At 44.0% G+C, this 144,179-nt stretch overlaps 2 protein-coding genes across 3 annotated transcripts; both read left to right on the top strand.

Annotated features, from left to right (window-relative positions):
* Positions 1–20,573: 20,573 nt before the first annotated feature.
* On the top strand, positions 20,574–21,845 carry LOC103115805 (E3 ubiquitin-protein ligase NRDP1-like). The gene has a single exon (XM_060191887.1). The coding sequence runs from the start codon at positions 20,757–20,759 to the stop codon at positions 21,708–21,710; it is 954 nt and encodes a 317-aa protein (XP_060047870.1). The 5' UTR covers positions 20,574–20,756; the 3' UTR covers positions 21,711–21,845.
* Positions 21,846–29,244: 7,399 nt separating this feature from the next.
* Positions 29,245–120,295, top strand: PAWR (pro-apoptotic WT1 regulator). Of its 2 annotated transcripts, XM_007525659.3 has the most exons (6): positions 29,245–30,100; positions 96,464–96,595; positions 106,501–106,535; positions 114,569–114,716; positions 116,454–116,558; positions 117,713–120,295. In XM_007525659.3, exons 1-6 carry the CDS (start codon positions 29,717–29,719, stop codon positions 117,797–117,799), a joined length of 891 nt encoding a protein of 296 aa, XP_007525721.2. In that variant the 5' UTR covers positions 29,245–29,716; the 3' UTR covers positions 117,800–120,295. The 2 variants fall into 2 exon arrangements, with proteins under 2 accessions (XP_007525721.2, XP_060047348.1); XM_060191365.1 differs by lacking the exon at positions 96,464–96,595.
* Positions 120,296–144,179: the final 23,884 nt, after the last annotated feature.

Raw genomic sequence — 144,179 nt, 5'->3', positions numbered from 1 at the left:
CAGAAAGAAATGGAAAGGTGTTGGTCTGCTTCAAATTCTGCTTCTGAGACCCCTTCTGTTTTGATCATCATGTTAGGTTCTCTTGCATTGCTTAACGCTGTGGTCTATTTACATAATCATTGTTTTGTTTGAGACCCGCACTGGTTTAATCCCCATCAGTTTAATCTGCACTGGTTTAATTCCCATCAGTTTAATCCCCACTGGTTCGAGCACTTTTTTCCTTCTCCCCACCCCCTAGCCTATGTAATTCCTCTTCCTGACACTTCCGCCTCTTGAGATATAAAGGACAGGATTTTCTAATGAAGAGAGATTGATGGATTGCACTGCATCCCTGCTCATCAATAAAGATTGAACTGTGTCTCAGCTCAGGCATGAGTTCCTGGTTGTCTCTCTCTCACCTGTGAAGCTAGCCCAGCAGAGAGGGAAGGGGGAGATAGGGAGGGAGAGAGACAGGGAGACACCTGCAGCCCTGCTTCACCACTTGTGAAGTTTTCCCCCTGCAGGTGGGGACCAGGAGCTTGAACCCAGGTCCTCATGCATTGTAACGTGAGTGCTTAACCAGGTATGGCACCACCTAGCCCCCTGAATGTGACATTTCTTTATTATTTATTTATTTATTTATTAATGAGAAAGATAGGAGGAGAGAAAGAAAGAACCAGGTATCACTCTGGTATATGTGCTGCTGGGGATTGAACTTGGGACCTCATGGTTGAGAATCCAATGCTTTATCCATTGTGCCAACCTCCCGGACCACTGAATGTGGCAATTCTTTAGGAATGAAAAGAAATTTTCTTGGCTATGGAAAAAAGGAAAAAATAAAGGTGCATTTACAGGTACTCAGTGGAAACACATGCACACAGGTATATATGTATATTAGACAGGTATATATGTATATTACCTTTATCCACTTTTTCAATCAATATTACCTGTATATTTTTTAATCATTATTATCCTGAAGATCTGTCCTGGAAGTAGTGTCATGAGACTACACGGGTGATGTCTGGTATCAGCAGCTCAGTCTCTGGAGCCATGGCAGCAGGAGCACCATACCTATGCCTGGAGTCTGCCTGCCCACATCTTCCTCATGCTCTCTCACAAAAGAGAAAAGATTTTTCACCAAGAAACAGGCTTCAGACAGGAGAGCCAGGCAGCAAATGTCTTTTCCTTTCTTTTTCCCCAATCCAAGGCTAAGCACTTGTTTCATGGGAGGACAGGCTTTGAACCTGAAGCCCTGTCTGCCTGCTTCAAGATCTACAGGCAGAGCCACTTCACCAAGTCAGCAATCTGGTCAGGCAAGGGTGTTTTCCCCATTCATAGGCCTGCACAGCACACTAGGGGGTGGGTGGCCTCAGATCCAAATGTTACATTGAATATTGTTTGGGTTTCTTGCTCAGCAGAACATTGGACGACCTCAACTCCCTCCCCCAGGCTAAGGGAAAAAGAATCTTCACTTCCTTACTGCAAATGGGGTTAGGGGGAGAGTGGAGAACTGGGCTTGGGTGGGCTGCTCAAGCCTAGGTGTGTGTGTGTGTGGGGGAAGTCAGGGGTGGAAGGGGGTCGAGGGGCAGAGAGAAACTGCAGGGGTGGGGGCAGATTGCAGCCAGAGGGGCACCTGAGTGTGTGCAGGTGTGTGTATGGGGGGAGGGGGTAAGGCAGGCCCTCCTCCTAGATGGTGGGATGGCAGCAGGGCTGGCTCAGGGCTTCCAAGGCTGGTGGTCAGCAGCACTGTGGCAGGACAGAAGGGAAGGGAGGGCAGTCGGTGGTAGCGCAGCAGCTTAGACGCAGGTGGCTCAATGTGCAAGAACCAGCATAAGGATCTCAGTTTGAGCCCCCAGCTCCGCACCTACAGGGGAGTCCCTTCACAAGTGGTGAAGCAGGTCTGTAGGTGTCTATCTTTCTCTCCTCCTCTCTGTATCTTCCCCTCCTCTCTCCATTTCTCTCGATAATAACTACAACAATAAAGCAACAAGGGTAACAAAAGGGAATAAATAAATAAATAAATATTTAAAAAGAAGGGCAGGGAGGCACACAGTAGGGAACAGTTGTAGAGCTGGGGAACAGGGGGCAAGGGGGGGAGGGCATCCTGGGGGAGGAGGCTGGACTGAACAATGGATGGAGCTGGAGGCAGGGAAGTCCCAAGAGGCAGGGACTGACTGACAGGTCTGGATACCTGGATCCACACACTCTATAGCAGCTGCAGGAGCCAGATCAGCAGCCCTGGCTTCCATAGGCAAAAGGTCCCATGTGAGTACCCAAGGAGGAGGAGGAGGAGGAGGTAGCAGCCAGCGGCCAGGCCACCAGCACTGAGTTAAAGCACAGTGGCTGTTAAAGCCTCTTTGTTCTTTTTCTTCCATGTAGGCTATGGGAGGCTGAGTGTGTGTGTGTGTGTGTGTGTGTGTGTGTGTGTGTGTGTGTGTGTGTGTTTTACTATACGTAAGCTTTTTAGCTTAATCGCTCACTCCTGACCAAGAGATAAAGTAGGATGGGGGAGAGATAGCACAGTGGTTATGCAAAGAGATTCCCACATCCCAAGGATCCAAATCTCCAAGCTCAATTCAGCTTCTCTGCTGGCAGCCAGAACCAAGCCGGGCAGCACTGCTGGGCCCTGTGAGTTTCTAAACAAGTCCCGTTTTTAGTCTGTAGTTTCTGAGGCAATTATTCGCCATGTTCTCATCAGGAGAACAATATGGGAAGGCTCCCACTGTACAGCCCCACTGCTAGACCACCGAGGTATAGATTTTCTCCTGAGTTTCCTGGTCAGTTCTCTGTTCCCAGGTGTCAGCACAGGGCCTCTCCCCACCCCCGCCGCCCCACTGCCCTAGCCTCTGAAGGCAGTAGCAATGGAGGCTCACAGTTGCATTTGGCGAGTCTTAGGGGAGTCCTCTTCTGCCTTCAGCTGTCTTTTTGTTAGTAAAACACACAGGAGGTATCTCCTCAACTGGCAAGCTGCCAGACTGTTACTAGCTGCTGGGGAGTAGATACAGGCTTTAGGCCCAGGAACCTCTCCTTAGGTCCTCTCTGGCCACGAGCCACATGTGTTTTCACTCACCAGTGACTTGGTGGGTTCCCCAAGTAGTCCCAGTCTTGTCTTGTTGCAATCTCAGATGATCTTTGATATTCCTTGTTCTTTAGAGAAGTTTCTCAACTGGGTAGAGCTGGATCTGGGCAGAGTTGTGGACTCTGGATGCTCTGGTGATTTGGTGGGTTCACAAAGTAGTTCTAGTCCTGTCTTGTTGTGGTCCCAGGTGGTCTCCTTTGATATTCCTAGTTGACTGGGGAGAGTCTGTCTTATTCTTATGTAATTTTTTTTGAAGAATAGAAAATTGGCCTCTGTGTGCATGTGTGTATGTGTGTACATGTGCGTACGTGTGTGTGTGTGTGTGTGTGTTTGCCTGTTAGAATCTGAGTTTCCTCTCACCATGTTGAAAGATATCATGGCAGAGATGGGGTTTTCTTGGCAGATGGAGACCAGGACTTGCACAAGTGGGTCCCAGGTTTGATTCCCATTACTGCACAGGCTGGAGCAGAACTCTGACCTTCCTCATGAAATTAATAAATCAGTGTTATTTTAATTAAATTAATAAATCAATAAATACTTTTAATGAATCATTTTAGATGGAATGTATCTCAGTACAATAGTATATACATATATGAGAAGTATATATATGAGAAATTCAATAGTGATTTTTTAAAAGTCAGGGTTTCTCATCTAAAATTAGCATCAAGAGAAGATTGTCCACTCTTATTACTATTCAACATAGTGTTAGAAGTCCCAACAAGAGAAGTTAAATGAAAGAATATAAAAGATTTCTTGGTTCCTTTGTTCTGTCCAGTTTTCTAAAGTGGAAATAGCATGTGTTTGTTTGTACAGTCATTTCTAAAAATTATTTTTGATTAATTATTTAAGCATTCAATTATGGGTTGATTATTTTTGATGACCAAGCCCATCACCAGAGTTCCGTGTCCCCACCCTCTCACCTTCCAATGATAACCACCAATTTTCACAAAGTCTTAGAAACAGTTTGTTTGCTTCTGGTTTTGCATGTTTGTTTTTTCAAGCTAGTGTATGTCAGTTCTTTAGATTATGAGTAAGATCATCTGGTAGTTGTATTTCATCTCTTTACTTACTTTACTAAGTAAGTACTTCTATTCCATCCATTTTTGTCCCAAACGACACAGTAGTATTCCATGGTCTATATATTCCTTCTTATATATAACTTCTTTAGTCAGACACCTGTTGGTGACACAATGGACAAGGACCTGGTTTCAAGCCCCCAGCACCCACCAACGGGGAGGAGGGAGCTTCACAAGTGGAGAAACAGTTTCTTTCTGTCTCCAGTAAATAAATAAAGAGAATTATTACATAGAATTTTAGTGGTGGGGCTAGGGAGATAGCATAGTTACACAAAAAGACTTTCATGCCTGAGACACCTGTGGTCCCAGGTTGAATCCCCAGCACTGCCATAAACTAGAGCTGAACAGTGCTTTGGAGGAAAAAAAAAAATTTAAAAGGAGGAGGAGAAAGAAAAGGATTTAAAAAAAAAAGAATTTCAGTGAACTTAATGTAGTATATATGCCTTAGCTTTTAATGACACACAGCTGAAACCTATATAATGTTATAATGCAATGTTGCTTTTAAAAAGACCAGGGAGGGGAGTCCAGCAGTAGCACAGCAGGTTAAAAGCACATGGCACAAAGCTCAAGGACCAGTGCAAGGATCCTGTTTCGATCCCCCGACTCCCCACCTGCAGGGGAGTTGCTTCACAAGCAGTGAAGCTGGTCTACAGGTATCTGTCTTTCTCTCCCCCTCTCTGTCTTCCCCTCCTCTCTCCATTTCTCTCTGTCCTAACAATGACGACATCAACAACAATACTAACAACAACAATAAAACAAGGGCAATAAAAGTGAATAAATAAATAAATATTTTTTAAAAAAGAACCAGGGGAGCCCTAAAATGATAGTTTTTTAAAGATGCATTTCGTCAGATTGTAAACAGTGTAAAAGTAGACCTGTATAGAATAGTCTAATTCTTTTTTTTTTTTTTTTTTTTTTTTTGCCTCCAGGGTTATTGCTGGGCTCAGTGCCTGCACCATGAATCCACTGCTCCTGGAGGCCATTTTTTCCCTCTTTTGTTGCCCGTGTTGTGGTTATTATTGTTATTGTTGATGTCGTTCGTTATTGGATAGGACCGAGAGAAATAGAGAGAGGAGAGGAAGACAGACACCTGCAGACCTGCTTCACTGCCTGTGAAGCGACTCCCCTGCAGGTGGGGAGCCAGGGGCTCAAACCGGGATCCTTACTCTGGTCCTTGCGCTTGGCGCCATGTGTGTTTAACCCACCGAGCTATCGCCCGACCCCCAGAATAGTCCAATTCTTAAGCCAGGTGGCGCAAAGTGCAAAGACCGACGTAAGGATCCCCATTCGAGCCCCGGCTCCCCACCTTTAGGCGGGTCACTTCACAAGCGGTGAAGTAGGTCTGCAGGTGTCTATTTTTCTCTCCCTCTCTCTGTCTTCCCCTCCTCTCTCCATTTGTCTCTGTCCTATCCAACAATGACGACATCAATAACAACAATTCTTCTTCTTCTACCGTTTGCCCTTTTTCTGTAGCCAGTCAACAGCGTCAGGTTGAGCCTGATGTAAAGTTTCGAGACCTCCTTTGAATCTACATCAATAAAACAAGGGCAACAAAAGGGAATAAATAAATATTTATTAAAAAAGAATACTCCAATTTATATATAACAAGCATTTATTGAATAGGTGAAAGCCAACTCACCACATCCGATAGAAAACCCAAACAGACTTTAATAGCTTCTTGGTATTTGTCATGTAAAAAACAAAAGTGGAATTTAGAGGGCTGGGCAGTGGTGCATGCTACTGAGCACACATGTTACCATGTGCAAGGACCAGAGTTCGAGTCCCAGCTCCCCACTTGAGGAGAAGCTTCACAAAGGGTGAAGCAGGACTACAGATGTCTCTCCTCTCTAAATTTCTCCCCTCTTTCTCAATTTCTCAGTGCCCTTTCTAAAAACACAACAAAGGGGCTGGGTGGTGGCATACCTGGTTGAACGCACATGTTACAATACACAAGGACCCAGGTTTGATCCCCTAGTCCCCACCTGCTGTGGAAAAGCTTTGCAAGTGGTGAAGCAGGGCTGCATGTGTCTGCAGGTGTCTCTCTTTCTCTCTCTAGCTCCCCCTTCTCTCTCTCAATTTCTCTCTGTCCTATCTAACAAAATGGAAAAAATAGCCACCAGGAGCAGTAGCTTCATAGTGCCAGTACTGAGCCCCAGCGATAACCCTGGAGGCAAATAAGTAAGTAAGTAAATAAATAAATAAATAATAAATAACTGTAAAAGACTAAGAAATCAGGATGTTAAAAATAATTTCTAAGGGCTGGGTAGTGGCAAAACTGGTTGAGCGCACATGTCGCAATGCACAAGGACCTGGGTTCGAGCCTCCAGTTCCCACTTGCAGGGGGAAAGCTTTGCAAGTGGTGAAGCAGTGTTGCAGGTGACTCTGTCTCTCTCCCATCTCTACCACCTCCTTCCCTCTCAATTTATGGCTGTCTCTATCCAATAAATAAATAAAGGTATTTTTTTAAAAAATCTAAAATAGGGAGTCAGGCGGTAGTGCAGTGGGTTAAGCGCATGTGGCGCAAAGCACAAGGACCAGATCCCGGTTAGAACCCCCCGGCTCTCCACCTGCAGGGGAGTCGCTTCATGGGCTGTGAAGCAGGTCTGCAGATGTCTATCTTTCTCTCCCCCTCTCTGTCTTCCCCTCCTCTCTCCATTTCTCTCCATCCTATCCAACAATGACAACATCAATAACAACAACAATAATAACTACAACAACAATAAAAAACAAGGGCAACAAAAGGGAAAATATATATGAAAAAATTAATTTTTTAAATATATTTTAAAATTTTTTTATATTTATTTATTTTCCATTTTGTGGCCCTTGTTGGAAAACATTAATTTTTAAAAATAATAATACTTTCTAGATTCATGAAATGCTTTAGTTGATATAGTAATATAGTTGATATAGTAATATCAATAATCTTCTGTTATCACAGAAGCATTTCTTATAGACACCTTCTAAAGAGATCTGAGGAAATGGATAAAATATTAGCTGTGCACTTTCCAAAGAGGATATCAATTCTTTTAAAAAACATTTTACTTATTATTGAGAGGGATGGGGAGGGAGAGAGAGAGATAGAGAACTAGATATCACTCTGGTGCATGTGCTACCAGGAATTGAACTCAGGACCTCATGCTTGAGAATCCAATGCTTTATCCACTATACCACCTCCTGGACCACAATGATGTAAATTCTTTACAAAGAAGAGTTTTCTACAAACCAGAAAAGAAAAATAACTGCCCCCACCCCAAACACACTCATAAAACTTAGCAGAAGATATAAATGGAATTATGAGATAGAGAGAGAGAGAGAGAAAGGGGAAGGAAGGAGGGAGGGAGGGAGGGAGGGACAGAGAGAGAGAGAGATGGGCTTTAAAGATGTAAGGAGATACTTATTCAATCATATAAAGTGAAATGCAAATAAGATGTATAAGATATAGTCTACTCATCTGATAGACAAACATCTCAAATCTAGACAATTTAAAACAAATATTTATTCCCTTTTTTGTTGCCCTTGTTCTTTTTATTGTTGCAGTTATTATTGTTGTTGTTATTGATGTCCTCATTGTTGGATAGGACAGAGAGAAATGGAGAGAGGAGGGGAAGACAGAGAGGGGGTCAGAGAGACACCTGCAGGGGTGGGCGGTGGTAGCTCAGCGGGTTAAACGCACGTGGTGCAAAGCAAGCGCAAGGACCAACAGAAGGATCCCGATTCGAGCCCCCAGCTCCCGACCTTCAGGGGAGTCGCTTCACAAGCGGTGAAGCAGGTCTGCAGGTGTCTATCTTTCTATCCACCTCTCTGTCATCCCCTTCTCTCTCCATTTCTCTCTGTCCTATCCATCAACAACATCAGCAATAATAACTATAACAACAATGAAAAAAAAGAGAGAGAGAGAGACACCTGTAGACCTGCTTCACTGTTTGTGAAGTGACACTCCTGCAGGTGGGCAACCGGGGGCTTGAACTGGGATCCTTCTGCCGGTCCTTGCATTTTGCGCCACCTGTGCTTAACCTGCTGTGCTGCAGCCGGACTCCCAAATCTAGACAATTTAAGAGATGGATTGTAAATTGATATCAGGGACCTTTGGTGCCTCAGGCATGAAAGGCTTTTTGCATAACCATTATGCTGTTTCCGCAGCCCAGTTGATACTTGGCCAGCTGGTGGTGTACCTGGTGAGTGCACACATTATAATGCACAAGGACCCAGGTTCAAGCCCCCAGTCAGTACCTGCAGGGGAAAGCTTTACAAGTGGTGAAGAAGGGCTGTAGGTGTCTCTCTGTCTCTTTTCCTCTCTATCTTCCCCTTCACACTTGATTTTTTTATTTTACAAAACTACATGTCAACAGGGGTTTGAATCTACACCATTCCCAACTACCAGAGTTCTGAATCTTCAGTCTCTCCACTGCAACCCACCACAGTTCCCCTAAGGTTGCAGACATGGGCCAACCATCATCTCTACAACTATCTGTCAACATTCATACATAGTTGCCCCTTCTTTTTTTGATTCAATCCTCTCTTCCCCTCCAAGCCACTCATGACATTACTACCTCCATATGTCCCTCTCCTTTTCCTTCTCTCTCTCTGCACACTTGATTCCTAGCTATTTCTATCCAATAAAGATAATTTTAAAATGTTTAAATAAAAAAGAATTTAAAAAAATAAGTTGATGAGTTCCACATTCCATCCCCTCCACTAGAAGCTACCCTATTCTTGAGTCACTTCACAGGTGGTGAAGCAGGTCTGCATGTGTCTATCTTTCTCTCCCCCTCTCTGTCTTCCTCTCCTCTCTCCATTTCTCTCTGTCCTATCCAACAATGAAGGACATCAACAACAACAATAATAGACACAACAAGGCTACAACAACAAGGGCAACAAAAGGGGGAAAAGATGGCCTCCAGGAGCAGTGGGTTCATGATACAGGCACTGAGCCCCAGCAATAACCTTGGAGGCAAAAAAGGAGAAGAAGGTGAAGGAGGAGGAGGAGGAGGAGGAGGAGGAGGAGAAGGAGGAGGATGAGAAGTGGGAGGAGGAAGAGAAGGAGAAAGAGAAGGAGAAGGAGAAGAGGAAGAGGAGGAAGAGGAAGAAGAAGAGGAGGAGGAGGAGGAGGAGGAGGAGGAGGAAGAAGAAGAAGAAGAAGAAGAAGAAGAAGAAGAAGAAGAAGAAGAAGAAGAAGAAGAAGAAGAAGAAGAAGAAGAAGAAGAAGAAGAAGAAGAAGTTGTTTCCCTATTCTTATCCCTCTGGGAGTATGGACCAAAATTCTTTATGGAGTGCAGAAGGCGGAAGGTCTGGCTTCTATAATTGCTTCTCCACTGGACATGGGTGTTGGCAAGTGGATCCACACCCCCAGCCTGTTTCTATCCCTAGTGGGGCAGGGCTCCGGGGAGGTGAGGTTCAGGGACACACTGGTGAGGTCTTTACATATCTGCTTTTGTTTACATATATGTTAGCACACCTGCAAGTCCCTCAAGGGCATGAACTGTCATTGGGCTTTGTACTTCATTGCTTCAGCAGGCTTGTTCTGTTCTTTTCTGTTTTGCTTTGCAGGCTTAGGATCCCACATACGTGAGCTTTTACCAGTCCTGCACTACTTTTTCATTCAGAGAGAAAGAAGCAGAGAGCCTGGAGAACTTCCCATGAGGCCCCAGGGCTCAAGGCTGGGCCTTGAACATGGTGAGACCTGAGTGCTGGGTGGGGGTGCACTGGTTTAAGCACACATGATACCAAGTGCAAGAACCCACGCAAGGATCCAGGTTCAAGTGCCACCCCCCACCTGCAGGGGTGGGGGGGAAGGCGTGGTTATTCCACAAGCAGTGAAGCAGGTCTACAGGTGTCTATCTTTCTCTCCCTCTCTCTATCTACCTTCCCCTCTAAATTTCTCTCTTCTTTAAAATTTTTTTATATTTATTTATTTTCCCCCTTTTATTGCCCTTGTTGTTGTAGTTATTATTGTTGTTGTTACTGATGTTGTTGTTGTTGGATAGGACAGAGAGAAATGGAGAGAGGAGGGGAAGACGGGGGGGGGGCGAGAAAGATAGACACCTGCAGACCTGCTTCACCACCTGTGAAGCAGCTCCCCTGTAGGTGAGGAGCCAGGGGCTTGACCGGGATCCTCTAAATTTCTGTCCTATCAAAGAAAGAAAGAAGAAGAAGAAAAAAAAAGAGCATGACCCGACCATCACCCTGCCTGGTGAGCCGTGGCTCTGACCCTGTCAGCAGTCAGCAGTGAACATGGAGCAACCCCAGTACACAGAAGGCACATGTCCTCCAAATGCTTCCTGGGTGAATATCTGCAGCTTCTGTCTCTTTGTGTGCTTTATAGACTAACTTGCAAGTGAGGAACAATTCCTTTTTTAGTGATTTCATAATGATTACCCAGTTTGCAAGACAACAGGGGTACAATTCTACACAGTTCCTGCCACCAGAGTTCCCTGTTCCAATCCCTCCACTGGAAGGTCCCCTATTCTTTTTTTTTTTTTTTTTGCCTCCAGGGTTATTTCTGGGGCTCAGTGCCTGCACCATAAATCCACTGCTCCTGGAGGCCATTTTCCCCCCTTTTGTTGCCCTTGTTATAGCCTTGCTGTGGTTATTATTGCTATTGTTGATGTTGTTCCTTGTTGGATAGGACAGAGAGAAATGGAGAGAGGAGGGGAAGACAGAGAGGGGGAGAGAAAGATAAGACACCTGCAGACCTGCTTCACCACCTGTGAAGGGACTCCCCCTGCAGGTGGGGAGCTGGGGGCTTGAACCAGGACCCCTACGCCTGTCCTTGTGCTATAGCCCGACTCCCAAAGGTCCCCTATTCTTTTTTTTAAATATTTATTTTATTTATTTATTCCCTTTTGTTGCCCTTGTTGTTTTATTGTTGTAGTTATTATTGTTGTTGTTGTTGTTGGATAGGACAGAGAGAAATGGAGAGAGGAGGGGAAGACAGAGAGGAGGAGAGAAAGATAGACACCTGCAGACCTGCTTCACCGCCTGTGAAGCGACTCCCCTGCAGGTGGGGAGCCGGGGTTCGAACCGGGAGCCTTATGCCGGTCCTTGTGCTTTGCGCCACCTGCGCTTAACCCGCTGTGCTACAGCCCGGCTCCCAGGTCCCCTATTCTTTACCCCTCTGGGAGGATGGACCAAAATTCTTTATGGAGTGCAGAAGGTGGGAGTTCTGGCTTCTGTAATTGCTTCTCTGCTGGACATGGGTGTTGGCAGGTGGATCCACACGCCAAGCCTGTTTCTCTCTTTCCCTAGTGGGGCAGGGCTCTGAGAAGGCCAGGAACAATTTCAAATGGGAGAACAAGGGAGCTAATGAGTGAAGAAGAAATATTAGTCATTACAACATGAATAAATGGCAAGCAATAAAACTCTGGGAAAATCGAGGATTTAAAAGCTCAAGGGGGAAAAAAAAGATCTTTTCCCAAGATCCACTAATTCACCTGAAAGAATCCAATGGAGCAAAGGTGACCATGACCAGATTACAGTCATTAACATATCAAGGGAAGAATGTGTCCATCGGTGGCTGGGCTCCTCTGCAAAGGTCCTGGGGAGAGTCATTCTACCCCCTCCAGTTTGGCGGGAGTCTCCTTATGTGTGGAGCCAAGGGTCCCAGGCCTTCTTAGCTGAAACCAATAAACACTGGATTCCTCTCACTAACTCCTCTGCTTCCTTCTCCTTATTTACCAAAGAAACTTCTAGTTCTGTCTTCACTGCCTGGTGGGTCGGACTTCTCCAGGAATGCATGCTGAGGCGATGACTAATATGCCCGTGTTTCTGACCTGCATTTCTTCATGATAAGTCACTGAGTACTTGGGCTCTCGCACATCAGCCAAGTGAACAATGTGAGTGCGACCATGCCCTTCAAAGGTCTGATCCAGTCAGAGTCCTGAACCTGAAAGGCTGAAGACCAAGCGGGCTATGTGCTTTCACCTGGGAACGCATCCCAAGCCACCCCCACCCCGCCACCTCCAGGGGAAGCCCTGGAAGGTCTGCTCACTTCCAGGGAAGCTTTGGGACAGCCAGCTTGACAAATATTGACATATCAAATACATGCTCTGTGGTACACAGTACAGGCAGAGAAGAGAGGGGCTCCTTGGGGGAACTCAGGTTAGAGGGGCAGCCTGGTCTGGCTGTTCACTTTCTTTTCTTCTCTTTTCTTTTCTTTCTTTCTTTCTTTCTTTCTTTTTAAGAAGATGTGGAGATTTCATTGTAATCTATCACAGGCTGACAACAACACATGCTTGAACTATATAAAGTCACCTATAAAAGTAAGTTCACTAAGAGACAGGTTTTATTTAGTTTTTAAATTTTCTTTATTGGGGGAATTAATGTTTTACAGTTGACAGTCAATACGATAGTTTGTACATGCATGACATTTCTCAGTTTTCCACATCTTCCTTCCTTCTTTCCTTCTTTTCTTTTTAAATTTATTTTTTTAGTTAGTTTGGATACAGACAGAAATGGAGAAGGAAGAAGGAGACAGAGAGGGAGAGAAAGACTGAGAGAGAAACCTGTAGCACTGTGTCACCACTTCTGAAGCTTTCGTTCTCCCTGCAGGTGGGGAGCAGGGGGATTGAACAGGGATCCTTACGCTGGTCCTTGTGCTTTGCACCACCTGAGCTTAACCGCTGTGCTACCGCCCAACTCCTGTGTAAGACTATATTAACACCATTCCCACCACCAAAGGTCTGTGTCCCTCCCTTCCTCCCCACCTGTCCCGCACAGCGAAGCTAAAAATCTACCCTCCTCCCAGAGATTTTTACGTTGGTGCACTTTCAAGCTTCCTTCCTATCCTTCATACTTTTTTTAAAATTTATTTTATTTATTTATTTTCTCTTTTGTTGTCCTTGTTGTTTTTCATTGTTGTAGTTATTATTGTTATTGATGTTGTCGTTGTTAGATAGGACAGAGAGAAATGGAGAGAGGAGGGGAAGACAGAGAGGGGCAGAGAAAGACACCTGCAGACCTGCTTCACCACTTGTGAAGCGACTCCCCTGCAGGTGGGGAGCCGGGGGCTCAAACCGGGATCCTTATGCCGACCTTGTGCTTTGCGCCACCTGCACTTAACCTGCTGAGCTACAGCCCGACTCCCTCCTTCATACTTTCTATCCTTCCTTCTGTTCTTTCTCTTTTCTGTTCTCTCTTTTTAAAAAAATTAAATTATCTTTGTTTATTGAATAGAGACAGCCAGAAATCAAGATGTAAGGGAGAGATAGAGAGGGATAGAGACAGAGACACACACACAGCCTTGCTTCAACATCTTGAAACTTTCCCCCTGCATGTGGGAACTTAGGGCTCGAACTCTGGTCCTTGAGCATTGTAACATGTGAATTCAACCAGGTGTGCCACCAACTTCCCCCCTTTCTTAATTTGAAGGGATCAAATTCAGATCCTCAATTTGGGAGAGAGTCCGTCCGACATTATACATTATACAGGTGCCACCTGCCAAGCCACCATGTTATCATTTTTAAATCACCAGAGTTATGACGATAATGTTTGTGGGCATGGAGAGTTCTGTTTGCTGAGAAACTAGCAAACCTTTATCTCAGGGGCTTCAGGCCACAGACAGTCCTGCCTCCACACTGGAAAGTTTACTTTGTTGCTCATACTCCAGCACAGCCATCCTGAAATAGACCTAAGCTATACCAGTCAGAGAGGCTGATTTTAGCAACATCTACAGAACTCTGGAAGACATTGAATCAAATGACATCTTGTGGTTAAAATATCTAGATGGTCATGAAACTCATGAATGAACTCAGTGAAATTATTCTGAGCCAGTTTCTCTCTCTTCTGCCCACCCCCTTCTTTTCCTGTTTCTCTCATTTGGACATTCACACACTATTTGCTTTTAAGGTTCAGTCATGTCCTTTTTTTTTTTGGTTTTGTTTTTGTTTTGTTTTTTTTGGTCACCAGGGCTTTGCTGGGGCTTCATGCCTGTATAATTCTACTGCCTCAGATGAAGGGAGGGGCAGAGGGAAGGAGGAAGAGAAAGAGGGAGTGACCTATGTAGATACTCCTGTGTGGTGGCCATGATCTTGAACCCAGATCCTTTCACATGGTGAAAGGATGGGTGAGTTTTCTCTAGAAAGTCAAATGCGTAATATAGAATAATTTCCTACTCTCAACTAGTTTATTTCCTTAGATACATTTTTGTTGTTGTTGTTCCAATTTCAGTATATGGGCTGCCAAAGCAAGCACTTCTAAGATATATTTTAAAAAAAATTTTAGTGGGGTCAGGCAGTGGCACATCTGGTTACGCACACACACTGTAGTGCATGAAGACCCAGGTTCAAGCCCCTACTCCCCACCTGCAGGGGGAAAGGGTTACAGGTGTCTTTCTGTCTCTCAGGACTTCTCTGTCTCCCCCGATTCTCTCGATTTCTCTGTCTCTGTTCAATAATAAATTAAAAAAATAAATAACAAAATTATATATATATAATACATACTTTACATAATTATATATATACACACATACTTTATATATACATACATATACATATACATATACATATACATATACATATACATATACATATACATATACATATACATATACATATACATATACATATACATATACATATACATATACATATATATATGTTAGAGACCAGAGCACTGCTCAACTTTGGCTTATGGTGGTGGGAACTGAACCTGGGACTCTGGAGCCTCAGGCATGAAGTTCTATTTGTATAACAATTATGCTATCTACCCCTCACTCTCTCAATTCTTTTCTAATCAAGTTTCTTAAAGAAAAGTTTCACTTGAGGGAGTCAGGTGGTAGCACACCTGGCACAAAGTGCAAGGACCTGAGTAAGGATCCCGGTTCTTGCGTAAGGATCACGGTTTGAGCCTCCGGCTCCCCACCTGCAGAGGAGTCGCTTCACAAGCGGTGAAACAGGTCTGCAGGTGTCTTTCTCTCCCCCTCTCTCCATTTCTCCAGACAGATAGGTGTCTATCTGTCTTCCCCTGCTCTCTCCATTTCTCTCTGTCCTATCCAACAACGACGACAATAATAACTACAACAAGGGCACCAAAAGGGAATAAATATATTTTTTTTAATTATTAAAAAAAAAGAAAGAGACTCAGCCAACATCCTGGACAGTATGTTGCCAAACCACTGAGGGGCTGCTTCTCTGTCTAGATAGTCAAAATGCCAGGTTCAATCCCCTGCATCACCAAAAGCCAGAGCTGAACAGTGCTCTGGGGGAGAGGGGAGGTAGATTATCAAAATGTTCTAACCCCATGAATTTGTCCTTAGCAATGACATTTCTCCACCATTTACAGCATGGCCATGACTTGTCAAGTTTACCAAGTTTACCAAAGACCATCAAGAAAATTGTAATACGGGAGTTGGGCGGTAGCACAGCGGGTTAAGTGCACGTGGCACAAAGCGCAAGGACCGGCGTAAGGACCCCAGTTCGAGCCCCCGGCTCCCCACCTGCAGGGGAGTCGCTTCACAGGCTGTGAAGCAGATCTGCAGGTGTCTATCTTTCTCTCCCCCTCTGTGCTCCCCTCCTCTCTCCACTTCTCTCTGTCCTATCCAACAACAATGGCATCAACAACAAGAGCAACAAAAGGGAATAAATACATAAATATTTTTTAAAAATTGTAATACTTAGGGGCCGGGTGATGGTGCACCCGGTTAAGCACACATTGTACTATGTACAAGGACCAGCTCAAGGATCTGGATTCGAGCCCCCAGCTCCCCCCCCCCTGCAGCGGGGACTCTTCACAAGCGGCAAAGTAGGTCTGCAGTTGTCTCTCTGTCTGTCTCCCTCTCTATCTCATCTCTTCTCTCAATTTCTTTGTCTTATCCAATAAAATGGGGAAAATGGCCGCCAGAAGCAGTGGGTTTATAGTGCTGGCACAGAGCCCCAGAGATAACCCTGGAGGCAAAGAAAAAGGAAAATAAGGAAGAAAGAAAGAGAGAAAGAGAGAAAGAGAAAGGAAATTGTAATACTTGCTCAGTGGCACCAGTTTCCACATTAAAAAACAAAAAATGAAGAACTTGTTAAAGTGAGAGGCCTTCGTAGTTTCACCAATTGCCTTAACTGTTGGCAGAAAGTGATTTCGGAGCCAGAAAAGGAACATGTTTGCAAATATTCAAAGAGAGCTCAGGGATACTGATGGGAAATTGGTTCTTTAGTAACTGGCATGACTTGAGTTTCTTCCTTTGCCCCAAGCAATGAGGTATTATATCACATACTTCCAGGGTACAGGGTTTCATGAAGTTTTCTAAATCTGTATCTTCTGCTTGGCAAAAAACAAAGGAATGTTCTTAAGTTTGCCCCAAGACATGTAGGACAAGTTCAGCTTTGCAAAGGTTTCAGCCTTTTCCAATCAAACCTTTTCTTCTTCTTCTTTTTAAATATTTATTTATTTTCCCTTTTTTTGCCCTTGTTTTTAGTGTTGTTGTAGTTATTATTGTCGTTGTTGTTGATGTCGTCATTGTTAGATAGGACAGAAAGAAATGGAGAGAGGAGGGGAAGACAGAGAAGGGGAGAGAAAGACAGACACATGCAGACCTGCTTCACCGCTTGTGAAGTGACTACCCTACAGGTGGGGAGCTGGGGACTCGAACCAGAATCCTTAGGCTGGTCCTTGTGCTTTGCGCCACGTGTGCTTAACCCTCTGCACTACCTCCCAATTCCCCAAACCTCTTCTTCTAAGAAATCTCTGCAAGTATGAACATTTCCCTCTAGAAGTGATTTGACATGCTCACATGCTACCAACTTAACAAAGTACAGAAAAGAATAAATAGCCTATGTATCCTCCTATGTGTTTATAAGAAATGTTAAGGTTTTATAACATTTTGAAAAAGATTTTCTTTATTCATGAGAAAGATAAGAAGAGAGAGAGAAAGAACCAGACATCACTCTGGTACATGTACTGCCAGGGATTGAACTCAGGACCTTATGCTTGAGAGTCCAATGCTTTATTTACTGCACCACCTCCTGGACCATGATGTTTTATAACATTTATCTCAGATCATTCTTTGTAGAAGTGAAATGCAATACCAGCCAGGGAGATGGTTCAGTGGTCAGAGTACATACTTTGCCGTATATATACTATGTTGGCAAAGCACTCTGGTCTCTCTGTCCTTTTCTTTCTCTTTCTATAAACTAATAAATAATGGGGGGGGGTAGAGATAACATAGTAGTTATGCAAGAAGACTTTCATGTCTGAGCCTACAGTGTCCCAGGTTCAATCCCCAGCACCACCAGAAGCCAGAGCTGAGCAGTGCTCTGGTAAAAAAGAAAAAAAGAAAAAATATATATATATATATTTAAAGAAAAATACATTAGGGAGGCAGCACACCCAGTTAAATGCACATAGTACCAAGCACAAAGACCTGCACAAGGATCTGGGTTCAAGGCCCAGGCTCCCCACCTGCAGGAGGGACACTTCATGAATGGTGAAGCAGGTCTGCAGGTGTCTCTCTTCCTCTCTATATCCCCCTCCTCTCTCAATCTCTCTGTGTCCTATCTAATAAAATGGAAAATAAAATGAGTAGTAGATTCCTAGTGCTAGCACTGAAGCCCAGTGATAACCCTGGAGGCAAAACAACAACAACAACAAAAACCAAAAAACAAACCAAGGACTGATTCATAGGAGAGGGAAACAGTCAACCTGGAGCTAAGTTCCTCATTAGAATGGAAAAAAATATGAGGGCCAGGGGAGTCCGGTGGTAGCACAGCAAGTTAAGTGCATGTGGCACAAAGTGCAAGGACCTGCCTAAGGATCCCGGTTCGAGCCCCTGGCTCCCTACCTGCAGGGGAGTCCCTTCATAGGCGGTGAAACAGGTCTGCAGGTGTCTATCTTTCTCTCCCCCCACTCTCTGTCTTCCCCTTCTTTCTCCATTTCTCTCGGTCTTATCCAACAACAACAATAACTACAACAATAAAACAACAAGGGCAACAAAAGGGAAAATAAATAAACAAAATCTTTAAAAAAATGAGGGCCAGGTGGTGGTGCACCTGGTTAAGTGCTCATATTGCAGTGCACAAGGATCCAGATTCAAGCCCCTGGTTCCCACAAGTGGTGACACAGGGCTGTAGGTCTCTCTCTCTCGCTCGCATTCACTCTCGCTTGCTTCCAGTGTTATTGCTGGAGTTCAGTCCCAGCACTTCTTCTTCTAGCGTTTGCCCTTCTTCCGTAGCCAGTCAACAGCGTCAGGTTGAGCCTGATGTAAAGTTTCGAGACCTCCTTTGAATCTGGAGAGGTGGCAGTCGTTGACTATGTGGGTCATAGTCTGTCTGTAGCCGCAGGGGCAGTTCGGGTCGTCTCTGGCTCCCCAGCGATGGAACATAGCGGCACACCGGCCATGCCAAATAATACAGACTCTTCAGAAGACACTTTGGCAATTAATTTCTATGAATCTACATCTCCTGGTGGCCTTTTTTTTTTTTCTATTTATAGGATAGGACAGAGAAAAATTGAGAGAGGAGGGGAAGATAAAGAGGGAGAGAAAAAGAGAGACACCTGCAGGCCTGCTTCACCACTCATGAAGTGTCCTTCCTGCAGGTGGGGAGCCGGGGACTCAAATCCTGAGTAGGTCCTTGCGCTTCATATTATGTGTGCTTAACCAGGTGCACCACTTCCTGACCCTCTCTTTCCCTCTCTACCTCCCCCCCCAAGTTCTCTGAGTCTCTATCCAATAATATATTGTGTGTATGTGTATGTGTATTTATATAAAAAAAATTAAAAAGTGAAAAAAGTTGGATAAGGGTTGGTGGTATTGTGCATATATGAGGCCCTGGCAGTGTAAAAATGAATGATTCTGTGTTCATTGAAAATAGTGAAAATAGAATATTGAAAATAGTTAGTGAAAATAGAAGTTCTCACCATCAGAAATATGTTCTCTATTTCCTGTAGCTTTTCTCTGTTAGAATGTGAATAATATAGAATAGAAACCATCACTTTTCTGGGGTTTGTGGTACACCAACCCATATAGATTTTACCAATAACTAGTGGATACATCTGTGTATGAAGTCAGATATTCTGTGCATGAAGAAGTTGGATGAAACCCCATGAGAAAATGCTCTGAAAGTACTGTAGAAATATGGAGTCAGGGAGAGTCAGGTAGTAGCGCAGCAAGTTAAGCACACATAGCACAAAGCGTAAGGACAGGCATAAAGATCCCAGTTCAAGCCCCGGTTCCCCACCTGTAGGGGAGTCGCTTCACAAGCGGTGAAGCAGGTCTGCAGGTGTCTGTCTTTCTCTCCATCTCTCTGTCTTCCCCTCCTCTCTCCATTTCTCTTTGTCCTATCCAACAACAACGACATCAGTAACAACAACAATAATAACAACAACAATAAAAAAACAACAAAGGCAGCAAAAGGGAATAAATAAATATAAAAAATAAAAAATAAATAGAAAAAAAGGAATGCATATTTAAAAAAATATAAATAAAAGAAATATGGAGCCAGGTAGCTCACTTGGGTAGTAAGCTGCTTTGTGGTGTGAAGGACTCAGGTTCAAGGCTGGCCCCTGCTGCCCTGAAGGAAGCCTCAGTGCTGTGGTGTCTTTCTATTTCTCTATTTCTGTCTTTCTATCTGAAAAATTTGTCTCGAAGCAGTGAAACCCCAGTGACAAGAACAACAACAAAATAATTTTAAGAAGGTAGAGAGTAAGTACATGAATAATTGAGTTTTCTCAAGTTGCTGACTGCTTTTTGTTGTTTGTTCAAAACATGTAGATTCTTTGATTTCTTGCTCATTCTACATCGTTATTTTCCCTTTTTTAAAATTTATTCATTTATTCCCTTTTGTTGCCCTTGTTTTTTATTGTTGTAGTTATTATTATTTATTGCTGTTGTTGGATAGGACAGAGAGAAATGGAGAGAGGAAGGAAGACAAAGAGGGGAAGAGAAACACAGACACCTGCAGACCTGCTTCACCACCTGCGAAGCGACTCCCCTACAGGTGGGGGTTCGAACCGGGATCCTTCCACCAGTCCTTGTGCTTTGCGCCACCTGCGCTTAACCCGCTGCGCTACAGCCCGACTCCCAACATTATTTTCTCACGTACTCTTTTTCTTGTCATGTTTTGTTTTGCTTTTGGTGGTGGGGACGGATCACAGGGAGTGACGCACATGCTTGGCCACTGAACTTGATCTTCAGCACAAGCTCATTTTTCTTCCCTTAGTCCCCTAAAGTGGGTAAACTTGAGACACCACAAATGATACATCTTTCCTGGAGAGGCCACAGGTCTGGCCTTTGGTTACTGGCAGTCAGTGGAAAAAAGGGAGAACTCACTGCTTATGTAACAGTTTCTCTCTGTGTCTCTTTATGTCTTCCTCTCAGTGCTCCTTGCTATCCTCCCCTCTTTCCTTCCAGCCCTGGGGTTCTCCTGTGGCTTCTGGGGCCCAAGCTTGGGCCAAAGAATCCAGGCTCCTTCCAGGGCCAGTGCTGACTGTGACCTCACAGGCATCCCCTTAGCGATAGAGCCCCGTCACCAGGAAGGAAGTCTGAGAACAGCCAACAAGATGGGTTACTGAGAGCACCTGCCGAGTGGCCCTGCATCCAGACATCAAGGGGTTTGGGGCCTTGTCAACAGAGAAGCTACCCCACCCAACCGCCCCGCCACCCCCAGCACTTGCAAGGTCCTGGGCGGCAAGCTTCGTGAGACATGGGGTTCGACGTGACCCGTTTCCAGGGGGATGTGGATAAAGACCTCATCTGTCCTCTTTGCCACGGGGTCCTGGAGGAGCCGGTGCAGACATCGCACTGTGAGCATGCCTTCTGCAACGCCTGCATCGCTCAGTGGTTCTCCCAGCAGCAGACGTGCCCGGTGGACTGCAGCGCGGTGACCGCCGCCCAGCTGCGCCCGGTGCCCCGCATCATGCGCAACATGTTATCCAAGCTGCAGATCGCCTGCGACTACGCGGGGGCGGGCTGCAGCGCGGTGGTCCGGCTGGACGGCCTCCGCTCCCACCTGAGCGACTGCCAGCACAGCCCCCAGCGCCCGGTGCCCTGCGAGCGGGGCTGCGGCCTGGAGATGCCCAGGGACCAGCTGCCCGGCCACAGCTGCGCGCGGCACCTGCGCACGGTGGTGGAGCAGCAGCAGGTGCGCCTGGGCGAGCTGGAGAAGGCCTGGGCCGAGCACGGGCAGCAGTTGGCCGAGCAGAAGCGGGCGGTGCAGACGCTGCAGGCACACCTGCGGGCCCTGCACAGCGCCAGCCCCGGCCTGCAGAGCCTGCAGGCTGCCATGGAGCACAGCGAAGTGCTGGAGTGGCTGGGCTCCCTGCAGCCCGCCAGGGTGACCCGCTGGGGGGGCATGATCTCCACCCCGGACGAGGCCCTCCAGGGCGTGCTGAAGCGGTCCCTGCTGGATAGCGGCTGCCCAGATTCCATTGTCCACAAGCTCATCGAAAATGCCCACGAGCGCAGCTGGCCCCAGGGCCTAGCCACGCTAGAGACCCGACAGCTGAACCGGCGCTACTACGAGAACTATGTGGCCAAGTGCATCCCCGGCAAGCAGGCAGTGGTGGTCATGGCCTGTGAGAACCAGCACATGGGCGAGGACATGGTGCAGGAGCCCGGGCTCGTCATGATATTTGCTCATGGTGTGGAAGAGATGTGAGGCCAGCCATCCATCTAGACAGGCTTCCAGGAAGACAGGAGACCCAGAAAAATCCCATCACTCTAGCAGCGGGGGCCCTGAGTCCCACCCTTGATGGAAAGCTACCCCCCTACCTTAATAACTGGCTTACCTGTAGCTCCTCTAATGTCTCTCCTTCTCTGGCACTGAAGGGCCTGGGGGGCACTTTGCTTAGCCCTTCAAGTGGGGAAACTCTAGCTCTTTTTTCCCCCTTTATTATTTACTGGATAGAGACCGGCAGAAAGCGAGTGGGGAGAGGGTAATAGAAATGAAGAGAGACAGAGAGACACCTGCAGCCCTGCTTCACCACTCGCAAAGCGTTCCCCCTGCAGATGGGGGACCCGGGCTCGAACCCATGTACGCTCAACCAGGTGCGCCACCACCCACACTCTGCCTTATTTCTTTCCTGTAAGATGCCTGTGCATTTTCAAGTCCCCACTTCTTTTTTTCTGCCTGCAGACAGCAGATACCTGCAGACAGCACGGCAATTTCTCTCCACAGTTATCAGGGTGGAGCGGAGACTGTAGCCATTCCACTCCTCCAAAACTGGGGAATCAGAGAAGGTAGGCCTGCAGCAGTGAGGGCAACTCTGGGGAGAAGCAGGCCTCCTGAAGATGGTGAAGGGTGAATCCAAACCCTACTGAATAGGACAGAGAGAAATTGAGAGCGGAGGGGAGCTAGAGAGGGAGAGAGAGAAGCACGATGTTTGTGAAGCGAGATTCCCCCCTTCAGGTGGGGGTCGGGGGATAGAACCTGGATCCTTGTGCCTTGAACTATGTGGACTTAACCTGGTACGACACTGCCTGGCCCCTGAGGGCTGAACATTTCTAAGTAGGCTCTTCTATTCCTTCCTTCCTTGCAGTCAGGGTGTGACAGCAAGGGGCTGGGGGCTATTCTGTTGGGGCTGACACACTCAGTGAAGTGGGGAGACCCTGCCTCTTGTGATGTGGGCCATAGGAGTCCCATGGACACCTTCCCGCCTTATGGTGCTGCTAGTCAGTTTGATAATTTCTTTTCTCCATTTTGAGCTGTTTATATTTGATTTATTCCTTCTCCTCAATCTTTTCTTTAAAAAAAAAAAAGCCTGGGTAAGGTTGCCCCATGCTTCCAGCCCAGTCACCTTGTTGACAATTAACTATTAAGAAAGGGAGAAAAACAAAGCAAAACAAACAAACAAAAAAACTACCAAAAACAAAAGAAAACAACAACAAAAACATGCGGGGGGGAGAAGTACAACTACTATTAATATTAATGTCACTTTTTCCTAGATCTCAAAAGTTGAAATATTATGTCATGTAATGGGCCACCTTTCCACAAACACCCTACAGAAAATACAACACATTTCATAAACACTTTCTAATAGTGTCATCAATAGCTTAGGATATTCAATGGGGAGAGATATTCAGTGAGGAGGAAAAGGATGCTTCTACTGGCCTGATCTCATCACTTTAGATTAAAAAACAAGTGTCTGGAGCCATGCTAACTGGATGGATTGAATTCCTCTAACACAATAGATCAAACACACACGCTGCTTATCGTAATCTCACTGAAACAAAAGTCATGTGAAGCTAATAACAAAGAGGGTGGGAGATGAGAGCAAACCCTGGGAAGATGAGAGATGACAACGTGACCACAGCAGAGCAAAGAAAGGAGAGTTTTCACAGGATGCATGCGGGAGACAGAGCATTAGCCCAGAATGAACAAGACCTGAGGGGGGGGGGCAAAAATTGAAAGCATTTACATTAGGTGCCGTTAGGACTGCAGCCCGGGGGACACATAGCAAGACATCTTTGAACTGTCTTCCAGGGGTGAGGAAAAGTAGGAGGATCATAAAGGCTAAAACTGCACAGAGAAGTAACCCCCCCCCACCCCCGCCGAGAGGTTTTATTATGCTTTTCTATGCAAAATGGGTGTCAAACGAGGTGGAACACAGAAATCAATAGGGAAATTAGGGAAAAAGTAGTCAAGTGCTGGGATTGACTGAGGGATGAAAAAAGCGGGTGTTTATCACTAGTTGTTGGTTGAAGTTTCAGTGTCTGGCTCTCCCAGAAGGGGGTTTCCAATTGCTAGTCTGGCACTTTATAGAAATGTTGATCCAGGAAGTGGCAGGCTGGCTTCTTCTCAGTCTTTTCCCTGCAAACAGCCTTTTAAAAAAAATTTTATTTGCATTCTGTTTTTCTTTTCTTAAAAAAATATTTATTTGTTTATTCCCTTTTGTTGCCCTTGTTGTTTTATTGTTGTAGTTATTATTGTTCTCGTCGTTGTTGGATAGGACAGAGAGAAATGGAGAGAGGAGGGGAAGACAGAGGGGGAGAGAAAGACAGACACTTGCAGACCTGCTTCACCGCCTGTGAAGCGACTCCCCTGCAGGTGAGGAGTCGGGGGCTCGAACTGGGATCCTTAGGCCTGTCCTTGTGCTTTGCACCAGCTGCGCTTAACTCACTGCGCTACCACCCGACTCCCCTTTTTTTCTTTTTCTTTTCTTTCTTTCTTGGAGTGAGGTCTTTCTTAGACAGCAGGGGTGGGGGTGGGGGTGGGGGGAAGAACACAGAAGAGAGACCTTCTGTAGCTCTGCTCCATCTCTCCTAAAGTTTCCTCCCTCTTACTGATGGGAACTGGATTTGCTTCACAATGGCTATGAAACTCCATTCGTTTCTTTATTTCATGTCTGCTAACAAGGTGTATTTGGTTTTGTGGGGCTTCATGCCTGTAGATTGTACTGCTCCTGGCAGAATCTAAAAGGCTACTCCCCCTCCCCATATTACAGTCGAGAAAGGATGTGTAAGAATGGAAGAAATAAGGTAAAATGGCAGATAAGGGTAGATGTTAAAGTCTGAGTTCTCTTCCTCAGAAAGAGTTCAAAGAGTTCAAAGTTCTGGTTTAGATTGTGGGAATGGTGTGGTCTGGGAGGTAGCGTAGTGGATAAAGCATTGGGCTCTCAAGCATGAGGTCCTGAGTTCAATCCCTGGCAACACATGTACCAGGGTGATGTCTGGCTCTTTCTCCTCCTATGTTTCTCATTAATAAATAAATATAATAAATAAGTAAAATATAAAAAAAGAAGTTATAAAAAAAGATTGTGGGAATGGCACAGGGGATTTCTCTTTCTCTTTTGATGAAGACAGGCAGCAAGGCAGGAAGAGGGAGAGAAAGAGACAGAGAGAGAGAGAGACCACAGCCCCCTAAGTTTCAGTACAGTGGGGTCCAGGCTCAAACTTGGGTTATGCACATAGCAAAGCAACACATTATTCAAAGGAGCTATTTTTGGTAGCCCTCGTGATATATATTTTTGTAGAATTAAAGTATTTAAAACTATGTGCTTACATCATTTTGGTTTCTGAGGGTGAATTGTCTGCATCTCAGTAATGTTTGCATAGAAGGCAAACTGGTTATTTCCCAACAGCCTACTAATCATGTACACATACACACACACACACACACACACACACACACACACCACACGCTGCCTCAGAGCTACTTCACTGCCTGGAGAACACTAAGTAAATCTGACATCTAAAACCAATTTCACCCTGATGTATTAAAGGAGAGCATTTTATTTATTTTGCCTTTTGTTGCCCTTGTTGTCTTTTTAATGTTGTTGTAGTTATTATTGTTGTTATTTATGTCGCTGGTTGTTGGATAGGACAGAGAGAAATGGAGAGAAGAGGGGAAGACAGAGGGGGAGAGAAAGGTAGACACCTGCAGACCTGCTTCACCGCCTGTGGAGTGACTCCGATGCAGGTGGGGAGCCGGAGGCTTGAACCGGGATCCAGAATCCTTCCATCGGTCTTTGCGCTTTGTGCCACGTGTGCTTAACCTGCTGTGCCCGACTCCCAGGAGAGCATTTTTTTTTAGACATTGTTTCTCTATTATTAAGGGTATATATATTTTTTTACATCAGGCTCAACCTGACGCTGTTGACTGGCTACGGAAGAAGGGCAAACGCTAGAAGAAGAATTAAGGGTATGTAGTCAGAACTGGGTGTGGGGAGGACAGATACTGGCATCTAGTGACAATCCGTAGAAGTCCAGGATGTTGTCACATAGTGTAAATGGAAAGGAAAACACCCCCCAAACAAACACTCATCCAATCCCACATGCCAGCCCTGCACAGCCTGAGGAAATGACTATTTCTTCAGGCTGCTATACAAAAGATAGGTGTATAGAAACATTTTGTGATTCAGGGCTGACTCAGCTAAGGAGTTTGGTGCCGCCATGGAAGCAGTCTGGCTGTGAAAAGTTTCTCTGGGAATAGGGAGACTGGTCAGGTAGAGACAAAAGGTGTAATAAATGACAGTGGTAAATAAGGCACAGTGCTTTGTGCCTCCACCATCTCTCTTATTCATGGCTCCTAAAGCACTTTACAGACCAGTAATCACTACTCTGGGACTCGCACACTGCCTTTTATCTAAGGATCTCAGACATTTTCACAACACTCTCACAAGGTAGGAAGCATCATAATCCCCATTTTATACGTCAAGGGAATCAAGGCACCAAAGTTAAGCAACTTGCTCAGTGCAAGCCAGTAACAGCCAGCGTGCTGACTCAGAGTCTATTAATATTAAAGAATGACCTAAAAGATGCACTGATAAATTTCTGCTGTGAGTGTGAGCCTCATTCACTCTAAGTCTCTAGTACTCAAGACGCCAGCCTTTGCATCCCCCTTCTCTACCATTCAGAACTTCTTTGCTGCCCTTTTAGCAAAAGGGTCTGTGTTTATTGGCTGCCTGCCTTGAGTCAATCACCATAGTCGATAAGCCATGATTACTGATATTATAGTAAGGAAAGCCCAAGGGACCGTGGTGCACCTGGTGACTGGTGGTGGTGCACCTGGTTGAGCACACGTTACAATGTGCAAGAACCCAGGTTCAAGCCCCCAGTCCCCACCTGCAGGGGGAAAGCTTCACAAATGGTAAAACAGGGCTGCAGGAAGTCTCCCTCTCTCTTCCCCATTCCCTCTTGATTTTGGCTGTCTCTATCCAATAAATAAACATAATAAAAATTAAAAAAAATACAATACTTAAAAAAAAAAGGGTTGGGGATAGATAACACAATGGTTATGCAAACAGACTCTCATGCCTGAGGCTCCAGAGTCCCAGGTCTAACGTCCAAAGCCCTCTCCACCACCATCAACCAGATTTTAACCATCAAGCAGTGCTCTGGTTAAAATAATAAATAAATAAATAAATGCCCAAGACTTGCCAGCCACTTAGTGTATGTTTTGTACACAGAATATGCCCATCTTTCCAACTACCCTCTGCACCTACTTCAGAGGACAATTCGGATATTAGAGAAGAGAGCAACACTGAAGTGAATGTCTAGCCCTTCTCCTCTCCTCCCCTGCTAATACCCAAGAGAAATGAAACATCAGATCGCAAGTTGAATTCCAGGCTTGTGTCATCTTGGCTCCATCTTTAAAATAGTTTTCTTTTTTAAAAATGTCTTTAGCATTATCTTTACTTGTTGGATAGAGACAGCCAGAAATTGAGACAGGAGGGGGAGACAGAGAGGGAGAGAGGCAGAGAGACACCTACCTGCAGCCCTGCTTCACCACTCAAAAAGCTTTCCCCCTGCAGGTGGGGACTGGAGGACTGAACCTGGGTCCTTGCTGTGTGCTCAGCCATGGACCTCACTGAAATAAAATGTTTCCCCATTGCGCAACAGACAGGTGTGTCTGCTGTTCCTGCACTTCAGCAAACCTAGGGAACTAGACATGTAATCAATCGGGTTAAATCATTTTGTTCTGCACAATGTAGCCAAACAAATTGTATGTTTCACTTTATATTCACTTGCATCTTTTGACAGCCCAGATTGGGTGGGGAACATAATCAGTCCACCTCATGCTTTGTTTTATATGATGTCGCATATTACCCTTAAATGTACCTGATTGGGGCACCTTGTAACCAATCAAATGTACCACCTTATAACCAATCAGATACATGCCGCTCCTGGCTTGAAAGGTATATAAGTGATTCCAAATGAGGCAGGTGGTCTAGTGTGGCTTGAGTCTGCTAGATGTTGCAGGTGTAATAAAAAGTATCTCCTGCTGCACTCTGGAATTGTAACAGTTGGAGCTGTAACACCCAAGAGCTGTAACACTCAGACCTGTAACACTGGGTATATTTTTCCTTAATATCACCAACCAGCCAGCACCTTTCAAATGGATTTTTAAGAAACAGAATGCCTTCATTTTCTAAGAATTTCTCTCCCAAGTTTTCACCCAGTTACAAACAAGTTCATTTGGAACAGGGCGACTAAATATCAGAAGTTGCTGCCTTTCCCTGGGAAATAATCAGCATGTCGACTAGACTTATCACCACCTCCTGACCTCGTGCCTGTTCTAGGGGCACAGGTGACACAGACTGTGGGCCACGTGGGGAGACAGGAAAAGAGTTAGTAGCAAGAGTGACATGAGACAAGGGGGACTTGGGCTCGTTTGCTTACTATTATTATTATTTGCAAACTGGTGCCCTGATACTTGCATCATGGCCCCTTGGCTCCCTCCACGGTGTACCCACCGTGAGGGTGATAGGTTTCAGAAGTGTGTATCTATCTGTCTGTCTGTGGCAGAGGGTGATGGGTTCCAGAAGTGTGTATCTATCTGTCTGTCTGTGGTAGCCATCTGGCTGCTGTGCATGCATCTCAGGTGACTTGCATCTGAGGACAAGGTTCCCGCAGGGACACGGCTGCTCATGGAGGCCTTCACTGCACAGCCTGGAGCAGGGAGTATGGCTGTTCAATGTGCTCCAGAAAATGGAGACAGAGCCACATGGGGATTGCAGAATGACTTAAAAAATCTTTCTATTTATAATTGGGTAGAAACAGATAAATTGAAAGGGGAGGGGGAGATAGAGAGGGAGAGCGACAGAGAGATACCCATAACCCTGCTTCACCATTCCTGAAGATTTTCCCCTGCAGGTGAGGACCAGGGGCTTGAACCTGGTCCTTGTGCACTGTAATGTGTCTGCTTAACCAGGTGCTCCACTGCACATATATAATATGTTATATACCATATAATATACACATATAATGTTTTCAGTTGGGTAGGGCAGATACATATATATGTTATTAGATAGAGAAAATGAGAGGGGAGAGGAGGTACAGCAGGAGAGAGACTGAGAGACACCTGCATCCCTGCTTCACCTCTTGCAAAGCTTGCCCCCTGCAGGTGGGACCAGAGGCTTGAACCCTGGTCCTTGTGCACTGTAATGTGTGTACTCAACCAGATGAGCCACACTTGGCCGCCAAATTATTTGTTTTTCTTTCTCTCTTTTTTAAAAAAAAATTGATAGTAGAGAAACTCAGAGAGAAGACAGAGACAGACACCTGCAGCCCTGATTCACCTCTTGTGAAGTTGCCCCCCTGCAGGTGGGGACCGGGGGCTCGAACCTGGGTCACTAAGCACAGACAATTGGAGATGCTCTGGCCCCTTCTGGGAGCCGACACTCCCCGCAGGCTCCGGGAGACTGTGGGAGCCCCGTTGAGGGGCGGGGCCGAGGCCGAGGCCGGTGGGCGCGCGGGGCCGAGGGGCGGGGCTAAAGGCGCGCGGGGGCGGGGCCGAGGGGCGCGGCGGTGCGCGGCTCGCCGGCGGCAGCTAGCGGCCAGCGCACCTGGGCTGGGGGCGTGGCTTCAGCTTCCCTCCCGCCCCGCCCCTCTCCCCGGCCTCGGCCCTTTCCGGCGGCGCTCGGCGCCGCTCGGCTCCCTGCTCCCCCGTCCCGCCGCCGGTGTGAGTTGGGCAGAGCCGCGGTGCGGGGCGCGAGTCCGGCGCGGCCTGGCGAGAGCGCGCTCACCTGGGCCCCTCGTCCCACGCCCCCTCCGCGCCTCGGGGTGAGCGGCCGCCAGCACCCGCATCTCCCCGCACCGCGTCCCGGGCCCCGCGCGGCCGACAGGTGGCGGGACCGGGGGTGGGGCGGCGTCCCGGGCCGCGGACCTGACTGAGCCCCGCCCGCGTGTCCCCTGAGGCTCGGCGGCGGGCGGCCCCGCGGGAACATGGCGACCGGCGGCTACCGGGCGGGCGGCAGCGGCGGCGGCGTTGGCGGCGGCAGCCCGGTCGACTTCCTGGAGGAGTGGAAGGCCAAGCGCGAGAAGATGCGCGCCAAGCAGCACCCGCCGGGCGCGGGGGGCGGCGGGGACGCGGCGGGGAAGCCGGCAGCCGCACCTCCGGGCCCCGCGCCCGCCGCGCCCGCCCCGGACGCGCCCCCCGAGGCCGAGCCCCCCGGCCGCCGCGACGAGCAGGACGGCCGCGACGAGCAGGACGGCGGCGCCGAGCAGCCCCGGGGCCCTGGCGCCAGGAAGGGCCGCGCGCACATCGAGCGGAGGAAGCTGCGCGAGAAGCGGCGCTCCACCGGCGTGGTGAGCGTCCCCGCGGCGCAGGTAGGCAGTGGTGCGGGGCTCGGGGCTCCTTCCGGTGTTAAGTGCTCCCGCCCGGTGCCCGCTGCTCCTGTCCGATGCTCGGTGCTTCTTCCCGGGAGGGGGGGCTCGGTGCTTGGTGCTCTTGTCCGGTGCCCGGTGCTCCTGCCCGGTGTTAAGTGCTCCTGCCCGATACTCGGAGCTTCTTCCCTGGGGGGGGGGGGGTCTCGGGCTCCTGTCCGGGGCTCGGTGCTTCTTCCCGGGTGGGGGGAGTCGGGCTCCTGCCCGGGGCCCGGTGCTTGGTGCTGCTGCCCGGTTCCTGGGGCTCGGGGCCCCTGCCCGGTGCCGGGTGTTCATGCCTGGTGCCCGGTGCTCGATGCTCCTCTCCGGTGCTCCTGCTCGGTGCTCGGTGCTGGGGGCGGCCCGGACACCGGGCCTGGGGTCCTACTGTGCTGCCCCCGCCTGGGGTCCGAGCGCGGCCTCCTGCTCCTTTCCAGACGGCAGTCCCCCCCCCCCCCCATGGCTGGGCCGCAGCAGCTCCTTTGAGGGGAGCTGGGTCCGAGCGCTGGGGCCTTTTTGCGGGGTGGCGACCCGCGGGCTGTCGTCTCTTTCTCCTCTTAATAAGCCGAGACGAACCCTCGTGATTCAGTGCCTAGTTCCAGACAACTGTTAAATTCTGTTTCCACAAGAACCCTGCTCAGCTCTGGCTTGGGATGGTGCTGGGGATCGAACCCGGGACTTGGGAGCCTCAGACCTGAAAAGCTTTTTTTTTTTTTTTTTTTTTTTTGCGTAGCCATGATGTTACCTCGGCACTTCTGGAAAACACTTGTGGTGGCCTTGGGCCCCTTTCTCCTCCTCCTCCTCCTCCTTCCTGCTCCTCATCTTCCTTCTTCCACCCCACTTAAAACAGTGGTGGAAGGAGGAGGGAGACAGCAGCATCTTCCCACCGGCCTGACTGGTGTATGATGTCTTTTCTCAACCAGGGAGAGACACCTGCAGCCCCGCTTCCCTGGGTATGACGCCTCCCCCTTCTCCCCGCTGCAGGCGGGACCTGGGCTTGAACCCAGCCCTTGCCCACAGTAGTGTGTGCCTCGTACCTCCGCCAGGTGTGCCACCCAGCCCCGAGCCATTTCTGTGTGCGTGTGTCTGGTCGCTGATCCGGCTCTACTTTTTCAGATAGAGGCATCAGGACAGTCCCATACAAGTCGGTGTGTGTGTGTGTGTGTGTGTGTGTGTGTGTGTGTGTGTGTGTACTTTAGGTCAGGACACCTACTGCTAACCTGGGCCAGGGTTTCCAGATAGAAAGAGAGAAACGTCAGAACAACCCCCTGCAAGTCTTTTTTTTTTTTTTTTTTTAGTGCATTTATTTTGGTGACCAGGACTTCACTGATGTGGGTCAACTATTTCAGATAACAATAGACATCCAGTGCCCCAGGTTTAATCCTTAGCACCACCGAGAGAGAGAGAGAGAGAGAGAGAGAGAGAGAGAGAACACGAGAACACAGGCTCAGAGAAACTCCCTTCAGAGCGTCAGGAGCTGGTCTGAACTCTGGTTGGGGGGGGGGGGTTGGCAGACCCCTTCCCAGGTGAGCTGGCCACCATGGCTCAGGGCAGGGCACTTGTTGGATCTCCAAGGTTTTCCAAGTGTCTGAACAGCCTTGTTTCAACTGAAGTGGTTGGTGCCTTTTGCCAAGTTTAAGTTTCACTTTTTTTTTTAAGCTGCTAACCTAACTGATTACCTTAAGTAGAAGCATTTGCCGTCAGTCGGGACTTGTTTCAAAAATGTCCACATTTTTAAGTTCTGTGATTTCCATACCTGGGAAATCAGTTTGTCTTTGAAGAGTATGTTTTTTATGTGAATGTTTCAGATTTTTATCAGCCAGCAAAACTGTCCTCTGTGGTTTGCTACTTGCACAGAAGATCTGTTATTCATTAAGTTGCTTTAAAAGGAATTCCTAAGAGTGGTAATCAGATTTCTAGTTTTTTTTTTTAAGTTACAAAATGAAGATTAAGAGGAAACTGAACCCAGACTTTGGAAAAGCTACATTCCTCAACTTTATTTTTAATAGTAGTTAATGGTCCAAATCAAATAATTTGTCATCTTGCAATCTTCCACTCATTGTTCTCTGACAGGCTTCTTATTTTGGGAAACATCTTGGCAGATGGTAGACTTCATTTTTTGGTCTGGCTGCCTGTGCTGCAATCGGCTGAGTTCCTCCGGTTTTTTTTTTTTTTTTTTCCTTAGCAAGGGTGATGCTTGGTGGGGAAGTTAAGGATGCTGTGTCTTTTGAGGGTCTTTCTTTGTTGCTGCTTTGGGCGAGGAAGCAGAGTGCTGAGAATGTAGCCCTCCCCACTGCCCTGCCCTGCCGCAGAGTCTAATACGCTGGAATGTTTGGGTGTTGGCCACTCCTACATTTATTCTTCCTTAAAAACAAACAACGCTGGGTACCTTTTTTTTTTTCTTTAAGTCTGAGGAATTTGAACTTTCCTTAGTGAACTGAGGACTGCTTTCTTTTTTAGTGGTAACTGGCTCTTCTCATTGCTATGGGTCTCAACAAAACATGATAAAGTTACTGAAGTCTCTTCTGAGTTTTTGGGAAAGTCACGATGCATTTTTCTATATAGAAAAGCGTCCTGACTTGGCAGACAACCCAGCGGCTAGCCAGGCATACTTCCGAGTGTCAGTTTCTCTCATTTTCAGCTTTTTAAGAACAACTTGAAGGTTTTGATTGTTTTGATTTTGCCAAACTGTACAAGGCACAGCTTTCAGGATGGCCAGTTTTCACACCTTTTATGTTGTTAGCTTTTTAGACTTGTGTACCATGTCTTAGTAATTTGAACTTAATGCAGGACAATTGCTGTGGAGTTTCTTGTGTGAAGTAATTAACATTACCATTTTAAAGAGTTGTATAGCAATCCCAACAGATTTTTAGGCATGCAATATTGTGGTAACAGACTAATCACCAGCCTGTCACTGTTCAGGAGTTTACTTACAGATAGTGCTGTAAGACTCTTCTGACTTTCTCACAGTCCTCCCAACAAATGGGTAAGCTAGCATGTGTCACTTCTCTGGAGAGAGCTGGTATTAGTGTTCAAAAACATTAAGGTGTTTCAAAAACTACTCTCTAAATATCTGGCACACTTACTGGGACTTTGATGGACTTACTTTGCAGACTACAAAGACATCTGATAGCAGGCAAAGATACCAAAGACAAAACAGAAAAACAAAACCTAGAAGACAGCATTAGCAACTAAAAGTGGGGGATAAATACACAGATGGCTCTAGAGAGAGAAATGAGCTTGTCCTTAGAACTTTTGTTTTCATTCCCATTTGTGATCTGGGTATGAACTACCTACCGCCTGCCAGCAATTGTGTGTGTGTCCTAGAGAAGCTTTCTTGCTCTAGGTCTGTGTTTAGGGGGCTAGGCAGGACTGTGGTGACAGTAAGAATCAGTGTCTGTTCCCAAGGAGCAAGGCTGGAGTCGAGGGAGAACGCTGAGGCATTAGTATGTGAAAACCTTAAGTTCTCGAATCATCTTGATGCCGTTTGTAGTCAGTTGCTAGAAATGTGTATTTAGGGAGATAACTGGATAGAGCTTAAGGGTCTTGAACTAAGACTTACATCTCCCTGTACCTGTATGTGTGCAGATGTTTATACCTAATTGTATAATGTTTATTATGATTATTTTATCTTTTTTTTTTTTTTCCCTCCAGGGTTATCACTGGGGCTTAGTGCCAACACTACACATCCACTGTTCTTGGAGGCCATTTTTTCCCCATTGTTGTTGGTGGTGTTGCTGTTATTGCTGTTGTTGTTGGATAGGACAGAGAGAAATGGAGAGAGGAGGGGGGGGATGGAGGGGGAGATAGTCACCTGCAGACCTGCTTCACTGCTTGTGAGGCTACCCCCCTACAGGTGGGGAGCCAGGGGCTTGAACCTGGACCCTTGCTCTGATCCTTGGCTTCTTACTATGTGCACTTAACCTGGTGTGCTACTGCCTGGCCCCCTTTCTTTTCTTTTTTATTGCCACTGGAGTTATCATTGGGGTTCGGGTTCAGCACTACAAATTCACTGCTCCCGGCAGCCATTTCCGTTTGTTTGTTTTTTCCTTTATTGTTTTTATTTGACAGGACAGAGAGAAATTGAAAGAGGAGGGTAGAGAGGGAGAAAGATAGACATCTACAGACCTGCTTCACCAGCCATGAAGCATCCTCCCTACAGGTGGAGAGCGGGGGCTCGAACCTGGCTCCTTGCACTGGATGCACCACCATCCAGTCCCTTATTATTATTATTATTAAAAAAAAATTTAAAAAATATTTATTTTCTTTTGTTGCCCTTGTTGGTTTATTGTTGTAGTTATTATTGTTGTTATTGATGTTGTCATTGTTGGATAGGACAGAGAGAAATGGAGAGAGGAGGGGAAGACAGGGAGAGAGAAAGACAGACATCTGTAGACCTGCTTCACTGCCTGTGAAGCGACTCCCCTGCAGGTGGGGAGCCGGGGGCTTGAACAGGGATCCTTTATGCTGGTCCTTGCCCTTCGCACCACGTGCGCTTAACCTGATGCGTTACCACCCGATTCCCCGGTCCCTCACTACTATTTTATCATTGCTGGGCTTTCACCACTCACCAGGTCAGCTTTTTCAGATAGAGAGGCCGAGGCACAGAGACACAGGGAAGCTTTCACCAGTGTGCTGGAGACGGGCTTAGTCCTGGCCCCCACACGTGGCGAGGCAGGCACGCTGGCAGGGAGTTGGCGGGATCACTCACTAGTGTAGGAGAGGTCAGCGCACAGAGCTGCTGATAGCTAGCTCACTTGGCAGAGTGCACACTGATTTCCTCAGCAATCTATTAGAGGAATACTGATTCTTTTTTTTAAAATTACCAGCAGGATTGTCTCTGAGGCTTAGTGCCTACATTACAAATCCATTGCCCCTGGTGGTCATTTCCCTTTTTAAAAAATATTTTTTATTTATTTTCATTTTTTGTTGCCCTAGTTTTTATCACTGTTGTGGTTATTATTATTGTTGTTATTGATGTTGTCGTTGTTGGATAGGACAGAGAAATGGAGAGAGGAGGAGAAGACAGAGGGGGAGAGAAAGACAGACACCTGCAGACCTGCTTCACTGCTTGTGAAGTGACTCCCCTGCAGGTGGGGAGCCGGGGCCTTGAACCGGGATCCTTATGCTGGTTTTGCACCATGTGCGCTTAACCCTATGTGCTATAGCCCGACCCCCACCCCTTTTTTTTGATAGTACAGACAGAAATTGAAAGGGGAGGGGGAAAAAGAGTGGGAGAGAGAAAGGTAGACATCTGCAGACCCACTTCATTGTTCCTAAGGCTTCCCTCTGCATGTGGTGATCCAGCCGGGTCTCGAACCTGAGTCCTAACTCACGGTGATGGGCGCCCCACACCTGACACCTTGAATAGTGGTGCACAAGGTATTTGTCATGCGTGCACGGCTTAGTTCCCTGACAGGTGCCTGCGCAGCACAGTCTTCTTTTCCTATCCCTCCTCTTCCCCTTCTTTTCTTCCCCTCCTCCCCCCCTCCTCCTCCCCCTTCTCCCCTTCCTCCTCCGTCTTCCTCCTTCTTCTCCCTTCTTTTCCCCCTCTTCCTCCCTCTTCCTCCTTCTCCTCGCCCCTTCTCCCCTCCCTCTTCCTCCTTCTCCTCCCCCCTTTTCCCCCTCCTCCTCCCTCTTCCTCCTTCTCCATCTCCTCCTCCCCCTCCTCTTCCCGCTCCCTCCTGCTCCTCCCCCGCTCCCTCCTGCTCCTCCCCCCGCTCCCTCCTGCTCCTCCCCCCGCTCCCTCCTGCTCCTCCCCCCGCTCCCTCCTGCTCCTCCCCCCGCTCCCTCCTGCTCCTCCCCCTCCTCCATGTCCTTCTCCCCCTCTTCTTCCCCCTCCTCCTCCTCCTTCTCCATGTCCTTTTCCTCCCCCTCTTCCCCTCCCCTCCTCCTCCCCTCCTCCTCCCTCTCCTCTTCTCCCTCCTCTTCCCCGCCTTCTCCTTCTCCATCTCCTCCTCCTCCCCCTCTTCCTCCCCCATCTCCCCCTTTCCCTCCCCCTCTTCCCTCCTCCACCCCTCTTTCCCCCTTCCTCCTCCTCCCCCTCTTCTTCCCTCTTCTCCTCCTCCTCTCCCTCCTTTTCCCCCCTTCCTCCCCTTCCCCCTCCCCCTCCTCTCCAGGGTAGGATGCATAGCCGAGTTCAAGCCCCTGACTACACAGGGCACACCATGCCAAGGAGAAGCTTCAGGAGCAGTACTCTACTGCCTGTTTCTTTCTTTTTCCCTCTCTGTCTCTCAACCTCTGTCTGGAAAAAAGAAAAAAAAAAAACAAACCTCTGTTCACTGCAAGCTGGGAGGTCACCAGGTGTGGAGCCCCAGCTAAGCCCTGATTGCAGACACAGCACAGCAATAGAGCCGGGAAAGAATGTGTGCTGGCCCTTCCCTGGTAGTGCGGTGCTGCCGGCCGGGTGAGAGTCTTTAAAGAAGGCTCTGTCCTGTCACCTTCTCTGGCTGCATCCCCTTGTGACGCGGGGCCTGGATAGGAAGACCCCTTTGAGGGACCAGGACCGGGTCGGGGTCAGGGCAATCAGACTGCGGTCTGTACAGTGAGAGTGTTGCGACATTGTTGATGCAGAGTGGGTTTCCTTGAAAGGACCAACAGATGGCTGGCATACAGGAGGTGGCCCAGGAGCTAAGGCGTTGGGCTCAAGCCTGAGGCCCTGAGTTCCGTCCTGGGCGACGCAGCTACGAGGATGGTGCTCTGAGCTCTGCCTCTGTCTCATCCACACATATGTTGCCACGGAGAGACTTAGTTTTTTTATAGCATTCAGGTAACGTGCTGTATGTGCCGTTTTAACTAATACTGACAGCACCCCACATGGTAGTTAGTTACTCTTTTTATCCCCGTTTCCCGAGGAGGAAACTGAAGTGTGACTCCAGATCCTATGTAAAATGCCTGCATGGTAAATAGCATTTTACCTGCTTTCATGCCTGTAGGTGTGTAACTAGGGGAGGCAGTTTTTAAGGATCAACCTACCTTGAATTATTCAGCTTTCTTCCTGTAGATTTTTTTCAATTTTTTTTTTTTTACAATTTATATTTATTTTTATTACTAGGATTTTCACTAGGGCTTTGTGCCTGTATGAGGCACTCAGCTTTCAGTGGCCCTTTCTTTTCTTTTTATTTCTTTTGGACAGAGACAGAAATTGTGGGGGAAGAGGGAGATAGATAGATAGATAGATAGGGGGAGAGAGAGACACCTATAGCACTGTTTCATGATAGTGCCCTGCCCCCCCACACACTCAGGTGAGGACAAGGGGTTTTAACCCAAGCCCTTGAGCATGGTGATGTGCCCCAATAGGGTTTTTGTTTTGTTTGTTTATTTTTTGCCCTCAGGGTTCTCGTTGGGGCTCTGTGCCTGCACTCTGAACCCACTGCTCCTAGAGGCCATTTTTTTCTTCTTTTTTTGATAGGACAGAGAGAAATTGAGAGAGGAGGGGAAGACAGGTAGGGGGAGAGAAAGACAGACATTTGCAGACCTGCTTCACCACTTGTGAAGCAAACCCCCTCTAAGTGAGGGAGTGGGGGTTCAAACTGGGGTCCTTGAACTTTATACTGTGCGCTTAGCTGGGTGCGCCACCACGCCCATGGCATAAGTTTTAATGAGAATCTACCCTAAAAGATTTAAATATCTGAAGGGGGACGGTCATACATGTATGAGATTGAGTAGAAACCAAGGTCAAGTTTATAGATTCAGAGATTGTTTCTGATCCATTTATGTGTAATTTGCTTGGCAAAATGTTTGAATATCAGCAAAATATAAACCTATTGTCTTTTAAGTTACAATTGAGACAGTCTGGATATTTAAAAACATATTTAAGGCAGAAATCGAAAGGGGAAGGGAAAGGGGGAGGTAAAGAGGGATACAGAAGGCGACAGCTACAGCTGTTTCACCACTTTACAGACGCTTCTCCCCTGCAGGTGAGGACAGGGCTTGAACCTGGGTCCCTGTGCACTGTAATGTGTGTGCTCACCCTATGTGCTACAGCTCAGTCCCTGCAAGTCTGGATTTTTAATTTCACTTAAGTCGTACATGGTGACTCTTTGAGAATGAATCAGAACACCTCCTGCATAGTTTGAAAGATCATTTAGTATATATACAAAACACTTTCATGTCTCCATGATTTAAGTCTTAGTTATTCAGCACACATTGAACTTTCAACAGGACAGGTTCTGCTCCACAAGCCTTACAAATCCAGGTAGATCAGGACATGCCTTTTGTCTGCGTATGGTATTCCAGACTGTCTGCCTTTCTGTGCGATGAGTCAGGAGCGGCACTTGGAGTGACTCAGAGTTGAGAGAACATTCAGCTGGTGGACAGAGTCGATGAAGCAGCGACGACGTTGAGGTTGTGTAAGGAGGCATTGAACTCAGCTTCCTCAGTGCTCCACATTATTGAGAACGTCAACTGAACATTTAAGGCTGTCAGGATTTCAGTGAACGTCTGTGCCCCTGGAAAGGATAAGTAGCAGCAGAGTCGCAGCAGCTGACATTCACGGCCTGCTGATTCATTTGCAGGCGCGCTTCTCGTCACTGGACTTGTACTGGACTTGTATCAGTGTGCTCTTCCACAGCCAGTCAGGAGAACTGCGGGTGCTTGTCTGAGGGTCACACGCTCAATTGGCTACAGGCCCCTGTCACCTTACTCTATATTAGTGGTTCCGAAATACAAAGATTATTTGCCTGGTAACGGTGTTTCAGCATCATTATAGAATTTAGATACAGCACTTCTATTTAAATGAGGATTTTGCTAAAAATATTTGCAAGCAGAGAAGCAGTAGACACTGATGGCAGTAAGTGTCTTATGCCTCCAGTGACCTTGGTTGTACTCTGCTCGATCCTCATTGCTTATTGGCAGTTGTGATGCAGGTCAGAAGACAGTTATGCAGGGGAGTCCGGGCGGTAGCGCAGTGGGTAAAGCGCACATGGTGCAAAGCACACGGACTGGCTTAAGGATCCTGGTTTGAGCCCCAGGATCCCCACTTGCAGGGGCGTCTCTTCACAGGAGGTGAAGCAGGTCTGAAGGTATCTTATCTTTCTCTCTCCCTTTCTGTCTTCCTCATCTCTCTATTTCTCTCTGTCCTAACAATGACAGCATCAACAACAACAATAATAACTAAAACAACAATAAAAAAACCAGTTATACTGTTTTAGAGTAACATTACTATAACGTATGTATCAGATGTTCAGAATTGAAGAAAATTTTAATGAGTAAAATTTTCTAAGTATTTCTTTTTAAAAACAGGCCTAATTCAAGTTCTGCAAATTGCTCTAAATTCCTTTATAATTTCATTTAGTTTTTTTCCCCAAAAAAAACTAGAGTACTTCTCAGCTCTGACTTATGGGGAATTGAACCCATAAGTTCAATTATGGGGAATTGAACCTGGGACCTCCGAGCCTCAGCCATGAAAGGCTTTTTGAATAACCACTGTTCCATCTCTCAAGCCTTAAAATTTCATCTTAGTTTTCCATTATGTTTTTAGCACTTGTGTGGTACTAAAGTTTTAGCTCCCACCAGAAAATAAAGTTTAACGGTATTGGAACCGTGGGAATTGCTGAAGGTATTTTAATGTGTGTCTCTTCCGGTATTTCCCAGGGAAAATGTTATTATGGTTTAAGGTTCTGAGGTACAAGATTCCTTTGTAGTCTGCAGCGGGTAGAGTGCTGACACTAGTGCTTTGGCACTTCTCAAAGTTAATTTTGCTACAAAACCGACTTTGGAGGCTAGAGGGAGAGCTCACTGGATAGGGTGCCTGCCTTGCCATGCACATAGCCGTTTCTTTGAGTTTCTCTGTGACTTCTGCCAGATTTTGGAGTCTCAGTCAACCTGACTTGTTGCCGAGAGCTAAACTGTACCTGGAGATAATGCTGTTAGGACCACCTGCTAGTTTTTATTGAGGTGGTACCTCTCAGCACAGCCAGATTTTTCTGTTTTTGATTTTGTTGTTGCTAGAGTTTAACTCCTCCGAGATGGTTTTTCAGGTAAAAGACGGAGACGGAAGGAGGCCGGGAGGGAAGGAAAGACATAGAGCTGACATCTTAGCCAGCACACGAGGTACCAGGCTTGAACCTGCTAGGCCCTGAGACAGCAAGGCACGCCATCCAGGCGAGAGCTGTCTTGCCAGCCTCATACTTTGATTTGTTTGTGCCATTTTCAGGTCTCTGTGTGTCAGTCTTTCTTGCTTGGTAACTTCCTCTGTCCCCCTGTCCTCACTGTGTAGTTGTGATGTTAGTTATGATGCTAGTACATGGAGTGTGAGTTGGAAGAGTGGAGCCCTGAGTGGTCACGCCTTGGAGGAAGAGGGATAGTGTTGGGTAGGTGTGGGTGGATTGGCTTCCAGTCACTTGGAGCCAAACAGTGTCCCTGACAAGATGCTTCAGGGCCCTACACCGCACGTGATTCTGTGTGGCTAGGTTCTGTTTTCTTAGCTATTGGTTCTTGCAGTTGTGCATAAGGCGGTGTGAAATTGGCTCTCTGCAGTTTATTCCGCATGTGTCAGTTCTACTAGAACAAATCCAGCGTTCTAAACAGAAGCTGTAGTGTGTATGCACACACTCAGACTGCATCGTTTCATTCCGTGCGTATCAGCATGCAAAGGCACACTCATGATCTCCACAAAAGTACGCGAAACAGTGGATTGTGTGAGGATCATAGTGAGATGGAGGGACAGCTGCTAGGAGTGAGAATGTCTATTGAAGATGATGAGTGCGTGCTAATACAGAGCATGGTTTGTAGCATTGCGGTACCAGAAAAAAGAAAAGGTGAATTTGAGTCCCACTCAGCTCTGGCTTCTGGTGATGTGGAGATTGAACCTGGGAGTTGGGAGCCTCAGGCATGAAGTCTTCTGCATAGCTAACCATTGTGCTGTCTTCTCAGCCCCAGGAGCTGATGTTACTGCACCAGTCAGTCAGTTACTGGGTGTTTTGAAAGCAGGTGTGCTCACCACGGTGGCAGCAGCTCTAACTGTAGCAGTCTCTCTCTCTGTTTGTCTCCCACCTTCTGACCAGAGAGCTCGCCTGCCTCTTGGTGGGACTGCACCAGTACAGTGCTCTCCTCCTGGCAGCCCCACTCTGCCTTTTCTCTCCTCTTCCTCTTCCTCTTCCTCTTCCTCTTCCTCTTCCTCTTCCCCCTCCCCCTTCTCCCCCTCCCCTCCCCTCCCCTCCCCTTCCCCTCCCCTCCCCCTCTCCCCCTCCCCTCCCCCCTCCCCTCCCCCTCCCCTCCCCTCCCCTCCCCCTCCCCTCCCCCTCCCCTCCCCTCCCCCTCCCCTCCCCCTCCCCTCCCCCCCCTCCCCCTCCCCTCCCCTCCCCCTCCCCCTCCCCTCCCCTCCCCCTCCCCTCCCCCTCCCCCTCCCCTCCCCCTCCCCCTCCCCTCCCCTCCCCCTCCCCTCCCCTCCCCCTCCCCTCTCCTCTCCTCTCCTCTCCTCTCCTCTCCTCTCCTCTCCTCTCCTCTCCTCTCCTCTCCTCTCCTCTCCTCTCCTCAGAAGGACACTGCTCCACTGCTCGTGAAGCTTCCCCTGCGCAGCTCCTCTCACCCATGGCCGAGTATGTTCTTTCAAGGCTACTTTTAGCTCAGAATGTGGCACACACTACCCTCACCCTCTTCTCTAGCAGAATGGAAGCCCCGCCCCCTCCCCCTCCAAGGGCTACTTGTACCTAGTTATCCAGACTTCTGTTCAGTTTATTCCTTTTTAAAATACTCAGTCTTTCTCTCTTGGTCCGCCTAGCTGTGAAGGGATGTTCCTTTAATACTGCTTCATCCCCAGTTATATTGTCTTTCATTAATGGCTAATTTAAAGACACTGACTACTTACACTTCAGGAATTGCTGTTGCTTGACGGAAAACAGTTTTTTAAGATTTTTGCTAGTGGCTCAATGCTGACTGACACAATTATAAGGTAAGGGGTGCAGTTCTGCACTGTCCCCACCACCAGAGTTCTGTGTCCCCATCCTCTCCATTGGGAGCTGCAGCAGTCTTCCAAGGTTGCAGATATATATGGGTTGGCTATTACTTCTATAACGAACTGTCTGTATTTATATACATGTGCTGATTTAAAAAATATTTGATTTATTAATGAGAAATATAGGAGGAGAGGGAGAAAAAGCAGACATCACTCTGGTACCCGTGCTGCCAGGGACTGAATCTTAGCCTCAGGCTTCTGAGTCTGCTGTGCCACTTCCTGGGCCATGATTCTTTTTTTTTTTCTTCTTCTCCCTATGGTCCTGCCCTCCCTTCCTTTCTAAGTCACACCCACTCCTGTTACTACTTCTGAATGTCCCTCCTTTTTTCTTCTCTCTCTGGGTCCTGATGGAGTTGGAGTTCAGAGCTCTCTGGTCATCTTCCCCTAACATTTCTCCCCCACTGGGAGCATGGATCAGAATTCTTTTTGGAATACAGAAGGTGGGAGTTCTGGCTTCTGTCAGTGCTTCTCAGCTGGACATGGGCGTTGGCAGGCTTATCTGGAAGTCAATCTTTATAAGTTTGTGACTTCCTAATTGCCCAATATAACAGCTTCTTTTCTGTTTTTATTCTGTTTGACCTTTCTGGAGCATTCGCTCTTGTCTTTCCCCTCTCTTGAATGCTATAACATTTCATGTTAGATTCTTTATTATTTAAAGATTTGTTTATTAATGAATAAGACAGAGGAAGGAGAGAAAGAACCATCACTCTGACATATGTGGTGTGGGGATTGAACTCAGGATCCTCATACTTGAGTTCAGTCCTCCATCCACTTTGCCGCTTTCTGGGTTGCTGGATTCACCGTTAATTGGTTTACTCAGAAAAATTTGAATGCCAGCTGTATACAGCAGGCTTAGTGCTGAATTATTCAACACACACACATCAGTCTTTACGAAACTTCCAACCTTCTCTCAGGGAAAATAGTCAAGGCTACTGTAATAGAATAACAGAGTGGCTGGCTTACAAGCAATAGCAGTTTGTCTGTTGGCGTTGGGGAAATAGTACACTAATTGTTCACGAGACTGTCATACCTGAGACTCTGAGGCTTCAGGTTCAGTTCCTGGCAACACCATAAGCCAGAGGTGGCCAGTGCTCTGGTCTCTTCACTTCCTCTCTCACTAAAATTAATCAGATCTTAAAAAAAAAAAAAGAAGGAAAAGGAAGTGAGAAAAAGAAAATCGTCAAAGTTGGGGAGGTAATGCAGTGAGTGGGGAGCCTGACATACAAGCATGCATGAGGCCCTGGACTCAGACGTTAGCATCACCTGTGCTGGAGGGATGCTCTGATTTTTTCTTCTTTTCTTTTTTTTTCTTTTTCTTTTGCCTCCAGGGTTATCGGTGGGGCTCAGCGCCTGCACTATGAATCTACTGCTCCTAGAGGCCATCTTTTCCCATTTTTGTTGCCCTTGTTGTTGTTGTTATTGTTATTGTTGTCATTGCTGCTGCTGTTGTTGGATAGGACAGAGAGAAGTGGAGAGAGGAGGAAAGAAAGACAGACACCTGCAGACTTGCTTCACCGCCCGGGAAGCAACCCCTGTAGGTGGGGAGCCGGGGCCTCGAACCTGGATCCTTAAGCCAGCCCTTGCACTTAACACCATGTGCGCTTAACCAGCTATGCCCCCTTTTCTTTTTTTCTTAATAAATGGCTCAGTGGTCCGGGAGGTGGTGCAGTAGATAAATGGCTCACTGCTTTGGTGATTGGGGATTCCAAGATCAGGGTAGTAGCAGAAGTGATTCCTGTCTATATGAGAGTTGCTTCCATGTTCATTTCTCATATGGTGGAAGTGGTGAGAGAATCCTTTTTTTACCTGGGCACAAGCCTTCATCTTGAGGGTGGTGTATTTATGAACTAGTCACCTCCCCAAAGTCTCACCTTCTAATGGCTGTTGCACTGCAAGTTAGGATCTCAACATAGGAATTCTGGGGAGACACAAACATTCAACCTAGAGCAGACAGCAAATAATTACTTAGCTGTTGTAGGAACTACCATGGAGAAGAGAAACAAGTGCTGGGCTAGCTCAGAAAATGGAGGTGTTAACTTTACAAACCAAGGAGAAATCATAGTAAGTCCTGCATCTTGACTGATAAGAATTTCCCAAGCGGATAAGGGCCCAGATTAAAAGATGGGAGAAATAGCATGTACAGGGACACGGAGCTCAGGAAAAAATAGAATTCTGCTACATGTTTGCTGTGCAGTCAGCATTGTGCTGGTGCTTGCCAAGTGTTATTTCTAATCTTCTCAGAAAATCACAAGGTAGATTTGTTTGTGTTTCTCGATTTACAAGATAAGGAAGTTCAGTCTCAAAGAATTTGTGACTTGCCCAGAGGCAGTGCTGGCAGCATTTTAATTGGACTCTAGCTGTTTGGGTCCCTTCTCATACATTGGTTATCTTCATTGTAAAGGAGGAGGGCTATGTTCTGATTGAGAACACTTTGAAGTTCTGATAGTTAACAGAGGGGGTGAAGGGGTGGAGGGAGGACAGCTAGAGACAGTGAGATAGGCTGGGGTGATGACTCTAAAAAAGTATCAAGCTAGTGTGAATGCAGACTCACCTGCTCTTTGTTAATATCGCTGCTTGGGCACTTGCTCTGTCCACACCCGTTTCCACAGAAACTCTGAAAACATCTGGAGTGGAAAGTTTTTCCCTACCTACCAAAATGAAGCTACTAAGGTGATTCTGTTTGTTTAGAGACAGGTATCTACATACTGAGTAATGCAAAATTTGGTAGTGATGTGTTTATCAGGATGAATAGATACTAGACGATGACTATAAATAATAGGGTGGATAGATCCAAGTTTCCATTTCAGTTAAAAAAGAAGACCGGCTGGGAGTCGCGCGGTATCGCAGTGGGCTGAGCTCACATGGCTCAGAGCGCAAGGACCTGTGTAGGGATCCCAGTTTGAGCTTCCGGCCCCCCACCTACAGGGGAGTCACTTCACAGGTGGTGAAGCAGGTCTACCTTTCTCTCCCCCTCTCTGTCTTCCCCTCCTTTCTCAATTTCTCTCTGTCCTATCTAATGACGAAGACAACAATACTAACTACAATAACAAGGGCAACAATAAAGAATAAATAAATAAATATTTTAGAAAAAAAAAGATTGGCTGTAAACAGTGTACCTTGCAAGTGATGATTTTGCTAGCAGAAAGAATTCTGTGTTAGAGCAAACTTTGGCAGTAACTTTTCTGAGGAGCACAGGAGCCTCTGGTTCTGAAGTACCAGGTTCTGTTCTGACTGTAACTATGGGGACATTGGTAGGTGAATTTTTTTACTGGGTTAGGTCTTGCCTTTGAATTTGCAGTGAAAGCAAATGCTTATTGCAGTCTCATAGTTTTGTAGTTAATCTTGAATTCTGCAGCTTCGATCACAGCTACTAAAGGGTGGAGCTAGCCTTTGGTTTTTTTTTTTTTTCTTGCCTATTATCTGCTCAAATTCTCAATAGTTTATTCTCTTTCTGTCCTTTTTTCTTCCTCCCTTCCTTCCTTTCTCATTCCCTCCTTCTCTCCTTTGCCAGGGTCTTATCCAGTATGATTCCACTTCTCCTAGTGGACTTTTCTTTTTCCTTTAAGGTTTCAGATCAAGAGACAAGAGAAGGAGGAGGAGAGACATCTTAACATTGCTCCACCACTCAAACCCAGATCCTTGCACTTGATAAAGTGTGTGTTCCTATAGATGAGCTATCTTTTAGAGGAAATGAAGTGTTTCACTAAGCTGTATTTAGAATAGTGCTTTTTGTTGTTGTTGTTGTGTTGTGGTGGTGGTGATAGGAAAGTGGTGCCATTTAAGTTCTAATTCATTGAGATTATAGTCTGTGTACATTTTTTATACCCTGACTTTAAAGTTGACCTACCATGAAAATGATTATTTCCTTTTAAGCTTTATAAGGAAGAGATGTTAATTACATTTTTGAGGGTGCTTCCATAAGCTGATTTTCACTATCCAGTGAAAACTTACTTTATAGTTATGGTATGTAAGTCTTGAGGATTAATGCCTTTTAAATATCCAGGGGCTCAAATTGAGTCTTTGAACATGCTAAGGCACATGCTTCTCCAGGTGAGTCACCTCCCGACACCCCCAGACCGTGTCTTATTAGCTCTTTAAGTTAAGTTCAGATCTTATACTCCATGAAAATTCCTAGATCATTCAGTCCTCCAGGACTTTCTTGCTTCTCTGTACTAATAGTGTAAAATTTAACAGTTTGCTATATTCTCAGTGTTTTATGATAATACTAGGTAATTCTTACCTCTCCAAATTAGATCATGCATTGCTTAGCAGCCAGAAAATAAAGATTGATGCAAGTCCTAGTAGTAGGTAATAGATAAATAGCAATGCAAATGCCCCCCAAAAGTCTAATTCAGTGTCTTTAATATGTAGCATGTGCGGATAAATTAGTAGCTATATTGAAACATCCACGTTCTGGGATATTTCAGAGACATTAATAGTAACAGCATGCATAGTGACATATGAAGGTGTTCATAATATGACAGTGACAAAAGGGTCGTAACATTATTTGTAGAATGACAAAATTTCTGGATATAAAAATATATTTATGTGTTATACAACTTTATAAGTGATATAACATTTTGAGAAGAAAGTTGTATTTATTTGATCCTGTTAATTACTCTTTATATTTCACACTATTAATCACATTCTTTTGTTTGTTTGTTTTTTGCCTCTAGGATATTCACTGGGGCTCAGTGCCTGCACTAGAAAGCCACTGCTCCTGGGAGTCGGGCGGTGGCGTAGCGGGTTAAGCGCAGGTGGCGCTAAGCGCAAGGACTGGCATAAGGATCCCAGTTTGAGCCCCCGGCTCCCCACCTGCAGGGGAGTCGCTTCACAGGCTGTGAAGTGGGTCTGCAGGTGTCTGTCTTTCTCTCCCCGTCTCTGTCTTCCCTCCCTCTCTCCATTTCTCTCTGTCCTATCTAACAACGACGACATCAATAACAGCAACAATAAAAAAACAAGGGCAACAAAAAGGGAAAATAAATAAATATAAAAAAAAATCCACTGCTCCTGTGGCCATTTTTTCCATTTTATTGGATAGGACAGAGAGAAATCACGAGAGAAGGGGGAGATAGAGAGGGAGAAAGAAAGAGACACCTACAGACTTGCTTCACAGCTTGCAAAGCGACCCCCCTGTAGGTGGGGAGCCAGGGGCTTGAGCTGGGATCCTTGTGCCGGTCTTTGTGCTTCACACTATGTGCTCTTAACCCGATGTGCTACCACCCACCCCCCTAATCACATTACTTTAAAAAAAACTTTATTGGGGGGGTTAATGGATTATAGTATAGTTGCTGAGAGGCCACATTACTTTCTTAATAACAGAGTTTAGTTTTGTCTGTGGTTTTTCAACAAATATTTCGCAAATCAAAATCTTATCTTTGACTATTGAGACATCATCCTTAGAGAGTGGTATTTATTTTTTTATTGATTCAGTGAAATGGGAGGAGGGTATGTTTTCTTTATGCCTGGCTCCATTGTTAGAGGGAAATATATCTGAATTTAGAGGTACTGCACTGAGGGCATCCTTTCTCTCTGCTTCTTTACATCTGAGGAACAAATAGAAACGGAGGCATGTCAGCCTTTAGTGCACATAGTTGAACTCCACAAATACTAGAAAATATTTGCCTTTGCCACACCCAGTAGAGTGCACAGGTCACCATGTACAAGGGTTAAGACCCTCCCACCCCCTCTCCATTCCCACTTGCGGGGGTGGGGTGGATCTTTGTGAACCATGTAACAGTGCTGCAGGTGTCTTTCCTTCTCTCTGTGTTTATCCCTCTCCCATTCTCTCACCCTTGATCAAAAACAGAAAGGAAAAGGAAAAAGGACATCTGGGAGTAGTGGAAGTGTGTAGGCCTGAGCCCCATGATGACTCTGGTGGCAGAATAAACAAACAAACAAACAGTCATGTGTTTTAGCAGGTGAGCTCTGTCTGTCCCCAAGAGTGAAATTGTCTGAAAATAAGTTCATTCCCCTCACCCCCCCCCCCCCCAGCTCTGTTTTGAACTAACTGTTCCTTTTAAGGTCAGGGCTATCGCACACGACCTTAAAAGTATTGTGTCTGTGTAAACATGCTAGTTAGTATTTGTCCTGTTAGAATAAGGGACTCCCATCCAAGTACTGACCAGGCCCGACCCTGCTTAGCTTCCGAGATCGGGCGTGTTCAGGGTGGTATGGCCGTAGACAGAATAAGTGACTCCCAACTTGCTGATCTCTCCTGATCTCTCCTCTGTAACCTCCCTCTCACCTGTTTTATTTTTGTTTTAGTATTCTTGGAGGCGAAGAGTTCAGAAATAAGTTGTTGGAAGGCCAAAGACACAACTGCTCAGGGCTTGTGATGCAAAGCAATCAGCCAAAAACATTAGACAGCTTAGTGACTGTAATACCCTTCAGCTAAGAAGCAAATTATTCAGGAGGTCAGGCAGCAGTGCAGTTGATAGAGCCCACACATGACCATCACAAGGACCTGGGTTCAAGCTTCCTGTTGTCTTTCTTTTCCTCGAGTGGCAGAGTAGGATGGCCCAGCCTTTCTTCAGAAAGTGGGCCAGTCCCTTCTGTTGCTAGTTCAGAGTGAAAGTATGGTGCCAAAGAAGCCCCCCAAAGGGCTTATGATGATGTTCCCAGTGGGTGTGACCAGTGATGGTGGAGAGAGAGATCTATCAGAGATCTAGGCCCACCCAGCTGATGATATGGATGGCTTCATAGTGACCAAAAAGGCCACCAGTAAGTGAGCCAGTCTTTTGCCCTTCTCCAGCTTTTGCAATCCTTTCTTTACCTGGCGAGCTGAGACTTTTTAGTAGAGAGAAACCAGTGGATCTAGAGGAACACCAGACAGTGTAATGAACCCTCTGTCTAAGCACAGGCCTGGTTTCCATTAGTTTTCAGCTGATGCCAGCCTGATACAGCTCACCTGCCCTAGTCCTCATTACTTTGCTTTGATTCTAGGTAGTGTCATGCCACTTGTAGAGAGCATGCTCTTACAAAGGATTGGCTTGGTGAGCCTACAATAGCAATTTTGTAAGTGAATTTGTGAGTCTCAGATGCCAGTGTTCAGAATCTCATGGTTTTTATACTCGTTTTTGTATTTTGCCCAAATAAGGTCTGGACACTGCAGTTGGTTATTGTCTTTTTTTTTTTTTTTAATCTTTGCATGTCACATGATTCTTTCACTGTTCTTTTTGTTGAATGAAGCTGAAGCTTTGTCATGCAGTATTAGGATTCTGCTGATTGCTTCTCCATTGGTGTTTGATAATCTGCTGAATCCTCACGTTCCCGATGAATCGTACATGTGACTGAAACTATCACATTCCACCACCCCAAGAATTCTTCTTCTTTTTTTAAATTATCTTTATTTATTTAGATAGAGGCAGTCAGAAATCGAGAGGGAATAGGGAGTTAAGAGAGGGTGAAAGACAGAGACACACTGCTTCACTACTTGTGAAGCTTTCGCTCTGCAGGTGGGGACTGGGGCCTTGAACCTAGGTCCTTGTGCATTGTAACATGTGCACTCAACCAGGTGCACCATCACCCGCCCCTCCCCCCCAAGAATTCTTTGGCAAGAATAGGATATAGGCGGTATTTTGTATTTTACTCCTTGTCCCAGAAGGGAATAAAAGACTGGTTCGCTCTCTTTCTCTAATGTTACCTGTCTTTGATGAACTAACTGCCTCTCTCAGCTCTCACCACACTGCTGACTTAGCAGACCTTAAGTGCGACTACTAAAGGATTTTGAGGTGTGAATGTTATCCTGCTTGTTGGTGTTAACTAATTAGAAGTGAAGTCTAGGGAGTTTTAGAAACATGCCATCTATTTAAAAATAAACAATAAACCCAACGCATGTTTATAATTTGTGAAAAAAATTTTTTTTGCAGTGCCGGGACTTTGCATGATGCCACCCTTTTTTATTAATTTTTCCCCTATTTTTAAATTTATTTTTTAAATTTTCTTTCTTTTTAATTTTATTTATTCCCTTTTGTTGCCCTTGTTTTTTATTGTTGTAGTTGTTGTTGTTATTGATGTTGTCGTTGTTGGATACGACAAAGAAATCAAGAGGGGAAGGGAAAGACAGAGAGGGGGAGAGAAAGACAGACACCTACAGACCTGCTTCACCATTTGTGAAGTGACTCCCCTGCAGGTGGGGAGTCGGGGGCTCGAACCAGGATACTTATGTCAATCCTTGCGCTTTGCGCCATGTGTGTTCTAACCCACTGCACTACCGCCCGACTCTCTTTTTTCCTTTTTTTAGAGAGACTGGCTGATGAGCCACATCACTGGAGCTTAGCCTGGTGTTGTGGTGCTCCCAGTGGTGCTCCCATCTGGTTGGTACCAGGTCCCAGACCTGGACCTATATACCTGGGAATGTGTTGGTCCTGTCCTCCAAACTTATTTCTTTCCTTCCTGGCCTATCACTGCGGCTCGGTGCTCCTGTAGGCCTCTTCCTCTCTTTTCTACTCTTCCTCCTCCCTCTCCTTTTCCTTCTTTTCTTCCTCTTTTACTGCTCCTCCTCTCCTGCTCCTCCTCTTCCTCTTCCTCTCTATTTTATTTGATAGAACACAGAGAAATTGAGGGGGGAGGGGATAGAGGCACCCGCAGACTTGCTTCCTTGTTTGTCTCTGCTGCAGGTGGGAAGTGGAGATTTGAACCCGGTCCTTGCGCGTGGTACAGCGTGCGCAAGATCAGCTAAAAACGGTGAAGTCACCATTTTTAATAGCTGAGTAGTATCTGGATCTATTTTTCTTAGGGATGGCAGAATGGTGATATTCTAACAACATTATTCCTAGTGAATTTATTAACTTGGAATATTTTATAGAAAGGACTGTCCTACGAACTGTTGTATTCACTGTCGACTGTAGAACATTAATCCCCCAATAGAGAAATTAAAAAAAAGAAAGGAATGTTCTACTGACTCTTTAGTTTCCCTGAGATACTCTTTTTTAAAAATATTTTATTTATTTATTAATGAGAAAGTTAGGATGAGAGAGAGAGAAAGAACCAGATATCACTCTGGTACATGTGCTGCTGGGGATTGAACTCGGGACCTTATTCCTGAGAGTTCAGTGTTTCATCCACTGTGCCATCTCCCAGACCACTCCCTGAGATCCTCTTGACATGATAAGGTAGCTTTGATAAAATCCTTGATACCTTCTCTGGAGAGAGAAACTGCTACATTTGTTTTATCATGCGAGTAAGAGACAGCACAAAGTCTCTTAGTAGTTGAGACCTCTTCAAGCTAGACTCCTACAGGGGAAGGAAGCCTCTCTTAATACATTTGAGTCACCTCCTGAATTATTAAGATGAAGTTTGTACCTTACAGGTTGCTTCTTATTTTAGTGGCTATCAAATAACTTGAAGAGGCTGAGGATTCTCAAGAGGGCTTTGGAGGCTTCTCAAGTTAGCAGATTGTTTCACCGTTCCACCTCCTTGCAGTGATGTCTGCGAATGGTTTTAAGACTGTGTTGTGAGTTGGATCTGAGGTAGAGTACCTTCAGCTGTGTCAAAGGAAAGTGAAGGTCGGTTATGACAGTATCACATTTTGCTGTAGTTTGATCTTAGAGAACTTTACAGTACTGCTCCTAACACCTGAGCACTGGAAGCGAGACTGGGAGTTGTGAGCTGTCCTAAGTGATGGAACCCAGAGACTAAGACTTGGGATGGATTGCAGTGTGGGGAGCTGTGTGTCAGAGCAGTGTAAGCAGTAGGCGAGTCAAGGCTGACACATTTCTAAACCCAAAGGGAAGGAGAGAGGTCACGTCCTTGTGGGTATACACTTGGGATGAATTGTGGCAGCAGTTCTTCTGTATTTGACAATTTTTATTTTGGCTGACTTTTGGAATTTTTACGATAGAAATCTGTTGAAATGAGTTTATTGAGCCAACTGTCTATTGATCTTCAAGTATTTGACAGTTTAACTGGTTATTTCATGTGGGTTAGAAGGGAGAAGGATGTTGAATTGAAGGCCGGGAGGGAGCTGCAGCAAATGGAATCAGCTGTCAGCAAAATCAGTCTCTTCCAGTTAGACTTGACCTCTTGCTGCTTTTGGACTGGAAGACTATTGTAGAGATTAGAAGTTAGCAGCGTGGCTTTGGTCTGGAGATAGCTGTTTTGGCATTCAGCTCATAGACTGTAGGACAGTGGTGCATCCAGGCTGCTGTATTCCTGTCTGATGCCGTACCGAGCCTTCTTGCAGTTGAGCCCTAAAATATCAGTATCACGTGTGTTTTTGAACCACGTTTGGTGAACTGCCTCCGTGTCCATGCCAGAACCTGAAGAGGAAGTGTCCACGTGTCCCGTGCTGAGTGTGGTGAGCGCACGCTTGCAGACAGCTGCAGCGGCAGCAGACTAATGCTGAGAATTGACTTGCTAGCATGGGTTTCAGTATGTTTGAAGTAGAAACTTCAAGGTTGGTTGTAGGGAGGAATGTCTCTCTGAGCTGGGAGCAGTGGACTTGAGCTTTCGCTCTGCAGGTGGAGACTGGGACAATTATGCTGTGAAGAAAGATGATGACGAATGAACAGGTCTCAGTAAGTGTCAAAGTCTGGTTATGGAATGGGAATGCGATGGGGTTGTCAGGCAGACTCTCTCTGGTTACCTACCATGTTGTTCACTTGGGGTATGAAGGTCTGCTGAGAATTATTTTTGGTTACTCTTTTTGCCCACCTGTTTTATAGTTGGAAGTGTGATTACAGGTTTTAAAGCTATTTCTAGATCTTTTCTTTCTTCTAGGAAGAAACCTAGTAAGAATGGATGGCCTTTTATGATGTCTTTGCAGGCCAGTGGGCCACATATGGAACCAAGCTGTTTGATTGAGACGTTGTGTGCCTGCTTTGTTCTTGATGACTGAAGTGAGCACTGCTTCTTGAGGGAAGGAAGCTGAACTGAAGTTCCACTTCAGGTGGCTAGAGTGAACCAGACTGAGAATGTGAGTGGAAGAGGTTCAGGTCTAGTTGTGTTCTCATTTGCAGCCTATTTATACAGCTCTTACAGTCATAACATTTTGTTGGACAGCACCAGAGGACTCCATGGGTGGTGGGAGGTTCCTGGTTGTCCCCCCTCCCCCCCTTACTCTCCAAGGATCAGAAAGTTAAAAGGATCCAGAAGCTAGCTCACCCTGTACAGCACAGGCCTCTGCCGTAGACAGCACCTCAGGAGCTCCATGGGTGTATTGCGATGCTGCGGTGTCTCTTTCCTTAGCAGACTAGGAAGAAAAAAGGGACAGATTAAAAGGAACCTGTGTCAGCAGTATTGCACATGTGCAGTCCTGTACCACGTCAAAACAAAACAGGCCTTTTAAAAATATATATTTTCCCTTTTTGTTGCCCTTGTTGTTTTTCATTGTTGTTGTAGTTGTTGTTGTTGATGTCATTCGTTGTTGGATAGGACAGAGAGAAATAGAGAGGAGGGGAAGACAGAGAGGGGGAGAAAAAGATACCTGCAGACCTGCAGACTGTGAAGTGATTCCCCTGCAGGTGGGGAGCCGGGGGCTCGAACTGGGATCCTTACACCGGTCTTTGTGCTTTGCGCCCGTGTGCTTAACCCACTGCGCTACCGCCCGACCCTCGCGGTCTTTTTTCTTAGTAAGTTTCCAGTTAGCTGAGCAGGGCTCTGTTCAGTCAGTCTTTCTTTTGCTCATTAAAATAAATATATTTTAAAAAGAATCTGAAATCAAGTACTTATGGGCAGATTTATTTCTCACCTGTGAGTATATGTTTAATATTTACATTTGCTAATATGCATAATCGCATCTTTTAAAATGTACAATAAAGCGCTCCCTCGCTACCCCCGGTAGGCAGAGTCCGGATGTGGCCTAGAGGTGGCGCTCTGAAGCACTTTGGTTGATCAGTCTGTAGCTGTGGTTCTCAAACGTTAGTGTGTGTACATCAGCATGGAGTTGGGGCTGCGGGAGCACGTGTCTGAGGCCTGCCTGGCCTCCTCCCAGCACCACCTGGGAACACCACGCACAGCTCCAAAGCGACTCTAGGCTGTGGCAGCTGTTGGCACCAGAAGCGCTCCGGGAATGGCAGGATATGTCGTAAGATGTGCTTGCCCACGGTGTTCAGTCTCGGAGAACGTGTCCAGTACTTCTGAGAGAACTCCTTGGCCAGTTCTCATTTTATTATTTCTAGTCCTCTACGTTGTATTTCAAAGGGGAAAGAGAAGTGAGAGGGGTACACACCAAGGCCACGGATGGGGTTGTTCGTGGTGCTCTTCTGAGAATCAAGCCCCTGGCCCCCTGTGCACTCAGGCATGTATGTGCTCCACCACTGAGCCACCTTCTGGACTCTCCTGGCTTTGCATTCTTAGCACATTTCCAGGTAACTGTGATGCTGCTCTTAACCCCACACTTTGAGAACTAACCGTCCGTTGATCTGTGCTATTTAAGGCACGTGATCACAGATGGATCCCCGAGGGAGATAAGGTGGGGGTCCCAAAGCAGACTTCCAAGAGCTGAGCACACGAAGTTAGACAGTGGCAGCAAGGACAGGGAGTGGGATGGAAGCAAGTCCTTGCCAGGAGGAGGAGAAAAGGTGAGCTAGTCAGTGAACTTGGCAGCTTGTGTGCTAAATACCGTTGTCACGGAACTTCAGAAGTTCCTGAGAAGAGAAGTGTGCGGTAAAGAAACTTGACGCGCCCGCCCTGAGAAAGCCCTTGAGTTGGGAAGGCCACAGGAGGCACAAGGAGGTGGCTGTGCTGTCGCTGTGGCTTGGTGCCGTGCTGGCCGCCGTCTGGGTTTCTGATAGGCTCGGACACCTATCTGAGGACGGTGCCGCCGGAGTGCCCCTGGTTCTTCAGTCATCTTCCTCTACTGAATTTCCGCTGGTCTGACAGCCCCAGACTGAGGTTTGTATTTCTTTGCTAGTGGTAGAGACAGAGTAGGTACTTGACTAAAGGATTTTTGCTTTTCTGATCGTTCCCTTTTTGGTTTTTTTTTGGGGGGGCATGATGCCATGTTCCCCGGTCCATCCAGTCTCCCGGTGTCGGTGTGTGCTTGCCGTGCTCATTGTGCTGACTTGCTCCTGTTTTTCTGCACTTGGCTTCACAGGTCTGCTCAGTTACACAGGCAGGGAAGGAATAAAGGCCTTTTAATTGCGTTAGCAGATTAGGCAGACATGAATTCCAGGAATTTCTGACCTTCAGATGTGTGAAACTTCTGCTTATGTCTGTCTTAGAATAGGGTCTTCTTGTCCAGACAATAGTCTGGACAACCATGTCTATGGAACACCTGAGGTGAGATTAGTCTGAGCTCAGATGTACTGCAAGCATAAAATGCACACTGAACTGGAAGACTTGAAAAAAAACCTGAATTATTAAGACAGTAAACATTCTCTTGAGACTTGCATCCACATTGCACCAGGTTCAGCCTCCAGCAGTGCATATGCCAGAGTTGAGCAGTGCTCTGGGTTCTTTCTTTGTGAAAAAGAAAAAAAAATTCTTAAAAAGACATTCAATATTCATGCAATATATATTTTTTATTTTATTTTATTTTTGCCTGCAAGGTTATCACTGGGGCTTGGCGCCTGCACTATGAATCCACTGCTCCTGGCGGCCATCTTTTTTCCATTGTTGTTGCTGCTGCTGCTGTTGTTGGACAGGACAGAGAAAAATTGAGAGGGGAGAGGAGATAGGGAGAGAAAGAGACACCTGCAGCCCTGCTTTACCGCTTGTGCAGGTGGGGAGCCGGGCGCTCCAGCGGGGTCCTTGTGCGTTGTGCTTTGTACCGTGTGTGCTTAGCACTGTGCACTACTTTATATGAATCATACACTGAAACTGCTTTTGATGGAATGCATGCCATTCTAGTTTCCTTGATCCAAACGTATTGTCTTGCCGTCTTATGCAGTACCAAGGATCAAAACCGGGGCTGTCCACAGGCCAGGCATGAGCTTTACCACTCAGTCATCCCCGTGGTCCTATCTGCTTATGTTTTTGGCAACACCAGGTTCTGGTGCATGTGCATTTGACTCCTCCCAGATTGCATTTTTCTAGTCCCCCCCCACCCCCCATGGCTTTAAATTCACCATTCTTTCCACTTTTATAAATCAAAACCAAATTGACATATGAGGTGTTAGTTTCAGGTGAAAAATTACCTTCTTGGCCAGAAGTCAACCTACCCTATGACCCTGCAGTTCCTCTCCTAGGGACATGTCCAAAAGAGCCAAACACACCCATCCGAAACAATCTGTGTACTCCTGCGTTCATAGCAGCACAATTTGTTGTTGTTGTTGTTGAGTGTTTAAAGCTTATTGCATATGTATTACTTTCAGACAGGCTAACAGAAAACAATACTGGCTAGTGTGTGTGTGTGTGTGTGTGTGTGTGTGTGTGTGTGTGTGTGTGTGTGTGTGTGTGTGTTGGGGTTTGGGCTGAGGTGTTGGGTAATTATCCAGGAATCTCAGGGAAGGAAAACATAGTTCTCACCATGGTGTCAGCTGTGTTTATGGGTCCTTTTTCTATACTTTTTTTTTTTTTGTCTCCAAGGTTGTTGCTGGAGCTTGGTGCCTGCACTATGAATCCACTGCTCCTGGAGGCCATTTTCCCTTTTGTTGCCCTTGTTTTATTGTTGTTGGATAGGACAGAGAGAAATCAAGAGAGATGGGAAAGACAGAGGGGGAGAGAAAGACACCTGCAGACCTGCTTCACTGCTTGTGAAGTGACCCCTTGCAAGTGGGGAGACGGGGGCTCGAACTGGGATCTTTACACTGGTCCTTGTACTTTGCACCCACCAGCACCCACTGCCTGACCCCCCTCCTTTTTCTTTTTTTGATATTGATAATTTGTGTCTTCTTGTTTTCCTGGTTAGACTGACTAGGGGCTTAACTTCATGGACCTTTTCAAATAACCAGTTCTGGTTTCATTAACATTCTCCATTATTTTCTTCTTCTCTCCCTCCCTTCCTTCCTGTCATAGATTTCCACTCTAGCTTTTTACTCCTGTTTTATGTTATTTCTTACCTTTTGCTTGCATTCTGTTTTTTCTTTCTTTTCTTTTTTTCTTTTTGATAGAGACTGAGAGGGAAGGGGGGAGATAAACTCCTACAGCAGTGCTACAGCACAGCACAATCTGTAACAGCCCAAACCAGGAAGCAACCCAGGTGCTCAACAGCAGATGAGTGGCTGAGAAGTTGTGGTCTAGATACACAGTGGAGTACTACTCAGCTATTAAAAATGATGAACTCACCCTCTTCACCTCATCTTGGATGGAGCTTGAAGGACTCCTGTGAAGTGAGATCAGCCAGAAAGAGGAGGATGAATATGAGATGCTCTCACTCATGGACAGAAGTGGAGAAATAAGCACAGGAGGGGAGACACAAAGCAGAACTTGGACTGGGTTTAGTGTACTGCACCAAAGTAAAGGGTTCTGGGGTGGGGTGAAGGGGGGCTTTCAGGTCCTGGTGCTGATGGTGAAGGAGGGCCTGTGTGCGGGGGTGGTGGTGGTGTAGAGTGTTTTGCAGAAAACGGAGGAATTTTCGACATTAGACTGTAGTCTGATGACTGTAATTGATAGCAGAAGCCCGTGTACCTGTGCTGATGATTCAGTGTATCTGTGGCAGATCTGCTTTTATGCCTGCTAATGGCTGGCCATGTCTCCCGAACTACTAACTTGGGCCTAGCAGTAAGCATAGTGACAGAATTACTCACTTCCAGCACTTCCTTTTTACTTATCTAATAATAAGATAGTTGGTTAAGGGCAGTGGGGTAAGCGCAGATGGCTCAAAATGCAAGGACCAGTATAAGGATCCCGGTTCGAGCCCCCGGCTCCCCACCTGCAGGGGAGTCGCTTCACAGGCGGTGAAGCAGGTCTACAGGTGTCTTTCTCTCCCTCTCTCTGTCTTCCCCTCCTCTTTCGATTTCTCTCTGTTATCCAACAACAACATCATCAATGGCAACAATAACAATAATGAGAGCAACCAGGGCAACAAAATAGGAAAAAATGGCCTCCAGGAGCAGTGGTGCAGGTACTGAGCACCAGCGATGACCCTGGAGGAAAAAAAAAAGAAAAGAAAAACAAGAAAAAAAAAAGAGAAAGAGAAAAATGCTTTTGGGAAGTATGTAGTGTTCTAAAAGCGTTTTCTGTTGATAAATAATAGAAGAAAGAAAGAAAAGCTATTCTACAGATAAAATCCTTTCTTCATATCACAAACAATAGCTTTTTAAAAATTGTTGATGTTCTGCCTTATCAGATATTTAATGAATACTTAATTTTATTTTTGATAAATATTTTGCTTATCTATTTATTGGATAGAAATAAAAATCGAGAGGGGAGGGAGAAACAGAGAGGGAGACAGAGAGACACCTCGGGGGCTGGGTGGTGACACACCTTGTTGAGCACACATGCTATAATGCACAAGGACCCGGGTTCGAGCCCCTGGCCCCCACTTGCAGGGGGAAAGCTTTGAGAGTGGTGAAGCAGGACTGCAGGTGTCTCTCTCCCTTTCTATCACCCCTTCCCTCTCAATTTATGGCTGTCTCTATCCAACAAATAAGGTTAAAAAAACAAAAACAAAAGCAACACCTGCCACACCGCTTCACCACTCTTTCACCCTGCACGTGGAGACTGGAATCTTGAACTCAGGCTCTTGGGCAGCATGTGCAGTCAGCTGGGTGTGCCAGTGCTGGGTCTCTCTAATTTCAAGCTATTACATTTCAGTTTCCTCTTAAATTAGGTAAGAATGCAATTCACATACTAAATGATTACACATAGAAATGCTCCTTGTTGTAAATGTGAAAACAGTTCTATACACTTTTCTCTGGACCTGGACAATATGGTTTTCTCTAGTCAGTTGTCCTACTTACTGTTCAAATGAAGGTTCTCAAGGATGAGCTATAGACTAGGGCAGTATTTTTCATCGAGACAAAGGATAAAGCATTGTATTTGGCCTCCAGCAGTGACTTATTTTGTCCACTGTCTGAAGTGACCATATTTAAGAACTATTATGGAGGTTTCTATCTTGAGTTTAGAGGGTTGTTGTTGTAATTGTGTGTCAAAAGACTTAATGGGTGGAATCTGTTTTTAAAAACTTTTTCATTGTGAAATTGAATAATGTGAATCTGACCATTTAAAGAAGCAATTAAACTTTTGCTCTGAATAGTACTTTTGGTTATTTACTTTGAGAGACAACTGGCTTCTTCTTGAAGTTTTGATGTTGTGTGATAGATCGGTCTGCCTTTGTCTAGAAGATCAGTTATTAAATTAAACTTACTGAATTAAATTATTATGTGTACTGATGATATGCATCTGTATGTGGACAAATTCTTATTCTAACATGAGACAAAAAGTCTTATTCTGCTTGGCTAGCTGATAAGAACATAAATAACCCAACTACTTATTAGAAAAGAAAAACTGGAAGAATCTCAAGTATTTAAGTTTCCTATTAAATTTAGATAGAAAGATAAACCTCCAAGTTGAACATTTCCTCATGCTTAATGACTGCATATATTTGTTACTCTTAGTCTGATTCTGATTTAATTTTCTTTAAAGACTCAATTAGGACAGTTAATTACGGTTGTTGATATCGATGTTAGTTCCGTGGGTAATGGTGCCCAAATGCAAGAATCTTGCACGTGCACTCCCTCTCTCTCTCCCTCCCCCTCCCCCTTTCTCTCTTCCAGGTGGAGGGAGGGAGGAGAGGAGAGACTTAGGGGCTAGGCAAGTGAACTTGTTACTATGTGCAGGGATCTGGGTTCAAGCCCCTTGTCATCAGCTGTAGGAGGGTTGTTTCATGCATGGTGAAGCAGGTCTGCAGATGTCTTTTTCTCTCCCTTTCTATCTCCTCCTCCCCCCTGAAGTTCTATCTGTCTTTTTTTTTAAAATTAATTTTATTATCTTTATTGGATAGAGACAGAGGGTAGGGGAAGATAAGGAGAGAGGGAGGGAGGGAGGGAGAGACTTGCAGCAGTGTTTCGCCACTTGCGAAGTCCCCCCGCCCCCCAGTCCCCCCGCCCCCTGTAAGAAAATAGTATGGAAAGTCCTATAAAAAGTAAAAATTAAAACAGCCTGTGATCCAGCAATATCACTCTCAGACATGTGTCCAGAGGACATACACACATTAATTTGAAGGAAAACGTGCACCCGTGTGTCACCTCGCCCCCACCCCTCTCGTAACAAGAGCAAATGGCTTTCAGTGGTGCTGGGGATTGAGTCTGGACCTTGGAGCCTCGGGCAGGAAAGTTGCTTGCATAACCACTGTGCAGTCTTATCACCCTGACCCTCAGCTAGGTTTCAAAACTCAAGTCTACTCATATAATAATATTCTTGTTAGAAAAGTAGGGGAAGTGTAAGGTATTTATTTTGCTAGAGCTCAACTCCGTCCTAGCTTATGCTGGCTCTCTATCCCCAGCACAAGTCACCCCCCCTTTTTCGTTTTGCTTTTTTTTTTTTTTTTAGACTTTGATTTATTTTATATGAGAGAGAAGTGCACACACGAGCACCCGCTGAAGACGTTCTGGCCCTACTCCAGCAGATGCAGTGTGAGGAACAACCCGAGAACCTTGGACGCGAGAGTCTGCTGCTCTGTCGCTGAACTGTTTCCAGCCTCCACTCAGACTCCTGAAGATGCCGTAGGACGTTGTGCTCATGTTTTGGCCTAGGCTGACTTTACCCACCTAGTGTCACTCCTCAGGTCTTCGAACCTTTACTTTCTGAATTTTACGACTAGTGCAGAGCCTCACGTGTCACGTGTTCTCTCTCGCCTTGAGGCCTTTGCCCTCAGAGACTCTGTCCTAACCGTGCTCATCTCTGCATGTGACAAAGAGGTCTTCCTTTACCCAGATCCGCGCTAGCTGCTTTCCCCGTGCTCGATTTTATTTATCCATTTAAAAAAGAAATGTAGGAACCAAGTGATGGACTACTTAGCTCAAAAGCCATATACAGTATGATCCAAAATAATAGTAGCAAACTTTACAGTCTGAAAGTTTTTCTTTTTTTATTTTCTTTTTGAGCCAGGGTTATCGCTGGGGCTCGGTGCCTGCACTATGAATCCACTGCTCCTGGAGGCCACTTTTGTTATATTCTTGCTGTTGTTGGATAGCACAGAGAGAAATTGAGAGAGGAGGGGGAGATAGACACCTGCAGACCTGCTTCACCGCTTGTGAAGCGACCCCCTGCAGGTGGGGAGCTGGGGCCTTGAACCCAGATCCTTGAATGGGTCCTTGTGCTTTGGACTATGTGTACTTAACCCAGTGCGCCACCGCCGGGCCCTCTAAAAGCTTTTCTTTTCTTTTCTTTTCTTTTCTTTTTTTTTTTAGATTTCCTTTTAAAATTTATTTTCCCTTTTTTTATTGTTGTTGTAGTTATTGTTGTTTATGCCATCATTTTTAGATAGGACAGAGAGAAATGGAGAGAGGAGGGGAAGACGGGAGAGAAAGATAGACACCCGCAGACCTGCTTCACAACTAGTGAAGCGACTCCCCTGCAGGTGGGGAGCCAGGGGCTTGAACTGGGATCCTTACGCCGGTCCTTGTGCCACCTGCGCTTAACCTGCTATGAAACTGCCTGAAACCCCCCCCCCCCCCGAAAGCTTTTCTTGTCACTCAGTAGAAAGAAGTCAGGAAGTCAGGCCCTTAAGTGCTGGCACTTCCCAATATGGAAGGCAAAACACTACCAGAACTAAGGCCTTTAAACTGTTCCCAGACTCTCACTGAGTTTTTCTTGGTGTAGAGATTTGGGGGAAGAGGAGAGATGCTTTTTTAATTTTTATTTTTATTTATTAGATACAGAGGGAAACTGAGAAGGGAGAGAGAGGGGAGAGACTGAGAGACACCTGCAGCCCTGCTTCATCACTCATGAAGCTTTACCTCCTGCAGGTGAGGACCAGGGGCTTGAACCCGGATCCTTGTGCACTGTAGTGTGTGCGCTTAATCAGGTGCGCCACCGCCTGGCCCCAGGAGATTGTTTCTCTATGGGGAAACCAGAGGTCTGTCTTTTGAGCCGTTCTCTTCAGATTGATGCAAAGGTTTGTTAGATAGGAACAGTTCTGAATGCAATGGTTGCATGCACTACTTTCCTATTATTACTAACACTTATTTCTGGTCACTTTGCGGTGGTCTGGTTGAGTGGCCTGTGTGCCTCTCACTCACATTTTGTTGTTGTTTTGTGGGCAGTTCTATTTGTACTTTAGATAAAGTTTAGAGGCCATTAAAGTGACTCAGCAAATAAAGAGCATACTCATGGATCTGTTCCCTGGCTGTCCATATGACCAGCGAGAGCAGTGTTTGGGTCACTAAATAAATAATAGAAGTCTTTAAAAATATTATTTTTTTATGTCAGAGCACTGCTAAGCTCTGGTTTATGGTGGTTCTGGGGACTGAACCTAGAAAGTAGGAGCCTTAGGCTTGAAAATGATATCTAGAACCATTATGCTGTCTCCCTAGCCCTTAAAGGTGACTTTATTACTATTATTTTTAACCAGGGCACTCTTGGGGTCTGGCTATCAAAACAGACCTTGTTCTGACCTGCGACTGCTCACATGCCAGTCCGGTTTGCTCCTGACTCATCTCTTCCAGGTCTTCCCCTCCCCAAGGTACATCTTAGACATAGTCATAGAATGTGTGTGTATGTGGGATTGCCACCACTGTGGGTAAACGTTCGCCCATGTTTGTGCGCTTGGAAGACTGCTGATTCATGCTGTCATCTTTTCATTTTATTGTCTTAGGCCTCCAATTTGTTTTTGACATGTTTGACTACTTCAGTTAAGCTATTTTGACAATTTGGTCCTTAGAGGAAGACTTCAGTTAATAACTCTTAATTGTCTCTTTCCCGTAGTCACTACTGATTAGGGTCCTCTGAAGCAGTCAGAGCAGGCTAGAGAAATAGCTCACTTGGCTGGTGTCCTGCTCGGCCGGCTGTGTGTGCAGCAGCCCTGCTGCCAGCTGTGCACCCGCCATGTTTAGTGCTGTGGTCTCTACCATTACTTTTCTGCCCCCTGTGTTCTATGTCTCTGCCCAGAAACAAAACAAAACAAAAAACTCGGAGTTTGAGCTTTTAGACTAAAACCAAAAGTATCAGAATTAAGTGAGTGCAATAAAATAATTTGACAAAGTAACTTTGTTTTAAAATTATCAAGGATTTAAAATACAAATAGAGGGTGAATTTGTCAATAGGCATGGATATATTCAAGTGAAATATATTTAATGCAATGGAGACTGCACAAGTCAAAAAGCTTTTTCCTGGGAGTCGGGCAGTGGGTTAAGCGCACATGTCGCAAAGCACAAGGACTGGCAGAAGGATCCCGGTTCGAGCCCCTGGCTCCCCACCTGCAGGTCTGTAGGTATCTATCTTTCTCCCCCACCCCCGTCTTCCCCATCTCTCTCCATTTCACTCCATCCTATCCAACAATGATGACATCAACAATAAACCAACAAAGGCAACAAAAAGGAATAAATAAATAATTAAAAAAAAAAACACTTTATCCTGTTTTCTAGTAGAGTTCCTAAAATGGACCAGCTAAGTTTTTAAATGATACAACTGGAACAGCATTTTCTAAAGTTGGCATATTTCATTTAGACTTTTCCTTCCCTAAGAGTTAAGACACGACTTCAGATATGACACTGACATAGACTGATAGTGGCAGCACAATATGTACAAGACTGAAGTTAGTATTCTTTTGCTTCTTTGATAATGATGAACAGAAATGTGAAAACTCAAAACATTTTGAGTTCTTCAAAAAAGAAACTTTGTCAAATCCTAAATCCAGTTCTTTGCCTTAACGCCAGGTTTCAGTCCCCCGCAAACTAATTTCGATCCTCCGAGGAATGCAGTGTCCCTGCCAAAGCTTTTCACATGTTGACCAGTGAAAAGATCTGCATTCTTTGTAAACACGTCGCAGGAACTGGTTCACCTAGGAGTCGGAAAAGGAAGGGAGCATGTGATGGCCCATCTTCTTGTCTGGCTTTATGACTGAACTTTGGAAAGATGTTTCCTAGAGAATGGCCAGTCTTTTCATATAGAAGATTTAATGTGACAGGTATTATGAGCCTTTCTGTAGTCAGCTCAAATCGGCACGGCACGTGCACTAGGCTGTCATCTGTGTTAGAAGGTATATTTAGCCAGGAAGTGTCATTGTATTAATAAATTAAAGGTTTTGATTCCACTAATGCTAATGAAAGTCTTTGCAATTTTTTTTTGCATTTGTGAACTTTCCTCCCTGTTACAGTGATACATCACAGAACTTTCCATTTTAAAATTCTCAAGTATACAGTCCAGTGTCCTTAAATAATTGACTCTGTTCTGCACCCATTGCCACCTTCCATCTCGCAAACTTTATCTTCCCAAGTTAAAATTCCACTGGGCTCCCCATCCCCTTCCTCCTGTTAGTTAATTTATGACCCCTTTGGGAAATGTCCAGGTTCTTTCCCAAGCTTGAAAAAAACTTAGCCAAACATGAGCATGGCCTCTAAGCTCAGAAATTGAGGGAATTTATTAGAAGAAGAATTAAGGGGAAGTTTATTTAGGAGAACAACTTAAACTCAAGCATGATCATTTTAAAGATTTCAAGTTGGGGAAAGAAAACACTATATACGATCCCCCACCCTCACCCACAACATCTGCCACCTCTGAGGAAGAGGAGGTCTGGATTCCAGCAGCATACCACAGCAGTCCTTAGACAAATAAGAGTGGAATTCCCTTAGGCTCCAGCAATACCACTCTTGGGCATTTCTTTATTATTATTATTTAATTTATATGACTACAAATTAATGGGAATGTACATAAACACCATTGCCACCACCAAAAGAGTGTGTCCCATCCCATCTACCGCCCCCCGTCCCGGGAAGCCGAACATCCACCCTCGTCCTCACCCCAGGGTTTTTACTTTGGTGCCCTACTCCAGATTCAGTCAAATCCTGCTTCTAGGGCATTTCCACGAAGGACATTGAACCACTGATTTGAAGGGAGACACACACCCCTGTATTCATAGCTGCATTGTTGACAACAGCCAGAGAGTGGAAGCAGCTTCCATGCCCCTCATCAGATGACTGGCTGAAGAAGTTATGGGATATACACTCCATGGAATACTACTCTGCCATAAAAATACACGATACTGTGTCCTTTGGGACAAAATGGTTGGAACTGGAGGTGATTATACTTAACAGAGTAAGAGGTGAAAGACAATTATCGAATGGTTTCACTCATATGTGGGTTCTAGGGACATGATACCCATGGACTTGCAGAGCAGAGACACCAGTCAGCCAACCAAGAAACAAACAAAGATAGAAGCAAGCAAACTTTCTAAGACTTGTGAGCGCTGTGGTAGTCTCTTTCTGGGAGTGTGGGGGACACAGAATTCTGGTGGTGAGTTTGGCGTGCAGCTAGACACTAACATACGATCTTGGAACCCACTATTCATCACAGATAAAAAAAAAATAGGAAGAAAGAAGGTGGGGCATGGTCAGGTTTCAGATTTATGGGCTTTCTTCAGCCCTATCCCCCTCCCCCCCCCTTGAGGTTTTGTGCTGTGTGGACTCCTGAGTGCTAAGGCTGGGGCTCAGGTATAAACCAGTCTGTAGATCTTAATCAGATTCTGTTCTTCCCCCCTCCTCCTCTGTCATGGCTGGGACTTTGGCACTCAGAGTAAAGATAGTAACAGAAGGACAGAGTCAGAAGGTAGGAGGGAAAGGTACCACAGCACCATAACTTCCTGTGGTGCAGCTTGTGCAGGGCTCAAAGCTGGGTCTCGAGCATGGCAAAGCAGGGACATCGTCCAGCTTAGCTGTGTGGCCTGCCCAATTCTTTTCTTTTTACAGAGGGAGTTTCAGACACTGATGGTGCCAGTCCCTTTCACTATCCTGCAGCTGGTTCAGAAACCCACTAGAGACGAGACTCAGGGCTGACGCTATTCCTTTTCTCTTTGAATTTTTAAATTTTCACAGGAGTATTTTCCCAGTGTGGCCATGTCTGACCTCAAGAGACTGCGTGGGGTGGGTACTGTTAGACCCGTGGGAGACATAAGATCTGGAATACAGGACTGAGTGTCAAGAGAAGCTTCACAGGCAAAGTACGCGCCGTCATTTCTTCAGCCAGCCCTCTCTCAGGGCCCAGTGCTTCCTTGAGCGTGTCCATGTTTACACTCCAGGCTGGCTTTTCACACAGAGACAGAGAAAGGGAAAGAACCTGCAGCCCTGAAGCTTCCTCCACTTTGATACGGGCCAGACCTGCCCTCTGGGCCCCACACAGCACAGCAGCTTGCTATCCAAGTGAGCTATTTTGTCTGCACAGCAAGGAGTTTTAGTTAAATTGTGAGCAGGTCTGCTTCTCTGTCTCTCTCTCTTTTATATATTTATTTATTTATTCCCTTTTGTTGCCCTTGTTGTTTTATTGTTGTAGTTATTATTGTCGTCGTCATTGTTAGGATAGAGAGAAATGGAAAGAGGGGAGGGGAAGACGGGGAGAGAAAGATAGACACCTGCAGACCTGCTTCACCGCCTGTTAAGCAACTCCCCTACAGGTGGGGGGCCAGGGGCTCGAACCAGGATCCTTAGGCTGGTCCTTGCGCTTTGCGCCATGTGCGCTTAACCCGCTGCGCTACCACCCGACTCCCCTTTCTCTCTCTTTCTCTTTCTCCTTCTCTGTCTCTCTCTCTCGCTCTCATTCAGCTTCCACTTAGGGAAGAATGTTCTTCTAGAACCAGTGGTATTTGTCAACTGTGCTTGTAATAACATTCTTTTTTACCCTCACACAGATACTCACATAGTCTTTGGTTTTCCAAGTGACATTATTATAAACTCTGGTATTCGGAAAAATTGAACGCACATTTTTATTTTTATAAGCATGGGTAGCAGAATCTTCCTTTAGTTTCACAAAATTACTACCTTTTTTTTTTTGCCTCCAGGGTTGTTGCTGGGGCTAGGTGCCTGCACCATGAATCCACGGCTCCCTCCCCCTTTGTTGCCTTTGTTGTTGTAGCCTTGTTGTGGTTATTATTGTTATTGTTGATGCCGTTCGTTGTTGGATAGGACAGAGAGAAATGGAGAGAGGAGGGGAAGACAGAGAGGGGGAGAGAAAGACACCTGCAGACCTGCTTCACCGCCTGTGAAACGACTCCCCTTCAGGTGGGGAGCTGGGGGCTCAAACTGGGATCCTTATGCCGGTCCTTGCGCTTTGCGCCACGTGCGCTGTCTCCCGATCCCCAAAATTACTACTTTCTATGGAAATGCACATGCGGGTAGATTTCTGAAAACTTAGAGAATTTAAGTTTAAATAGTAAACATACTTTGATGATTTTAAGACATAAATCAGACATAAAAAACATGACCAAGTTTTTTTGCATTTTGTTCTGCTGCTCAGAAACTTAGATCTGCTTTATTGAAAAGTTTCGATGTGATTATTTACAAAGTTTTGGACGTTTTTGTGATGATTCTTCCTTGATTTAACCAGCAATGCTATTAAGTGTTGACTTAGTTTAAGAAAAGGGATGAATCAATTTCATCAGACTGAAAGCTGTCCTAGATACAATAGTGTCATTTTGGAAGCTAAATAGAACACATTAACGTATTGGTCATTTGCTCACCAGTTTTTTTAGTCATTCTACTTACTTAATAGGTTTGTATAAAGATTTTTGAATGCTAGAATGTTAAAAAAAAATGCAGAGACTTTAGCTGTGATGGATAGTAATAAAATATTTCCCCCCTCACAATTTTTTCCCCTTTAGTTTTCTCCTACCCCAACTGGTATCACAAATAAATAACTTATTTCTCAATCTTATATTTGCAGTCTGTGAAAGGGTGTTCTATAAAGATTATTAGTTTTGCCTCAACAGCTAGAAGAAACTCATGGTTATTATAGCCTCCAGCTCTCTGAGTGCTTTTTGTTATTCTGTCTGTAGAACTTAAACGCATTGTAGCCCAAAGAATGACTTTTATCTGTCTTTAGAATGTCTTTTAAAAGCAGCCGGTCGGGAGGGTACAAGAGATGGCCCACCTCGTAAATCCTGGACCACAACGTGGTCACACTTGCGCAGAAGCTTCATGAATGGCAGGTTTATACTGCAGTGTCTCTCCTTGTCTCTGTCTCTCACTCTAAGCATTAAAAGAAAATTTTTTCCCCCGATAGTGGAGGAAGTACAGAGCTGTAGGCCCCTGTGATAACCCTGGTGATAGATAAGACAGAAAACAAAGACAGAAGCAAACAACAGCTCTCTGGGAGTATGCAGCCAAGAGACACTTCCTAGGGCTTAGCGATTTAGAAAGGGTCTAAAATCAGGTTCATAATGATCCTTTGAGCTTGGAGGCATTTTCACGTTTCCTTAAATTTACTAGCTACTTTACTTATTTCCGAAGTAGTGCAACTCAAAACTTAAGATATTTGCATACTATTTCTCAGCGTGCCTGTGTTACTATTTACTCGACATATATATATTTTTAAACTTAGCCTTGACTAAGTTTGTGTGAAACTGCTGTTTTTTTTTCTAGTTAATTATTTTTTTCTAGTTAATCGCATAACTTTGGTGTGTAGTTGAAGATTATATGGTATTACCCTTTCTTTGCATAAACATCCTGACAGGATGAGCATCTAGCCTGTTTGAGGGTTTTTATTTCTGGTTCCCTTTTCTTTCTTTTTCTTTTTAAATTATTTATTTATTTATTTATTTTCCCTTTTGTTGCCCTTGCGTTTTATTGTTGTAGTTATTCTTGTTGTTATTAATGTTGTAGTTGTTAGATAGGACAGAGAAAAATGGAGAGAGGAGAGGAAGACAGAGAGGGAGAGAGATAGACACCTGCAGACCTGCTTCACCACCTGTGAAGCCACTCCCCTGCAGGTGGGGAGCCAGGGCCTCGAACCGGGATCCTTATGCCAGTCCTTGCTCTTTGCGCCACATGCGCTTAACCCACTGTGCTACCGCCTGACTCCCTCTTTTCTCTTCTTTCTATGGAAACTTGAGTACATGCGCGCGCGCGCACACACACACACACACACACACACACACACGGCTAAATCTGACATAGGAACAGGACCCCTTACGTGCCTGTTGGTCCCTAACACATCTGTAAGTCTGAAAACATGAGATCTACTTCTTGGACTTTTTCCACTCTGGTGTTGAGAGATCCCTGTGCGGGAAGATATCTGGAAACACTGCTATTTTATGTGGAGACTGTCACTGCTCCCAGCGTGATCTCCTCCCCTCCATCCTCACTAGTAGTGTGTTGCCATCAGAAGCATTTTTAGTTGGTATGGAATGGGTGGGGGATCCTAACTTCCTCTAGAGATGTTTCACCTTTCTTGTTGCACCATGCTTTAGGGTCTTCTGATAACAGCCACTTACTAAAGGGTTTGTCTTTTCTTTTTTTCCTTCCCAACTCCTTGGAATATCCCTTCTCTGCTTGACTTCTGGATTCCGTTCTCTCTGATTTGTGAGCATTTATTTGCTCTCTCTATTCGGAATTGTAACTCAGCCCCTCTATTGCCTCAGTTTTTGTTTTTGTCTTCATGTACCAATATCTTTTAAACATTTCTACATTTCTAATGGGAGGGAACTAAAAGCAGATGTGTTATTCCCTCCACTGGAATCTAGCTTCTGTTTTGTGAACACTCCCCTGCCCTGCATATAAATATTTGAAGGGGGGCAAGGGGGCTAACCTGCCAGAGTGTGAAGACTTGTGCTCAAGATCCAGTTCCCCACCTGAGGGGGAAGAAAGCCTCCTGAGGGCAGGAGCAGTTCTGCAAGTATCTTTCCTTCTCTCTGTCTCTTTCTACTCTCTTTCTCTGTTTCAGTAGTAAAGCGGTCATGAAACACCAAGCCTCAGCAGTAACCTTGGTATCAAATATATCTCTGAAGGAAGAATGGTCCACTAGGTTGTTGTCCAACAGGTACATTTTATGAGATGTTTGGACTCATATACTTTGATTTAAAGTTACTAAATACGGTTCTGTAGAAATGGCCATCTTATGGTTGACTGAGACTCAAGAGGTAGAGGGACTTGTTTAAGAGTTACAGAGTAGGGGCCTGGGTGGTGCAAAGCGCAAAGACTGACACAAGGATCCCTGTTTGAGCCCCCCACTCCCCACCTGCAGGGGGGTCGCTTTACAGGCAGTGAAGCAGGTCTGCAGGTGTCTATCTTTCTCTCCCCCTCTCTGTCTTCCCCGACTTTTCTCTGTCCTACCCAACAACAACAACAGCAATAATAGTAAAAGAATTATAACAACAACAAGGACAATGGAAATGGGGGATAAAGGCCTCCAGGAGTGCAGGCATTGAGCCGCAGCGATAACCCTAGAGGCAAAAAAAAAAAGAGAGAGAGAGAGAAAAAGAGTTACAGAGTAGTGGAACTTGATTGTATATATGTATGTATGTGTGTACATACTGGAGGGAGAGGCAGAGAGAGAACTAGAGTGCCACTCTGGCAGTGACGGCCAGGGGTCTGACTCAGGACTTCACACTAGAGTCCAAGGCTTCATCTGCTGAGTATCTTCCAGGCCCCCCCCCAACATTTCTTTCTTTCTTTTTTTTTTTTGCCTCCAGGGTTATTGCTGGAGCTCGGTGCCTACACTATGAATCCACTGCTCCTGGAGGCCATTTTTTCCCTTTTGTCGTTCTTGTTGTTTATTGTTGTTGTTATTGTTGTTGCTGTCATTGTTGGGTAGGACAGAGAGAAATGAAGAGAGGAGGGGGAGAGAAAATAGACACCTGAAGACCCGCTTCACCACCTGTGAAGTGACCCCCCTGCAGGTGGGGTGCTGGGGGCTCGAACCGGGATCCATGTGCCGGTCCTTGTGCTTTGTGTTATGTGCACTTAACCCGCTGCACTACCACCCAGCCCCCTCCAACGTTTCTTAATAGATATTTTGGGTTTTGAACTAAAAGCACGAACCTTTGAGTTGCTGTAACCACATCAATGTAATTCCTTGGGTCTTCAGATTCTTTTTTTTTAAATTTTATTATCTTTATTTATTGTCTAGAGACAGCCAGAAATTAAGAGGAGGAGGGGAGATAGATAGAGAGAAAGACAGAGACACCTGCAGCACTGCTTCATCACTCACAAAGCTTTCCCCCTGCAGGTGGGGGCCGGAGGCTTGAACCCGGGTCCTTGTGCACTGTAATATGTGCGCTCAACCTGTTGCGCCACCACCCGGCCCCTGGTCTTCAGATTCTGCTAGGAAGCACTGTAGTTGGGGTAATGACATTATTTCAGCATTCAACTCAAAGTATTTTAGAGAAGTTCTGTATAGTATTAAATTTGTTACTGTCAGTATTGCCAGTATTGCCTGTGAGCTACTATCTGAATTTGCACTAACTTGTGCAGCACTTAGGTTGGAGTACTGGTTATTCCCCACACCTACAGACATATACTATTTGACAAGGGGGCCCAGACTATTAAACAGAAAAAGGAATCACTCTTCAACAAATGGTGTTGCGATAATTAGGTTGAAATATGCAGAGGAATGAAACTGAACCACTGCACCTCACCACACACAGAAGTAACTGCATCAAGGCCTTGGATGTCAGACTAGAAACTGTCACTTAGAGGGAAGTATGGACAGCACTCTTTTCATTTGCATTTTAGCTAGGAAGCTAGGAACTCCATTTTATGTATGTTCCTAGGGCCTATGACTTTAGTAATTTTTGCTTTACCTTAATCGTTTACATGGAGGTGGGCTAAAATATTGCTTAGGAAGATGGTGTCAGATTTGAGAACAGAACTAGAAAGCTGGATTAGGGCAGAGAGTAAGTAGCTCCCAAACATGAGAAAAGTATATAAATACAAACTTGTAGTATTTATATTTATATTTAAAATATTTTATGTTTACTATTTATTGGATAGAGACAGAACTGAGAGGGAAAGGGAGATGGATGGGGGGTGGGGAGGAGGGAGAGGCAGAGGGAGAGGCAGAGGCAGAGGCAGAGGCAGAGGCAGAGGCAGAGGCAGAGGCAGAGGCAGAGGCAGAGGCAGAGGGAGAGACCAACAGCGGTGCTTCACTGCTTGGGAAGCTTTCTTGCTGCAGTTAGGGACCCAGGGCTTGAACCTGGGTCCTTGTGCATTGCGGCATGTTTTTTTCACTCAACCAGATGTGCCACCACTGGCCCCCCCTAAATAGATGTTTTTCTTTTTTTTTTTGTTTATGCTATCTACCTCCACCCTACCCACCATTCTTTTTTATTTATTTATTTATTTATTTTTTATTTAAGAAAGGATTAATTAACAAAACCATAGGGTAGGAGGGGTACAACCCCACACAATTCCCACCGCCCAATCTCCATATCCCACCCCCTCCCCCGATAGCTTTCCCATTCTCTATCCCTCTGGAAGCATGGACCCAGGGTCATTGTGGGTTGCAGAAGGTAGAAGGTCTGGCTTCTGTAATTGCTTCCCAGCTGAACATGGGTGTTGACTGGTCGGTCCATATTCCCAGTCTGCCTCTCTCTTTCCCTAGTAGGGTGGGTCTCTGGGGAAGCTGAGCTGCAGGACACATTGGTGGGGTCTTCAATCCAGGGAAGTCTGGCCGGCATCCTGATGACACCTGGAACCTGGTGACTGAAAAGAGAGTTAACATACAAAGCCAAACAAATTGTTGAGCAATCATGGACCCAAAGCTTGGAAAAGTGGAGAGGAAGTATTAGGGAGGTACTCACTGCAAACTCTAGTGTACTTCTGCTTTCTTACTTTGGTGCCATACTCCAAACTCAGTCAATTTCTGCTTTGCGTTTCTACTTCTTTTTTTTTTTTTTTTTACATGCATAACATTCCCCAGATTCCCATTTAACAATACAACCCCCACTATTTCATTCATCATTTTTCATGGACCTGTATTCTCCCCACCCACCCACCCACCCCAGAGTCTTTTACTTTGGTGTAATACTCCAATTCCATTTCAGGTTCGACTTGTGTTTTCTTTTCTAATCTTGTTTTTCAACTTCGGCCTGAGAGTGAGATCATCCCGTATTCATCCTTCTGTTTCTGACTTATTTCACTCAACGTGATTTTTTCAAGGTCCATCCAAGATCGGCTGAAAACGGTGAAGTCACCATTTTTTACAGCTGAGTAGTATTCCATTGTGTATATATACCACAACTTGCTCAGCCACTCATCTGTTGTTGGACACCTGGGTTGCTTCCAGGTTTTGGCTATTACAAATTGTGCTGCCAAGAACATATGTGTACACAGATCTTTTTGGATGGCTGTTTTGGGTTCCTTAGGATATATCCCCAGGAGGGGAATCGCAGGGTCATAGGGTAGGTCCATTTCTAGCCTTCTGAGAGTTCTCCAAACTGTTCTCCACAGAGGTTGGACCAATTGACATTCCCACCAGCAGTGCAGGAGGGTTCCTTTGACCCCACACCCTCTCCAGCATTTGCTGCTGTTACCTTTTCTGATGTGTGACATTCTCACAGGAGTGAAGTGATATCTCATTGTTGTCTTGATTTGCATTTCTCTGACAATCAGAGACTTGGAGCATTTTTTCATGTGTTTCTCGGCCTTTTGGATCTCTTCTGTGGTGAATATTCTGTCCAAGTCCTCCCCCCATTTTTGGATGGGGTTATTTGTTGTCTTGTTGTTGAGTCTGGCAAGCTCTTTATATATGTTGGTTATTAAACTCTTATCTGATGTATGGCATGTAAAGATCTTCTCCCATTCTGTGAGGGGTCTCTTGATTTGGGTAGTGGTTTCTTTTGCTGTGAAGAAGCTTTTTAATTTGATGTAGTCCCATAGGTTTATACTTGCCTTAGTCTTCCTTGTAATTGGATTCGTTTCATTGAAAATGTCTTTAAAATTTATGCGGAAAAGAGTTCTGCCAATATTTTCCTCTAAGTATCTGATAGTTTGTGGTCTAACATCCAAGTCCTTGATCCACTTGGAATTTACTTTTGTATTTGGTGAAATACAGTGATTCAGTTTCATTCTTCTGCATGTTTCAACCCATTGTTTCCAACACCATTTGTTGAAGAGACTCTGCTTCCCCCATATAATAGTCTGGGCCCCTTTGTCAAAGATTAGATGTCCATACGTGTGGGGCCTCATTTCTGGGCTCTCAATTCTATTCCACTGGTCAGTGTGTCTGTTCATGTTCCAGTACCAAGCAGTTTTGATGACAATGGCCCTATAATACAGTTTGAGATCTGGCAGTGTGATGCCTCCGGTTCTGTTCTTTTTTCTCAAGATCGTTTTGGCAATTCTAGGTCTTTTCTGGTTCCAGATAAACATTTGTAGCATTTTTTCTATTCTCCTAAAAAATGTGCTTGGGATCTTGATGGGGACAGCATTAAATTTGTAGATGGCTCTGGGTAATATATTCGTTTTGATGATGTTAATTCTTCCAACCCATGAACATGGAATATCTTTCCACTTCTTTGTGTCTTTTTCAGTTTCTTTGAGTAGTGACTCATAATTTTCAGTATACAAGTCTTTCACTTCTTTGGTTAGGTTTATTCCTAGATATTTTATAGTTTTTGTTGCTATAGAAAAAGGAACTGATTTCTGGATTTCAATTTCTTCTAACTTAGTGTTTGCATAGAGGAATGCCACTGACTTTTGAATGTTAATTTTATAGCCTGACACATTACTGTATTGCCTGATGATTTCCAAAAGCTTCTTGCTGGATTCCTTAGGTTTTTCCATGTATACTATCATGTCATCTGCAAATAAGGAGAGTTTGACTTCTTCTCTTCCAATCTGTATGCCTTTAATTCCTTGCTCCTGCCTGATTGCTATGGCAAGAACTTCCAACACTATGTTGAATAGTAATGGTGATAGTGGGCAGCCCTGTCTATTACCTGATCTGAGGGGAAATGCTTCCAGTTTTTCACCATTGAGTATGATGTTGGCTGTAGGTTTGCTATATATAGACTCCACTATCTTCAGGAATTTTCCATCTATTCCTATTTTTTGTAGTGTTTTGATCATAAAGGGATGTTGTATTTTGTCAAAGGCTTTCTCTGCATCTATTGATATGACCATGTGGTTTTTGGTCTTGCTTTTGTTGATGTGGTGGATCACATTGATTGACTTACGTATATTAAACCAACCTTGCATGCCTGGGATAAACCCCACTTGGTCATGATGAACAATTTTTTTGATATACTGCTGTATCCGGTTGGCTAGAATTTTGTTCAATATTTTCGCATCTATGTTCATCAGAGATAATGGTCTGTAGTTTTCTTTTTTGGTTGTGTCCCTGTCTGCTTTTGGTATCAGGGTGATGTTGGCTTCATAGAAGCTGGCAGGGAGTATTCCAGTGTCTTCAATCTTCTGGAAGACTTTTAAAAGTAGAGGTATTAGTTCTTCTTTGAAAGTTTTGTAGAATTCATTTGTAAAACCATCTGGTCCAGGACTTTTATTTTTGGGAATATTTTTGATAACTGTTTCAATTTCATTAGCTGTGATGGGCCTGTTCATGTTATCCACTTCCTCTTTACTTAGTTTTGGAAGTTGGTAGGTATCTAGGAAATCATTCATTTCTTCCAGGTTCTCTAGCTTGGTGGCATATAGTTGTTCATAGAAGCCTCGCATGATATGTTGAATTTCTGCAGTGTCTGTTGTGATTTCTCCTCTTTCATTTACTATCCGATTTATTTGGGTCTTCTCCCTTCCTTTTTTGTTTTGTGAGTCTGGCTAAAGGTTTGTCGATTTTGTTTACTCTTTCGAAGAACCAACATTTACTTTCATTGATCTTTTGTATGGTTTTCCTATTCTCAATGTTATTTATTTCTGCCCTAACTTTAGTAATTTCTGTCCTTCTGGTTGCTTTAGGATTCCTTTGTTGTTCTTCTTCTAGGTCTTTGAGATGTGCAATCAGGCTGTTTATTTGTGCCTTTTCTTGTTTCCTAATGTGTGCTTGTATAGCTATGAACTTCCCTCTTAGGACTGCTTTAGCTGTGTCCCAAATATTTTGATAGCTTGTGTCTTCATTTTCATTGAACTCTCGAAACATTTTGATTTCTTCCTTGATTTCCTCTTTGACCCAGAAGTTGTTAAGAAGTGTACTGTTGAGCTTCCACATTTTGGCACTGTTACTAATCTTTTGTTGATTGTTAAATGTTAGTTTAATTCCACTGTGGTCTGAGAAGATGCTTCGGATGATTTCAGTGCTCTTGAATAGGCTGATGCTGTCTTTGTGGCCTAACGTATGGTCTATCCTTGAGAATGATCCATGTGGATTTGAGTAAAATGTGTATTCCAGTTTCTTGGGATGAATGACTCTGAAAATGTCCAATAGTTCTAGTTTATCTATCTCTTCATTTAGCTCCCTTATGTCTTTACTGATTTTCTGCCTGGATGATCTGTCAAGTTGAGATAGTGGGGTGTTGAAGTCCCCTACTATGATTGTGTTACTGTTAATATATTGTTGTAGCTCTTTCAGTAGAAGTTTGATGTATTTAGATGGCTTCTCATTGGGTGCATAGATATTAATAATTGTTAAGTCCTCTTGATTGACTGATCCTCTGAGCATTAAGTAGTGTCCATTCCTATCTTTTTTAATCTTATCTATTTTAAAGTCTATCATGTCAGATATGAGAATAGCTGTTCCTGCCCTTTTTTGTGGGCCATTGGCTTGAATGATAGTTTTCCATCCTTTCACTTTAAGTCTGTGTTTGTCTTGTTGAGTTAGGTGAGTTTCCTGTAGACAACATATTGTTGGGTTGTGTTTTCTGATCCATCTTCCTACTCTGTGTCTTTTAATAGGTGAATTCAGGCCATTGACATTTATTGATATCAAAGATTGAAGATATTTTAACGCCATTCTTGTAGAGTTTTAGAGTGTTTTGATATATGTCCTATTTGTGGTGGTCTGACTGTTTATAGGAGACCTTTCAGAACTTCTTTCAGGGCAGGCTTGGTGATGGTTGCTTCCTTCAACTGTTGCTTGTCTGAGAAGGTTTTGATGCGTCCATCTAGTCTGAATGACAGTCTAGCAGGATATAGTATTCTTGGCTGAAAGCCTTTCTCATTGAGCACTCGATAGATATCTTGCCATTCTCTTCTGGCCTGTAGTGTTTGTATGGAGAAGTCTGCTGCTAATCTTACAGGTTTTCCTTTGTAGGTGACTCTTTGTTTTTCTCTTGCAGCCTTGAGGATCCTTTCTTTATCCTTATTCCTTTCCAATCTAAGTATGACATGTCTTGGTGTCTTTAGGTCTGGGTTAATTCTGTTTGGGACCCTCTGGGCTTCTTGAATCTTTATGTCTTTGGTGTTGTCTAGACTAGAGAAATTTTCAGCTATTATGGCCTGGAGAACGCTTTCTTCCTCCCCTTCTCTTTCTTCCTCTGGTAAGCCAATAATGCGTATATTGTTTCTTTTGAAGTCATCCCATAGGACTCTGTTGTTGTTTTCAGCATCTCTTAATCTCTTTTTGAGATCTCTTACTTCTTTTTTAGTTGTCTCTAATTCATCCTCAATCTTGCTAATTCTGTCTTCAGCCTCATTGATTCTATTCTCTCTGCCCTCTACTGCTTTCTGGAGTTCATCTATTTTGTTGCCCTGCTCTGATACTGTTTTAGCTTGTTCAGCTAGTTGCCTTCTTAGCTCAGCGATTTCAGCTTTCAGCTCTCTAATAACCATGAGATAATTAGAATTTTCTTCCATATTCTCATTTGTTGTTCCTGCATTTCTGATTACAATTTTTTCAAATTCTTTACTCACTCCTGTTATTATTTCCTTAGCTAATGTTTGGATCTTGAACTCGTTGTTTTGTGCTTCACCCTCTGGAGGACTTTTAGCTGGACTCTTGTCCTGTTCGAGTCTCCAATATTTTTTCTTGTTGTTTTAACCATTTTAAATAAGTTAACAGTTTTTTCAATCCCTGAGTTGGAGTTCAGTGGTGTAAAAGCCTTTTTTTTTTCCCCTGTAGGCTATGGGAGCCTGAGGGCTTTTAAACTATCAATAGGCTTCTTAGCTTAATCACTGACTCCTGACCAAGAGATAAAGCAGGGTGTGGCAGAGATAATCTAGTGGTTATGCAAAGAGACTTTCACAGCCCCTCAGCTATGCCACCGAGGTATAGGTCTTCTGAGTTTCCCGGTTAGATCTCTGTACCCTGGTGTCCCTCCCTGTTGCTGCTCCAGATTCTGAGGGTAGTAGCAATGGAGACTCAGAGTTGCACTTGGTGAGTCTCTGGGGAGTCCTTTCCTCCCTTCAGCTGTCCCCTTGTTGGTGGAGCAGACTGAAGGTGGTGTCTCCACTGACAAACTGTCGAACTGTTAGCAGTCACTTAATCTCTCCTTAGGCCCCTCTCTCCTCTCTGTCACCAGCCACGCGTGTTTGTACTCACGGGTGATTTACTGGGTTTCTGTGGTCATTCTAGTCCTGTCTTGTTTCGGTCCGGGTGGTCTCCTTTGGTATTCCTAGTTGATCCGGGAGAGGAGAGGAGAGGAGAGGAGAGGAGAGGAGAGGAGAGGAGAGGAGAGGAGAGGAGAGGAGAGGAGAGGAGAGGAGAGGAGAGGAGAGGAGAGGAGAGAAAGCGATCTGCTGCTCGTAGCTCCGCCTCCGGAAGTCGAATCAATAGATGTTTTTTAAAACTTTCTGAGGAAAGAAACACCATTTAAGTTCTAGTTATTTTATAAAGTTAATAGGAAAATAAGTGTTGTTCTGAGAAGTGGATGTGTTGTCACCGAGTGTCTTATTTAAATCTTGTGTAAAAGTGATTGTTTCAGCACTGAATGTTAAGAACACTTAACACTGAAGGAAGACACATAACTATTTCATCCCCGAATTGCTAGGCATATAATTTGGTGTAAACTATGTACCGGTGAACACGTATTATTATCATTCTTTAGATGACTTTGGAAAAGCATGCAGCACAAGGGCTTTTCTTATTAAATGCCAGAACTAAGACAATGTGAACTTAATGTTTTTATAGACATTTTTGTTTTCTCTGTCATAAAATTAAAACTGCATTTAAAAAAATTCAAAAATATTTATTATTTCTTAATTGCATAGGAGAGTCCCCTCTCTTCAGAATTCCAATGTCAGATTATTATTATTATTGCCTCCAGTGTTATTGCTGGAGCTCTGTGCCTGCACTAAGAATCCACTGCTCCTGGAGGCCATTTTTTCCCTTTTTTGTTGCTGTTGTTATCATTGCTGCTGTTGTTGGATAGGATAGAGAGAAATGGAGAGAGGAGGGGAAGGCAGAGGGGGAGAGAAAGATAGACGTCTGCAGACCTGCTTCACCTCTTGCAAAGTGACCCCCCTGCAGGTGGGGAGCTGGGGACTCGAACTGGGATCCTTGCGCCAGTCCTTGAACTTTGCGCCACATGCGCTTAACCCCCTGTGCTACCTGCCCAGCCCCCAGATTATTATTTTTTGACATACAGGAACCTATAAATTTACCGTGTCACTTGCTCTCAGGCCACATTTTCCATCCATCCATCCATCCAGAGAGAGAACCACCACCACCAGCAGCGCTGCTGCCAGTGTCCTGGCACTCTGTGTGGTGCTGGGGCTCCAACATGAACAAAGGCAGGGCAGGTGCCCTGCTCTGTGGCTGCTCTTCCAGTCCCGTCCACTTTAGCTTCTTTTTTTTTTTTTTTAATATTTATTTTCCCTTTTTGTTGTCCTTGTTATTTTTGTAGTTGTTGTTATTGCTGTTGTCGCTGTTGGATAGGACAGAGAGAAATTGAGAGAGTTGGGGAAGACAGAGTTGGGGAGAGAAAGACGGACACCTGCAGACCTGCTTCACCGCCTATGAAGTGACCTCCCTGTAGGTGGGGAGTCGAGGCCTCAAACCCCATTTCAGTTTCTAAGGAACTGAAGGTGACAGGTGGAACTGGAGCTGTAGATGACCTTCCCAAGCTGCCCTGCCTCTCATCTCTCATCTCCATTCTTCCCTTTACCTTGCGGACCCTACGCACATGCACACACACAGTGGGCGTGTGTCCCTGCTTCGCAGGCATGAGCACCACGCTTTTCTCTGAAGCGGCGGCCTGTGACCTGTCCCTGCAGGTAAACATGGCTGTCATCCATCATCACTGTAGATACACCGCAGGCATCTCTACACCCCCTGCCAGCCAGTGCTTCAGTTACTTCCAGCATTTCTCTGTGACATGCATGGTGCCGAACGCCAGTGAACATGGGGCCTGTGTGTTGGAATTCCTGCAGGGCCGATATGCATGGGGCGAGGATGGGATATGTGATAACAAAATTTTACTCTCTGTGGGTGTGAGGTCACGGTAGCATGTCTTTGCAGCTGGGGAGAGTCACTGACTTTGTGCCCCAATGCCATGAATTGTCAACCCGGTTAGCTGAAAAGTCTTTATATTAGTGAATGACTAATGCAGAGAAAAGTGTATTTTTAAAAAGAATGTTTTATAGACTTGGCAGAATTTTATTTATTATTCTTTTTTCCCTACCAGGTTTATCACTGGGGCTCATTTCTGGCACTACGAATCCACCACTCTTGGTTTTTGTTTGTTTGTTTGTTTTTCCCCCCCTCCTTTTTATTATACTTGACAGGGCAGAGAGAAATTGAGAGGGGAGGTGAAATAGAGAGGGGGAGAGAGAGAGAGGGGAAGAGAGAGAGACACCGGTGGACATGCTTCACCGCTTGTGAAGTGTCCCCCTTGCAGATGGGGAGCAAGGGGTTCGAACCAGTTCCTTGCACATGGTAATGTGTGCTTAGTTGGGCATGCCACCTCCATTCCCTAGAATTTTTTTATACAGTAGCCCATCAAGTAACAGTAAGGTTTACAACTGGAGGCATCTTTGGTTCAGTGAAATATATTTTTCCCCATTTCATGAGTAAAACTCCCCTGATTACATCTCAGATAAATAAGTGTCAGGGATTCTTCAGAGTGCTCAGAAAAAGGATCATTATATACTTTCCCTTGGCAAATCCTTTGACTTTCTTGATCCTGTTAGTCATTTTACAAAATATCTGCTGGATGTGAGATCACTTTTTTTTTAAATTAAGTTTTTATTTATTTATTTTCCTTTTTGTTGCCCTTGTTTAACATTGTTGTGGTTATTAATGTCGTTGTTGGATAGGACAGAGAGAAATGGAGAGAGGAGAGGAAGACTGAGAGAGGGAGAGAAAGACAGACACCTGCAGACCTGCTTCACCGCTTGTGAAGTGACTCCCTTGCAGGTGGGGAGCCGGGGGCTCGAACTGGGATCCTTACGCAGGTCCTGGCGATTTACGCCATGTGTGCTTTACCCGCTGCGCCACCGCCCGACTCCCGTGAGATCGCTTTCATATGATCACAAGTAGAAAACAGTTGACTTACCACAGGCTATACTGAATATTGGCTGATGGCTAAGAGCATCGGCTCTGTAGCTAGACTGGCAGTCTGAGGCACAGTTCTCTTGTTCTTAGCTGCATGCCTTTAACATATACCAGATTGCTTCCAGTTTGGCAGAGTTGTGACAATAAGTGTGCTTTGTGCAGAGCATTATTGTTTACGTTAAAGGACTCTCAGAAAAGCACTCAGATCAGCTCCTGGCCCATCAGCGCCACATGACAGCTAGCTGTTACTGTGTTGAGAGTTGCCAGGGGCAGTGCTCTTTCTAACTAAAAACCAGTTAACCTTTGTAAAGCCAACGCAATCTTAAGATTCAAAGACTTTATTTAGCCAAAGTTAAAGTTAAATGAACCCACCATTTCCAATGGGTGGTACAGTTAATTAGATGAAATCACGATGATCCTCAGCTTAACATACTATGGAGCCAGTGCCTGTCTGATTTATCACACGCTCAAAGGTGCAGCCGCCTCAACTGTGGTTTAGGACCTCCACGCACAAGCTGTCCGAGGATTGAGTCTCCAGGCTGCATTCCTGAGCTTCCATCTATCTGATCAGCGTTCTCCCAGAGCCTTCCTCCTCTTCCTCCTCCTCCTCCTCTGTGTGTGTGTGAGCTGTGTGTATGGAAAGTAGCAGTGAGCTTCAAAGAGCCGTGTCCTGCCAGTGGGACTGCAGGCCTCCAGAAGAGAGCAGGTCCAGCAGGCAGCCTGAGCCCTGGCGCCTGGAGGCCAAGGAGTGGGGAAGAAGCAAAGCGTGTAGGTCCACGAGACTGTTGAGGAAAGATCTGTGGCAGTTTGAAGCTGATTGGTAACTTACTCACTCATTTATGTAGGCAACTGCTTAAAATGTGGCTGCTTTAGGAGGTCTGGAGGTAGTGCAGCGGATTAAGCGCACGTGGCATAAAGCGCTAGGACCAGTGTAAGGATCCTGGTTCGAGCCCCCGGCTCCCCACCTGCAGGGGGTTGCTTCACAAGTGGTGAAGCAGGTCTGCAGGTGTCTATCTTTCTCTCCCTCTCTCTGTCTTCCCCTCCTCTCTTGATTTCTCTCTGTCCTATCCAACAACAACGCCAGTAATGAGGACAATAATAACAATAAACAACAGGGGCAACAAAATGGGAAAAATGGCCTCCAGGAGCAGTGGATTAGTAGTGCAGGCACTGAGCCCCAGCAATAACCCTGGAGGCAAAAAACAAACAAACAAAAAAACAGTGAGGCTGCTTCAGTGATAATTAACATACATTTAAGATCAGTTTTGCTTTCTTAAAACACAAATTATCTACTTTTTGTGTCAAGAACTGGTTAATACATATACATATATTAGTACTAATGAGATTTTACGTGTAAACTTACATTATTTTCAAATTGAATGCATTGAAGGAGGGAAGAATTTGTACACAGATGACAAAATGTAAACAAAAAATATGAAGCTTCTTGAGAAGGCGAGCTGAGTGATTGATCTGAGGGACTGTGGGCGCAGTTAGCACTCTCAGCCTACTCTTCTCTGAGGCCCCTTTTCCTGTCACCTGCCTTTACTTAGCAGTTTCTTTTTAGGGGTATTGACCACAGGGTAATTTTCTGTTGAAAGTTCTGACTAATAGACAGGAGCTTGTTTGTCCAGGCATAGATGAGATTCCAGAACAGTTGCTCAGTTCCAAGGGATTCGTTGCTATCATTCCTGCTGCTCAAGTATGTATTCAGATTATTCTATCACAGTGTTTATCTGAAGTCTAGGAAAAAGCATATTGTGCTGGAAAGATTTCCCTGTATGGTAAAATTCTGTTCATAATCTCTCTCTTTCTCTGCCTCCTCAAGTCTCTTGGCCATAGGTAAAAATGAACACTGCTGCAATGGTAAGACATAACTTATTTAAAAAGTTTCAGTGTGGTGATTTGCAATCCTTTGAGACCTGACTTTATTTCAACCCTTCTGAATTTATTTATTTATTTTGCCTGCAGAGTTCTTGCTGGGGCTCCGTGCCTGCACCATGAATCCACTGCTCCTGGAGGCTATTTTTTTCCCCATTTGTTGCCCTTGGTTTTTTTTTTTTTCAGCCTTGTTGTGGTTATTATTATTGTTGTTGATGTCATTGTTGGATAGGACAGAGAGAAATGGAGAGAGGAGGGGAGGCAGAAGGGGAGAGAAAGATAGACACCTGCAGACCTGCTTCACCGCCTGTGAAGCAACTCCCCTGCAGGTGGAGAGCCAGGGGCTCGAACCGGGATCCTTACATCTATCCTTTTGCTTTGTGCCACGTGTGCTTAACCCGCTGCACTACCACCCAACTCCCTTGAATTTATTTTTTTAAGTGTTCTCTCTTTTTTTGCTTTCTCACCTTTTGTTCCCCTTGTAGTTTTTTGTTGTAGTTATTATTATTGTTGTTATTGATGTCATTGTTGGATAGGACAGAGAAAAATGGAAAGAGGAGGGGAAGACAGAGGGGGGAGAGAAAGATAGACACCTGCAGACCAGCTTCATTGCCTGTGAAGTGACCCCCCTGCAGGTGGGGAGCTGGGGGCTCGAACCAGGATCCTTATGCCGGTCCTTGTGCTTCGTGCCACACATGCTTAACCCGATGCGCTACCGCCCGACCTCCACTTCTGAATTTATTAATTCAACTTTTCATTATTTGGATGGGGTGGTGGGAGGAACCTGATCCCTAAAGGGAGGGTGTTCTTCTTCACTGTTAAGGAGCAAGGCAGTTGGCGTAGGGTTACTTAGAGCATGCTGTCATGAAAGTACTTGAAGTCTGCGTTTTGTGTTAAAATCTGTAATGGAATTAATTGACTGGGGGTGGGATGGCCATTAAGTTCTCAGAGGCTGTTTAAAAAGAATGCTTCAGACTATTTTTAAGCCAAGGGAATATGTTTTTGAATAAGCGAATGAGTTCTGTGTGTCAGTCAGTCACTCTTCTTTGCATATTGGCCTTCCTTTAGCCCCTACAGTTTGTGGGGTATAGCTATGGCTGTCCCCATTTTACAGGTGAGAGAAACTGTGGCACAGGGTGGCTAAAGCAAACCACTCAGACATCTAATTTTAGAGTAGTTAGTGCGGCATTAGATTGTAGCACTGGGTATATAGAAACGCTGACTACTAGGCTGGGCAAATCTGACAATACTTGTAGCTAAGAATATTTTGGACTGTTTCCTTTGATTACTTTTATCGTTGTCTAAGGATAAGCCAGTAATTTGGGAGAGCTTGTAGAGTATGGTGTTTGTTTTTTCGACTTTAGTGTTTTGTACTTAAGAGCTGTCATTGATAACATTTCAGACAGAATATATTCTACAGACTTGCTCTCTCTCCAGGTCGCTTCTTCTCTTAGACAAGGGCCTACTTTGTTTCACTAGCATTATTTGTGATTCATGGGAAGAATTTTAATAACAGAAATCACCCAGGCCTACTACCCCGACTGCCAAGCATTAATAAAAAACAAGACATGTTAATTAACTAAGTCGCCACCTGGGTTGTAGGTAATCAAGTGTATAATCGAAGGCTATAGAAAGAATCCTATCAGAAATCATCGTGATGTTAGAATCTTTCTTACTAAACTAAGGCCAGTAACTGAACATTCCCAGTGGGGGAAGGTGAGATGTTGATGGAAAATATTAACAAAGTCATTATGTTCAAATATAATTACACACTTAATATCCTACTTGTCAAGACTTGCTTCTGAAATACCAGTTTGAACAATTAAGGGATGTGTAAAGATCATTCTTCATATGTATTCCAAAAATAATTAGCTTGCTGAAAATGTCACTACCTCTTTATAATGGAGCTGAACGCCACAGAGTGATGAGCTGACAGTGCAGACGGGCACCTTGCTGAATGAAGTCTGAAGCTCTTCATTCTTAGCTAAACTCTGAGACCTGTTGGGAAATCCTGGACATATTTTTATTTCACACTGGACTCTTCCCGACAGTATCTGTTTTAAGTCTGCCTCATCCCCATCAGCCTGAGTTTTCCCGGTGATTGTGAGTGGAAGAACACATTTCCCAGCCAGAGGAGAGACTCGTGAGTGACCTGGGTCAGACCCGCCTTGAGCGCCACCCGTGCATAGCCTGTCGCTTGTGCTGTGGCTTTGCCTTGCAGAATTCTTCAGTACCCCACAGGTGCTTGATGGCACTCACCACCAGCATCTTCATTATTCTCTCTTTTGACTTGTTCTAATTACATGGCTGACACGATTATCTGGCCAAGTAGGAGCTGCCTCCTGGCTGCCTTGGCTTCTCCCCATGGCCACAGTGGTTTGCTGTGTCGGTGCAGTGAACACCTGCTTCTGGTTTACAAATGGAGCCCTGTTGGGGCGGGCGGCTATTGTTCCCTTTTAGAAGGTCACACAGCGAATAAATGCCAAGAGTTCTTCCAAGTGCAGGAACTCAGACTTAATGATTATTTTACCAGGAGAATATGTTGACTGGGAATGGCCATGAGAGTTGAGAAATAAATAACACTGAAAGGAACTGTTAGATACAATTAGATACTTAGTTTATCAGAAAAGAACATGGTTTTGTTAGAGTGCAAAATCAGTGGCACAGAGTACAGAGCTGACCATGTGGACACATAGGGTGTAGTCAGGAGCACTTGAGGAAGGTGCCCCACTCGAGTCCGCATGCGCTGGCTCAACACACGCACCAGCCCTGGGTCTCAGACCTGTGAGCTCTGCAGTTCCCCAGTTGCCAGATCACCAAATCACCACATCACGGCAGTCAGATCGTGCTTTGAATGTGCGGAGGGGAGGTGTGCTGCCGGCAGCCCTGAGTAGGAACCTGCACGGGCGGCTGCTTGTGTCCACCGCGGGGGCTTTACAAGAATCACTGCTTTAAAATACAGTAAATACAATCCACTTTGTTGTTTGATCAGTGAAATAGATCAACGAAAAACTGAATCTGGGGGAGTCAGGCTGTAGCGCAGCAGGTTAAGCGCAGGTGGCGCAAAGCACAAGGACCGGCAGAAGGATCCCGGTTCGAACCCCGGCTCCCCACCTGCAGGGGAGTCGCTTCACAGGCGGTGAAGCAGGTCTGCAGGTGTCTATCTTTCTCTCCTCCTCTCTGTCTTCCCCTCCTCTCTCCATTTCTCTCTGTCCTATCCAACAACGACAACAACAATAATAACTACAACGATAAAACAACAAGGGCAACAAAAGGGAATAAATAAATAAATAAAATAAATATTAAAAAAAAAACTGAATCTGAAAGAATTCGAGAAGGTGTGTTACTGAGTTTAAAGTGCTGAAAGCCACTGGAAGAAAACCTCAAAAAGAAACTGTGGCCTGGGAGGTGGTGCAGGAAGCAGAAGATGGCCTTGCAGGTGATCCAGAGGCCTGGGTGGCCTGGGCTCCACCCCGAGCGTCCAGCAGAGCAGGGTGGCGCTTTGTGATAGACAGACAGACAGACAGACAAACTGGCTGGGTACTGGATCTCCCAATGAGTGGAGCGCTCACGTTGCTGTGGATGAGGATCTGGTGTGGAGGTGGGGGGAGGGTGAGGGAGAGCTTCACAAGTAGTGGGCAGTGTTGGAGGTGTCTCTCCTTCTCTCCCCCCCTCTTTCTCCCTCTCTTTTCCATTTATATTTCTCTCTGTCTGTTCCCCTCTATAAAACAAACAAACAAGCAAGCAAGCAAAAGTCATTGGAGCAGTCTAGGCACCAAGCCCGGCAATAATCTTGGTGGCAAAAAAATGAAAGGAAATCAAGCGCACATCCTTATTACATATATATCAACACAGGCGAGGTAGAGACCACCATGATAGTGTGTGCACGTGCGCACATGCTTCACCTGTCGCACACTGCCCTGCGATTGACCCTTTTTACTTATATCAGTTTGTAAGTTCTCCTTTTTTTTTTCTTTTTGGATAAATACACCCTTTGAACTGGGCAGTAGTGCAGCCGGTTAAGCGCATGTGGTGCAAAGCGCAAGGACCGGCATAAGGATCTTGGTTCAAGCCCCTGGCTCCCCACCTGCAGGGGAGTCGCTTCACAGGCCGTGAAGCAGGTCTGCAGGTGTCTGTCTTTCTCTCTCCCTCTCTGTCTTTCCCTCCTCTCTCCATTTCTCTCTGTCCTATCTAGCAACGACATCAGTAATAACTACAACAATGAAAAGAAAGGGCAACAAAAGGGAAAAATAAATAAATATTTAAAAAAAAATAAGAGAGTCGAGTGGTAGTGCAGTTGGTTAAGTGCACGTGGTGCAAAGCGCAAGGACTGGCATAAGGATCTTGGTTCGAGCCCCCAGCTCCCCACCTGCAGGGGAGCTGCTTCATAGGCAGTGAAACAGGTCTGCAGTTGTCTGTCTTTCCCTTCCTCTATTTCTCTCTGTCCTATCTAACAAAGCTGATATCAATAACAACAATAACTACAACAATAATAAAACAAGGACAACAAAAGGGAAAATAAATAATAGAATAAAATAAATGAAAGCCTTTGAGCTGTAGTGATAGAATTTTTAGTAGTTGGTAATTATTGCTCTGGGATCCTAAATCAATTATATTTGCATATGTGACAGACTCTTAAGTCTAGCCTTCAGGAATCCCAGTTGGTTTGTGTTTCTCATTTGTTCAAGAAATCAAAACGGCTGAGTGCTTCAAGTCCCAGCTCCTCCTTCAGTGTCCTTCGTGGTCTGGTCCAGTCCGTCTAGTCTCCACTATCCACCCTGTTAAGTTTATCAAACCTTCATTGAGTCCTTATACTTACTGTAGGACGTTACTTTGCTGTGCAAAACCATGTCCTGCCTTTCTCCGCAACCAACACTGTGCGTATTTTGCTTTGTAATGAAAGTATGACGCACTGTGGTGGTGCAGCTGTTACCTCCATAAGGTCTCTGAGTTACAAAACCACGGTGCAGTGGCTTTCAGACCTATTTTTACTAGGCAGAATATGCTTTTTATTAGTGGCTCGAATACCACACATAGTTCCTTTGGTGAAGACATTTTCTTTTTTTTTTTAATTTTTTTAAATTAATTTTATTTTTGAGAGATGAAGAGAGGAGAGAGAGAGAAACACCAGAGCACTGCTCAGCTCAGGCTTATGGTGGTGCGGGGGATTGAACCTGGGACTTAGGAGCCTCAGGCATGAGAGTCTGTTTGCATAACCATTATGCTGTCTCCCCCACCCTGGTGAAGACATTTTCTAAAACGTTGAGCTACTTAAAAGAAAAACAAAATAAGCAAGCCAACAAAAGCTCACTGACAAACAGTATCATAGCCTCTGGATTTCGAGTAGTCATCTTGGTTGAAAGGGCTTTATTCTAAAACCCTTCACCCGTCACATAGAGAACAAATGTGCTTAGACTCCGGTGATTGTAGGCTGCTCACCTGCATGGCTGTGCAGTGTTGGAACCCTGTATGTGAATGAGAGGTGGGCCATTAATAATCTTCCAGGAACTCATTTTTCATTTTTTCGTGTTCTGCCCTGTAAAGCCAGTGACATCCCACAGTGATCAGTAGACCAGTTATGTCTGCACAAACTCCCTGCCTCAGAGGGGCGATACTGACTCAGTAAGGATCCTTGGACTAGGAGGTCAAGTGGTAGCGAAGCGGGTTAAGTACATGTGGCACAAAGCACAAAGGACTGGAGGAGTAAGGATCCCGATTCGACCTCCTGACTCCCCACCTGCAGGGGAGTCGCTTCACAGGCAGTGAAGCAGGTCTGCAGGTGTCTATCTTTCTCTCCCCCTCTCTGTCTTCCCCTCCTCTCTCCATTTCTCTCTGTCCTATTTAACAATGATGACAACAATAACTACAACAATAAAACAAGGGCAACAAAAGGGAATAAATAAATATTTAAAAAAACAAAAAATTATATATATATATTTAAAAAAGAATCCTTGGACTAGAGCTTTGTGGATGGAGAACTAATCAAAGAAGAGCCTAGCCTTGCCACCAGACTAGAAAGTGTCACAGAAAATTTAAAAAAAAAAAAAATCCAGCTTACTGTTTGTAAAGGATCTAGGGAGTGAGATTTCCTTTTGTAGATGAAAAGAGAAACATGTTAATGAGCAGGAGCCTTGGAGGACATGGTGGATGGGTGGGTGGGTGGGGGTGGAGCCAGGGAAGGCACGACTGGGTCAGATGAGGGGCCTCCTGGTCTGTATGGCCACAGATGGCTGAGGTCTGGAGCACCTTAACTTGCAGTGACAGAAGGAAACATTGCAAAAGAGATCTCAGAGAATTCCTCCAGAAACCCCTTAAAAATAAGGAAAGAGAAATGTTAACAGAGGAGGTAGCGTTATGCTATGTAAAAATACTTCTGTGCCTGAGGCTCCCGGGTCTCAAGTTCAGTCCCCAGCACCACTATAAACCAGAGCTGAACAGTGCTCTGGTAGGGGGAAAATAGAACTGCAGAGCCTCACGATTCAGTCAGTTCACAGCACCTTAAACTTTGTTTTAACTGTCTTAATTTACTTATTGGATAGAGCCTGTCAGAAACCGAGAGGGGACAGGGAGATAGAGAGGAAGAGAGACAGAGATGCCTGTGGCCCCACTTCACCACTGCAGTTGGGTACAGTCTTTCTTAATTGCAGTTCCCTCTAATTCCTGTGGTGTTCTGTGGAGTGACCCAGGACTCTCACAAGTTGACAACAGAATCAGCTGATTTTTTTTTTTCCTTTTTCTATTCCATCATTTCCTCCCTTTTACCAGAGCACTGCTCAGCTCTGGCTGGCTCATGGTCATGCACGAGAGTGAACCTGGGACTCTTGAGCTTCAGGCCCGAGAGCATTTTGTATAAACATCAGGCTGTTTCCTCCACTCTTGGTTCTGCGTCTTTATAATTTTTTTAAGTTGCAGTGCACTAAATGAGTTTCAGGACTGGTGAATATATTATAGTTGGTGGTTGGAAAGTCAAGTTGAGGATTTGTAGACAGCTACCTTAGGCAGAATTTTGACTGCACACCTCAGCAACTTTGTATGCTAAAGCTTGTTACTTAATTCTGTTTCCCTCTCCCTCTCCCTCTCCCTCTCCCTCTCCCTCTCCCTCTCCCTCTCCCTCTCCCTCTCCCTCTCCCTCTCTCTGTGTCTCTCACCAGGACTTAGCTGTAGCTTAAGGTGGTGTGGAGGATTGAACCTGGGACTTTGGAGCCTCAGGCAAAGAATCTCTTTACATCAACTTTACTCCATCTACCCCCCCTCCTCTAAAATAGTACTTGCTTAGTGTGATTTTTGTGACAATTACATGAAATACTTATAGTGCTTTACAATGTCATACACCTAAAAATGTCTATGTAATGATAGTAGCTGCTATCGCTGTCTCTTAAAATTTTAAAAAAATATTTATTCACTTATTTATTCCCTTTTGTTGCCCTTGTTTTCTTGTTGTAGTTATTGATGTCGTCATTTTTTTAAATATTTATTTTCCCTTTTGTTGCCCTTGTTTTTTATTGTTGTTGTAGTTATTATTGTTGTTATTATTGATGTTGTCATTGTTGGGTAGGACAGAGAGAAATGGAGAGAGGAGGGGAAGACAGAGAGATGGGAAGAGAGAGATAGACACCTGCAGACCTGCTTCACTGCCTGTGAAGCGACTCCCCTGCAGGTGGGTAGCCGGCGGCTCAAACCTGGGCCCTTAGGCCGGTCCTTGTGCTTTGTGCCACATGCGCTTAGCCTGCTGTGCTACCGCCCCGACTCCCTGTCTCTTAAAATGTTAAAAAGTGCACAGAGGCACTCACTTGTTTGATACTTACTTCTGTCCTCTCCTCCACCTTCTCTGCAGTTCCGCAGTTGGAGAAACAGCCATCTGTGGATTATAGGAGACACCCAGTGAGCTTTGATCTCTGATCCTAGGGAGCTAATCAGAATGCTTTTTATCTGCTTCAAGTTGTTGTTTTTGTTCGTTTTTTTATTTTTTATTTTTTGTAATGATGACGGACTTTATTTGGCCCCTTAAGACCTAACTACTTGCCTTTTTCTCTTTGGTAGTTTTCTGTTGGCCCCTGCCTGGAGTGCTCCACAGTCTACATTTGCTTCATTCTGTCTCCACAGTATAATGTGTTGCTGAGTGGCTTTCTGCTACATGACACGCTGCTTTTCTTTCTTTCTTTCTTTCTTTTTTTTAAAGTCTTTTTAAAAATATTTTTTAACATTTATTTATTTCCTTTTGTTGCCCTTGCTGTTTTATTGTTGTAGTTGTTATTGATGTCGTCATTGTTGGATAGGACAGAGAGAAGTGGAGAGAGGAGGGGAAGACAGAGAGGGGGACAGAGAGATAGATACCTGCAGACCTGCTTCACCACCTGTGAAGCCACTCCCCTGCAGGTGGGGAGCCAGAGGCTCCAACCGGGATCCTTCTGCCGGTCCTTGCACTTGCCGCCACTGTGCTCAACCCACTGCGCTACCGCCCAACTCCCTAAATTTGAAATTTTATACAGGTTTTTGGTACATATTTTGAGTAGCCCCATCCTCATTTCATTTGGTAAATAACTAGGAATGGAGTAGCTGAACATATGCTAAATTTTAGAAGCTTTTTCTACACAGCTGGATCATTTTTTATTCCTTCTGGCAATACGGGACATGCTCTTCAAATCCCAGTTACCACTTGTTATTGTCAGGTGTTTAATTTTATTCATTTTTTTTTGCCAGAGCGCTTCTCACCTCTGGCTTATGGTGGCGCTGGGATTGACCTGTGACTTTTGGTACCTCAGGCATGAAGGTCTTTGCATAGCCTTTGTGCTGTCTCCCCAGCCCAGTTTTAGTCATTAGTATAGGTGTGCGATGATGGTCCATTACAGCTTTGATTTCTTTTCCCTTAGTGAGTAACAATACTGAGTCTATTTTGCCTTGATGGGCCTTGGTGCCGGTGAGATTCCACTGCTTCCCCAACTCCAGTTTCAGAGACAGAGACAGGAAGCTCAGTGCTGCTCACCAGCCATGCTTGGTGTGCTTGGTGCTTCTGTGTGGCAGGCAGGAAGTGCTCAGGCTTGTGCATGAATATGTGTGCCCTGCTGGGCCATCTCTCCCTCTCTCTCCCCTTCTCTCCCCTCCTCCCCCGCTCTCCCCCCTGAATTTTCTTTGGTAAAGTATCAATTAAATAGAAAATCATCTTGATTTAACATTCCAGGCCAGGTGTTTCTGTTTCTGTGTTCCCTCAGATAGAGAGATAGTCAGAAGGCAGGAGGGACATCACAGTTTTGAAGCTTCTGCTAGTACAGGGATGGCTGGGCTTGAGCCTGGGCCATGCTCATGGCAAAGCAGGTGCACTATCCAGGGGAGCTGTTTGCTGGCCTTCGCCTTTTCTTGTTTGAGGCCTTTACTTGCTGAAGTGTTAGTGCTTTGAAATGAAGCTCTGGGAAAAGCATAGATCTCAGTGCAAATTTTCTAAAAATATTTATAATTTATTCCCTTTTGTTGCCCGTGTTGTTTTATTGTTGTAGTTATTATTGATGTTGTCGTCATTGTTGGATAGGACAGAGAGAAGTGGAGAGAGAAGGAGAAGACAGAGACCAGAGACGGGGAGAGAAAGACACCTGCAGACATGCTTCACCACCTGTGAAGCAATTTCCCTGCAGTTCCTTGCGCTTTGCGCCACCTGCGGTTAACCCGCTGTGCTACCGCCCGGCTCCTCACAGTGCAGATTAATAATGTTGGGGCCAGGGTGGTGCAACTGGTCGAGCACATGTTATAGTGTGCAAGGACCTGGGTTCGAGTCCCTTGTCCCCACTTCTAGAGGGAAAGCTTCACAAGTACTGAAGCAGGGCTGCAGGTACCTCTGTCTCTCTCCCTCTCTATCTTCCCCTTCCTTTCAATTTCTAGCGGCTGTTTCTATCCAATAAAAATAATAGTAAAAAATAATTAAAAAGAAGTTATGATTTTTTTTTTTTCTAACCACAGCCCAGCTCAGCAGGGTGTTGCAGGGGATTGAACCTGAAACCTTGGATTCACACGCATGAAAAATCTCTTTGCATAACCATTATGCTATCTACCCCCACCCTATTTTTTTCTGTTTGCAATGCAAAAATGTGTCCTGACTGTTTTTGAAGACTCAGTATTTCATTAAGAGACATTTTGGGGCTGGGCGGTGGAGCATCAGGACCAGTGGAGCTTGCTGCTGAGCATACTTATTGCCAGGTGCAAGGACCTGAGTTTGAGTCCCTACTCCCCACCTGTAGGGGGACACTTCACAAGCAGTGAAGTAGCTCTGCAGGCCTGCCTCTTTTCTGTCTACCTGCCTACCTGTCTGTCTGCCTGTCTCTTTCTCTCAATTTCTCTATGTCCTGTCAAATTAAAAAAAAAGGAAAAAATAAGAATAGTGGATTTATAGTGCCAGCACTGAGACCTAGCAGTAACCCCGGTGGCAGTTAAAAAAAGGAATAAGGGGGAACCACAGGGCTCTGAACTCCAATTCCATCAGGACCCAGAAAGAGAAGAGGAAAAAGGGAAGGACATTTACAAGTAGTAGTAGGTAAAAATGTGACTTAGAAAGGAAGAGAAGACAGGACCATCGGATAAAGATAGGCAAATATGTATGAGCATAGATAGTTATAGAAGTCACTGTCAGCCCCTGTCTGGGACCTGGGGAGAACTACTGCAGCTTCCAGTGGAGGGAATGGGGACACAGAACTCTGCTGGTGGGAAAGGTGTGGAATTAAACCCCTGTTAATCTTGTAATTTTGTCAGTCAATATTTAAGTCACTAAGAAAATTTTAAAACTGGGAAAAAAAAGATGTTATTTCACAAAATCTGACATTGTGGTTTCAGTGCCAAATGATTTTGACTCAGTTCATGTGCAACTTCACCTCTGATTCCTGTAAAATAAAGTATAGCTTTTACATGCCTATAGTCAGCTATAAAGGAATGAGAGTTGGGGAGAGAGATTAAGTAGCATCATTGCCATAAGTATAATTTTGGTCTCTACTCTTTTTTCCTTCTTGAACGCAAGGTTATAATTCTCAGAGAAAAACTTAAAAAGAATATTTAGGGTTCTGTGCATCTACCCCGTCTCCAAATAATTGCCAGCTATACTCTTTAATCTTGTTGACGTTGCGCCACTGGCCATGATAGTATCTGCTGGTTTGAAGAACCCTGCTCTTCCTCCTTCCCTCCCCCGTTAGGAGTATAACTTATTAGTTGGAAACATGAGTTAGGTAGAGGTATGAGAACCTAGAGTCAGAGAAAAAAGTCATCACAAGTTGTTTTTTAAATCAGGGCCAGTTTCTTCGATTTCTGTACATATATATATATATATATACATATATATTTATTTTCCCTTTTGTTGCCCTTGTTTTTTATTGTTGCTGTAGTTATTGTTGTTATTGATGTCATTGTTGTTTGATAGAACAGAGAGAAATGGAGAGAGGAGGGGAAGAGAAAGATAGACACCTGCAGACCTGCTTCACCGCCTGTGAAGCGACTCCCCTGCAGGTGGGGAGCCAGGGGCTCGAACCCGGATCCTTAACGCCGGTCCTTGCGCTTTGTGCCCCATGCACTTAACCCGCTGCGCTACCGCCCAACTCCGATTTCTGTATTCTTTACAAGTTTCTTCTACATATTCCATTTCCCATCTAGGACAGATTATTTCCCCATTGTACTGAATTGCCTACATGCCATTTTAGCCTCTTTTGCTTCCTTTTCCTCTTAGCCTGTACTCTGAATTGCTGCATTTCCCCCCCCAAATCAAATTGTGATCATGTTTTACTTATATTCCAGGGAATATAGAACATCTTTCTGTAATGTAATGAAAGGCCCAGGCATTCCGGGCTATTTATCATTCGCTTTCTTTTCACTTCTGTGAAGAATCTCGAGGGTGTGCAATCTCCTTAACTAGCCTTCAAGCTAATCTAAAGCGTTACCTTGCTACGGCTTCATGGTTCCTGGTAAAGAGCCATCTCTTTTCTGAGTAAGAAGAGTCCAGCGTGGTTTATACGTCACAGCAGTGGCAGGACCCACTTCACCTGGACTTTTCTCCTGTTGGTTCTCCAGCACTAGTTCCCACGTGGTTATGCTATGAGGGCCAGTGCATACTGCACAGTGTTGGCAGCTTTATAAGAGAGGACGGTGGACACTGGATTCAGAGGCTGATTTAAAAAAAAAAAAGGGCTTCCTCCCCAGACGGCTGTTCTCCAGTCCTAATTTGAGACACATGAGGCTGTCTCCCATACCCCACGTTGGGGGCCTGGTGTCTTTGAGCAGGACACTTAATTGCTGCTTTCCTCCTGTGTAGACACTTCATTGATCCTCTGGGTCAACACCGTGATTTTTAGTCTCCTTGTTCCCACACAGTCAGGACTGTGGTCCTTCCTGCTGAACTCTGCATTCATCTGCATCTCAGTATTTACAGAGCATTTCAGAGGTCTCTCACAGAACCCCCTAGGGTATTATTACATTGCTTAGGAACAGATAACCTATTCCATACAGGACATGATGAATAATTGGTAGTGATTAGCTTTCATGTAAAAACATTTGGCAGTCAGTTGCCAGCACTGATAAAGCTTTTTAGCATCACGGAGAGCTGTTACTAACGTTCCCATATGTTCCTTCAAGCTTGTGAGATTCTCTTATCTGTATCTGCACTTCCAGGTTAGCCCTTAAAGTTGTAAGTTTTCCTACACTCTGTCTGGAAGATGTAACAGACTGACAACAATAGCACACACACACACACACACACACACACACACACACACACACACACACACACTCTCTCTCTCTCTCTCTCTCTCTCTCTCATAGGGACTAGGTTCTGCTAAGCTAGGAAATAAATAGCTCTGGCATTAAATTCCGTGTCTGCCTCGTCTTCCCTAGTAGACTGTAAGCTGCATCTCTGTGCTGTCTCCTAGCACTCTGAAAGTTTAAAGTGTAACTAGAGAATGAGAGAACACTGCCTTTAAGTAAACCTTACTACTGTTGGTTCCAACTTAGAGGAAAGATGTCTTGGCAGCCGTGTGACTGGAAGGTCAGGTTTTGAGCAGGTAACTCAGTTTACAGGAATCAAATGTGCACACTGCCAGAGGAAACATTTCATTGTGTAAATTGGTTTCTGAATATACAAATATATATATTTAAAGATCTTGTTTATTTACTAATGAGACAGACAGATAGATAGATAACACCAGACATCACTGTGGTACATGTGCTGCCAGGGATTGAACTTGGGACCTCATGCTTGACAGTCCATTGCTTTATCCACTGTGCCACCTCCCGGACCACTGTAAAAATGTATTTTAATACTCGAATACATTTAGCAGATGTCAGAACAGTCTTAATGTGTGTGAAAATAAAGTAGAAACTCTTCTTTCTTTCAGTGTGTAGATGAGTATGAAGACGATGAAGCGGGTCAGAGAGAGCGGAAACGAGAAGACGCGATCACACAGCAAAACACCGTGCAGAATGAGGCCGCCAGCTTGTTAGACCCGGGAGGCTCCTATCTGCTACAGGCAAGTCTGCACTGCTTCCTGGATTCTTAAGCCAAGTCTTCCTTCCTTCCTACCTTTATTATTTACTTTCTTTCTTCCTTTCTCCCTTCCTTCCCTCTTTTTTTCTTCTTCATTTGTTGGTTAGAAACAGGTGGAAGGGGGAGAAAGAACGGGAGACAGAGACCCCTGCAGCCCTGGTTCGCCACACGTGAAGCTGCCCCCTGCAGGCGGGGCAGGGGATTGAACCTGGTCTTTGCACCTGGTGACCTGTGTGCTCAGCCCAATGTGCCACCACCGTCCCTCCTACCAGTCAGTATTTAAAAGTCTCAAGATGTCACTAGCAATTGCTACATTAGGAATTAATTATTTCTTTCTCCTTTTGGCACATCAGCTCCGTTTATGTTTTCAGAAGCTGGTCCTTACATCCAAATGCCCATCTTGACTTCAAAAGGAGTTTCTGCACTGTGTACATACACATTCTTGTTCATAAGAAAGGCTGAAATACAAACCCATAATTTTTTAGCATTAAGACGAAGGCAGCTTCACAGTGAGAGAGAAGGTATTTGGAAGTGGTTTGAAAATGGCAGTGTAAGACATTTTCTTCCCTCATGTTGGAGGCATGTCAAGGCTGTGGAGAGGCCACAGGTTTATATGACCCCTTTACCCAAGTTGCTGCTACTAGGACTGTGTGGAATCCCAGTGAACATCTTGTCAGCCAACGAGCGCTGCTGTGTTCACATAACCTCACGTGCTGTGCCCTTTGTGTAACTAACACACTTGAAATTAAAATATGTGCCTATCCTACTTAGGTTAAGAGTCAGCTGAAACCTGGTTTCAGTTGTTGGCTCGGGGAGATAGCATAGTGGCTATACAAAAGACTCAGGCCTGAGGCACCAAAGGTCCCAGGTTTAGTCCTTAGCACCACCGTTAGCCAGAGCTCAGTAGTGCTCTGTTAAAACGGTAGTTGGACCTACCCTATGATCCTGCAATTCCTCTCCTGGGGATATATCCTAAGGAACCCAACACATCCATCCAAAAAGATCTGTGTACACATATGTTCTTGGCAGCACAATTTGTAATAGCCAAAACCTGGAAGCAACCCAGGTGTCCAACAACAGATGAGTGGCTGAGCAAGTTGTGGCATATATATATATACAATGGAATACCACTCAGCTGTAAAAAAAAAAAAAATGGTGACTTCACCGTTTTCAACTGATCTTGGATGGACCTTGAAAAATTCATGTTAAGTGAAATAAGTCAGAAACAGAAGGATGAATATAGGATGATCTCACTCTCAGGCAGAAGTTGAAAAACAAGATCAGAAGAGAAAACTTAAGTAGAACTCGAACTGGAACTGGCGTATTGCACCAAAGTAAAAGACTCTGGGGTGGGTGGGTAGGGAGAATACAGATCCAAGAAGGATGACAGAGGACCTAGTGGGGGTTGTATTGTTATATGGGAAACTGGGGAATGTTATGCATGTACAAACTATTCTATTTACTGTTGAATGTAAAACATTAATTCCCCAATTAAAAAAAAAAATCTTAAAAAAAAAAAAAAAGAAAACGGTGGTTGGGGAGTCCAGTGGTAGTGCAGCAGGTTAAGTGCACATGGCACCAAGTACAAGGACCAGCATAAGGTTCCTGGTTCGAGCCCCTGGCTCCCCACCTGCAGTGGAGTCGCTTCACAGGCGTTGAAGCAGGTCTGTAGGTGTCTGTCTTTCTCTCCCCTCTCTCTGTCTCCCCCCCCCCCATTTCTCTCTGTCCTATCCAACAATGACAACATCAACAATAACTACAACAACAATAAAAACAACAAGGGCAACAAAAAGGAAATAAGTAATTTTTTTTTAAAAAAAGAAAATGCTGATTAAAAAAAAAAATCAAAGTCTTGGTTATTCTCTTACTCTGACACGCTCAGATGATATCAAGAGCAACTTTTAGAAAGAAGACCGACTGGTTTCTTTCTGTTGAATGAAGCCCTTTCCTTCTCAAAACACATACCTTAATTCCAGATGTACTCCAAGAGATGGAACATTCCCAGCTGTCTGCAAAACTATATGCCTATATAAAACTATATTGCCTATATAAAACTATATTGCCTATATAAAACTATATGCCTATATAAAACAATATTGGGCTGTCTGCAAAACTATATGCCTCATCCAGGTTGTCTGTGTGGCAGCAGTGTTTACAATATTGCTTTGTGTCACTCTTGGTTTTTGTCACTTTATTTCATTAGCAACTGGGCTATGACTCACAGGTGACCTCGGATATGCTAGTTTATATAAATGAGTATTGTCGTTTTCGCCGGGCTGGCTTCACGGGCACGGGCGGGTAACAGACGACCAGGGACTCATGGTTGAGCTGTATGCAGTATCTCTTTATTCATGCAGGACGCAGCACAATCTATACCAAGCTAGACTAAACTAACAACTAACTAAAACGAACAATGTTGTCTTTATATATACTTCCCAAGTAGGGTGTGAACAGGATGTGACGCAGAGAGGGTGGAGAGAAAAGTGACTGGTGAAAATCAGGGTGTGACAAGGAGAGGATCAGGGTGTGACAAGGAGAGGGGGTGGAGCAGGTGAGAATTCTACCACTAAACCACCAATGCTGTGGAGGGAAGGTGGTGCTTTATGTAAATGTAAAAGTGATTTATGTAAATAGACGGCAGTGGTTATGCAAATAGAATACAGTGGTTATGTAAATAGAATGCAGTGTTAAGCAGGGGTATTTAAACCAAATGAAACAGAAGGGGTTTTTAAAAGCAGAATTAGAAGATACCAACAGAGTATCATTTACAACCTCACTGCATTTAAATGCTCTCTCCAGTTTCCTTCACTCTTAAACACTTTCAGCCTTGCTTAGTCTTCTTTATTATTTCTTCTCCTCCTCCTCCTCCTCCCTCCCCCCCCCCCTTAGGGTTATCACTGGGGCCTGGTGCCAGTACTAAGAGACCCACTGCTCCTGGTAGCCATTTTATCCATTTTCTTGGACAGGATGGAAAGAAATTGAGAGGAGGGGGAGGTAGGGAGAGAGACAGAGAAAAATTGAGAGGGGCGGGGTAGATAGGGAGAGAAATAGAGACACCTGCAGTCCTGCTTCACTGCTTGTTAAATGACACCCCCCCCGCCCCCTGCAGGTGGGGAGCTCAGGGCTCAAACGGGGATCTTTGCGCTTTGTGCTATGTGCAGTTAACCGGTGCACCACCACCTGGCTCACTTCTTTATTATTTCTTTAAAAATCATTTTATTGGAGAAATAATGGGTTTTTTGTTTGTTTGTTTCATTTTGTTTCCAGAGTAATTATTGGGCCTTGGTGCCTGCACTACAAATCCACTGCTCCTGGAGGTTATTTTTTCCCTTTTGTTGCCCTTGTTGTTATTAGTATTGTTATTGCTGTTGTTGTTGGATAGGACAGAGAGAAATGGAGAGAAGAGGGGAAGACAGAGATGGGGAGAGAAAGACACCTTGCAGACCTGCTTCACCGCTTGTGAAGCTACCCTCCTGCAGGTGGGGAGCCGGGGGCTCGAACTGGGATCTTTACACCAATCCTTGTGCTTCGCTCCATGTGCACTTAACCTGCTGCACTACCACTGGGCCCCCGGGAAATAATGTTTTTTTTTTTCACTTCTTTATTGGGGGATTAATGTTTTACATTTGAGAGTAAATACAATACTTGTACATGCATAACATTTCTCAGTTTTCCATATAATACAACCTCCACTAGGTCCTCTGTCATCCTTTTTGGACCTGTACTCTCCCCCCCTGCCCAGAATCTTTTACTTTGGTGCAATACGCCAACTCCAGTTCTACTTGTGTTTTCTCTTCTGATCTTGTTATTCAACTTCTGCCTGAGAGTGAGATCATCCCATATTCATCCTTCTGTTTCTGACTTATTTCACTTATCATGATTTCTTCAAGCTCCATCCAAGATGGGCTGAAAACAGTGAAGTCATCATTTTTAATAGCTGAATAATATTCCATTGTGTATATAGACCACAACTTGCTCAGCCACTCATCTGTTGTTGGACACCTGGGTTGCTTCCAGGTTTTGGCTATTACAAATTGTGCTGCTAAGAACATATGTGTACACAGATCTTTTTGGATGGATGTGTTGGGTTCCTTAGGATATATCCCCAGGAGAGGGATTGCAGGATCATAGGGTAGGTCCATTTCTAGCCTTCTGAGAGTTCTCCAGACTGCTCTCCACAGGGTTGGACCAGTTTACATTCCCACCAGCAGTGCAGGAGGGTTCCTTTGACCCCACAACCTCTCCAGGGAAATAATGTTTTACAGGTTGATTGTTGGCATGTGGGTACAGTCTGCCACTTCCCTGTGGCAGGTGTTTGCACACCATTCTGCCCACCATTGCCTCAGTGTCCTTCCTCTCCAAGTCCTTTACTTGGCTGCACTACACCATATCCAGTCCTGGCTTCACCTTGTGCTTTACCTTCCTTTACTTTTTTTCTCTACCTATGGGTGAGATCAGCAGTTTTCATCTTTCTCTTTCTGGTTTATCTTACTTAATATGATTCCTTCAGCCTTCATCCAGGCTGAAACAAGATTTCATCTTTTTTTTTTTTAACAACTGCATAGTATTCCATTGTGTATATGTCCCACAACTTTTTTTAGCCACTCTCCTGTCATTGACCATCTGGGTTGTCTCTGAGTTTGAGCTGTTACAGGTTGGGCTGCTGTGAACACGGATGCCTTAGACTTCTTAGAATAGGTGTTTCTGTGCTCTTGGAGTAGATTCCTAGGACCAGGACTGCAGGTTCCAGGGTCAGACCATTTCTGGTGTTCTGAGCTGTCTCCAGGCTGTCTGCTACAGGACTTGGACCCACTGACCTACCCACTGGTGGCACACAAGGGTTTCTTTCTGTCTACACCCTCACCAGCAGCTGCTGTGTCTTTCTTCCTGATGTGTGACATTCTCACAGTGTGCAGTGGTATCTCACTGTTGTCTTTTTTTGCATTTCTCTGGTAATCAGTTATTTTGATCTTTTTTTTCATATGTTGACCATCTGAATATCTTTTTTTATTTTTAAACTTCTTTAAGTTATTTATTTATTGGATAGAGACAATCAGAAATTGAGAGGGAACAGGGAGATAGAGAGGAAGAGAGACACCTGCAACATCGCTTCACCACTTGCAAAGCTTTCCCCCCTGCAGGGGGGAACTGAGGTTTTTAAACCTGGGTTCTTGTGCGTTATAACATACGCACCACCACCTGGCCCCTGGATCTCTTCTTCAGTGAAAATTCTGTCCATGTCTTCTCCCAATTTAAAAGTCATCTTTGTTGTTGCTGAATTTAGTGTGCTTTTTGTTTTGGTCACTAGACTTTCGTCTGATACTTGGCTGATAAAGCTCTCTTCCATCTGCAAGATAGCTTTCTTACTTGAGAATTGTTCCTTAGACTTGTGGAGAAGCTGTTCATTGTGTTATAGCCCTTGTGGTTTTATTTTATTGTTTTTATTTTCCTTGCTGTTGAAACCTGAAAAGGGGTTTCTAAGTTCTGCCAATGTCTTTTCCTCTATAGTTGATGGCTTCTGGTCTGATGTCTGTGTCTTTGGTCCATGTGGAATTGACTTGTGTGCATTGTGCCATGTGGTGGTCCAGTTTCCTTCTGCACATTTCAACCCAATTTTCGTAACACTTGTTGAAAAGACTTTTTTACATTTGATGTCTTGTGTGTTTCTAAACAATTAGCTGTTTCTAGGTGTGAGGGTCACAGTCTTCTTTTCCTTTTTAAATTTTATTTATTTATAGACAGAGCAAGAGAGAGAGCGAGAGAAAGAGACCACAGCATTGATATTCTCTCCAGTGTGCTGGAGGCCAGACGAGGACCAGGGTCAGACACAAAGCAAAGGAGCACACTGTCTGCCTGGGCTGTTTTGCCAGCCTCGCAGTCTTTCCTTAATGTGCCATCTTACCATTCCTGGGCTACTTTTGCATTCTGAGAGAGAGAATGGTGACAGGGAGAGACAGTGTAGCAGCCAGAGCTTCCTTGAGTCAAAAGGAGGAAAAAGAGAAATGCATGGAGTCATGTAGATACCCTAATTCCTGGTAAACTTTCCATTTGTCTATCATCTATTTGTACTAGTAGATCAGAACCAGCGTCGAGGGTCAGGTGGTGGTGCGTCAGCTGGTGTGCACGTGTCACAGTGTGGAAGAAAGGACCCTGGTTCCCGTCCCCCCTCTCGGCATCCCCTGCATTCCTGGATAGGCATTCCTGGTGAGGGCTACAGACTGGCCTGGTAGAGTATACACGTTGACACTTAAACCAGGTTTAAGCTCATAGTCCCCGGGGGGAGGGGGGTCCTCATGTGGTGAAGCAGGGCTGCAGGTGTCTCTCCTCTCGCCTTCTCTCTCTCCTTGCCTCTCACTTTCTCTCTGTCTCTACCATAAGTAAATAAGATTTAAAACATTTGAGCAGTGGAGGCCTTCTTCACGGTCTTACCCTGACCCTCCGTCTGTAGTCCTGCCAGCACTCTGGTCAGTGCTCCTGTCCGTCGCTTGGCCACCTTCGTGTGTGCATCAGACCCGACAGATAACCAGGACAGGACAGCCTCTCTGCTCAGGGCCGCTTGTAGGCAGCCTTGACCTCTCTTTGTTCTGGAATGAACATGTTTGCCAGTTACAGGGATTGGGACTTGGGCAGCTGTGAGGGCTATTTTGTCTCTCAGACTACTGCTCCTTATTTTGATAACTAAAGTATCAGAGATCTAGCTAAGAAGGTTCTGTGTCCTCCTTTGCCAGTCTTCATCAGAGACCTATTTCTTTCTGGCATAGCAGGGTGTTGAAGGCTCGTCTTAAATTGCTACCCTTGCCTAGCCTCGGAAGTACTGACTTCTCCAAGGAATCTGGGTGGAAATATGCCATTTGGGATTCAGATAGGGAGTGCAGTTTGTGTTACTAGAATGTCTCCATTTCTAGACCCTTACTGTTTACGGATCCACAAAATATATGCATGTCTATAAGTGCATCCATTTCTGTACATAATTTATGTTTCCTTCCTACATCTGACTCAAATGTTGAAGCTCACTTACAGAGATAGATACCTTCAGCACTTAGCTGATGCCCGGGCTCTATGCAGTAGCTATTCCCTTGTTGACACTGAGAAACGTCTCATTATTCTTTATATCAAAAAAAGTCCCAATCCCCCGTATATGCCCACTCTCCCATTGTCAGCCACTTGACGTAAGTAGATTCTAGCCAGCCACATCCACTGTCCTGTGCTCACGTTCCTCCCTCTTCAGCCCGGGGCACCTTGTGCTAGCTGGAGAACCAATGCCTCCATTCACCTGCTGGAGTCGAGACTCCCTTGTGACACCTCCAGATGAGGGAGGCGCTCTTTGTGGCACTCACTGGATCCTGTTTGGACTCTGGCGTGTAACCTCTGGTCAGCCCTCCGCAGACACCCTTTCTGCACCCCTACCCGCGAGGGCTGTGGACTCCACAGAGGGTGCATCTGACTCTGGGAGACTCCTTTCTGGCCCTGCTCAGGACTGATGACTCGCCCCCACTTCCTCACTTGGCAGGTGCCTCTCCCACTGTGCTCAGGGTCCCACTCCTCAGAACAGCCCAGTGGCCCTGCTGCTGCTGAGACACTCTCCTGAGTTGTCTGGTCTCGGGGTCTTGGGGTCTCTGCACAGCAGCTCTTCCTGCCTAGCTCTGCCCGACCAGGACTCCAGGGCTCAGTCATTCAGGGAGGTAGAGCAAACAGGTTGTTCCCCTTCAAAACTTGGTCAGCAGGAGAAAATCCTCCTTGTATTTGACCAGTGATACAGTGTAGGTATTTAGTTTGCATTCATCTTCAACAGTTCATCTTAATAACGTTTGTAGGACTTCGAAGTCAGTCCTGCGGCCAGGCCATGCTTGTACTCAGGACTGCAGCTTCACTGCTGCCCCGTGTGAGTGGCTGCAGTGTTGTTTCACCATATTCCAGTGCTCTTGCACTTGTCTGATCTCATCTCACAGTTGCTTTTGTATTTGTTTATGCTTTACAAGTTCTGATCTGCCACTGCAGCCGTAAAGATGGTGCTCACAGGAGAATGCTTTATTTAAACTCACACAAAAACAAATCGTGCTTTGCCAACGTTTTCTGAGCTCTGCATGGGTCTCACCCTTCCCTTAGTAATATAAGCCATTCCATTATAAGGAGTATTATTTCAGGAAAAGAAGATTTTAAATCAGTTGCATAACAGACTTTGGGGCTACTGGAAGGTCTAATTACATACAGTTTGAAACTCTTTAAGACCAGTATCCACCTTAGCAGGTTATTTATTTTTTTTTAATGGCAATCTTAATGATTTCTCCTTCCTCCTCCTGTTAAGAACAGAATTGTCAGCTCTCTTAACAGTTTATGATAACAATTAAGTTGTCACCCTTTGTTTGCAAGTCTTTTTTTTTTTTTTTTTTTTTAAAGGTAGTGCTGGCTTCCTGCACTGTGTTTAGGCGTGTGGCTTCCTTCCTGGCCTGGTATCATCCACACCACACCCCTCCAGGGTCCCACGGCTCTGCACTGCTAGTCAGCTGACTGCCTTTTTTTGCCCCACCTGCTGCCCCTCCACCCCGCCGGTGACCACCCATCTTCTGTCAGGATCTATGGGTCTGTTGTTCTGTTCTGCCTGCTTTTTTTTTCCCTTTTAGATTTCACAAGTAAAAGAAATCACATAGTATTTGTTTTTATCCTTCTGACTTATTCCACGTAGCATGATTCTCTCACAACCTATCCACATTGTTTAAGAGTTCAGATTTCATCTTTAAAAAAAAAAAAAGAAAGAAAGAAAAACGAAAACCGAGAGCACCAGGCTGTGCAGAGGTGATAGACTACATGCGGAGCGGGTTCCAGCTCTGGTTGCCACCAGCGGGTGTGTGTGTGTGTGTGTGTGTGTGTGTGTGTGTGTGTGTGTGTGTGTGCAAGCGCTACAGGTGTTTCTCTTCCCTCCCTCACAGATAAAGGCGCGGGGGGGGGGGGTGTCTCCCAGGAGCCATGGAGGCAGCTCGGTGATGTGTGTGGGGTTGAGCTGGCTAGTCTTGGTGTTGCCAGGAGGGCAGCAGTCAGTAGAAGGCTGCACGTGTCTTTCTGGGCCAGTGTTCACATATTTTCTAGATAAACAGTCATATGGAACGTCATGTTTGATTTTTTTTTTTTTTGGAGGAGCCACTGTATTGGTTGCCATAGTGACTATACCCACTTAATATTTTGAGCATACCAGACCTTATTTTTCTCCACAAGTTTGCAAACTTTTTTTAAATTTTTTTATTTATTCCCTTTTGTTGCCCTTGTTGTTTTATTGTTGTAGTTATTATTGTCGTTGTCGTTGTTGGGTAGGACAGAGAGAAATGGAGAGAGGGAGGGGAAGACAGAGAGGAGGAGAGAAAGATAGACACACCTGCAGACCTGCTTCACCGCCTGTGAAGCGACTCCCCTGCAGGTGGGGAGCCGGGGTTCGAACCGGGATCCTTATGCCGGTCCTTGTGCTTTGCGCCACCTGCGCTTAGCCCGCTGCGCTACAGCCCAACTCCCCAAGTTTGCAAACTTTTTTGACTACTTGGTAGTCTGTCTTCCCCTCCTCTTTCCATTTCTCTCTGTCCTATCCAACAACGATAACATCAGTAACAACAACAACAATAATAACTACAACAATAAAACAACAAGGGCAACAATAGGGAATAAATAAATACTTAAAAAAGCACTTTACAGTTTTAAAAAAATGAAAGTAGCTTTGTGAGAGGTACCCAAATAAAGAGTATTGTTTAGGTTGACCAGCAGTATGGATTTTTTCAACTAACAGTAACTGCTTCAAATTAATTTCATTCAGAATGGACATACCCTATGAGCTGGTTGATGCAGTCTGGGATTGAGTGTGTGCACACACAGCCAAACTCACATGTCATTATTTTTACTTTGCAGGAGTCACCTAGGACAGTTTCAGGCAGACACAAAAGGTAAGACTCCTTAAGCCACGATGGGAGCATATTCGTAAACATGAGTATAAGGTGTGATGGGGACTTGGCTAACAAGGACTGTTTGAAGCAGCTTTTCAAACCCTGCAAACTGCACCATTGTGCTCATGAAGAGAAATCGCACTGCAGGCAGGCGTGTGCTGGCTTTGACCCGTACCGCAGTCTCTGAAAATCGCTTGGCACTGGAACACACTCGATTCCTGACAAGATTCTACATCTCCACCTTGATATGATGTGCTGCGAAGCTCCAGGTGGCGGAGCAGCTCTCCCTTTCTCCCTGTCTTTCTCTTCCCATGTTTGCCGTGGGTGTCCGTGCCTGTGTGCCTGTGTGTGTGTGTGTGTGTGTGTGTGTGTGTGTGTGTGCGCGTGTGCGCGCGCGTGTCTAAAAAGGTCAGGTGGAAGCTTTAAAATCACATATGCACGAGGCTCCAAGTTTGGCCCCTGACATTGCATGCATCAGATGGTGCTCTGGTTCTTTTTTTTTTTTTTTTCATCAGTAAATAAATCTTTCTTAAAAACGATGAAAGAAGAAGCAAGTCTATGAAAAATGAATAAATAAATATAGCCTTAATTTAGTGATTAAAAGAAGCTGTGGTGCTGTATTATTTCTACCTCTTTCCTCTCACTCCCCTCCCTTTCAACTTCCTCTGTCTCTGTAAAACAGAAAAGGAAGAAGAAAGTGAGGGCAGGGCCATACGCCAAGCTTTAGCACGCTCCGGTGCCGGCTCACACTCGGGCTGTGTACCTGTAAAGCAAGCACTTGCCCGCTGAGCTGAGCTGAGCTGAGCTGTTTTCCCCACCTGTTAGTTAGCGCAGTTATTTCATCACACACTCTGTGTGTGTACATACACACGCACACACACACACACATAAACATATAAGATCTTATGTGACTTAAGATTGACTTACACAACTATTAGATAACAGAGGTATAATTCCACACCTTTCTCACCACCAGAGTTTCTGTATCCCCATCTCTCCACTGGAAACTGCAGGAGTTCTCCCAAAGGTCACAGATAGGAGTTGATGATTATTTCTGTAAAAGCATATATATCTGCTCTCCCCTCCTCCCTCTATGGTCCTGGTCCCTCTTCCCTTCCAAGTCTTTTCCACACCTGTTACTGCTTCCAAGTTTCCTTCCTCCTTTCCTCTTTTCTCTGGATCCTGATGGAGTTGGAGTTCAGAGCCCTCTGGTCATCTTCCCCCATCACATCTCCCCCACTGGGAGAATGGACCAAAATTCTTTATGGGGAGCAGAAGGTGGGAGGTCTGGCTTCTGTAATTGCTTCTCCGCTGGACATGGGTGTTGGCAGGTGGATCCACACCCCCAGCCAGTTTCTATCTTTCCTAGTGGGGCAGGGTTCTGGGGAGGTGGGGCTCCAGGACACATTGGTGAGGTTGTCTGCCTAGGGATGTCAGGATAGAGTCATAGTAGCTGAAACCTGGTGGCTAAAAGGTGGCAAGATAAAGAAAAGAATAAATTATTTAATAAACAGGAGCTAAGAAGTAGGAATAGAGCAGGTGAGACTAGGAATCTTAGGGTGGAAAGAAGTGAAGAAGTCTATTTTCGGTATGTTCCTAGTTGCCCATGACTTTAGTCATTTTTGTTTAAGTTTGATAACTAGCATGCAGGCGAATAAAAATATTGTCTGGAAAGATGGTGTCAGAGTAGAGAAAGGGCTACAAAGTTGGATTAGTTGCCAGAGGTGCCCAGAAAGTTGGATATGGGCAGAATTTAGCTCCAAAACCAGAAGGAAATCCATAAATAATATTAACTGTTTACCCCATCGATATGACCCAGGGCCTATATCTATTCACATTTAGCACAGGAGCCTGTGTAACCTCTATATCCCTGTCAGTCTGAGCTCACAGTTCACTGTTATAGTTGGGAACATTCTCGGCTGCTCTCATTTCAGGACCCGTCTCCTTGAGTGGCAGAGTAGGATGACCTAACCCAGCCTCCCTTTAGAGAGTGGGGCAGTTCCTATCATTGCTACTTTCTTGGAGGCCCACAAGAGAGCTTATGATGGTGTTTCTGATGGAAATGAGCAGTGACTGTGGAGAGAGGATCTATTAGAGGTCTAGGTCCATCGTATCTGTGTGGAAATTCAAGGATTCCCTTACTAGAGCCCCAGGTGAGGGGATGGTCTGTTACTGACCAAAAAAGGCCAGTCTTTTGCCCATCTCCAGATTTTGTAGTCCTTTCTTTATCTCCCAGTTGTTAAATGTATCCAAACCCATATTAGGTTGGTGGGGTCTGCCTTCTTTGGGCCTTACTACTAAGTTGCCAAGCTTATATTAGGTTAAGTCTATCCGGTTAGAGAATTTTCATGATGCCTTCTTTAGGCCCCTCTACTAGGATCCCAGTCCTATTAGGTCTAAGTCTAATCACAGAGGGCTGTTAAGCACTTTTAATTTGAGGTATATAATTGCCCCTCGCTTATGGATACACGTACACCTGCACCAGTACCATAGGCCCTAGCCTGTATCTAGTGTCTGTAACTTGGTTAGGAAGCATGCCATCTGAAGTGGAGTGAGGAAGTCCCATGTGTGAGGAAAGATCTCACCAGACCCGAGGAGTTGGGAGGTTGATATCTCAGGCTTGGCGTCTCTGACAATCCACAGTAACATGCCAGTAGCAGCATAGAGTGAGTGGTTTGACATGTGCTGTGTGAATTAAAGGGGAAAGAACTTTACCTGTAGTAAGGGTCGTAAGGGGGTGAGTAGTGGTGGTGACAATAAGGTAGTGGTACTTATTAAAACTGCAGAGACCAATAATGTACTGGTTATTTAAATAATATAATGGTTATTTAAAAATCTCAGGAGATACCTAATTTTTCTAACATTTGACTATTTCGACTAAGTTGTTAAACTGCACAGTAGCTCTTTTTGTTTCATTTTGTTTTGAAAAACTCTCTAGCTATAATCTCCTAGTGTTGTTCTCATAATAGTTTTAGAGTGGTAGTGGTTCTGTTTGTTTTGGTTTTTTAGTTAATTTGTTTATTGGGTAGAGACAGCCAGAAATCAAGAGGGAAGAGGGTGATAGAGAAGGAGAGAGCCAGAGAGACACCTGCAGCCCTGCTTCACTGCTCGTGAAGCTTTCCCCAGACCCTTGTGCACTGTTAATGTGTATGCTCAACCAGGTGTGCCATCACCCGGCCTCAGAGTGGTGGTGTTTTCCCCCCAACACTGCAGCTCTTGATCTTTGTACACAAGATGTGAAAATCCCCAGAGAGAAAAAACCTTTCAGGAAAGGCTAGTATTTATACTTGATGAAGACACGCATTCTCATTTCTTTCCTGGACATTATACTTGAGATCTTTGTAATGAAGGGAGAGAGCCAGATACTTTTTGGGATTGATCAGAGATTTGTGTTAAAGTTCTAACTACAATGTTACACATACACACAAACACACACACTCACTTAGTTAATGAAACAATTCCTTTAGTCTGTTGATTTTGCATTGTACATATTTGTTCCTCAAGTAGTTTAAAAACATTTCTCTTCTTGAAATCAGCAGAGCTAAATTTAGCACTAAGATCAAGTTTTTATAATTATGATAAACTAACATGTAGTAGGAAGAAGACATTATTTTTCAACAATAATTATTTTGAGTTTCTATAGTAGCATTTTTTATGTATTCATGAGCCCAATGTGAACAATTAAAAAATTAATAGTGAAACTTTGAGACATGTTGTTTTAAATTTGTATGTCAAATACAAAACTACTAATTGTAGTTCACTCCTGCTTAGTTGTTGTTAGCATTGTAGGCTCGAACAATCCTGTGTTTGTGCAGATATCTGTGCACAAAATTCAGTTTTCTCCCTCACCACCACATTGCATTCAATCTTGTATCAATACACAGATGCAGGACACCAGGAAATGCACAGATTTCTGGCTAGAGCAAGAGTGAATTTCAGTACCAACTACCTAAACTTTAGGTCGCGAAACAGTTATCAAGTGCACTTGATACAGATGTTCAGAGTTATTGGCTGTTTGGATATAGGTGGCTAATGATTTGAGTCCTTAAGAGAGAAAGGAATTATTGGCACAGATTGTTAGGTGAGGAGAAAAGAGAAACCTGAGTAAAATGAGGAGGGAAGAACTGGTATAGAAAGGAAGAAACGGAGAGGGAGGTCTCACGAGGCTCCGCCGGGTTACAGAGCAGCACTGGGTGTTGTTCGCACGTGGCACGAGGCAGCCTCTCCAGAGTGCACACACTGGAAACCTCCACTCACAGCTTCTCAGATCAGCTTCTTGCTCTTCGCCGTCTTTCTTTAATATCATTCCCTATCTCTTTATGACCCAGGAGCTTGTTTCTTTTCAGTCTTGAGCGATCTGACTTTGTCTAGACGTCTCACAGTGAAGTTTTCTGCTCATCTACTGAGGGACTTCCAAACACTTCCCAGTGTTTGGAAGTGTGAGCAAAGCGGCTGGAAGCAGTTGTGTGGAGCTTTGTGTGTAGTAGGCGGAGTGTCTTGGTGAGTTGAGTTGTGTATTGTGTGAGTAGCACCAGATGCAGAGTTGATTCTCAAGCTGCGTCGGATGGTTCTTCAACCTCAATACTCGGGTCCTTGGCATACAGAGAAAACCAACTTGGGTTTCTTCACGTTCAGTAATTTTTCAGATGTGCTTTTCATCCTGAATTCTTAGTGCCCGGTGAGGGATGTGTGCTGCACTTAACATTTGTAGGGGTCTTGTTTAGCATGAGTTTGCTGATACAGCGTGTTGAATGAATGAATGGTGGTTGTCCCACATTCACTACACCTGTATGGTTTCTTTCCAGTGTGACTTCTTTGATGTTCAGCAAAAGACTTGAGTTTTAAACACCTAGATAATACCCAGAAGCACAGCAAATAGACCCTGTGGTGAGGGTGTTTGGTTCTGCAAGAAACATCCACACTAGAAGCAGTGCTTGGGGGTTGGTGCTGTTCCACTTCCTCTCCAACATTTGGGATTGTCATTGCTTTTGACTGTAGCAACTCTCATGGCTGTGTGGTTATAGCCCATTGTTTTACTGTGCATTTCCTGTGGACTGCAATGATAAGCATCCTTTTGTCTGTTTATTTGCCATCTGTCTCTGGTGGTGGGAACTGTATGGAATCCAACCCCAATTACTTTACTATTTTTTTTAATCTTTTTTTTTATATTTATTTTATTTACTTATTCCCTTTTGTTGCCCTTGTTGTTTTATTGTTGTAGTTATTGTTGTTGTTGTCATTTCTAGATAGGACAGAGAGAAATGGAGAGAGGAGGGGAAGACAGAGAGGAGGAGAGAAAGATAGACACACCTGCAGACCTGCTTCACCGCCTGTGAAGCGACTCCCCTGCAGGTGGGGAGCCGGGGTTCGAACCGGGATCCTTATGCTGGTCCTTGTGCTTTGCGCCACCTGCGCTTAACCCGCTGCGCTACAGCCCGACTCCCACTTTACTATTTTTTAAATCAATATGAAATTGCTAATAAAAATTAAATTAATAATAATAATGAAGTGAATTTTGTTACCATTTGATAAGTACACTGATATTTGCCAGTTGACTCTGATGTGAAGGAAGAATTTGTTTTTCAGTTTTCTTGCTGGTAAAACTTGCGCTGAAGTATAGAAAGAGTATACAAGTCAGGAAACGTGCTTATGGAATGTTGCTTAGCTTTTGTTGAGGGGAGTATGTTCGTATTACTTAGAGGCAGTATTTTTTTCCCCCTAAATGAGAGTATAAACAGTACTCTGTTTTAACATCCTTGAAGGTGTGTTTTGTCTTTGTTGGCTGATTTGGTGCAGAGCCTCACACATGCTGGGCAGGGACTCCCCACAGTGCCCCCTTCCTGCCCTATCAGCATTTTAAACACAGGAATTAAGTTGAATTTCCTTAAAGCTTTCTTGAATTATTTGTACCACATTAGCTTTCCATGTAAACAGGGAATGTCAGATGTTTTCAGCATCAATTTCAATTAAAAGACAAAATGAAAGTTGGAAATTTGGAGAGAAAAGTATTTATTGATTGATTGGTTGCTATATATATATATATATATATATATATATATATATATATATATATATATATTCCCTTTTGTTGCCCTTGTTTCATTGTTGTACTTATTAATGTCGTCGTTGAATAGGACAGACAGAAATGGAGAGAGGAGGGGAAGACAGAGAGGAGGAGAGAAAGATAGACACCTGCAGACCTGCTTCACCTGCTTCACCTCCCCTGCAGGTGGGGAGCTGGAGACTTGAACAGGGATCCTTATGTTGGATGTCCGTCCTTGTGCTTTGCGCCACGTGCACTTAGCCTGCTGTGCTACCGCCCTACTCCCTGATTGATGGTTTCTACAGTAGTAACAAAGTACATGTGGTCTCAATAGTGCACATTTGCAAAAAATTATCATTAAATACCTCACCAATTTGATAATAAACTGTCTTATTTTATATCGAGATATATATATAGTGAATTAAAAGGTGAGGGTTCCATTTCTTCAAAAATTACGTTAGATGTGATTACAGTTTTATTGGACAAATGATTTGAACTATCAGTAAAGAATTCACAACAGATCTTGAAAACAAGCATACATTTTGGGTGAATGTAAAAATCTTGAACTCATTAAAATTGCTTTAAGATATTTTATCTTTTTCCTGTCCATCTATATCTGTGAAAAGAGTTTCTCTGTTGTGAGTATTCTTGAAATGTAGAGTAAATATACTCATCTCCTCGTGAGTAATGTCAGAGTTCGTCCAGACAGACCCAGCAAACTAGCACCCATGGTACTTGGCTTTGGAGAAGGTCGAGGTGTCCCCACTTCCTTTCAATATCAGACACAAATCTGATGTGGTAGCGTGCCAGAAAATATCCCGTGACAGAGGTCTCACTCTGCAGAGTTCTCTGCTGGAAGCTGACTGCCATGAGGTGAGAAACCTGACCCATAGCGCAGGTCCCGGCTAACAGGCAGATTCTCCAGTCCATTCAACCCCTCGGATGACCAGCACTGACCAGTGTCTTGTTGAAACATTGTAGGAAACCCTGAATCCTAGCCACCCACCTAGATACTGTCCCACTCCCAAGCATAGGGGTTGCCAGGTAGAGTGTTTCTTAGGGCTGGGAGACAGCTCACGTGGGTGGCGTGCAGCCTGGAGATGGGCCCCCGCCCTCTGCCCGTGTTGCTTAAGCCTCCAGAGTTGGGTACAGTTCTTTACACAGTCGTCGGTGACTATTACCAACAAGGACATGCTCATTTGGCGCTCAAGGGGCCGTACACGCTGACGTATCTGCTGCTGTTTGTTATTAAGTGTGTTATGTACTACGAAGGCTCTTGTTTCAGTCCTGACTTTTGGCTGATAGAATTACAAAAAAGTGGGGTTTGGGAGGTGCCTCACCTGGTCGAGTGCAGGTGGTGCTGAGGACCCAGGTCTGACACCTTAACAGCGTTGTGGGAGCACCAAGCAGAGGAAGCTTCACAGCTGGTGAAGCAGTGCTGTGGAGTCTGTTGTTGCTGGTGGCCAAAAAAAAAAAAAAAAGACAGCAGTTATGAAGATGATAGCTACTTGCTTTAAATTCAAGGGTGTCACTCATTTTCCTGAAGTTGATTTTTTTTGCCTGATCTAAGTAAAAGTTTTTCAATGTGTTTTTCATCATAGCTTGTCTGCATTGGGTCACCTGCCAAAACTTTCTACCTTTGCCTTACTGTGCTATAAGTCACAGGGTGACGCGCCTTAAACTGAGCGCAGTCTGTGAAGGGCAGAGCCCATGTGTGTGTGCCTGCTCTGGGCCATTACCACTCACAGTAGTGTTTGCTATTTGCCACTTACTCACTCGATGCAGGTTAAAAAAAAAAAAAGAACCTAATGTTCCTTTAATTTTCTTCATTGTGTTGGAACAATGGTTAACTTCTGTAATAAGTCTGCCGCTGTAGTCATGTCACCGCAGGAGACTCTTGACTGTTCATTAGGCATAGAAAATATGGCTGTCATTCTTCTTTTGAAGTGCTAGAGGTTTTTCTAAATTAACCACATTTTTATTTTCACAGCACAACTACTGCCTCTGAAGAAGATACTTCAACTAGACATTCCCGCACAGATAGAAGTGGGCTTAGCAGATATAACAGGGACACAAGTGCTTCAGGTAATTTGGTCTCCAGTAGCACGTTGGAAAAGAAAATTGAAGATCTTGAAAAGGTATGAATCACAAGTTATTTAAGATTAACTAATGCAGGGCTGGGCGGTGGCATGCTTGGCTAAGCACACACATTACTGTGTGCAAGGCCCCTGGACGAACCCCCCCCCCCACAGGGGGGCCCCTTCACAAGTGGTGATGCAGGTCTACAGGGGTGTCTCCTGTCTTTTCTTCTCTATCCCTCCCCTCTTAATTTCTCTTTGTCCTGTGAAATAAAGTAGAAAGAAATGGAAAAACTGGCTTCCAGGAGTGGTGGATTTGTAGTCCCAATCCCAGCCATAACTTTGGTGGTGATTTAAAAAAAAAAAAAAGATGAATGTGCCTGAGAGAAAAAACTTGATATGTATTGATGGGAGACATTGTTGAGACAGAGGACGGAACAAGGCACACTGGTGATTAGTGTTAACAAGCATTTCCAGATAGGGTCAAATACTAGCTTAGTGTTATTGAGAGCCATCTTTACCTTGAGAATGGTTATATGTTTTTACTGTGTATTGATTGTGTTATCTGTCTAGATTATTTGTAGACTTTCTACTGGGTTCTGAATTAGAGCCTAGAACTTTGATGTCTTTGGTGTTTGAAGTAATCTTAACAATAGGCCTATTGAAATGTTCCTTTGTGAACAATTCATGCTTACTGGCATTCCTTTTTTTTTTTTTTTTTAACCAGAGCACTGCTGAGCTCTGGCTGATGGTGGTACAGGGGATTGAACCTGGGACCAGGGAGCCTCAGGCATGAGAGTCTGTAACCATTGTGCAGTCTCCCCTGTTGGCATTACTTTTTTAATCAGAGGGTCTTAAGTATGTCCTATGGACATTTGACACTGACGTTGACAGTGGCAGTGAATTACTTTCCCCCTGTGATGCCAAGAATTTTTATGTAGAAATTTAATTTTAAAACGTTTCTATGTACATCTCTGAGTGTTAGTTTTTGCGGTTTTAAGGAGTGCTTAGTGTAAGTTTTCAATAGCTTTCCTCAGGAAAATGTTCTAAAGTACCACAAGAATTTGAACTTCGGGCTCTAAGTAAGATTTCTCTAAAGCAGGCATTACATTATTTAAAGAAAAGGAAGTTTAAAAACTGATCATCTATTTCAGGTCCTTAATTTTTATCGACGACCAGCTGACTGACCAGAAGCAAAATTGAGGACCATTACTTTTCTTTTTTTTTTTAAACTTTATTTTTATTTTTCATTAGAGACAGAGAGAAATTGAGGGGAAGGAGAGGTAGAGATGGAGAGAGACAGAAAGACACCTGCAGCCCTACTTCACCAGTCATGAAGCTTTCCCCACTGCAGGTGGGGACCAGAGGCTTGAACCTGGGTCCTTGAGCACTGTAGTGTGTGCACTTAACCAGGTACGCCACCACCTGGTCCCGGACCATTACTTTTCCGTATAGAGCTGTTTGTGGAACAATCTCTTTATCTTAAACTTTATATTTTTAATAGTTTTTTTAAATTTCCTTAAATAACTCCATATACAAATTAATTTGTAGGTTATTCAGTGTACATACTAGCAGGCCTCATCAGTAGTGATGATCAAGTCATCCAGTATTTGTTGAAGACTTCACCTTAAACAACTATAGCCCTCTCATTCTCTGATTCTTTCTGTCTTGGCTTCTCACTAAGTGACTTAAAATTTCACATTTAAGGTGCTTACCCAAACTTGACAAGTATATATCATTAGAAATGGTAAGCAACCGTTTATTTCCCAGTTAATGCTTCATCATTATGTCTGCTAGGAAGTGATAAGAGAAAGGCAAGAAAACCTAAGACTTGTGAGATTAATGCAAGATAAAGAAGAAGTGATTGGAAAACTCAAAGAAGAAATTGACTTGTTGAACAGAGTAAGTAGTCATGTGTTTTAGTTTTGTGGTTTCCTTTTTCTGGCATTTGGATAGAGTCATAAGTACCAAGATAGAATCTTGTTATTTAGTTTTGTTAATGAGAGAGTTGTGATAGATTCATTCCATAAACTGATTCCCTCTGACCAGTTGCCACCTAATCTTATTCTTTTGAGTGGTGAACTGGTGTATGAATTTGTCCCGTGTTTTGTTAAAGTCTGGAGCTGATAGATAGGTAGCTCTGCCATTGCCACACATGAAGTAACTTTGGCACAGAGTTGCCTCAGCTGGGACTAAGATGGGCACTTTGGATTTCAGAGTCCAGAGAGGTCTTTTCCTCTCCATACCGTCTGACCCCCAGGCTTACCCTTGGGTCTCTGTTACTGCTAGACTGTGTGCCCTTCCTAAGAAGGAGGTCTGGATACTATCTAGATAGTGATAGTAAGACAGTATTATCCCACAATTCACTTTTTTGAGAACATAAGATGGATGAAGAAAAGAAATGTTTTCCCTTTAAGGAAAGAAAGAACAGATCTTTCCCCTGCGCTTAGCTCTAACTACAAGAGAGGAGAAAGCAGAGAGGCTGTGTATGTACAAACCCATTCTGGTAGGACTCAGCCGGGAGCTGCAGGTTTCCCATGCAGACGCAGAAATTCAGAGTTCACCTCCCACCGAGTTGTTTTAAGAATCTGCATTACTTGACCTCAGGTACTCAGTAGTTCTGATTCTAGCCAAACTCTTCCTTTTCTTGTAGACTGGCCTTCCATGTTGGTTGGGAGTTTAAGTGTTTCTCTATTGGTCATACAATACAGGTCAACAGAATCTGCAGATATTTTAATGACTGGCCTACTGAGAGTGCTGCTTCGTTGTTTTCATGGGTACAAGTGATTGAACTTAGACTTTGCTCCTGAAAGGCATGTGGTCTTATAGAGAACCAGCACCCTGACGCAGATATGCAGATATTTTGATGTATTTTAGCGTTACCTGAGGCACTGTGTGCATTAAAAAAACAAAACCAACCAACCAAACAAACAAATTTCGCTTGCAAAGTCCATGTCGGCATTACCTTGCTTCCCTCCACTTGGAGGTATCTATTACCTTTAAAGACTTAATCAGCTTTAAAACTCTTGCATTACTTTTCTCTTTGTTTCTTTAAGGACCTAGATGACATAGAAGATGAAAATGAACAATTGAAGCAAGAGAATAAAACTCTTTTGAAAGTTGTTGGTCAGCTCACAAGGTAGAAGACCCAAGGCTCAGCGTGGAGAGCTTGTTTTCCGACTACTGATTGAATGTTACGGTTAATGCTAGGACACTATTCCTGCGCTGCAGTACATGAAACTAAGAGTGCATATTTATTTCTAGGAGGCAACAGTGGGTGTTTATTTTCAAAATAATTCCCTTTTATCTTTCAGTTTCCAAAAAAAGTATCAGCCTTTCCGTTTCAAAACTAAGTCTCTTTCGGTTATTAAAATTATGTCATGCATATACTGTGTGGCTTAAGTTACAAGCATTTGAATATATTTTATCTATGGCAGCACATTTCCTCCCTAAAGGAATAGACATAGTTTTTGTTTACATAAATTCAAATACTCTTGTGGAACTGCCCACAAATGCCTTATTGCTGTGCGGTCTTTCATGTTTTGATTATTTACTGGTAAAGGTTTTTGTCTGCTGTCATGTATTCTTTCAGCTTATTCTGAACAATTCAGAGTAACATAGTCCCATTGTTTTGTGTGATACTCATTTTTTAAAAAGGAAAGCTGTTATAAAAGCCATTACCGTGTACTGACTGGCTAAATACACAATTTGAAAGAATACTTGAATTCGTGCTATAGTACATTAAAATGCTATTTGTATTTGAATATTGAAAAATTTTAAATTACTTTCACTTCTGAGAACTATACAATTGTAATTTTAATGTAAAATTGCTTATGTAAGTAATACCGTTCTACGTTTTTAAATTTCAAGGTCTATAAGTGGACATAGGATATTTAAAAAATGACTTACTACACATTAAGCCTGGGAGTGTGTCTGTGTAATTTCAGTGTTTAAGAAAATGAATTGATATTTTTGAACATGATACTTATTACAGTAAAAAAAAATATCCACACATAAAAAGCATTTATACTACACTAGCAGAATTATACATGAGCAAAATTAGTGCTAATATACTTTAATTTCTAACTTGGTAAATAAAACTGTGGACACAGTTGTTCTCATATGAGAGAATTATTCCCCTACCTCAAATTTAAGGGATTTTCTTCCTAAGTTTGGATCTTTTTTATTGTTTTATTAGGGAAATAGTGATTTATAAGACGGTTATTGTCAGATGGGTGCCTGACTTTTGTTTGGGGTTTTAAAAGCAATTATTTTAAATAATTTTACAAATCCTTTTTTATTTAATATCATTAGTGTTTAGACGGTTTTATTCTGTACTTAGTATTGAGCAAGGAAATCCCTTTCTTTAGGACTCACTGAGAAAGGTCTGCCTGACAGGTGAATCTCAAACACTATATTGGGACACCCATCCTTTATTCAGTCAGTGCATGGAAGGGGCCTTGAGAGAGTAAAGCCCAGGGCTGAGTCTCTGACATGCCAATCAACCCCTTCACTCTTCCTGGCTGGAAAACCAGGCACACTGAGGCAATTGGGAAAATGTGGATTGGATCAGAAATCCCCGATGTTCAGTTAGAAAGCTCTTCACAGTTACCCAGATGGACTTCCTCTCACCCTTTTTCTCACTTAAGTTTTAACTTTGACTCGAAATAGCTTAGGTTGCCTAAAAGGAATTCCTTAGCTGTGTATCTTAGACCTGGGTTGAACCCCTGTATAGACTTTATAAAACTGACCATCTCTCTGATACTCCTGTGACTTGGCTTTGGGGAAACTGCCACTATTATTTTCCTCATGTGTCGTTCACTGGAACCCCTGGAAGTCACTTAGTGTTAAGCATGTCATCCCCTTTTCATTTCTTTAATAATTAACCTAGTCTTTGGGGAAGTTTGTGTATGTTCATTTGAGAGTTGATAAAATGTAACACCGCATTAACAGGCTTACCACAGCTGCATTTACCAAGAAGGGCGTCTTTGGAGCTCACCACCAGCATGGCACTGTGGTATGTCTGCCAGGCCCAGTCACTGCCTCTGACTAAGGTCCTCATCTCCCTTCTGTTACCCTTAAACCTGTGGCAGAAACATCAGTATTTCCTTGTGTTCTGTCAACACTTGAATGTTATGAAAATGCTAGGTCAGCCTTAATTAAGTTAGCACATAGTCTTTTTAATTAGAGAAGCGGTTTGAACTTTAATGCACGTGTAGATAAATCTTTCTCTTCCCTTTTTAAAGTTAGACCAGTTATTACTGCTTTCAGAGACTGGCCTGCTTTTAAGATTTTTCCTCAGCTTTTCAGGAATGTATCCAGTAAATATATTTTATATCATGGTACTTATTGTGAATACAGGAATCTGATTGCTTGGGCAAACCAACTCATATGCAATCCTTATTCCCATCTTAAATTGCATATTTATAGCACATATAACTTTTGACACCTAATCTGCTACAATTTAACTTTTTTAATTGATACTTTTAAAAAGGTAACTAAGTACTTGTATACTACCTTAGAAAACTTGGTTAATGTCAACAAAACATACTAGGATTTGTGAAGTTAACAGTCCAATTCAGAAATACTTTTATAACTCTTGGGAATTTGTGGCATAATAAAGAGTGTCTGAAGTTCCAGTGTGTTTATGACATTCTTTTCAAAGCAGTGCATTTATTACCTTTAAAACACAGCTTGTCCCTTTGATTCCTGACATGCATTCACTTGGAAGTTACTGAAGTCATTTTCATCTTTCTGGAAATATTGATAATTTTATTGCACTATGGTTACCTATAGAGAGTTACTACAAATAACTTAAAAGTGTGTACTTTTAAAGGAATTTACTAAATAGAATAGATTAGAACTGTCATGCTTACCCCAAAGTAGTCTACAGTAGAAAACTAAGTATCAGGGCAGGAACTTGAAGCGTTTCATTTTTTAAAATAAATAAATTTCTGTTGTGATAAGGAATAGTATTTAAGGTGAAAAGAAGTCTACCTCAATATATATGGTATATATTTTTGATTGATCTAGGTTTGTATAGTTAGAAATTATTATGCAAGATTTTGAGCCCATTAACACTTTGTTCAGAAATATTGAATTATAGGTCTGTAATAGCACATGTATTCATATACTGAGCACCATAAGATGAGACATAAGTTTGTAGGTTAATAATAGATGTGATACTAGATAATAACATTTCCATGTGCACTGACATTTTATCTGCTTTGTAGCTATGAATTCTGAGTCAACATCTAGTAAGTTTCTCACGATACTGGCACTTATTAAAGCCTGTTCATGATTTGTTGATGACTTAGTAAGCAATTCAGGTATACATTCTAGCTTTCTAATCTAGATACCAAACTCACCATCTTTTCAATGGGGAGACTATTAAGTGAGAAAGAACCAACATTCAGGAATCAGAATTTTGAAATAGCCTGCTAAAGTCAATACTAAACATTCTCTTTGAGCAAGTCCTAATATCTTAAGAGTCGACTTAACTTTTGCAGCATGACTATGCCCTCATATATGATAAACCCAGAAGGAATATATAAGTCAGATAGTACTTCACTGACAACTAGTGACACTCGTGAAAGCACAAATTAGACAGTGAACATTTTATTCCATGCATCAACAAAATTGCTCTCCCCATGCTGTTCAATATCTCATTGACTATAAAGCTATTTCATTTTTAAAAATTTGAACCATTACTCGGGAAAATTTGAGCCCACATGATCATTTTTTTTTTTTTACTTAGGACATACTGTCTTTACACACATGGCACCCCCCCATGTTATATGTGGCTGTGACAAAGGAATATGAATGAACCCATTACAGGAGAGTTCCGTATCCTTTTGGTAAAAATTTTCAAATCTCATTACATACTTATAGACATTACAGAACTATTAAAAAAAAAAACAAAACCCTGAACCAACCCCTCCCGCTTGTGGTTAATATAATATATATATATATATAATTTCAGTTTTATTATATAATATATATTATAAGTATATAATATTTCAGTTTTATTATATAATATATAATATTATATACTTACTATATAATATATATAATTTCAGTTTTCCTGTACTGATTACTGGTTTATCTACACATAATTTAGGTTCATGAGTTGGCAGTCACTTTGGTAATTAATGTTGGTCTTGATCAGCTGATGGACGTGTATTTCATGCCCGTTTTATTTTACTCTGCCACCTCTGGTCACCTAGTGGGGTGTGTGTGTTTAGTAAACTTGCTTCTTGAAATATTTGCCTAGACTATTCAGCATACATTTTCTTTAGTCATTATGCTTTTCCACTAAATGCAGATATCAGCTTCTATAACCAGCAGAGAGCATATGAAGGCTAAAATTTAATCTTTGTGAAAAAGAATCAGCTAACTCAAGCAGTTCCGGATTCATAAGGAATGTTTGGATAACTGTTGGTCACCAACACTGAAGTAGGTTACCACTGGCACTAGTCAGCTTGGTAAGTTCACTCTACTGTGCTCTTCATGTAAAATAATACTCAAGAAGTAGTTTTTCACTTCTTTTTTTAAACACTGGTTAATTTTTTTCTTGTATTACCAGTAAAATGCCAACAGTGAAATCTAACTTTAAGGTTAAAGGGTAATACTAGTATTCTAATTAACTTATGTGCCTTTTACTGAAATAATATGCAGCATTTTAAAGTAATTAGTATTCTTGTCGAAGTAATAATGTGATTCAAGAAAAGCAAAAATCCACAGAAGACCTGAGTACATTAATGATGGGGTTTCTTGAATAAGTGAGGAAATAATACACATGTTAAGCCCGAGTGGAAATTTTATTTTTGGTCTTTGTGTTTGAAAACTTAATGCATAATTTCTCAATTCAGAAGATATTTTCAGCTAAATCTGATGGTGTTCAAAGACTTTCACATCCTTCATGTTTGGGAAAGATAAATAAGGGGCCAGGGAATGTAAAACCCCCTGCCTTTGTCTTCTTAGTAAATGGTTTACATAACCTTTGCCTGACGCGTCATTCTTCGTACACCTGCACAAGATAATCACTCTGCTTTACTGCTGAGTTAATCTCTCTCGTGTCATGTGTGTCTTATCCTGTGCAAGCACACCTCACTCAGACTATTGAAATCATGGGTTAAGTTCTGCTGCTGAGGAACATTTTCCATAGCAAGTCTATTAAAAATATCAACCAACTCTCAGTCACGAATGGAACTGGAGCCCTTTATCTTAGATTTCGTCCATCCCTATTCATTCTCCAGACTCACACTGCGCATGCGCATAACTTTGATACCCGAGGCTCTGAGATCCCAAGTTCAATCCTTAGCCCCACCACAAACCAGAGCCCAGTAGTGCTCTGATGTGTCTCCCTGTGTCCATTTCTCTCTTACTCATTTAAAAAAACATAATAAGGGGGCCGGGCGGTAGCGCAGTAAGTTAAGTGCACGTGACGTAAAGCGCAATGACCAGCCTAAGGATCCCGGTTCAAGTCCCGGCTCCCCACCTGCAGGGAAGTCACTTCACAAGTGGTGAGGCAGGTCTGCAGGTGTCTGTCTTTCTCTCCCCCCTCTGTCTTCCCCTCCTCTCTCCATTTCTCTTTCCTATCCAACAACGACAGCAATAACAAACAACAATAATAAATAATAGCAATGATGAACAACAAGAGAAACATAAGGGAAAAAATGGCCTCCAGGAGCAGTGGATTCGCAGTGCAGGCACCCGAGCCCCAGAGATAACCCTGGAGGCAAAAAAAAAAAAATTAAAACATAATAAAATCTTTTTAAAAATTCAGACAATTAAAGAAAGGTTAGCGGTCATGAAGTATCATAAAACTAGGCTATAGAAAGCAATGCTTTTTTTTAGTGGAAGAAGAGTAGAAATCAACTTTCAACTTATCCTTGCCTCTAGAGCAGTTCAATGAAGTAAGTGCTGTTCATGTCAGCTGGGGTCAGTGGCTCTTTTTTCCCTACTTTGTTAGGGCTTAATGGTTCATAGTATTGCTGTCGTCACGTCGGCACAACCTCCCATGTCTCCATAACTTGTCTCTGCAAGACATTCCCCCCAAACTATGTCCCTTCCCATTGTCATGTCTCAGGACACCAGAGCCCCTGCACCCTCAGCCCCTCTCCCTCCTTCCCCAGAGTCCTTTGCTTTAGTGCAACACACCACACACAATCCACGTGTCTCCTGACAATTTCCCTCACTGCCTGTGCTTCTTGATTTCTACCTATGAGAGAGATCAGTATTCATCCTTCTCTTTTTGACTTACCTCATGCAACATGGTACTTTCAAGATATATCCGGGAGTTGGGCGGTAACGGTGGGTTAAGCGCACGTGGCGCAAAGCACAAGGACCAGCATAAGGATCCCAGTTCGAGTCCCTGGCTCCCACCTACAGGGGAGTCGCTTCACAGGCGGTGAAGCAGGTCTGCAGGTGTCTGTCTTTCTCTCCCCCTCTGTCCTCCCCTCCTCTCTCCATTTCTGTCTGTCCTATCCAACGATAACAATAATGATAATAACAACGATAATAACCACAACAACTATAAAACAACCAGGGCAACAAAGGGGAATAAATGGCCTCCAGGAGCAGTGGATTCGTGGTGCAGGCACCGAGTCCCAGCAATAAACCCTGGAGACAAAAAAAAAGGATATATCCAAGATATGGCAAAGGAGATGACTAGTATGCCCTTGTGTGCATATAGCACAACTTTCTTCTTTTTTTTAAAATTTCTTTATTGGGGAATTAATGTTTTACATTCGACAGTAAATACAATATTTGTACATGCATAACATTTGCCAGTTTTCCACATAACAATACAACCCCCACTAGGTCCTCTGTCATCCTTCTTGGACCTGTCATCCTTCTTGGACCTTCCTGGACAGTCTTTTACTTTCGTGCAGTACACCAACTCCAGTTCAGGTTCTACTTGATACCACAACTTGGGCATCTGGGTTGCTTCTAAATTTTTCTTTTAATATTTATTCCTTTTTGTTGCCCTTGCTGTTTTTTATTGTTGTAGTTATTGTTGTTGATGTTGCCGTTGTTGGATAGAACAGAGAGAAATGGAGGGAGGAGGGGAAGACAGAGAGGGGAAGAGAAAGATAAGACATCTGCAGACCTGCCTTACCACTTGTGAAGCAACTCCCCTGCAGGTGGGGCTTGAATCAGGATCCTTATGATGGTCCTTGTGGTTGGTGCCACGTGGCCTTAACCTGCTGCTCTACTGCCCGACTCTCTGCTTCTAAAATTGTGCTATCACAAATTATGCTGCTGTGAACGTTGGTGTACATAGGTCTCTGGATAAGTGTTTTTGTTTCCTTTTGGTATGTCTCCAGGAAAGGAATTGCCAGGTCATAGAATAGGTCCATTTCTAGAATTCTGATGAGACTCCAGACTGTTCTCTGCAGGGGTTGGACCAATCTACATTCCCACCAGCAGTGTAGAAGAGTCTCTTTGGGGGGTTGTGATTCTGTTTTAGAGTGACAGTCCCTCCCCCTACATCAGAATCACCTGGAGTACAAAGGCATACTCAAAGGAATCGCTGTCTCTGCTTTCAGACTGCTTACATAAGGTCAAAGAGTAGAGAGAATGTGCACAAGCAAAATGGGGGAAGAGGCTAGGCTGGGAGATTTCTTTTAGACACTGGAGCTGAAACAAGCTTGCTTTTCTGTCCAACTACCTTTATGTTATTTAATTTATCGAATGTGTTTAAACTATATATAAGGACTGGAGGAAGGATCCCGGTTCGAGCCCCTGGCTCCCCACCTGCAGGGGTGTCGCTTCACAGGCGGTGAAGCAGGTCTGCAGGTGTCTGTCTTTCTCTCCCCCTCTCTGTCTTCCCCTCCTCTTTCCCTTTCTCTCTGTCCTATCCAACAATGACGACAACAATAATAACTGCAACAAGGGCAACAAAAGGGAATAAATAAATAAATATTTTTTTTAAAAAAAGCTATATATGGAAGTCGGGCAGTAGCGCAGCGGGTTAAGTGCACGTGGTGCAAAGCACAAGGACCGGCATAAAGATCCTGGTTTGAGCCCGGGGCTCCCCACCTGCAGGGGAGTCGTTTCACAGGTGGTGAAGCAGGTCTGCAGGTATCTATCTTTCTCTGCCCCTCTCTGTCTTCCCCTCCTCTCTCCATTTCTCTCTGTCCTATCCAACAGTGACAACAGTAATAACTACAACAACAAGAAAAAACAACAAGGGCAACAAAAGGATAAATTAATTATTTAAAAAAACATTAAGATAAAAATATAAAAAAATAAATATTTTAAACTGGGGGATTAATGGTTTACAGTAGATAGAGTTGTACGTGCATATAATTTCTCAGTTTTCTACAAAACACCACCACCACCACCCAGCCTAGGTCCTCCACCATCACGCATCAGGTCAAAACAGACTGCATTGGGGAAGGAGAGTCGGGAAAATACAGAGAACAGCATTCAGCATCGGATGAGTCACCTGGGTTCTTGATGCACAAGCCAGCATGGTGTCTTGAGTTGTAGCTACTGAAGTCTGATTTTCAGGTTAGGCCTCCTTGAGCTCCGACCCTGACGAGACCCTGCCTGCGTGACCTTGCCAGGGTGCTTGCTCTGTGATTTCCTCTGTGATTTCAGAAGCATAATGACCTGGTCAGCTCATTGTAAAGAATCGATGCCTGCTCGTAGCTTCCTACGTGAGGAGAATTTGAATGAAATGCTTGGAGTCTTGCCAGTGTGCAGTTGCAGTCCTGGGACTGCTTTTTCATTCAGGTAGAGAGAGAGAAAGAGACATACTACAGCGCAGAAGCTGTATAGCTTTGCTGTCATAGCACCTCCCATGTGGCTGTCTTGTCCAGGCCATAGTCTTGAAGCCAAGCTATGCACTCTACCCAGTGAGCAAGCTCATGGACCCCCAAGTGAAGTCTTTAAAATTGATTTGTGGGCGCCGGGTGGTGGCGCAGTGGGTTAAGCGCACATGGCGTGAAGTGCAGGGACCGGCCTAAGGATCCCTGTTGAGCTCCTGGCTCCCCACCTGCAGGAGGGTCCTTTCACAGCAGTGAAGCAGGTCTGCAGGTGTCTTTCTCTCACCCTCTCTCTCACCATTTCTCTCTGTCCTATCCAACAACAATGATAGCAATGATAACAATAATAATAACAACAATGATAAAAAACCAAGGGCAGCAAAAGGGGAGAAAAAATAAGCCTCCCGGAGCAGTGGATTCATGGTGCAGGCAGCCGTGCTCCAGTGATAACCCTGGAGGCAAATAAAAAAATATATATATTTGTACCAATGAAGAAGTTTAAAAAATGTGTAATGTTTGCCTTTCCTGAAATTAAAAAAAAAAGTTATCAGGAAGTTCTGGATTCATAATAACATCTGGTCTTATTATTTCTTCTTCTTTTTTTTTTTTTTTCAAAGTTGTCTTTAGAAGTCCAGCCGAAGCAAGTCAGAACTTTGTTCTAAAATAGAACACAGTATGTTTGGATAGAAACATAACGCAATCATTCCAGCCTATGGTCAGTTGTGGCTACTCAGGAAATGCTGGGCCAATTCTAAGAAAAAGCTGCATGAGTTAGTTTACTTGAGAATGCCCAAACTACCTCCCAGCAAGGCCTCTATTCCTCTCAAATTCCTAGGCTCAACCTTGGCCTATTTTCCTGCTAAGAAATGCTTCTGCCTGAGCAGATGTATTCCAGGACAGACTCATTAACCAAGCTGATGGGGGCGGGGGGTGGGGGGGGAACTCAGCAAACAGGGTGAATCTGCTTGAATTCAGGAAGGCTGTCAATTCCTTTGTCTCTTTCTCTACTTTTTTTTTTTTTTTTTCAGTGTACCTGATTTGCCAGTGGCCCATATGTTCTGATAGCAGAGAACAAGAAACATATCAAAGCCAAAGGTTGTTTGTCTACTAGCCTGACTGTACAACAAGAAGTAGGTTTGATTGACTTGGATATGCAAGCCATAAGGCAGCAAAAGAGGGGGTGACAATTATGGGGGGGTGTGGTACTGGAGAAATGTTTGTTTGTTAGCAGAGCACTGCTCAGCTCTGGCTTGTGGTGCAGGGGACTGAACCTGGGGCTTTGGAGCCTCAGACATTAGAGAGTCTCTTTGCATAACCATTATGCTATTTTCTCTCCCCTCCACCCTTGCCCTAGAGACAATTTTTCTGACTGTCAGGATGCCTCAGAGACACTCCCCCCCCCCATTTTTATATAATTAACGGTGAGTTGCAAGGTTGTATGATCACACTCATCACCAAAGTTCTGTGTCCCCACTCTGCTCACTCACAAAGTCTTAGAAACAATTGGTTGGTCTTTTTTGTTTTTAATTTTCTTTTTCTTTTTTTTTTCTTTTTGCCTCCAGGGTTATTCCTGGGGCTTGGTGCCTGCACTACGAATCCACTGCTCCTAGAGACCATTTTTCCCCATTTTTATGTTGCCCTTGTTGTTGCCTTTGTTGTTGTTATTGCCATTGATGCCTTTGTTGGATAGGACCAAGAGAAATGGAGGGAGGAGGGAAGACAGAGAAGGGGAGAGAAAGACACCTGCAGACCTGCTTCACTGCTTGTGGCCGGGGGCTCAAACAGGGATCCTTAACATCGGTCCTTGCGCTTTGCGCCACCTGCGCTTAACCCGCTGGACTACCGCCCGAGCACCCCCTTTTTTCTGCAAGTTGATGTATATCAGTTTTCTAGATTCCACGTATTTAGAGACACCCAAAACAGCCAGAATAAGAGAGTTTTTCTCTCCCCTGCTTAAAGGCCGTGCTTGTCTGGTGACTCAGAAGAATCTAGGCTGGAATGTGGATATTCCACTTCTCCAGTGATATGTATTAATTTGACATTGTACAACTAGGATCATTTATCTTTTCTCCTTGGATATTATATTGAATCTTGTAGGTGTCTGTTTTAAGGCGTTATATATGTGATGAATAGGGGTTAGTGATGTACCTAGTTTATTTATTTTTATTTCTTTATTTAGTTAGCTATTTTGCCTCCGGGATTATCACTGGGGCTTGCTGTGAATCCACTGCTCCTGGTGGCCATCCCCCCCCCCCCATTTTATTGAAAAAGTCAGAGAGTAGTTGGGTGTGAAGGGAGAGATAGAAAGGGAAAGAGAAAGATAGACACCCGAGGACCTTCTCTGCTGTTTGTGAAGTGTCCTCCCTGCAGGTAGGGAGCCGAGGGGCTTGAACCTGGATTCTTGCACGGATCCTTGAGCTTTGTACTATGTGCACTTAAGGTGGTGCGCCACTGCCCGGCCCCCTTGATGTACCCAGTTCAAATATGGATGATTTACTTGTGATTGTGTCATTTGTGTGTAGTGTTTAAGGGAAACAGAAAATTGAATCTCACCTTAAATTTAAAAGTAGTAGGAAAAAAATTTCCCAGTGATATTAGTGAGAAACATTAAAGCATTTGAATATTTTTTACTTTTATTTATTTATTATTTTTTAGGGTTTTAAAAATTTTATTTATAAAAAGGAAACATTGACAAAACCATAGGATAAGAGGGGTACAGCTTTGCATAATTCCCACCACCAGAACTCCGTATACCATCCCCTCCCCTGATAGCTTTCCTATTCTTTATCCCTCTGGGAGTATGGACCCAAGATCATTGTGGGATGCAGAAGGTGGAAGGTCTGGCTTCTGTAATTGCTTCCCCACTGAACATGGGCATTGACAGGTTGATCCATACTCCCAGCCTGCCTCTCTCTTTCCCTACTGGGGTGGGGCTCTGGGGAAGCGGAGCTCCAGGACACACTGGTGGGGTTGTCTGTCTAGGGAAGTCTGGTTGGCATCCTGCTAGCATCTGGAACCTAGTGGCTGAAAAGAGAGTTAACATACAAAGCCAAACAAATTGTTGAACAATCATGGACCTAAAGGCTAGAATAGTGCAGATGAAGTGTTGGGGGGTCCTCCATTTTGTAGATAGCTAGTATGCATATTTTAGTTATGTTTCAAAGGGCCTGTAGCTATACTAGTATACTAGTGGGGTTTTTTTTTTTTTTCTTTGTTTGTTTTTGCCTGAGCCTGAAATCTGATGTTCAGGTAGATCCAAGTTATTGTCTGGGGAGATGATGTCATGGCTGGGGAAAGGACCAGAAAGCTGGATCAGGGAAGAGAGTAGCTCCCTAATATGGGAAAGGGGTATAAATATTGTTGACTATAAACCCCATTGATTTGATGTGACCTGGGGCCCATAATTAGCTTAGGAGCCTGTGTGACCTCTGCATCCCTGTAGATCTGAGCTCACATTCTGTGGTCATGAGTAGGAACATTCCATGCTGCCCCAATATCGACCCATCTTCCTCAGGTGTAGCATAGAGTATGTTGTCCATCCTCCGAAACATTTTCTACCATTGTTGATCCATGTTGAGGGCAAGGTCCTATGGGGGCCCACAAAGGAGTCTATTTTGTTTTTCCTGATAGAAATGAAGAGAGGGATTCACTCGAGTTCTAGGCCCATCAAGTCTGTTTGGGAATCTCAGGACTCCCTGATTAGGGCCCCACATTTAACTATTTTTTATGAAAACATTTGGGATATAAATGGGTGGGTTTACTGGAGATAACACAGATTTAACAAGACAGATGAATTTTTTTTCTTTTTTTTCCAACTCCAATATCATTTTATTGAGGAAGTTTTGATTTGCAGCAAGGATGGGGAACAACATTCCACAGGGCATACACAACCTGCAGAATCATGGTCTAACCATGGCAAGCAGAACTTGAATTTTCTTAATATCTGAAGGGTGGCCCATTGAGCCACTAAACAGCAAAAGATTAAATTAAAATTCCATTTAGTTGAGAGAGTACCCACTGCTGTGCAAGGTGTAAGCCCTATGACAACAGGGAAACACCATGGGCAGCACTGAGGGGTCTCCATGAATGGCAGAGTGGTGCTGAGGCATCCATGCCCTCACCCTCTCACCCCCCCCCCCCAAAAAAGACCAAGGAGGCCACTCAACAGTGCTCTGAATTCATTCCTTAAGAACTGCATAAGTAAATAAAACATTCCTCTGTTTTAGAAGTATTCAAAGAAAATTGGTATTTCTAGAATGATGAAGATATGCTTATTTATTTATTTGATAGAGACAAAGAAATGGAGAAATGGGGAGCCGGGTGGTAGCGCAGTGTATTAAGCATGCAGGTGGCGCAAAGCAAGGACCAGCTTAAGCATCCCGGTTTGGACCGGCTTAAGCATCCCGGTTCTAGCCTCCGGCTCCCCACCTGCAGGGGAGTCGCTTCACAAGCGGTGAAGCAGGTCTGCAGGTGTCTTTCTCTCCCCCTCTCTGACTTCCCATCCTCTCTCCATTTCTCTCTGTCCTATCCAACAATGACGACATCAATAACAACCACAATAAGTACAACAACAACAGAACTCTGTTGATAGATATAGCATGGAATTCTGCCCCTGTTATTTCCTAAATTTGTAAATCAATATGAAATCTCTAATAAAAAAGAAGACAGAAATTTCTGCCAGGAACAGGGGAGTTGCTGTGCAGCACTGAGCCTCAGAAATAACTCTGGTGGCAAAATGAAATATGTCATGATTTCTCCAACAACCCAGTAAGTAAATACATGACTAACTCTCAAACACACACACACACACACACACACACACACACACACACACACACCATTCTGCTGGTAATTCTTTAGTACATCTAAGATTTGAAAGCCCTTTACTAATTCTGGGTAGACCATCTTGGCGGGTACCCGAGATGAATGTGACTGTCTTCAAGCAGTGTACACATAGAGAAGAGATGGACTGTAGTTGAATAAGCACACAGGAAGAAAGGAATAATGACTTAAAGAAACTGTGAAACTTCTTAAGAATTAGGAGGTTTTTTAAAATTTATTCCCTTTTGTTGCCCTTGTTGTTTTATTGTTGTAGTTATTGATGTTGTTAGGTAGGGCAGAGAGAAATGGAGAGAGGAGGGAAAGACAAAGAAAAGGAGAGAAAGAAACCTGCAGACCTGTTTCACCGCCTGTGAAACAACTCCCCTTTAGATGGGGAGCCAGGGACTGGAACCAGGATCCTTCCTTACTCTGGTCCATGCGCTTTGCGCCATGTGCGCTTAACCCGCTGCACTACTGCTTGAGTTCCTGTTGTAGTTATTCTTGTTGTCATTGTTGGATAGGACAGAGAGAGGAGGGGAAGACAGAGATGGGGGAGAGAAAGACACCTGCAGACTTGCTTCACCGCCTGTGAAGCGACTCCCCTGCAGGTGGAGAGCCAGAGGCTCGAACCGGCATCCTTACCCTGGGGGTGGGGCCCGGGTGGTGGCACACCTGGTTGAGTGCACATGTTACAATGTGCAAGGACATGGGTTCGAACCCTGACCCCACCTGGAGAGGGAAAGCTTCATGAGAGGTGTGTCTCTGTTTCTCCCCTTTCCCTCTTGATATCTGGCTGTCTCTATCAAATAAGATAATCGAAGAAAAAAAAAACTCAGTAGAATAAAAAAAACAATTTAAAAAAACAGTATGCTTTCTGAAATGCCTAGATCAGTATCAGCTGATCTAGGTGAATGCAGAACTATTAGTATTGTGATTTCTCATAAGCTTTGCCCCCTCAACCCATCTCTTCTTAGTCTGTGAAAACTGTTTTTCTTTTATTCAAGATTTATTTATTACATATGCTGCAAGTGGTACCAGAGGTCAAAGCAGCAGCCTCAGGCCTGCAAATCCTTGGCTGTAACCTGAAGACAGTCTTTATAGTCTTTTCCAGATATATTTATATTAGTAGAATGCTATATTCACTTAAGGCATACAACAGTTCGATACTTGTATATAGTGAGACGTGATTGCTACATGTACATTTAAATTTAGTAAACATTACTTAAGTACACAGTTACATTTTTTTTCCTGATGAAAAAATTTTTTTTTCTCACACAAAGGCTTTCCCTCTCCAAGCTGACATTTTATTATTATTATTTTTTTTTTTCAAATAGTGGGAGAAAAAGAGGCTGTAGCACTCAAGCTTCCCCTGGTGCAATGGAGGGAAAACCAGACACCCTTCCAGTTACAGACATGCTGAAAAAGTCCGACACCTGTTCTCTCTCAGTAGCTTTTGGGTCTATGGTTCCATGTTGTTAGCTATAGCTGTGCAGTAAGACTGTCCAAACTCTTCCATTTTTAAAAAATTTTTTTTATATTTATTCCCTTTTGTTGTCCTTGTTGCTTTATTGTTGTAGTTATTATTGATGTTGTTCTTGTTGGATAGGACAGAGAGAAATGGAGAGAGGAGGGGAAGACAGAGAGAGGGAGAGAAAGATAGACACCTGCAGACCTGCTTCACCACCTGTGAAGCGACTCCCCTGCAGGTGGGAAGCTAGGGATTCGAACCGTGATCCTTCCGCTGGTCCTTGTGCTTTGCGCCACGTGCGCTTAACCTGCTGCGCTAACACCCAACTCCCAGAACTCTAACATTTTGTAAGCGGACGTCTGCACCTGTTGACCACCTTCTCTTCTCCCATGTCCTCCACCCTCATCGTCCTGCCCCTGGCAGCTGCTGATCTGTTTCTGAGTTTTTCTAGATTCTGCGTAAAATACCTTTTTCTCTGCCTGACTTACTGAGAGTAATGCCCTCAGAATCCATGCAGATTGTTGCAAATAATACCATTTCCTCCTTTGTTTTTTTTAAATCGGGGATTCATGATTTACAGTAAAATACAGTTTTTGATAACTTAGGTACATTTTTTTTTTCTGTTTTCTGCAAAAGATTCTCATTTCTAGCCTAGGTCTGCTTTCACCATCATATACTAAGACCTGACAGCCCCTTCTCCCCTCAGAGTCTTTAACTTTGGTGCAGTACACCAACTCCAGTCCAAGTTCTGGTTAATGTTTTCCCTTCTGATCTTGTTTTTCAACTTCTATCTGTGAGTGAGATCACCCCATACTCATCCTTCTGTTTCTGACTTATTTCACTTAAACATGATTCCTTCAAGCTCCATCCAAGCTGGGGTAAAGAAGGGAAATTCACCATTTTTAATAGTTGTGTAGTATTCCTTTGTGTATATGTACCACAACCTTCTCAGCCACTCATCTGTTGTTGGACACTGAGGTTGCTTCCTGGTTTTGGCTATTACAAATTGTGCTGCTATGAACATAGGTGTACACAGATCGTTCTGGATGAGTATGTTTAGTTCCTTAGAATATATTTGCAGGAGAGGAATTGCAGGGTCATAGGGTCGGTTCACAGGAGTTGGACCTATTTACATTCATACTAGTAGTGCAGAAGGGTTCCTTTGTCCCCCACAGCCTGTTCACTATTTCTTGTTACTGTCTTTTCTCACAGGGGTGAAGTGGTATCTCGTTTTTATTTGCGTTTCTCTGACAAAACATTTTTTTCATATGTCTGTTGGCCTTTGGATCTCTTCTGTGGTGATATTATGTTCATATCACCCCCCCCCCACTTTTGGATGGGGTCATTATTTTGTTTTGTTTTTGCTGCTGAATTTGGTGAACTCTTTATATATTTTGGTGATTAGCCTCTTGTCTGATGTCTGGCATGTAAAAATCTTCTCCCACTCTGTGGGAGGTCTTTTTGTTTGCATGGTGGTTTCTTCTGCTGTGCCGAAGCTTTTCAATCTGATGTAGTCTCATTGATTTATTTTTGCCTTTGTTCCTTGTAACTGGACTTGTGTTATTGATGATACCTATAAAACTTAGAGGGAAAAGAGTCCTGCAAATGTTTTCTTCTATGCATTTGATTATTTCTGGTCTAACAGCCAGGTCTTTAATACATTTCAAGTTTACTTTTGTGTGTGTGGAATGTAGTGGCTCAGTTTCTTTTGCACACTGCATCGCAGTTTTTCAAACAACATTTTCTTTTAATTGGGGAATTAATGTTTTACATTCCACAGTAAACACAATAGTTTGTACATGCATAACATTTCTCAGTTTTTCCATATAACAATACAACCCCCACTAGGTCTTCTGTCATCCTTCTTGGACCTATATTCTCTCCATCCACCCACCACAGAGTCTTTTACTTTGGTGTAATACACCAATTCCAGTTCACGTTCTACTTGTGTTTTCTCTTCTGATCTGTTTTTCTTTTTTTTTTAAATTTTTAAAAAATATTTATTCCCTTTTGTCACCCTTGTTGTTTTATTGTAGTTATTATTGTTGTCTGATCTTGTTTTTCAACTTCTGCCTGAGAGTGAGATCATCCCAAATTCATCCTTCTGTTTCTGACTTATTTCACTTAACATGATTTATTCAAGGTCCATCCAAGATTGGCTGAAAACGGTGAAGTCACCATTTTTTACAGCTGAGTAGTATTCCATTGTGTATGTAGACCACAACTTGCTCAGCCACTCATCTGTTGTTGGACACCTGGGTTACTTCCAGGTTTTGGCTATGACAAATTGTGCTGCTGTGAACATGGGTGTACACTAATCTTTTTGGATGGGTGTGTTGGGTTCCTTAGGATATATCCCCAGGAGGGGGATTTCAGGATCATAGGGTAGGTCCATTTCTATCTAGCCTTGTGAGAGTTCTCCAGACTGTTCTCCACAGAGGTTGGACCAATTGACAATTGACATTCCCACCAGCAGTGCAGGAGGGTTCCTTTGACCCCACAACCTCTCCAGCATTTGCTGCTGTTACCTTTTCTGATGTATGACATTCTCACAGGAGTGAAGTGGTATCTCATTGTTGTCTTTATATGCATTTCTCTGATAATCAAAGACTTGGAGCATTTTTTCATGTGTTTCTCAGCCTTTTGGATCTCTTCTGTGGTGAATATTCTGTCCATGTCCTCTCCCCATTTTTAGATGGGGTTACTTGTTTTCCTATTGTTGAGTTTGGCAAGCTCTTTATATATTTTCATTCTTAAACTCCTGTCTGATGTATGACATGTAAAGATCTTCTCCCATTCTGTGAGGGGTCTCTTGGTTTGGGTAGTGGTTTCTTTCTTTCTTTCTTTCTTTCTTTCTTTCTTTCTTTCTTTCTTTCTTCCTTCCTTCCTTCCTTCCTTCCTTCCTTTCTTTCTCTTTCCTTCCTTTCTTCCTTTCTTTCTTTCTCTCTTTCTTTTTTTCTTCCTTTCTTTCTTTCTTTCTTTTCTCTTTTGTTGCCCTTGTTGTTTAACATTGTTTTGGTTATTGATGTCATTATTGTTGGATAGGAGAGAGAGAAGTGGAGAGAGGAGGGGAAGACAGAGAAGGGGAGAGAGAGATAGACACCTGCAGACCTGCTTCTTCGCCTGTGAAGTGACTCCCCTGCAGGTGGGGAGCTGGGGGCTCGAACCAGGATCCTTACGCTAGTCCTTGCACTTCGCACCATGTACTCTTAACCCGCTGTGCCACTGCCTCGACTTCCTGGGTAGTGGTTTCTTTGGCTGTGCAGAAGCTTTTTAATTTGATGTAGTCCCAAAGGTTTATGCTTGCCTTAGTCTTCTTTGTAATTGGATTCATTTAATTGAAGATGTCTTTTAAATTTATGCAGAAAAGAGTTTTGCCAATATTTTCCTCTAAGTATCTGATGGTTTCTGGTCTAACATCTAAGTCCTTGATCCACTTGGAATTTACTTTTGTATTTGGTGAAATGTAGTGGTTCAGTTACATTCTTCTGCATGTTTCAACCCATTTTCTCCAACACCATTTGTTGAAGAGACTCTGCTTTCCCCATTTAATAGTCTGGGCACCTTTGTCAAAGATTAGATGTCCACAGGTGTGGGGGCTTACTTCTGGGCTTTCAATTCTATTCCACTGGTCAGTGTGTCTATTCATGTTCCAGTACCAAGCAGTTTTGATGACAGTGGCCCTATAATACAGTTTGAGATCTGGGAGTGTGATGCCTCCGGTTCTGTTCTTTTTTCTCAAGATTGTTTTGGCAATTCTAGGTCTTTCTTGGTTCCAGATAAACATTTGTAGCATTTTTTCTATTCTCCTAAAAAATGTGGTTTGGATCTTGATGGGGATAGCATTGAATTTGTATATGACTCTTGGTAGTATATTCATTTTGATGATGTTAATTCTTTCCAACCCATGAACATGGAATAACTTTCCACTTCTTTGTGTCTTTTTCAATTTCTTTGAGTAGTGACTCATAATTTTCAGTATACAAGTCTTTCACTTCTTTGGCTTGGTTTACTCCTAGATATTTTATTGTTTTTGTTGCTATAGTAAAAGGAGTTGATTTCTGGATTTCATCTTCTTCTAACTTAGTGTTTGTATAGAGGAATGCCACTGACTTTTGTATGTTAATTTTGTAGCCTGACACCTTGCTGTATTGACTGATGATTTCCAAAAGCTTCTTGCTGGATTCCTTAGTTTTTTCTATGTATACTATCATGTCATCTGCAAGTAGGGAGAGTTTGACTTCTTGTCTTCCAATCTGTATGCCTTTAATTCCTTGCTCCTGCCTGATTGCTATGGCAAGAACTTCCAACACTATGTTGAATAATAATGGTGATAGTGGGCATCCCTGTCTAGTACCTGATCTGAGGGGAAATGCTTCCAGTTTTTCACCATTGAGTATGATGTTGGCTGTAGGTTTGCTATATATAGACTCTACTATCTTCAGGAATTTTCCATCTGTTCCCATTTTTTTTTTTTAATTTATTTTATTTTATTTATTCCCTTTTGTTGCCCTTGTTGTTTTATTGTTGTAGTTATTATTGTTGTTGTCATCGTTGTTGGATAGGACAGAGAGAAATGGAGAGAGGAGGGGAAGACAGAGAGGGGGAGAGAAAGATAGACACCTGCAGACCTGCTTCACCGCCTGTGAAGCGACTCCCCTGCAGGTGGGGAGCCGGGGCTCGAACTGGGATCCTTATGCTGGTCCTTGTGCTTTGCGCCACCTGCGCTTAACCCGCTGCGCTACAGCCCGACTCCCTGTTCCCATTTTTTATAGTGTTTTGATCATAAAGGTATGTTGTATTTTGTCAAAGCCTTTCTCTGCATCTATTGATATGACCATGTGGTTTTTGGTGTTGCTTTTATTGATGTGGTGGATCATGTTGATTGATTTACGTATATTAAACCAACCTTGCATGCCTGGGATAAACCCCACTTGGTCATGATGAACAATCTTTTTAATATACTTCTGTATCCTGTTGACTAGAATTTTGTTCAGTATTTTAGCATTTATGTCCATCAGAGATATTGGTCTGTAGTTTTCCTTTTTGGTTGTGTCCCTGTCTGCTTTTGGTATCAGAGTGATGTTGGCTTCATAGAAGCTGGAAGAGAGCATTCCTGTATCTTCAATCTTCTGGAAGACTTTTAAAAGTAGAGGTGTTCTTCTTTGAAGGCTTTGTAGAATTCATTTGTAAAACCACCTGGTCCAGGGCTTTTATTCTTGGGAAGGTTTTTGATAACTGTTTCACTTTTGTTAGCTGTGATAAGCCTGTTCATATTATTGAGTTCCTCTTTATTTAATTTTGGAAGTTCATAGGTATCTAGGAAATTGTCCATTTCTTCCAGGTTCTCTAGCTTGGTGGCATATAGTTGTTCATAGAAGTCTTACATGATATGTTGAATTTCTGCGGAGTCTGTTGTGATATCTCCTCTTTCATTTACTATCCGATTTATTTGGGTCTTCTCTTTTTTTTTTTAATGAGTCTGGCTAAAGGTTTGTCGATTTTGTTCACTCTTTTGAAGAACCGACATTTACTTTCCATTGATCTTTTGTATGGTTTTCTTATTTCCAGTGTTATTGATTTCTGCCCTAACTTTAGTGATTTCTGTCCTGCTGGTTGCTTTAGGGTTCTTTTGTTCTTCTTCTTCTAGGTCTTTAAGATGTGCAATCAGGCTGTTTATTTGTGCTTTTTCTTGTTTCCTAATGTGTGCTTGTATAGCTATGAACTTCCCTCTCAGTACTGTCTTAGCTGTGTCCCAAATATTTTGATAGCTTGTGTTTTCATTTTCATTGAATTCTCAAAACATTTTGATTTCTTCCTTGATTTCCTCTTTGACCCAGTAGTTGTTAAGTAGTGTATTGTTGACCTTCCACATTTTGGGACTTTTAATCATCTTTTGTTGATTGTTAAGTGTTAGTTTAATTCCACTGTGGTCTGAGAAGATGCTTGGGATGATTTCCATGCTCTTGAATTTGCTGATACTGTCTTGTGGCCTAACATATGGTCTACAAGGACCTGGGTTTGAACCCCTATTCCCCACCTGCAGGGGGGAAAAGCTTTGCGAATGGTGAAGCAGGGCTACAAGTGTCTCTCTGTCTCTTCTTCTCTATCACCCCCTACCCTCTAGATTTCTGCCTGTCTCTATCCGATAAGTAAAATAAAGATAATTTAAAAAATCAAAAAAAGGGAGAGAGAAGGCTTGACACCTATAGCACTACTTTTTTGCCTTCGAAGCTCCCAGACAGCAAGTGGGGCAGGGGTGACCCAGGTCATTGCATACAGTGTCATGTACACTCTACCAGCCCCATTCAAGTTGTTTTAAGGTTTGGCAGTTTTGCAGTGAAGCTGGAATGTAGAGCTCTCTGACAGCAGTGTTTCTACACAGAAGTGGCTGTTGGGAGTTGGGTGGTAGTACAGTGGGTTAAGTGCATGTGGCACGATGCACAAGGACCGGTCTAAGGATCCCGGTTTGAGCCCCTGGCTCCTCACCTGCAGGGGAGTCGCTTCACAGGTGGTGAAGCAGGTCTGCAGGTGTCTTTTCTTTCTCTCCCACTCTCTGTCTTCCCCTCCTCTCTCCATTTCTCTCAGTCCTATCCAACAATGACATCAATAACAACAACAATAAAAAAACAACAAGGGCAACAAAAGGGGGAAAAAAAAAGTGGCCAGGACCATAGAATTAGAATTTTGATTTTTTGAGGAATTTTTCAGTAATTTGTAGAGTTCCCACAGATCTTTTCTTTTTTTCTTTTTGCTAGTCAGCTTCTGCGCTTCCTCATTTCCATTTGTTACTCTTGTTACAGAAAAGGTTTCATAAAAAATGAAATTTTATTTTACAAACTCACCTTGTACTCTGCTGCATAAGCTGAGACTTTTTTTATGATTTAAGAAAATTCACTTTCTAAACTGGAGAAAATAAATTCATTTGTTTAGATCACTTAGGTATTTCTAGTTTATGGATTTTTTTCAGACTCTGCTTTGTACTTATGGCTAATTAAAAAAAAAATTCAGCATGGGAACCAACCAAAGCTGATGGATAAAGTGAGGTTCAGCTTAGAAGACTCTGAGGTTATTAAAAGGGTGTCACCATTTTATCATGTTGGCAGAGGTGTGACCTAACGATCCTGGCATGCTTAGGATCTCCTCAGAGATTTTGACCTTTGATCTGGAAGTACACTAACTTATTGTGTCACTTGTGCAAACCAATTAGTCTACTCATGTAATAGAGAAAATGCCTACTTAGGATTCATGGTCCAAAGGGATGTTGGTAAAAGGAATTTAAAGAATTCCCTAAAAAAAAAAAAAAAAGAATTCACTGAATGTGAACACAGTCTTCTGAATACTAAACAAGGAATCTCAAAGAGGGGGAAAAAAAACATGTACCTTGTGTCTTAAGATGTAATATGACATCAAATAGGAAATTATCTTTCTTTCTCTTTTCCAAATTTTCATACTAGTAGTACTGGGTATGGTGTAAACACATTTAGATTTAATGATTTCTACTGCTTATAAAATGTACACATTCAATAGTGTCTGGAACTGGGGCATGAAACTTGAAGGTCTCGCTCCAGGGCTAAGCAGTACAATAATGTTGATACGAAGATTAAAATAGTTTTTCTTATTTCCTGTTGACATTTCTTACTGTTGTGAAAAAGTGAACCTTTTTGTTCTTTTTAAAAAATATTTTAAAAAATATTTAATTATTCTCTTTTGTTGCCCTTGTTTTTTATTGTTGTAGTTATTATTGTTGTTGTTATTGATGTCGTCGTCATTGGATAGGACAAGAGAAATGGAGAGAGGAGGGGAAGACAGAGAGGGAGAGAGTAAGAGAAACACCTGCAGACCCGCTTCACCGCCTGTGAAGCGACTCCCCTGCAGGTGGGTGGCCCGGAGGTCGAATCGGCATCCTTATGCCAGTCTTGTGCTTTGCACCACCTGTGCTTAACCCACTGCACTACCAACTCGCTTTTTGTTCTTTTTTTTTTTTATGGAACTTATCATGTTTTTTTTTTAAATGGGTATAACTGCAAAATCAAATCTTCTAAATCTTAAAGAGGAATTTTCAGAAAAGGACAAGTATATACAAGTGTAGACAGATAGCTGTAGAAATAATAGGCAGCCCATATCTGCAACTTTGGGAGAACTACTGTAGCTTCCAATGCAGGGACTGGGGGTCCAGAACTCCAGTGGTGGGAGCAGTGTGGAGCTGTACCATCCTGTCATCTTGTAAATTTTGTAAATCAATATTAAATCACTAATAAAGATTTTTCTAAAAAGAGGGATTTTCAGCATAACTTATAGTGTAGAGGTCCCATTCCCTAGCACAAAGCGAACTAAAGCTCAACTTTTAATTAAACTTAAAATGATGAAAGGTGGAAAGTATGGGCCGGCTGGTAGCTTACCTGGTTGAGCGCACGTTACAGTGTACAAGGACCTGGGTTCAATCCCCCAGCCCCTACCTGCAGGGGGAAAGCTTCATGAGTGGTGAAGCAGGGCTGCAGGTGTCTCTCTCTTTCTCTATCTCCCCCTACCCTCTCAATTTCTCTCTGTCTCTATCCAATAATAAATAAATCAAAATAATTTTTTAAAAAAGAATGTAAGAAAAATAAAGATTCTTTTAAGATGAAGGAACCCAAAAGCTGTTTATTTCTAAAATCAACAGATCTAACTCAACTTCCAAATCACCAAGAGATAAAAGCAGATTTAGGGGGTTGGCGGTAGCGCAGTGGGTTAAACACACATGGCGCAATGTGGGGGGACTGTCGAAAGGATCCTGGTTCGAGCCCCTGGCCCCCCACCTGCAGGGGAGTCGCTTCACAGGCGGTAAAGCAGGTCTGCAGGTGTCTATCTTTCTCTCCCCCTCTGTCTTCCCCTTCTCTCCATTTCTCTTTGTCCTATCCAACAACGATGACATCAATAACAACAATAATAATAACCACAACAATGGTAAAACAACCAGGGTAACAAAAGGGAAAAAATGGCCTCCAGGAGCAGTGAATTTGCAATGCAGGCACTGATCCCAGGCAGGAACCCAGGAGGCAAAAACAAAACAAAACAAAACAAAAAAACAGATTTAAAGGACAGCTTATGCTCACAGGTTTCACAACATACAGAGACAATCCTGGAAGCCAGAGGGAGACAGGCTTCTGCACAGGTGGTAACACTGGAAAAATCCACACTCTCTTGAGGCCTCCCCTACTGTTGTCAGCTTAATGCATACATAAAGCCTGGCTGGGTAGTAGGTACTCAGTAAACAGGGAAACCGAATGACTGAGGAAATGATAAGCCCTTTGACTGTGCTAAGACTTGAATGTTCACCACTCAGATTCCACAAGAGACTTATCCCCCAAGTCATGTGTTCAGGCCAATCTGTTTCCAGGCTTGTTTGTGTTTTTCACATTCTTTCTTTGGCCTGCAATATTATTGGGTGAGCACTTTCATGGATTCCCGTAGGCTGCTCATTTGGGATCCAAGGAAGTCAGTAAATAAAACTTGATCTGGAAGGAAATACATCAAGTATGTGGCTTGGATTAGAATCAAATTAGGCCTGGTGAATGTCTGTGTGTGTGTGTGTGTGTGTGTGTGTGTGTGTGTGTGTGTCTCATTTGTTTAATCTACGTGGGAAAGAATAGAAATAGAGGAAAATCAAATAAACAAAAATAGTGAAAATTATTCTTGTATGATGATAAGTTTCCATAAAGAATTGTGGGTGTTTTTTTTTTTTTTTTTAAGAGCCAAGCAAATTATTTTTATTACAAGTTAGGGGGGCAGAATTTAGCAATTTATCTAGTCTCCATGGATAATGTTTACTTTTCGAGCTTTCCCAAGTCAGAATCTCTATGCTTTTACATTGTTGATACTCCACAGACAAGGACGTTAATGTAATTCATACTTTTATTTATTTTTAAATGTTTATTTATGTATTTCTTTCATGAGAGCTGCAAAAGTACCAGCCATATACAGTTTTTTTTTTTAATTCTCTCACTCTTTTTCTCTAGGGTTTTATTTATTTGTTCATGAAGAAGATAGGAGGAAAGAGGGAGAGAGAAAGAACCAGACATCATTCTGGTACATGTGCTGCCGGGGCTTGAACTCAGGACCTCGTGCTTGAGAGTCCAGTGCACCACCTCCCAGACCACATACTTTTTTCATTCTCTTCAGGACTCTGGAACTGAAGAAAGTCAGTGTTGGAGAAGTGGGGAAGGAAAATACCCTTTGTGGGCAGGCAGAATAGTTCACGCGGACAGTGTGCTGCTTTACCGCGGGCACAGTCCAGGTTAGGGTCCTGCACCACTGGAGCTTTGGTGCTATGGCCTCTCTCACTGTCTCTGCTTTCTCTGTCTATATCAGAAAGGAAGAAAGACAAACAGGAAGAAAAGGAAATGGAAGGAAAGCTCTCCTGACACTGAGTTTATAGTCAAAATCATCTAGTCTAGGTCTTGAGGCCTTTAATAAAAATAATAAAAAAAAGTTATCTTTAATCACTGGAAAGAGACAGAAGTCGAGAGAGAAGGGGGTTATAGGTAGAGAGACAGAAACCCATCTGAGCCCTGCTTCTTCACCCTGCAGATAGGGGACCTGGCAGGGGGACCTGGGCCCTTGTGCACAACCACCCTTAAAAATTTTTTTTTATAATGTGATTTTTTAAATTTGTTTTGCTTTGCTTTTTTTTTTTTTTCCTCCAGGGTTATTGCTGGGCTCAGTGCCTGCACCATGAATCCACCGCTCCTGGAGGCCATTTTCCCCCCTTTTTGTTGCCCTAGTTGTTGCAGCCACTTTGCGGTTATTGTTGCCATTGTTGACGTTGCTTTGTTGTTGGATAGGACAGAGAGAAATGGAGAGAGGAGGGGAAGACAGAGAGAGGGGGGAGAGAAAGATAGACACCTGCAGACCTGCTTCACCACCCGTGAAGCGACTCCCCTGCAGGTGGGGAGCCGGGGGCTCGAACCGGGATCCTTACGCCAGTCCCTGCGCTTTGCGCCACATGCGCTTAACCCACTGCGCCACCACCCGACTCCTTGCTTTGCTTTTTTAAAAAATATTTATTCTCTTTTGTTGCCCTTGCTGTTTTATTGTTGTAGTCATTATTGATGTCATTGTTGGATAGGACAGAGAGAAATGGAGATAGGAGGGGAAGACAGAGAGGAGGAGAGAAAGATTTACACCTGCAGACGTACTTCACCGCCTGTGAAGTGTGAAGCGACTCCCCTGCAGGTGGGGAGCCGGGGGCTCGAACCGGAGTCCTTACTCAGGCCTTTCTGCTTTGCGCCACAGCCCGACTCCCCCTTTTAAAATTTGTTTGGAATTTACTTTTCCAAGCACTGCCCAGTTGGGGATTGAGCCAGTGATTACGGTTTCAGGTGTGAAAGTTTGTTGCTTACCATTTATACTATCCCAAGCCTTGAGTTTTTTTTTCTCTCTTTTTTTTTTTTTTGCCTTGAGTTTTTATGTCTTTCA

This window comes from Erinaceus europaeus, chromosome 5 (assembly GCF_950295315.1).
Source record: "Erinaceus europaeus chromosome 5, mEriEur2.1, whole genome shotgun sequence".
NCBI classification, from domain to species: Eukaryota; Metazoa; Chordata; class Mammalia; order Eulipotyphla; family Erinaceidae; genus Erinaceus; species Erinaceus europaeus.
This window is presented reverse-complemented; position numbering and strand designations above follow the sequence as displayed.

What these genes read in the sequence shown, in the direction of transcription:
- LOC103115805 (XM_060191887.1), top strand. Translation starts at nt 20,757, where the DNA reads ATGGGGTTCGACGTGACCCGTTTCCAGGGGGATGTGGATAAAGACCTC.
- PAWR (XM_007525659.3), top strand. Translation starts at nt 29,717, where the DNA reads ATGGCGACCGGCGGCTACCGGGCGGGCGGCAGCGGCGGCGGCGTTGGC. An exon ending in TGAGCGTCCCCGCGGCGCAG is followed by an intron (nt 30,101 to 96,463) that starts GTAGGCAGTGGT and finishes TCTTTCTTTCAG; the next exon opens with TGTGTAGATGAGTATGAAGA. An exon ending in AAATTGACTTGTTGAACAGA is followed by an intron (nt 116,559 to 117,712) that starts GTAAGTAGTCAT and finishes TGTTTCTTTAAG; the next exon opens with GACCTAGATGACATAGAAGA.